Source organism: Phyllostomus discolor, chromosome 9, assembly GCF_004126475.2.
Source record: "Phyllostomus discolor isolate MPI-MPIP mPhyDis1 chromosome 9, mPhyDis1.pri.v3, whole genome shotgun sequence".
Classification (NCBI taxonomy): Eukaryota; Metazoa; Chordata; class Mammalia; order Chiroptera; family Phyllostomidae; genus Phyllostomus; species Phyllostomus discolor.
In genome coordinates this window covers 18,837,307-18,981,485 of record NC_040911.2, presented here as the reverse complement: position 1 = coordinate 18,981,485, position 144,179 = coordinate 18,837,307, and positions in this window count along the sequence as shown.

The following is a 144,179-nucleotide window of genomic DNA, read 5'->3' as shown; positions in this document are numbered from 1 at the left end:
ACCTGTTTATTGCTCAACTTGCTCTAGGCATGTTTTAGCTTATTGTTCAGCTCTGTTCATTTCAGTGCCGCAATCTGAATGGCTTTCTTAGTTGCCGTGGCTAACATGTACGTATATGGATGGGCGGACGGACCCACACAGATATCTTTATCTCTGGAATGACAAAGCACCGGAAATTGGGCAGTCTTTGCAGATTTGAAGGTTCAGGGAAAGCGGGACTGAGCACACACCTGACTCCCCTGTAGCGGGGTGGCCTCCCGGTGGGGACCCTCTGCCGTGGAGGGAGCTGCACTGCGGGTGTTCATTGGCTATGCTGCCTTTGTCCCTGCCAATGTCAAGGGGAGTTCGTGGGCCGGATGAGCACAGAATGCACAATGGCAACAGGCAGCAAAGACAGGCAATCGGATGTAAAGGGAGGGAGAGAGGTAGGAAGGGACTGGGTCATCTTTGCAGGACAGGGACAATTTGGTCACATCTGATTTTTTAAGAACAAAACAGGGTCACCTGGGTGTTTTTAGCAAACACTGAAATGAATCTGGTTACAAAGAAGACTACATTGTAAACAGTACTCCACAGGAGTCTGGGAATCCTGGGTGACACCTGCCTTTCCCACCATGAAGGGGGGCCCCTCGGGTTAGGCTACTGGGGTTCATCTCCCCCTCCACCACTGCTAGCCATTTGGCCTTGAGCTAGTCACTTCAACATTCTGTGCTGCAATGTCCTCATTTTCCTCACCAGTCACGTGGGGATAAGACTGTCCCTGCAACTGTGATGTTCAATGAGGCCCCTGGCACACGGCGGGCGCCAGCGTGTGCTAGTTACTGTTGTAGCCGTGCAGCGGTCCCCTCCCTGGGCCGCCACACTGGTTCCTGGAGGTGTGAGTGTGCAGTGCGTGCACCGTCGTCACGCAGTGGGGCTGGCTGACACCAGAAGGCCTGCCTGCCCAGGGTTCGGGCGCTGATGGGGGCCCAGCTGGCAGGGGCGCCGTGGCTGGGCTTCAGCAGGAGAAAGGGCTCTGCCTCCTGGAAATGCTGCCCTGCGGTTTGGCGTCTCCTGGGCCTGCTTGGCGACAGCTCGGATCCGTGACTCAGAGAGATCTTGCTTTTGGTTTACTCTTACATCGACATCTGTTGTATGAAGAGTTTCTGTTTGTTCCTGACATCGCAACTCCCTGTACTTGCTTTGCTGGTAGAGCAGCCCTGAGAGACACGTGGTATCTTACCAATTCTTACTTCTAGACGGAGCTCACAAGAGGACAGACCTTGCCGGTCTGAGACAGAGGAGTCAGGCACTCTGACTTTGTGGGGGGACAGGTGGCACGGGCAAGGGGCTGCTCTGGAGTGGTCCAAGGTCATGTACTGGAAAAGATGGCATTCAAGCTGAACTTGAGTGGTGGTTTGGAATTTGAGGAAATGGAGAGAGGGTGTGTGTGTGTGTGTGTGTGTGTGTGTGGCGGGGCCGCTGTGGAAGTGCCGAGAGTGCTTTAAGAACCTGACCATCCCCCACCCCAAACTCCCTTGCGGACATAGGCAGGACTCACGTGCATGCACATACCTCCAGACGCACACAGTCTGAGATTAATCCAGATTCTGAGACCTAGAGGCCAAAGTGCTGCCCACGATCCATAACTCGCAAAAGACCTTTCCAAACAAGAGGGTACCGAAAGGAACAGCAACTGCCACTTAGGGCACGTGTGAGGGCTGGCGAGGATGGCGTGGGGCTGGAAACCGTGCCTTGTGAGCAACAGGGCGAGAACTGGGGAGAAGCTCACGCTGGGTCTCCTGCGAGGAGGCCAGTGACAGGTCACAGGGCCGCAGAGGCCCGGCTCCCCTGGGGTACTGACATGCTCCATTGGGGGCCATGGGCTGCAGAAGCCACAGGGAAGTTCTGTGGGGCCGAAGTCTGGGGCTGAACTGTGGTTCTGAGAAAATAAGGTCACAAGTTTTTTTGGTCCTGAGAGCGACTATGGCCTGTCAGAAAGAGTTGCTCTTTGGACTCAGATAAGTTCAAACCCCTGCTCTCCTGCTTTCTGGCTTCATGATCTTTGATAAGTTCCTTAACATTTCTGAACCTTCGTTTTACTTCATCTGTCAAGTGGGCGTAAGAATATCTACCTTGCAGGGTTATCTTAAGACTTACGGATAATGTGTTTAAAGTGCCTCATTCATCATAGGGGCTCAATAAATGGTAATAACAACTAATATTTAGCAAATCCACCCTTGTTCCATGTTGCATTCTAAGTGCTTTATATCATTTAGCTCAATTCTCACAGCAACCCTTTGAGGAAGAGACCTGAGGAAGACGTCATTATCCTGCTCTTTCAGATGGGGACACTGAGGTGCAGAGAGGCTGGCTGGCTGGCTGGAGGCCCGCAGTGTGTCCGTGGCAGCCAGAGGGGACAGCAGGCTGCTGGGCTCTGGCCCCTGACTCTGCGGAATTCCCGTGAGGGAAGCTGGTCCCAATGGCTGCCACCTACAGTCTCGTTAGTTAACTCAAACCTACTCTATGTATTGATTAACATACACGCAGTTGGCAAGGCAGACCCTGAGAGTTGCTCACCCAACAGCCATTTCATTCCTTCTTCCTTGCCGTTCAGACCCGAATTCTACTGGGGTCAGCCGTGTGGTGGATGGTGATTGGTCTAAACAGCTATGGCGACCCCCTCCCCTTTCCCCACCTCCTCTGTGCCTGGTGTGGCTGCGTCTCCCAGTCTGGCCAAGTCGAGAATCCAGTGGGTGCACCTGGGAATGTTTTCCTCTCTGAAAATCAAGTGATCGGATTCTGGGCTACCCCAAACATCCTCGCCAATAGTCTTCAAATATAACCTGGAGAAGAGGTTGCCTGGCTGCTTTTCTCTGCTTATCCTTGAGTTCCTGGGACCGAAGTACATTCAAGTCAGAGAGAAGGGCTTGAAGTTGGTCTCCCTTAGCTAGGAAGACACAGTTCCTTATGCAGACAGGTCTAGGAGGGCTATACGTGTGACGTGAACACAGGACTAGATTGCACTCACTGCATTTCCCTTGGGGGTTGAAAAGGAGTTTGGTAGAGGGGTAGGAAGTGGGGAGAGTGGCTGGTGGTACCCCTGCAGACGCTGTGCTGAGAGGGAAAGGTACAAGCGTGCGTCAGCCCCTGGTCCTCGCTCCCTTTCTTCCCCTTCAGCCATGTGAGCGGTGCAGTCCTTTCGCATAAACAAGGATCCATAAAAATGCTCTTGACCCCACGACCTTCCTCCATCCTTTATATGACTGACCACCCTTCTCCCCTTCACACCACGTCACTTTCTTTCCTTCCCTTTCTCCCAAACCTGGAATGGACTGCATCCTGCTCTCCCGACTCTGAAGTGGAAACAAAAATCAGTCTTTAGTTTGCTAAGCCCGTGAGTGCGTCATAATACGGCAGACCTGCCCACCCGGCCAGGTTCGGCTCTCTCCTCCACACACTCCTTCCCAGCCCATGGGCTCCAGCCCTGCCTGGCACCTTGCAGCCCCCTAAGGGTTCAGCTCATGGTGGTCCCTGCCCGTGATGGTGCCTCAGCCTGGATCATCCTGTCACTTGATGCCCTTTCCCTCACTGCCCCTTTATACCTCAGTTCAGATGCTGCTTCTCTGTGACATTACTTGCATCCACATACCTTATCATTTTATGGGGCAGCTGTCTTTTTATTTATAGTCCCCATTACTCAGCTTGATGGGATGGGGGGCTGTGGCCACCCCTGGTCACCACAGTTGGGGTTTCCAGTACCTAGCTCTGTGCCTGACATCTAGTGGGTGCCACAAATGCTAGTTCAATGAGAAGATGAGCACTTGCTCTCAAGGAATTGGGAATTAACCTGGGGGACAGAGCATGAGAAAAATGAATGAATAAGGTCACAAGTCAGGAGCAGGTGAATGGTCCAGAATCTGCAGAAAAATAAGCCCGTTAGGAGATTTCTGCAGTTGTCCGGGGAAGGAATGGTGAGGGCCAGAGAGTGGGAATGCAAAGGACTGTGGGGAAACTCTCTCCGCTGAGTCATTCAACAACCATTTATTGTGCGAGGCTCTGAGGGTACAGCAGTGAACAAAACAGCTCCACTCTCTGCCCTGTGGAGCCTGCATTTCTGGCTGGGGAGATAACAAGGTGAGTAAAATACGTACATAAAGTATATCAGATGACGGGAAGAGCTGCGGAGAAAATGAGGCAGGACAGGGGACAGCACGGGGCACGAATCTTAAGTGTGCTGCTCCTTGCAAGGCTCCCCACTGCCCTGCCTTCCCCAGAAGACTTCCTGACCTCTTCTGCCTGTGGCGACTTCCTCTCCTTTGAAGAGACCCCAGGGCACCACAGGCCCCGGCCTCCCACTGGGCAATCAGCACGCTCTCCTTCGAGTCCTTACAGACCCCTTAGTGTGTAGCAGCGGCTTCTGCACTGGATCAGAAGTTCCCTTCGGATGGGGGCCAAACCCTAAACTTCAGTTCCATGCACCCTCCTGCATCCTACTCAGCTCCTATTAAGTAGTCAATAAATACTTGTTCATTTGATTGATTGCATGATTCATAAATAAAATTGCAAGGGAAACCTCCAGTTAAAGTCTCTTAAGGAGTTTTTTGAGGACTGATTACTAAACACTCTACAAAGGGGAAAACATCTTTAGAAGAGAAATTAGGGTACTAACTATTCTGGCTATGATGACAAAAATCAAAAGTGTGAGCTTATCATGTTCTCTCGGAAGAAATTGGGATCCAGAGGGGAAGACAATTTGCCTGAGATCCTGCAGTTAAGCTTTGCTCGGACTCAGTTTTCTGACCTGTGCAATGGGGTGAATCATCACCTAACTCACTTGTTCAAAACGATATTGTGAGGAGTTAATAAGATGCAGAGGAATTCTTAAAAGACAGACATTCAGCCTTGTATAATTGTTCATTACTCATTCATTACTCCTCCTTCTTGCCTGTTGAAATGGAGCCTTGCTCACCTGTGACGCCGGGAAGCAGCACCTGGGGCAGGAAGGGGAGCTGGGGGAGAAGGAGCGGCCCTGGGAACCGGCTCTGCCTCCCCGACAGCTTGCCTATTTCTAATTTAATCTCGTGCCACCCTCGTTAGCATCTGGTTATTATTAGACCATAACCACAACAATAAGCATTCCAGTTGTATCTTCTATTTGCAGAGTGGTTTGCCATCATTTTTATTAGTTAGCTGCAGCTCAGTTATCCCGGAAACCAATATGCACACGAACGGGAAGAAAAATGCGGAGGGGGTTAGGGTAAAGTATCTACAAGGCAGTTCAATTTGTCTTTGACCAGCAGGATGCCAATGCTCCCTTGGGGGCACTTGGAGAAGTTAGACTAAGGTAAATCTTCAACAGAAAGAAAACCTGGGCCCCCAAGCTGAGCACCTCGATTTAGTGAAAGCCCCCAAATAGATCTGCGGGTGACCTGGCCAGCGTTGCCCCGCTAGGGAGGGGCAGGGCTGGCCCTGCGGTTTGGGACACAGAAAGAACCTGCTCCGTGTCTTGCATCTGCGGCGACATCTGAAGAAATCGCCTTGTACATAAGCAAATGTATGACTCTCTCTCTGGGAGATCAGTCAATTACAGCAAATTGAGCTATTTCATTTCGGCTTGCAAATGGCTTTCAGTTACACAAGTAGACACATTAATCTAATAACTAATGATCATATATTTCACTAATCATACAGCCCCGCATGTGGTATAATATCTAATTATATTTAATATTAAGACATCTTCACATGTGCATTTTTACCAACTGTCTAGCTCAGGGAGCCGTGCAAGAGCAGGGTGGGGAAGAGGAGGAAAGGGTTCCCAGGCAGGGGGGTGCACAGGGTCCAGGAGGCCGAGGGCTGCCCCCGGAGGAGGGGTCTTCTTCAGAGGGCATGAAGGAGATTTGTGTCAAATCAGGGCCAAGGCCGACACGTGGGAAGCTTTTGTGATAAAAGCACCCCCTCTGGGCAGATGACTGAAGGAGGTGCCCCTGCCTGCTGGGAGCTGGCGTACCTGTCACCGGGGTGCTTAGCTGGGCCTCAGCCAGCAGAGCACGTGTTGATTTTCAGTCCGTACTCAGGTATCCTCCTCAGCAAGGTCCCCTGGTCCTGGCCCGTCTATACCGCCTAGATGGCTGCCCTGGAGCGGCTTGGAGTCGGGGCAGGAAAACTGAAAACACAGCCACCTGCAGGGCCAGCTCAGGCCCTACGTGATTTATCTCTTCTGAAAGCCAAGCTGCAAACAGCAAAGGACTTGGCTTCCTGGGGCCAGCTCTGCCCTTTTCCTGGTCCTCCCACCCTCCCCATGTTCCCTCTGCTGGGGCCCCAGGTTTTAGGAGATCTCCCAGGTACAAGTGCTGTGCTTCTGTGCCCAGTGTCCCGAACACTTTCATTGTTTGCTACAATTCCCCTTGCAAGCTGGGCAGCAACTGGTGAGGAGGACAGGCTCTCAGAACACAGTGAAGAGATGAGGACCAGCGAGCACAGAGCCACGCCCTGCGGTCTGCCAGGACTGAGGGGGCAGGGATCCGCAGAGAGAGGGAGCACCAGCGCTGGAAGGCACCAGCCAACTCAGAGAGAAGGCGATGGTTGCCTTTGACCATGAGAACTTGCCTCAAGGGGATGTAGCTCTTTTATCAAATCTTCAGCCAGGGCTTGGGCATCAGAGTGTGACTCTTGCTTACAACCATGCCTTTCTCTGTGACCTTGGACACATCACTTCATGCCTTTGAACCTCAGTTCTCTCAAGCTAAAAATGAGAGGAGTGGAATGGCAGACACACACTAAGTGGCTAGTGGAGGGCCAGCCTGTGAGTCCGGAGTCTTGGGTACCGGTTAGTGCTTACTCTAACCTTCCTTCCAGCTGTGGGCCCTGGAGCAATCGCTTTCCCACCCTGGGCATGAGCTGTCTATCAAATGGGGGGTTGGACCGCGTCATAGGTGTTCAGACTGTACCCCAGGGGCCCACCACAGGTGGGGGGTGGGGAACAGAGAAGGACCTGGCTGATGGGGGGCTGGTCGCAGGGCAGCCCTACTTGTCTCTGTTCTGTGTGTTGCGGCGCCACACGAGATGGGCTTTGGCAAAAGGGTTCCACTGCTCGGACAGTTTCGGACACCTCCCTACCAGGGGCTCCCTTGACTCAACCCTTGAGCCTCTGGGTTTTGAGAAAGCCCCACCTGAGCAATCCCCAAGGAAACTGACCCCCAGGAGGTGAGAAGGACGCTGGCCGGTTAGAGTCTACAGGAGGGACAGGGTGGAGGCAGGACATGGGCAGGGCCAGCCCCACAGGCCACGCCATGGAGTTTGAACTCTGTCCACACAGGAAGTCTTGGGAAAGTTTTAAGCCAAGAGGCATAGTCAGGTCTGGAATGAAGACAGAGATTCAGGCTGAGGGGGTGGCTGCGCGAGGCAGGACACTCCCAACCAGCACCTCCCCCAAGTGTCTGGAACCAGCCTTTTCCCGGCCCCCTCCTCATCGTCCCCCGAGGCGCCCCTCCTTTGGGAGAGAACAAGGTGGAAGAAGCTTCAGAGGAAGGCAGGGCAGACAGGTAAACAAGGGGGCCTGGGTCCCCCTATAGGCCCTCAGCTCTGATGACACCCTCCCCACTTTCCCCTGAGCTTCCTGCCATGAGGACAAGGAGACCACCCCTGGGGGGCTTCCCTCCCTTACCAATCAATTCTCCTCAATTACCAACAAATCTAAATGTGATTTATCTGTGCGAGAATCATTCCAATATCAGGCGAGAATCTATCAATAAAAGCCCCTAAGGCAATCTTGCTCAGAGTTGTCAATAGAGGCTCTAACGCACAAAGGCATAGCAGCTAGCAATCAGGGTATTTTTGCCCCCCTCCCTCCTTTTTGGGGAGCACTTAATTAAGTCGAGCAGAAGCTGTCAAAGATAATTTCAAAGCGCATGACCTCAGCAGCTGACATTTGATAATATTACATTCCATGTTGATTGAAATTGATTTTCCCCTCTTTTTGGGGGGGTATGGGGAGAAGGCGGGAAAGTGAGGTCATGGAAGAGGGGCGGCTTGGATCCCCTTGGCTGTGGCCCTCTGCCCAGGACCAGCAGCCTGTGGGTTTACTCTGCCTTCAGTGGGACCAGCACGGGGCAGGCGTTTTCCAGTAGGGCCTTCAGCCAGGGTTGGTAGAGGGAGCTCCACCCGGGGAGACAAATGTCAGGTGTGCAAGAACCAGAAGCCAACGCACATGTAGCACCAGGTGAAGGCGATGGTGTCCAAAGGCCTGTGTTTGTTGGAAAGATGGTGGCGCTGAGTGGAGAAAGCACAGTGGAAGGCACAGATGGTCTGGCTTCATTGGGTCTGCACCTCACATTGGCCACCAGTCTGTGATGGTGGCAAGGTGGCTCCCTACGGAGGTCAAATGTCCCTTGACTTTACTGCCATTAGAGAAGCTCATGCCAGCATCAGCGAACCTGCCACCGCTCCCAGACCCCACTAGGAGGACGCCAGCAGCCATGGTCCTTTCGTCAGTCAGCTCGTCCCTAAAGCCCCCATGCAATCAGCAGCCCCTCATCCAAACGGTTTTCACCGGGGTGTAAATTAGCCTCAGGCTCAGGCTCGGTTCTGGGCCCTAACGTGGCTGTGGGATGCTGCCTGCTTGGCTCCCTGGTGTCCGGATCTTTGTGCGTCTGGCGTTGGCTCCACACACTCACCAGCTCGTGTCCCACGTGTGCTTCTCGGGAAAATGGGGCCCTGACCGCGGCTCCGTCTCTTTGGGTTCAGATGGTTTCCCTGCTCTGGCTCACTGGCCTAGGCCAGAAGTTTGACCTTCAGGGAAACTATTTTGACAAACTTTTTAAGGGTCCAGCTGCTGGTTAAAAATTTATGTGTCACTTTTCAGGCCTGACCATAGGCTCTCCTCCCTCTGCCTCTCTGGGCTCCAGGGTCCACAAAACTGCTAGAGCCTTTTGTCCCTCTCCCTCAGCAGTGCGACAGCCCACACATCTGTGCTGATGCCCCTGGTCCTCGGCCGGCTCCAAGCGGGAAAAGGGAAGAGGGCATGGGAACTTTCTCTGGTTTTGGCCTATCGCGCCTTACAGCATCATAGTCATTGATGAAAAGCTTAATTAACTCTTTCATTTTTGCTTGCTGCTTTAATCTGCTACTTTGACACCTGACAGCTCAGCGCTCTCTCGTGCACACTCTCTCTGAGCTGCTGACAGCTTTACTAGATGGGTAGCCTTGAACAGATGGAGGTGATGGGGGAAGGTCTTCCAGGAGATGGGTACAGGGTGAGGGAGTTACAGAGCTCAAGGAGATAAGGAATGAGAGACCATACAAGTAATGAGAGGAGAAGAGGAGTTTACACATGATGTGGTAGGAAAGAGGGTCCACAGAAGTCGCTAGTCATGTTCATGCTTCTGGTTTGAAAGGGGGAAAACTAAGCTAGACTATCACTCACGTTACAGTATTTGAAAGTGGCTAAGGAAACAGATCTTAAAGTTCTTGTCAAAAGGTTAAAAAATTTTATAACTATTTGAGGTGATGGATGTTAACCAAAGTCATTATGACAATAATTTTACAGTATATACAGATATCAGATCATTATGTTATATACCTTGAACTTGTATAATGTAATATATTAATTATAGCTCAAGAAAATTGAAAAACCAAATCAAAGTTAAGCCATTGGAAGTTCTGAGCCTGAAAGGCAGTGTGGTACAGTGGGACAACCTGACCATGGACACGGCGCGCCACCTTTCTTGTCTTTTTTTTCTTTTTAGAGAGAGGGGAAAAGGAGGGAGAAAGAGAGGGAGAGAGAAATATCAATGTGAGAGAAACATCGATCGGTTGCCTCTCGCATGCTCCTACCTGGGGACCCAGCCTGCAACCCAGGCATGTGCCCTGACCAGGAATCGAACCAGTGACCTTTCCATCCACAAGCCAGTGCTCACTCCACTGAGTCACACCAGCCAGGGAGGCATGCCACTTTTCTGAGCCTCCATGTCTTATCTGTTTAACAACAACAGCAGCATTTTGTTCATAAACCTGTGGTTTGGGCAAGTGAGGACAGTGCATCTCAGGTCGACTTGGGGTCAGCTGGGCAATTACAAGTGGACAGGGATGGGGTTATCTGAAGGTTTGCTTACTCACACGTCTAGTGGTTGAACCTGGCTGATGAAGGAGGCCTAAGAGGGGCTTCAGCTGGAACGCCTATGTGTGGCTTCTCCTCGTGGCTTGGGCTTCCTCACAACATGGCGACTGAGCTCCAAGGTCAAGAGAGGGAGCCGCAGGCAGAACCCAGGTTATCTTTCATGACCTAGCCTTAGGTGCATGCAGGGCTGCTTCCACTGCATTCTCTTGATTGCGGAAGCCACAGAGGCCAGCCCACTTCCCGAGAGAGGGGAAGCTGACTTGACCTCTTTGTGAGATAGAAATGGTGGAACTGGAGATGTGTGTGTGGGCATTTTTGCACACTATAGTCTGTGGCAGTACTCTTGTCGGGCTCCTGTTACAGGCGGCTGGTGGCAATGCTGACTGTAGGAGAAGGATCACAGCCACGTGCTCCATGTGACCACTTCTCCCTCCCTGCCTGAGACTGGGCTGTCTGATGAGCTCCGCAGTGCTATTCGGTTGTCAAACCACCGCCCGTGCATTACTGACCTTGAGGTGCAAGATGCTTCCTAGATCACGTTTGGTCCATGAGCATCTGATCACCTATAGGAAATGTTTTGTGACAGATAAAGAAGTTGTGACTCTTAAATGTGTTCATGGCTTTGTTAGAGTGTCAATATTTATATACATGACACAATTTAGCAAATAATAGGCAATGGTGAGCAGTAGGGACCCAGAAGGGGTGATGCTGACCAAAGGCCATCAGTGATAAAACAATTTAACAGTCAATGTGGCTTGAGACTAACCAGAGACAGCAACAGGGGTCTGTGGGATGAAGAAAGGAGGAGGAGACTCTTTAAGCAAAGATGCAACAAGAACCCAGCATAGAAGCGGGAATGAGCTTGGTATATTCGTGGACATGGAGGGCACTAGGCTGATTAGGCAATGGAGTCTTAAAAGAGGGTAGGCAGACAGAGCTGAAAGTGGGGTGGGGTGGGAAGGAGAGCAGGATTACAAGTGAGAAATTTCTTGTGGCATCAGATGGCCAAGGGCCTTCTCTCTGGGTCCCTGTAAAGGGAGGGTGGTTGGCCGTCTTGAAGCACAAGGAGTGAACGAAGAATAGTTCCCTTTGAGACAAGAGCATCCACACCTTACTGATTTATTCAAGTCACATTTATAGGACACTCAGTATGTTCTAGGTCCTGAGGACATTAAAATGAATATAAAATACCCCCGATCTCAAGGAGCTTTCTGTCCCCTGGGACACACAACAGGAAGCGGGCTATTATTGTAACAGTGTGAGGCAGGTACCAGGTGGAGACGGAAGAACACAGCGGGAGCCCTCACTGCAGCCTGGGTGGGGTCGGGGAGCCAAGAAGATGTCCCAGAAAAAGTTTTTTTTTAAGTTAGTGCCCTGGGGGTCTAGGCCATACCCTTTCCCGCAGCTCCTTGATAAAAAATGAGCTGGCCAAATGAGAGGGCAGGGCGGATGGAGCAGAAAGTCTCCTGCTACACGGTGAGTTGGGAGGCCCAGGGCTTTAGTGGCACTTTTGTCTCTATTAGCTGTGTGACCTCAGAAAAATTACTTGCCCTCTCTGGCCTACCCATGTCCTCATTCATAAAATGACGAGGATGGCCAACAACCTCCAACATCTCTTCCAGTTCAAACACTCCATGATTGTCAGAAATAGTTCCTCTGAGAGGGATGTATGTGCAGGTGCTTAAGGAATGCATATGTTTAGTTAATTTAGTAGCTCAGCTTCATACGCACGAATTATGGCTACCCCAAGAGAGACAGGGTTCTTTCTATTAAAAGCCTGGCATTTGTTTTGATCGCGCTTAGAAATACTCTAGGAAATCATCAGCGATGCACACGAAACCTCCCCTCATTCAGACCCCAGACAGATGACAAAGTGATAAGCAGAGCTAATTCCCTGGGGCAATGTTTCTTCCCAAAGCATAGATATGGGTGAATTATTGCCATTCTTAATTGCCTAATGATTTTTTTCCCCTTTCATGTAATCTTTTCGGGGGGTTGTATTTTTACCATCTTGCAAATTCATATTGGCAGAGTGATATACATTGTCGAATAAAACACAGTGGCCAATCCATCAAAAATCAGGCTGCAGTTGCCCTGAGTTTTTTGGAGAGAAAGTAGGAGAGGGGGAGGAGGGGAGATGGTTAGGGAAGGTGCTTTGGCGATGCAGGCCACCACTTCCTGCTGGTGGGGCAGCGTTCTCCCAGCTGACCCCGAGATGGGCTGAGCACTCCAATTTTCTCCAGGCTCTTTTCCTTCTGGGTTCAAGTTTTGGCTCTTTGTGGTGTTCGCCTTATTAGCCATGACTGTCTGGGGAACTCAGAAGGCAATTAGACCAGGGAGTGAGCTGTTTAGGGGATTGGTAATGGAATGTGGATTCTTTTCTCCCTAACTTAATTGTTTGCTTTTGACCAGAAATCATTACCAGCTGATGGCTGCTTGGTGGCATCTGTGAACTAAAGTGGTGACTCAGTGGAGTTCTTCACACATGATGGGAGGGACATAATAGAGAGGGGGGGTTCTGTAGTAACTTTGATAGTGACAGGGGTTTGCCCCAGACTTGTGTGTCCTTTGAGATGTGCTTTTGCTACTGTGTTGCCTCTTTTGCACTTTCAGGGATGTGAGACCTACAACAGTGGCTGGAAGACTTGGCGACGTGGGGCTCCTGCAAGTCCTCGATGGGCTCCAAGTGATTCTAGTCCTCATTGCACATGACAGTGAGCTGAGGAACTTGGCAACTTCTCTTCACTCAAGGCTCTTCCCCAGACCAATTAAATTTGAATCTCTGGGGCTGAGACCTGGGCATAGGCATCTTTAAAGCTCCCTAAGTGTTTCCCAAGTGCAGCTAAGGTTGAGAGTCACCACGAAAGGGAAGAGTCTCATCATCTCTTACTTAGAAACAATTATCTGGAATTGCCTGATTGAGATGGATGTAGGTAAAGGGACAAGGATAGGAAGTCAGAAGTATTGGGACTCCTTGCGAGCAATTTCCTCAACAAGTAGTCATGAGACCTGCTATGTGCCAGACGCTGGGCTCGGTGGGGCTACCGCTGGAATAGGCAGTCACCGAGCTCACAGGTTCCTGGGGAAGACAGACAGCCAGTCCCAGCAGTGAGTATGCTGGGAGCCAAGGGAGCACGGAGGAGTTCGCAGTTATGTGTGAAGAGAACCCAAAATCTAAAGGGTGAGAAAGGGAAGGGGCGGGGGGTGGGGGGGACGCAGCCGGATCTGGGCCAGTGCTGTTCGATAAAAGGTAATATATCATAAAAATAACTCATAGCTTATATGGTATAATGTATTATAAACATATATAATTTAAAGTTTTTAGTAGCCTCATTTAAAAAAAGTAAAAAGGGAGAGATTAGTTGTAATATTGAATTTATTTAACTCACTATACCCAAAATATTACTATTTCAACATGTAATCAATATAAAAATTAATAATGAGCTATTTTTTGTGTGTTTTATACTAAGTTTTCAAACTCTGGTGTGCATTTTATAATAGAAGTGTATCACGATCGGACTAGACACATTTCAAATGTTCAGTAGTCAGTGGCTACCGATTTTCAGCATCTATCAGGTCAGCGCTGATTTAAGGAGAGGCAATGTGCTCTATGTACAGTGTGTTGAGAGTGTGGGAAATCCAGTGGGGCCAAGTGCAGAGTGAGGGACATTTCAAGTGTAGCCTGGAAGGGCTGAATAATTTGTAGGTCCAAATACAAAATGAAAGGGAAGAGCTCTTTATTCAAAGCTCTTAAGAAATCTAAGAGTGAGAACGAGACCATAGACGAGGCTGGGCGGTGAGACCTGGGCAGGTTGCCTGAGGTCAAGCCAGTCTTGGGGTGTGGCAGGCCCTGAGATAACCAACTTGGTTGCCTCTTCTCCCTCCCTTGGGGATAGAGGCTCTGTTCTGACCCAGCACTCTTCTTCCCAAGTGCCTGGGGAAGACACTTCATCACAAATGTCCATGTGATGAAAGAGAGGAAGCTTGCCCAGGATTCTTAGAAAGATCACCCTCCCAAATGAAGAGACTGGTACAAGGAATCTGTCCCATGGTTTTGTCTGTGGGTACATCAGGACCTGAAGCTTGAGCTGCTATAGCTTTCGTGTGTCCTAAAGGGAACATTCAGGAATATTTCAGAGGGACCTGACTTTGTTAAGCCACAGAATGAACCAAATTGGTAGCATCCTTGCAGCTGGACTTCTTGTTAGGAGAATGAATGTGTCATTATTTCAGTCCCTCCCGGATGGGCAGCCAGAAACATCCTTATGGACACAGCGAGAGAGGGAAACACAGGAAGGCAAACCACAAAGGACCCTGAAAGCTTCATCCTCCCCCAGCTTCCCGTCTGGTGATCAGCTGGTGTCCTTATTCCCTCGCTGCCCTCAAAGCAGATTCGGGACTAGGTCCCATGTTCGAGATGAAGATGAAGAATGAACCTGCTGGGACATTTACGTTGCTTCTCCTGGAAGTGTGTGCTGGCTGTGTGGTGGCCTGCAGATGCCATCGACAGTACTGTGACTGCTCTTCTTCGTCAGCATCAGCTTCTCACCTCCAGAAAGGTCTGGGGCTGGTGTCCTGCCTCAGAGACGCACCTGTTGGGCACTAGTCTGGGGCTGAGTATGGAACATACAGGAGGCATAAAATGCACGTTCATGTTCTCTCTTGTTTCTTTTATGGTCGTTTAACCATAGAATTGATCGAAATAGCCTTGGCGTCTGTTTGAAGACACCGAGGACTGATTTTGCGTGTAGAGTGGAAGGCTTAAAAATGGGTAAGAATGCTTATTTAATTCAACACAACTGAACAAGTGGTTATTGAACATTATTGAATTCTTATTATGTATTACATATAGTTGCAAAATCGACTCTGAGATGCTCCAGGGAGGACAAACAGTTTCAAAGCAAGCAGAAGCAAGGTGCAAGCAAAAGACTTAAACATGCCTGTCACAAAAGAAGAAAACCGTTTGGCCAATAGGTAGATGAAGAGGTGCCCAATCTTGTTGGGACTCAGGAGAATGGAAATTAAAATCACAATGAGATACCACTACACACCCAACAGATCGGCAAATATTTAAAAGTCTGAAATAAAAACCAGTGTGGGTAAGGATAAGGAATGATAAAAGCTCCATTGTTTGGGAGGGAAAACTAGTATAAATGATTTGCAAAAAGTTTGGCGGTACCCAGTAAAATTAAAGGTGTGCATATTCTCAGTAATTTCCTTCTCAGGTAAATATACCTCAAGATACATACAATGATTCCAGCATGGCAGCCAAATCCCAGGAAACAACCCAAAAGTCCATCAACAATAATATGGATACCTAATTCGTGGTATATTCATACCATAGAATATTATACAGCAATGGAGATGAACCCCTTGGATAAACTGGATTTCCCCTTTTGGCCTGGCTGCTTTGTAGCGATGGCCTGAAGCCAATCACCTTGTCAGGGCTCAGTTTCTCCGTCTGGAGAGCAGCAGTGAGCACTCCCACCTGCAGCCTGGGTGTGAGGTCAGTTTGAGGAGTGTGTCCCACCCTCCCTGTGGGGCTAGTGACCTGAATGAGAAAGTCCGCAAGCTGTCTGGCAGCTTCCTGCACTGGGCCCAGAGAGGCGGTAAACAGACCAGCAGTGAGGCTGGAAAACCCTCGGCACTGATTTTCCAAAGATGCCTGGAACGGACCGGGCGACTGTGTACACGGAACAGGAAGGGATTGAGCCAGAGGGGAGGAAAACTCAGCGGGAAACCAGGAGACACATGGGAAAAAATGGAGGCAGAAGCAGCTTCTTTTTTAGAAAGCAAGTCCCAACAAGGCCAGGATGACACTGGTCCAGCTGAGACCAGGCCCTTTGGATTCAAGGGGTCCACGACCTGGACAGAACGTGTGAGGATGTGATTTAGAAAGGGCCCCGCAGAGATCAAGGATAGTCAGGTGTGTGCTGGGTCATCTCAGGAACTCCTCCTAAAACAGAAGAGAAGGAGGATTGAGTGAGCCCTTAGGGGACGGGAGCAGAGGGACTGGCTGAGAAAACAGGACCCGCCATGCAGCCAAGGAGTGGTGCAGGGACAGCGGAGGGGGAACTGCTGGCACCCCAGGGACGAGGGAGGCAGGAGGCTTAGAGCTGGCAGCTGCTACACTTCGGTCCTCCCACCACGCCACAGCCCCAGAGTGGCTGGGCCTCCGTAAGAGCGGACCGCAGAACTCAGATGTCGGCAGCTTCATGGGTGGTGGAAAGTCCAAAATCCACCCCCAAATTTCAGTGAGTTCCGGGGGCCTGGATTCTGAAGGTCACTTTCCACTCAAAGCTCCGCTTCTGCTGATTTCCGTCAGTCTGCAGACCAGCGTGCTGTTCGATAGCCACCGTCCTTGTTCACACCATGTCGGCCCAGATGGAGAACACAACTCTTTCCCCTCATTTACAGAGGGGTGCCTTGCCCACGAAGCTGGCCTGTGTGTTTCCCCCTGCTCCCTGCATGCTAACTGATCTAGTCCTTAGAAACTCCTCTTTGCTACTGAATCATTTCTCTACCACCAGGAGGATGGTGGGGGCATGGGGTTGGTGTCACAAAATGCAGGTTTGATTATATTCAGATGTGGGCCAACCAACAGATGAGGAGATAGTTGGAATCGAAAAGATAGTTTCTTACAGTTTCCTAGAGGCAGGGGCTCAGCATGCTCCACAGGGCCACACGGGAGGCAGAGGGAGTGAGCGGAATGGTGACTGAGGGCCTCAACTGTGGTTTCTGTGGGAAACACAAGGTCAGGTCAGGTAGGCCTGTTTTGATTGGCCAGTCTGAATAATTTCAGTGGGCCTAGGGTGCTGGGATGCCCCTAGGTGTCTGATAGCTGGCCTCAGGGTAGTTGGAGCAGGGGATGGTGGTAATTGGGCCAGAGTCTAAGAGCCCAGTGAAGAAGGTGGTTGAGGAGTACGGGCTCTGGGTCAGTTTGCATGAGCAAGGTGCACTCGTAGGTAAGTTGGTAATGATCTTGGGGACCCCTGACACATTGGTATACCAGTCTTACTTGTCTCAGTTGGTTTGCGAGCCACCGCAGTGCAGGCGTTGGGCAGCCCAGCATCTTGGCAAGAACATTCGGTGACGAACCAGAACGCCTGCTTATGCAGCTTTGCTTTTCTCTTTCTTAGATCTATGGTTTTGGGGGAGTCAGGTACCTTTACTGAGCCCTGGTTGTCTCATTGAAAATGGATCTAGGAAACCCCACCCCCACTTCACGGTGCGTTGTGAGTTTCAGAGAAAACATGGGTTGTGAAAATGTTCCCAACTCCTAAGACGTGATATCAATGAAAGATAATTATGAATCTATATATCCCTACCATATCTTGGCTAAAGCAAACACTCCACTAATTTCTGCCCAAGAGATGAACCACTGCAAGTTATCTCATTCTTTCCTCTCCACAAGTCCCTGGCACCAGGCAGAATTTTGAACATTAGAGAAACAAAATAAACACTTCATTTTTAATTCTCAGGATATGGAAAACTGGAAAAAGAACAAACCCAAACAGCTGACACGTGGGTGTGGAGTTCTTAAATAGCTCCACCTCAATGCCCACCCCCGCCCCAACCCCCTTTAATCCTCAGCCATGGGGTGGTGCTTTCAGAGCCTCCTGGACTCCCTGAAACCATTTGCTTGTGAACTCCTCCACTCATCAGCCTCTTGTCAGTCGCCACCAGGAGGGACACGGAGGCCTTAATTGATCAGGCCGGGCAGCAGCCTTGAGAACTTGATTCAAGTATTGACTTCTGAGGAGCCGGTTTCACTCCGGCCTCCACAGCTAGGAGCGGCTGAACATCAGAACTATTAACCTCTGGCCTGAGCAGTCGGCGAGGCAGCCCGGCAGCAGTAATTAGGAAGTCCATCGGAATCGCCTGTCTCACTTACACTGGCATGTCAATCAATAGCCGCAGTGACAGGTTCATTAGGCCCGGGCCATGCAAGCCCAGCCTGTAACAACCTCATAAAATACAGCAACGACTCGGGGCACAGAGAAATCTGCCCGAAGGACTGGAGTGGATGACAATATGTATTGATTAGGGCTCTAGCAATTTATGAAGTGCTACTTGTTGGCCAACCTTTCTGACTCAGTGCTAAATTTTCCCAAGTAGTTGCAAGATGAAACCAAATATTACCCTTTAAAAAAAATGAGAGGGAGTAAGCTGTTATTTGACAGGGCATTTTTTACATTAGTTACTCCCAGCAAATAATCTTTCAGGGTAAAAACTTCAATAGTTACTTAAGGCAGAAGTGGTACCTTTGTGTCTGTGACCATCAGATTTTGAAAGAAGACATCCATCTTGGGAAAAAAAAATATGATTTGACATGTGATTAGGCAAGACTCTACCTTCAGAGAGACAGGGTGATTTAGGCATTCATTTCTTCTTGGCATTTTTAATGGCTCATCTGGGCTGTTCCAGGGGGACGGCTGACACCTGGGTTTTCAGAGCTAATTTAAGAGCTCAATAGAAGGGGGGGCGGTGTTCAAAAGGATCCCTTCTGACCCCCTTCCCCACTCTCGTGGATGACACTGCTTCACCGGGTTTTCCAGAGACCTTGCTGCCTCTAAGCTTGCTGAATAACAGGGCAGTGATTCTGAGCCTCATTCTGGGCCGTGGCCTTGAAAACAGCACAAGGCCAAGTGACACGTTTGCTGCTTAACCAGACTTACAGGTGGCCCCGCTGTCCACTCTGGGAAATAGCCAGCGGCATGTGGCATGGCCAGTGTCTCCGGGTGTCTGCCTCTGTCTTCAGTAACCAATGCACATTTATCTGCACCCATGGATTCATTATCAAGCTTGAGCCTGCTTTATACATGATAAGACTCTAAAAATTCATGATGAGCCCAGAAACTAGCTCCATTTGGACTGTCCCCAAAGGCAAGGCCCTGTCGCACGGAGCGTGTCCACTGAAAAGACACTGGTCGTTGGCCAGAGTCAGGTTAGAATGGCTGATTCCAGTTCATGGTTTGTCAGTATTAGACCCCACCTCACTGAGTGTAGTTTCTTCATCTCTAAAACAGGGTTGAAATGCCCCAGCTTCTATCTAACACGGATACTGTGAACCTCAGATGAAAAACGGAACAGAAAGGTTTTTGTAAAACACTGTGTATGGGAAGAAGTGGGTTTACAGAGAGGCCATCAATTGTGTGTGTCCCGTCTCCCGAGTAGGAGGAAGAAGGTTCCAAATGGTCGTGCGTCAGCTGAGATTTTTCTCCCCTAACATCGCCCAGGCCTGCTGGGATCAATCAACCCGCAAACATGTATTGAGCGTTTTGTGAGACACCCCTGTTGATCTTTACCCCTTCCTCCTCTGGTTTCCGTTACAGGGACTTGGTAACAAAGGGGGACAGGGAGCAATGGTTTTTCCCAGCTGAGTTCTAAGGCACCTGTCTTTATACAAAACCAATCCCTCAAGTGGGAATTTCTTTTGTCCTGTGGGTGCCAGGAATCTGGCTCCTTTGCCCCCTAACTCCAGTCCTACCCTCCCACCCTCGTGTCCCCCTAAACAAACACAGAAGTGGGAATTGCTAGGCATCACAAACACAACAAAAAAAATAAAAACAAAAATAAAAATAAAATAAATGAAATAGCAAAGGTCAGACATGTCCCACCTGACGCCGTCTTTCATCTGTCCCGGGCTGTTCAGTGGGGCCCGGCCAGCCTTTCTCGTGGCTGCTCCCCAATTGTTCCGTTCCCGGGACCCGTCTGTAGTCCTTGCCTCGAAGCTCTGCCCTCTGGGTTCTGAGTCGAGGGGATGCCCAGACTGAGGCTAGTGGTGGGACTGGCTGGAGATAGCTGCTAGGGCTGGGGATTCTCAGTGCCTTGTGGACCCTGCTGTTTGATTCAGTGTTTGGACATGGGTTCCCAGGCCAGTCCCCTGATAAGGAAGGGCATCTAGTCCCCCACAACTGTTCCCTGGACCCAGAGTTATGAGCACTGAAAACAGACCCTCTCTAATCGCAGACTAATTTGTTGTGTTTTCATGTTTTTAATTTGATTGTTTTTAAAGTGCATTTACAAGCTTGTTGTCAGGGTTGGTTCCACCTGTAGGGGAAGCATAGCTTCTTGGGCCTGAGGTCCTACCTTGGTTTCAGGACCTCATCTCAGGGAAAGGTAGGAGCCCCTTCTTTTTTCCTGCTGTGAAATATTCCACTGTGTAAATGTGCCACAAGTTTTTGATCCTCTCATTTACTGAAGGACACTTAGGCTGTTTCCAGCACTTGGCTATTGTGAATAATGCTGCTGTGAACATAGGGGTTCATAAATACTTTGAATTGGTGTTTCAGGATTCTTAGGGTATAATCTCAGCAGTGGAATTGCTGGGTCAAAAGGCAGTTTTATTTTTAGTTTTTTTGAGGAAATTCCATACTGCTTTCTACAGTGGCTGCACCAGTGTTCATCATGTACAAAACAATAACCCAGACCGCCAACTTATACCATATACCAGAATAAACTCTAAACTGATAAAAGACTTAAATATAAGTCATGACACCAAAAAATCCTGGAGGAAAACACAGGTAATAAAATTTCAAATATCCTATGCAGCAATATTTTTGCCAATATATCTCCTAGGGCAAGGGAAATAAAGGGAAAAAATAAGCAAAGGAGACTACACCAAATTAAAAAGCTCTTACACGACTAAAGAAACCATCACCAAAATGAAAAGGGAAACAACTGTATGGGAGAATATATTTGCCAGTGATACATCAGACAAGGGTTTGATCTCCAGCATAGATAAAGAACTCAACTGACTCAACACCAGGAAGACAAACAATCCAATTAAAAAATGGGCAAAGGACCCGAACAGACACTTCTCCAAGGAGGACATACGGAGGGTCCGGAGACACATGAAAGGATGCTCAGCATCACTAGCCATCAGAGAGATGTAAATTAAAACCACAACAAGATACCACTCTTAACTTTTTGAAGCACTTCCATACCTGGACCTCATTCCCTCCTCACAACGGCCTAGGGAGGTGTGGATGGTACATAATGTTAGTCCAGGGAAACAGGACAATGGGAGCTGATATTCCCCAGTAGGGCCACCATCAGAGGAGCCTATCTGGATACTCAAAAGAGGGCTGCTCTCGTCTCCCCTCCAACTCTGTTGCCATCTCCAACATGCCTTAGTGTTGACCTCCATGCAATGGAGCAATGCCTTGATTTTTAAATACCACAAAACCTCCAGAAATGTAAAACCATGAAAAATATAGCAATGTTAGACTAGGATTTTCCATATAAATTACTTTGCTGCTTGTATTTATTTGTCATAATAGCAACATTTTAAGCAGAAAATTTTATTGTCTTAATCATCACTGTATCCCAGTGCTCAGTACAGAACCGGACACAAATGCAAACCTGTTATTAGGAACTGATCTTTATTTGTAAGGAAAGAGGGGAAATTCTGAATTTTTTAAAGGTCATACTATATAGCATTTTTCCATCCTCTCAGCTGCTTACATAGTCTTTGTTCGTCCTGTGGCTCAGGTTTAATCTGGAAGCTACAATGGGCCATGCCTTTGGGAAGGCACCCTCACCCCACTGGAGCTATAGCCTTCCACCCTAAGCCATGCATTCCTGCCAGCCCATTCCCATGTAGAGGCTGGCATCTGCAAGGTGCCGGAGGGGTGTGTGTTGGGGGGAGTGCATGGGAGGAGAGGGGGAGAGAAGTGACCCTCTGCTGGCAGCACTCAGACTCGGGGAGCCCCGCTCCTCTCCTGGCTACACCGGGAGCATCCCCACGGAACAACAGCGGTCCCACACATCAGCTCTGGCAGGGGCACCTCCCTCGAGATGCTGACTCTCCCTTCTCTCAGGCACGCTGGGGAGCCTCCAGAGCATGCTGGTTTGCAGCAAGGCCTGCAGGAGAAATCCTCAGGCTCCAAGACAGAGCAACCAGCCAAATAACGACTTTCCTTGCACCTGTGCCTGTTGCAACCATTTTTATCACTTTGCCACGCTTCATTGACCGATGGGTTTTTTTCCAGCTTTGCACTTTTTTTTATTACTATTATTTTTATCTTCATCATTACCTCCCTGCTTCTGATGGCATTTAGATTTGAACCGCCTATGAACCTTCGAGCCCGATCGTGCCATGACAAAAATATTGTCGTTTACATTCTGTGCCAAAGTATTATATAAAAACACATCAACGAAAAGGAAATTCAGGAAGCTGGGAGTAAAGATATATAGTCAGCAAAGTATATAACTTCTGGCATATTACTGCTTAATCCTAACATAATTATTCTCATCCTTTTATTTGATTAACTTCTAATGGTTCCTCTTGGTGTTAAAGGTCCCACTCTGATCATTTGATTTTAGTGTCTGCTATAATTACCGATAATGTTCTTTGCAAGACAATTTAATGATAACCGCATAATGGCCTATATGAAGAAAGCTGCAGGGTTTCAAAGCTTTTGAGTAATATAAAATACATTAGACTAACACAAGCTATCAACATGACAGGGAATGTTTGATTTACACTCAGGACTAGGTTATAGCACTGTGAAATTTTTTCTTTCCCTTTTCTTTTTTTTCTTCCTTTTGCAGACGTTTACAATAAATGTCAGAACAGCTGGACAATATACAACTTGCTGATTGCAGAAAAAAATGTATCACAAAGTTTGGGCAGTACAGAGGCAGTCAGGGGAGCTTGAGGGGAACACCGAGCTGGGGACAGCTCGGGGACAAGAGCCAAGGGCCAGGTTCCCTGGGGACGCCAACCAAATGAGCCTGCCCCTGGGAAGAGCAGCAGAAAAGGGATTTCTTTGCCTTCCCCCAGCTGTACCGGGCCCCGGCAGTCCGGGTTCCGTCTGCCAGTCGTATTCACTAGGTTTTGGGGAGCCAGACTCTCATTCAGTTAACAATTTTTTCAATCCAGACAATAACAATCATGTTTTCAGTTACTCAGTCTCCACTTTTTTCCAAAGCAAGCAAGCAAGCAAACTGGACAACCAGCCCCCAAAACAAAAGAACCGTTTTGTCCAAACCCCAGTAGCCAGCACGGGGGATCCCCGCTTCCTCCTGACCCTGCCCCTCCGCACTCAGTACTCGGCGTCGGGAGCCTGGCCCAGGTGCCTCTTTCCTTGGAAATAAAGTCATCACTCACCACTCTGGCCAAATGCAGCATAATTGATGGTGTGAGTGGATGGAGAAAATTTCCTGTCAGAAAAAAAAGGTTAACCGTGGACATATTACGCCAGGGTCTCTGATTCCAGGATAATGGCATTTGGACAAAAGTAGGGCCCCGTCCTTTTTATAACACTTTATGCCCCATTAATATTATTGCAAGTCCCAGGACCTGCCTGTTCGGGCACTTAATCAAAAGCAATGGGTTGAAAATCATGTTCCAGCTCTCCTCATATTTGATTCATTCCTCCCAGATAGGAAGAAGTAAAAAACACATTACTAGCATCCGCACAGCACATGCATTATACGCTAAGCAGTTGAGCAGGCTATCATTGGGCTTTATCCCTTTGGGTACTTGGACGGACAAGTACTTTCCTATTCATCCATTCAGTGGACTGAAGCAGCCATATTTCATTTTTTTCTTCTCTTGACAGACAATCCGTTAGTTTTCCACAGATCTCTCTTTTAAAGACACATTCATGTCACTTATTTTAATTGTCAGCTTCAGGCAGCAAAGCCCAGAATGTGTGTTAGCGTACACACACACACACACACACACACACACAACTGGAAACCCACTACTTGGATGTAGCTCCTCTGAGAACCAAATCTAATAATAGGAGAAGCACATTTCTTAGGGGAAGAATTAATTTATACACTTAATTACTCGGGATCCACTTCAAGCTCTCTGCCTTAACGCTCTTTCTTTTGGAGAGAGTTTTTAACTAAATGCCGAGTGCTCCGATAGACCCGGAGGAGAGCCCGCCTCCCACGGATGGAGGGGTCTGGCGGCGTCCTGCCCCACCCCCACCCGCCTCCGTGGCCCGCTCTCTGCCCTCCTGGAGGAGGAGATGCGGGCATCAGCCGTGGATCGGAGGCCCTGCGCCCGCTCATATCGATCGGGGTCGGAGAGAGAGGGGCTTCGGCTCAGTGAGCTGCCTTCTCTCCGCCGGCTTTCCTGTTGGATGGCTCAGCCCCAGACTAACTATGAAAAATGGAACTTTCTTCTGTTTCTTCTAAAGAGGGCAATGGCTAGGCCCCTATTCATCTGGGCGGCCTCTGTCTGAGGAATGGGCTTTTTTCCATCCAGAGAATTCATTCCATTCACTAATGTCTTTACAAAAAATACAAGGAGGGCATGATCAATTATGAAATTGCATGGTATTAGGAGAAGGGTTACCTCTGCTGGATTAATGGGGCAGGATAGTTACTATCTGACACCCTCAGAAAAATGGATTGGGTAGAGTCTTACCACAGGGCCAAACAGGCCATGGAGGCCGCCCCTGCTGGCTGCGTGGGTTGGGCTAATAATTAGTCTGGAAATCCTGGACACCAGCCTCCCCAGAGTGAGCTCTGGCGGGGTGCAGAAGGGAGCCGCTCCCATTCTGTGAGAAGCAGCGGATGGACGCAAGCCTGCAAGTGTCCGAACTGGGGACGGGGCACCAGGGGTTCTAGAAATGTGGGCAAATGGAGCAGGGACTCAGGGAGAGGGGACGCAGCATGGGCCCCGTGGCCCCTGCTTCTGAATGGGGACCTGTGTGGCCCCGGGGGTGTAACCGCCCCATCAGCCTGCCCAGAGGCGTTCGCATCCCTCCACCATGTCAGCGCCTGGCCTTCGGACATTTTGTTGGCCATCCTCTTAAAGTGCACACCTGACACCTGGGTGGGGGGCGTGGGACACGAAAGGAGCATGTCCCCACGTTCAGGTGAATTTAGGTTTGGCTCTTCAGTGGTTCATACAATAGTTTCCTTACATTAAGATTTGTTGGAAAATATCTTTACTCCATTTGATATCAGCATGAACTCTATATGCTACAGAGATAATTATACTAAAACCTTGAGAAAATATAGAAGAAAATTAAATTGACCATTGATTAAGCCTCAGGAGAGAAGTAGGAAAATGTTTTTTCTGAGCTTAGAAGCAACATAGAAACCCTCACAGGAAAAGAGTGACAGATTTGACTGTACACAAAAACAAAACATTTCTCAATGTCAAAACAAGAGACAAACAGAAGATTAAGAAACTATTTATAGCTATTCTGACAAAGGTTAATATTGTTATTATTTAAATTGATCATATTAACTGATAAGAAAATACCAAGTCCCATTATAAGCTAAGAATAGAAGCACAATTTATAGAATAGAAAATACAACTCGTAAACAAGAATACAAAAAAATGTTCAGCTTCACTAGAAGTGAAATAAAGGTAAATTTAAAAAAAGAACCATTCATTCATAAATGAATCTTTTCCTTAAATGAAAAATCCTAATATGGACAACCGTGGATTTATCTGGTGGTCTTGTAAACAGATAAAACCCTTTCAGAAAGCAATCCAAAGTTATACAAATCTTTGCACTCTCTGGCCCAGGAATCCCACTTCTGGGACTCTGGTCTGAGGAAGAACTCAGAAAGATGAGACGGCCGACATGTGAAGGCCTTTACTGCAGTGCGTCTCATAACAACAGAAATGGAAACCAGCCCACCCTGAGAGGTGCTTCTGTCAGAGCCGCTCAGTCCCATATCAGTCCGTCTTAAAATGGTCGTAGCTGTGGGGACGAAGGCCCTCACTATTAGATGAAAAAGCAGTATACAAAATTGGATGTAAACTATAATTTCCAGGGCATGGAAAACATGCACATAAAAAAAGGTTAAAAATATAAAAATTACTGTAACTGATTAGAATGAATAAGGCAACAGAAAACAACTGACTGTACCACATGACAGCAAGTTTGTGAGGCAACTGGAACCCGTACGTTGATGGTGGGGTGGTGGGACTACGAAAAGGTACAGCCACTCCAGAAGACAACTGGGCGGTCTCTTGTCAGGTTAAACATGTAGTTACCATATGACTTAGAAATGTTTTTAGTGAGTATTTATCCAACAAAATGAACACACATACCCACCAAAAAGCCTGAACCTGAATGCATATAGCAGCTTTATTCATAACTGCCAAAAATGAAAGCAACTCAAATATTCATCGATGGATACAAGGATAAACAAACTGTGGTACACCCATACAGTGGAATACTACTCAGCAATGAAAAGGGATAAGCTACTTCTTGATAGATGTGACATAGATGAATCCCAAGAGCCTTATGCTAAGTGAACGAAACCAGACATAAAAGGCTAGAGATTATATGATTCTAATTATGACATTTTGGAAAATAAAAAATCACAGGACAAAAACAGATCAGTGGTTGCCAGGGGCTTCATGTGGAGGGAGGGGTTTGATGATAGAGGGACACAAGAGAGCTTTTCTGATGGGACTCTTCTATGTCTTGGTTATAGTGTTAGTTACATGACCATATGCATTTGTCAAAATTCATAGAACTAATTTTTCAAAGGTCGTTTTTTTTCCTCCTGTTTGTAAATTATACCTCAACTAACCCAACCTCCACCTCCAAAAAAGATATCCATAGTTCTGGTAAAATAAGATCACAGGAGATTCTTCTATTTTCTCCATTTCCCAAAATTTCAAACACAATTTTGCAAAAGAAAGTATATGACTGTATTTGTTATTGTTGTCACTACAGAGAGATAATCCACAAGCAGAAGCACACCTGTCTAAACAGGTGCAATGCTTCTACTTCAAATAGCCACTGAGCAGAAGCAAGCAGTGTGGAAATATTTTGCAAATGTTTGAAATTCTCCTACCCAGGAGGCTACTCTCCCACCAGCTCTGCCTCTCTTGGGAATTTTTTAAGAGTGCTGCTTTTCACCTGGCCTGACTTCAGGTCTTAATCCAGGTAACAAGTGGCCAAGAAGCTACATGTGTTTAACTTAGAAAATAAAAGACTGAGAAGTAGAATGTATCCCAAGAATACAAGGCTGGTTCAACACATGGAAATCTAGCAAGGTAACATATTTACCATTTCAATAAATTAGGGGACAAAAACCACATGAGCATCTCCATAGACATATGCACAGGAAATGCATTTGACAAAATCCAATGCCCTTTCATGAAAAAGAAGTCAACCAACTAGAAAGAAGAAGGAACTCCCTCAACTGGACACAAGTCATCTACAACAGGCCCATAGCAAGCATCACACTTCATGGCGAAAGACTGGGAACTTTTACTCTAACACCAGAAACAAGAAGGAAATGTCCACTCCTGCCGTTTCTAGTCAACATTGTGCTGGAGGGTTCGGCCAGGGTTTGGATACACATTTTTCTTTCCTTGGTTACAAGATTTTTCAGGGAGAGGGCTATTCCCCAAAGCGTCAACACAGTGACGTGGACTGCTGGCTATGTCTGTTGAATGATGGCCCACATAAAGCAAGTGCAGTTTGTTTGGGGTGTGTCCTCCCCCCACGGCCTGTCCTCGGGGGGCTGCGCGAGGGCGTGTCTCCAGGGAGCTGAGGGCTCTGGAAGTGAGGAGACCCTGCAGGGGGCGCTCCGCAGAAGCCACTGTGCTCTCCTCGGTGGCCAGGGCCAGTCTTAGTGTTTTCCAACTTGAGGTGACTCCGTCCCACACCATCTTGGACATTACAAACACACTCGCTTGTACAGGAATACAGGAAATCTCGTTTAGTTTTAACTCTCTGAGCTGAGTTGTGGCTGAATAGTTAACAAAACGATATACAATGCAGAACATTTGACTAACGTTTAATTACTTTTGATTTTGCAGTTTTCTTATTTTAGAGACTTTTTTTGCAGCTTGAAAAATAATTTGACAGACACTTGCACAGCACTCAGGCCTAAAGCATTGTGTTGCCCGAGAATGAGGGGCCCCGCTATCTAGCCTTTATCAGGGAACAGACTGGGAAGTGTTTGGGGGAGCAGGGAGTCCCCTCCTAGGCCCTAAAATCTCTTTTCTGAGGGGGTTTTATTAATGCACCCATGGCTTGACTGGGTCTGTTTCTTTAAATGGGAAGCAACCTCAGAGACCCCCAGTGCCAGCCCTGTTGCCATTGCCAGGGTGCTGCGCTGCCCAGCAGCAGCAGGGAGTGGGGCCCACAGGCGTTGACAAAGATGAGGAAAGATCGATGAGTGCGGACGCGGGTTCATTCTCGACCGCTCGGCTAATCAGCTGGTTTTCACAAGCACTTTATTTCCCCCGTCATATTGTCATATCAGCCACAAATGCCCGCTTTAATGCTCTGGAGCAGCCCAGTGCCGGTCAAATTGATTATATTATTTGGTTTGCTTTAGGAAGAGAAATGGAAAAGACCTTTGCCCTCCCCTATAAAAGAAGCTGAGGCAAGAAAAAGTGAAACAACCGTTGCCGGTTCGGGCTGAGTAGAAGAGCCTGCCTGCTGGGTTCGGATTATACTCTTGAGGAATTAAATGACTGTGTTGACCTGAGTCTCAGTCTCCAAACCATTGGCTCATGATGTCAAGGGGCCTGGAGAGAGGGCAAGGGCCTCACCGGTACCCTGGGAGCGCCTGTACTTGGAAGTGAACCCTGGACAAGGTGGGGGCTTTGACTGAAAAGAGGAAGAAGCCTGGAGAGAAAGCTCCCAGAGGAGAGCATTGGAGCACTCATCTCCTGGGGTGATGACCCCAGGGTGCAATGGGAGGACTTCCTGTGGGCAGCGGGGCACCATGGAGGAGCTGGTCCATTCCGAGACATGGGTGCGTGTCAGCTGTGTTTGCGGGCTGTGATGAGGATGTTCCTTCCCTGAAAACTTGCAGGAGGGAATGTATGTACGACATGCCTTGTGGGGCCCCGCGGGCCTTGGACCATGCATGAACCTGTGGCACGGCTCCTCCCACCCATCGGGAAGGAACAAGGGAAAACGATTAGTCTGGTTTCCCTACTTGTACAATTGGAGAAACTGAGGCTTTGCAAGAGCAAGTGGCTGATGTCAGGCCATGCGGCGAAGCACCCACAAAGCCATGACCAGAACTCGATCTCTTCCATCCTGTTCAGGGCTCCAGCCATGGGGTCATACATGGTCCAGGGCCAGTGGGACCCCACAGGCGATGTCTGTACCTACAGCTCAGCACCTGTCTCTTCTCCCCTGGAGTCATGTTGTCTACTCCTAGTTGTAAGTCATTGATTTTAGTGCCCCAGAAGTCCCAAGTGTGTGAACCAAAGCAATGACACTAGGGGCCTGTCCACTCATGCCCTGTGAGGGAGCCCAGCAAAGGACCTCCAAAACAGGCTGGGTTTACCAGGAACAGGAAAGGAGGGCTGGGGCACCAACTCAGGGGGAGGTGCAGGCTGCCCTGGTGGCTAACCTGAGACCCTAATGAGTCTGTCTTGCCTCTGCAAGGTCCATTCCAGGAGCAGGAAGCCTACAGTCCAGTCCTGGCCGCAGGCCGGTCTGCGCCCGCAAGCACTGACTTTGCATCTCTGGGCCTCAGTCTCTCATTTCTGAAATGAGTGGGTCAGAACAGACGGTGTCTCACAGCTGGGAAGTTACCGTGGTCTCCACCTCTAGGGCTTGTCTGTGCTTCTTATCTTAAAATAAAGGACCCCAAACTCTCTTCTGACCCCAGTTCATTGTCGCTACTCCCTGCCTTCCTCTCCTTCACATTAAAACTTTTTGCAGGACTTGTTCAAGCCTGCGCCTCCACCTCTTCCCTTTGTGTCCTCCTCCGCCCAGTGGGTTGCCATCCCCACAGCGCCACCGAGACTCTTCTTGCCAGACCCACCAATTACTTTCACAGTGTCACATCCAAAGTCATTTCTCTGTTCCTACCCTTCCTGACTCCTCAGTGGCATGTGATATAGTTAGTCACTTCCTTCTTAAAACATCCTTCTCAAATATCACACCCTCCAGGTTTCACCGCCCCCCCCCCCCCCCCCCCCCCCCCCCCCGTCTTACCTGGACATTCTTTTTATGCTAATTCCTCATCCTCTCTTCATTAACTTTAAAACTTGAAAGTCTCAGGACTCAGTCTTTGTTCTCTATCCACACTTTCTAAGTGTCTCATCTAGTTCAGCGGCTTTAAAACCACTCTGTCAATGGCCATGGGAACTATATTCGCAGCTAGAGAAATCACTCCAGATCCTCACCCATTCCCCTGCTTGTAATGTTCTTCCCCTTGACCTTCACATGGTACAGTTGGGCTTTGGTGTCATGTTCCCTGCCCATCAAAGTAAAATGATCTTTAGCATCATCCTAAGTCTCTGCATAGCACTTGCCATTATCTGACATTTTTGTGTTTATCTTTTTCCTTACTGTCTGTGCCCTCATTAGAATATAAACTCCCAGTGGGCAGGAATTTTGTGCATTTAATTCATTGCCATATCCCTCGTGTCTAGATTAGCATCTGACACATGGGAGGTAGGTGCTCAATACACATTTGTGGAATGAATGAATGATGATCTCTGGGAGTCGAGTTCGGAAATCTCTGTTTCAAACCTTTAGCACCCAGGGTTGAGAACGACTCTACAAGAGACCTAATGTATATCCTGGGTAGGTTGAAGCAAGAGTTTTCATGTCTAAAGACTGTGGAGGGCAATGCTTACCCTACGGGAATAAATCTCTAATGGTGGAATTGCAAGACCTGTGACAAATATTCAAGAGATATAGGCCAGCGGGGCCCCTTGCCCGTGCGTTGCCGTGGCACAGAAGACTGCTGTCTTTGCTTCCCCTGTTGCTGGCCCTGCCCTTAGCTCAACAGCTGGGAGATAAAGTGTCTACTGTCTTCCTTGAAAGGAATCAATAGCAAGAATGAATACTCGGCTCTTTGCAAAAGGTCAGCTTGACACCTGATTTCTCAGGCTGTTCTCTTGATCTCTCCTCCCCATTAACGAGGTAGCCTTCTCCTGCCGGGCCGAGCACTTTCAAAGAACAAATTTGCAATCCAATTTTGAGAAATATTATGGGGATTAATATGGTATCTCTGGGTTCATTTGGTTTGGCCCCTTGAAGGATGGAACATAGGGCCAAAGCAAAGGTCAGTGACTGCCTTGGACAAGCAACTGCGGGAGCTGGTACAAAAAGAGATGTAGGGAGAGGAGTGTATTAGCAGTAAGATGCTTCACAAATGGGAAGGATTCTCCCTGCATGCACCCACTTGTATATATAGCCCAGTGCCCAGCTGCAGGCATGTGGAGGCATGAGTAAACATTGGCACATGTGCTCACATATATGGTACATGCATGAGTGCATTTGCATGTGTGCCAGACAGTGCTCAGCCAGGAGTCTGTAATCTACTAGCCATGTGACTCTAAGAAGTCACTTAAAGTTCATCAACTGGGACTGTTAACCAAGCCCTGTGCATCCTGCATGTTTGTTGCTAGGATTCAATGAGAGGACAGGGGGATGTTCTTTGTGACCAGAAAGCTCTCCACACCTTATTTTGCATGTAAGCGGGGCACACGTGTGCACACACACCTGTCAATAGTTGCATGTAGCTCTTGCCCATGGGCAGAGGGCAGGGAGGAGAATGTGGGGGAATTCCTATCAGGCCTACTCCTTTTTGACTTAATACTGACCATGCACCCCCGCCAGGAAGGGGGCTTCAGAAGGAATAATTTCGGACATTCAGGGGACAGACACGACTCCCCGTGCCTTCCCTCTGGGCTCCCTGCACAAGCACACCTCACCGGCCTTTAAGCACTGCCGCCCCCCGCCCTCCCTTCCCAGCATCTCAGCCTTTCAGTACAGGGATGCCCCGCTTTAGGCAACCCTGATATGCAATGCACAAGTCCCAAGCACAGGCGAGACAATGAACCTGGAGGCCGAGGGTTACCAAGCTGCCAGGCTGGGATCCTACGGTTTGGAAAACATCTGGGCCCCCAGGCCCAGCGCCCCACCCCCATCCGGTACCTCCCACCTCTGGCAAAGCCGCGGGAGGAGGCGGATTATCTTCTTTTTTTTTTTTTTTTCAAATGAATAGGATGGGCCCTGGGCGCGTGGCAGGCCCCATCTGTCTGCTGCCCCAACTCAATTTGATTCCCATTCACCCGCCTTTGTTTGCCTCCCCTTTCTGATCAGCAATCTCGTGGGGGGTGGGAGTGCAAAGGCTTAATGTTGTGGACCACTCTGCGGAGAAGCGACCCCCTCCTGGCTCCCCACCCCGGCTGCAGCCACGACCCGAGTTCCTGGAGGTGAATGTCCTCCGGCAGCTCAGCCAGACGAGCCAGTCCTCCTCGGTGGGTGGAGGGGTTGGTGGGACAGCCGAACAGGGGAAGGATACTGCCGCTCCTGATGGGATTAAAACGCACCTCCCAGGGCCGGGTGCCTCTGTAATGGTGGTCTGGGAGGTGTGAGTGAGGGTTAGTGAGGAGTAGGTTGGGTGGTGAGGCCCAGGTGCTTTGGAGAAGGTTGCAACTACAGATTTGGAGGTGGTGGCGCTGCAAGGCATTTACCCCCTTTTAAAGAGAAAAGATAACACAGCAGCCCCCATTAAAATTTCTGCTTATAATCCACAGCCATAGCACTAAAACCATTTTGGAATTCAGAAGTACCATTCACGATCAGGGTTTTTTTTTTTTTTTTTTAATTGTTAACCAGAATGAAAAAGAATCTTGGGAATTTGACCTGAGGAAGTGCCACCAGCCCATTTTACAGATGGAATGACCAAGGGGGAAAACTCCTGGCTGGGTTCTGGGGTCATGGTTGTGGGAGAATGAGCCTGTGTGCCAACTACTATCCAAGAACTCTAGTATAATCTGGAGGTTTGGAGGCACGGTTATGGGCTCAGCAGGAAAGAAATAGCTCCTAGTCCCTGGGACTAGGGACTAGGGTGGGGAGGAGGGCTCAGGTGTAAGATCAGACACAGCTGTGAAGATTAGACCGCAGGCCTCTAACACTGAGGACCCAGCCAGCCAGAGGTGGGCAGGCTGACCCAGACTTTCTCACTGTGATGAACCCGGTTGTACAACCTCGCAAGGCGCACAGAGCCCATTTCTGCCCTGCGGGGATCCCTAGAATGCGACTGCCCCTCTCCAGGGGTGCCGTTTGACACGAGTCACAGCTGGCAAGGACTGGCTATCCAACGACTGCCTCATAGCAATATGGCTGTAAGGAGTTCACATCCTCAAAAGAATGTAAGGTGTAGCCCCCAAACTATGGGATGAGATAGAAAGTTTGGGAGGGCCATAAAAGAGTGTAGGTAATGGGCCATGGAAGGGGGATATTAGTTGCAGTGGATGGATGGCAACAGGGAAGGTTGGGGGGAAGGAGGCCTCTGAGCTGGTTTAAGTGGAGGAGACGGGGCCTTGGAGAAGGGAGAGCGGGATGCCATTTGCGGAGAAGCAGGTCAGAGTAGAAGCCGGAGCCAAGTCAATGCGGACTGTGGACAGGTAACTGGGGGAAGGTCCGTGAGGCTGGATCACAGCAGCTATTAAGGGGATGGGGTGGGGAGCCGTGGTGCTCAGTGGGGAGCCATGACTGTCGAGGGTAGGGCCGTGAGCCTTGGCTGCGAAAAGGGTGGGGACCCATTTGGTCACCCAGCGTAACTGGAAGCTGACAGGAGAATGCGTCTGCACAGTCAGAGAGCGTGTTCACACGCTCACAACACGCTCACGGATATCCATGGTTGGTAAGCCAACGCATGCCAGCATCATCCCGGTCGTAGGAGATTTGATCAGTTTGAATTTTCTCAGTTGATGGGTGCTACTCTCAAGTGGAGTTCTTAAAGTGGTTTTGAGGTGTCCTTCTGCCCTGGCTGGTATGGCTCAGTTGGTTGGAGTATTGTCCTGTACACTGAAGGGTTGCGGGTTCGAACCCCAGTCAGGGTATGTGCAGGAAGCAACCAATAAAAGCAATGAAAAAATGTCCTTGGGTGAGAATGAAAAAAACTGAAAGTGTCCTTCCACTTGAAAAGGTCCCGAGAGCGAGTGTCCTCTGAGCTGTCTGCTCGGAGGAGCCCTCATGGGCCCTGCCTTTTGGATGTTTACACCCCCCGGGGACAAGACTCCCTGCACATACACACAATGTGCAAGTGCACCACTCAGTGACAGTGACAGGGACGGGGACGTTAGGAGTGTGGCCAGAGCACCTCAACAGAACCAGCCATAGCTCAGTTCTTTAAAAAAATGTTTTTTTAATCCTCACTCGAAGACATTTTCATTTGCTTTGTTTGAAAGAGAGGAAGGGAGAGAGAAACACTGATGTGAGAGAAGCTTCAGTTGGCTGCCTTCGCACGTACGCACACTGGGGATCCACGCCGGGACCAGGGATGGAGCGCAGCCGGACCCTGGACAAACTCTTTCGGTCATGGGACGACCGCCAACCACTGAGCCACACCAGCCAGGAGGCAGCTCAGTTCCTACGGGCACAGTATGGGCCGGTGGTAGTGATGGGGCCAGCTTTATGCTCCCCCGAGGTTGGTGGCTTGTGGGTGCTATTCCCTGATTTTCCTATAATCATATTAGATTCCCACTACTGAAATGTTTTCTTCCTGCTTTAGATCTTTCACAGTCACAGAAGGGGTAAAACATTAAACTGTTACCTTCATTCTGTCCAAGTATAAATCATTGCCATTTTCCTATAAAGAAGATAGTTTCCATAAAATGGGACATGGGTATTTTTTGAGTAGGGGCAGTGGGCAGGAGTCAGACAGCCGTGGTGACTTCAGGAGGTGCAGAGGTGAAAAGCCCAGACTGAGGAAGGGCTGTCGCTCGGCAGCGTGTGGAGGAGGGGCAGGTAAGGGTGCATCCGAGGCAAAGGAGATGCTGAATACCCAACATGCTCTCCCAACCCCACGACTCAAACCTAAAGGCTGCTCTCTTAAAGGGACAAGTACAGACCACGCTCCACGGTCTACTGCTTGCTTGTTCTCAGTGAAAGAAAAAAGAATATCCAGGCAGAGTTTAGATGTCTAAGACCCACAGTTCTCTGTGGGGCACACATAATTTTAAAACAATTAAAACAGCTGGGTGGAAACCCGAATAGCAGGAGAGGGTATGTGAGGTGGTTCCTGAAGTGTGCCGGCCCTCCGTCCGGTCAGAGGAAAGTCCTGCCTGGACTCACACTTCCCGGCGTCGGCAGCACGCAGGCTCCTTTCCTTCCTGGTGTTTCCACATCTATCGTCTCTGTTGACCCTCGCCATACCCTGGTGAGGTGAGCTGGGAAGACACCGAGGCCCAATTTGGCAGAGGTCAAACGGCTTTGCTGAGGTCATATGTTTTAGCAGCAGGCTCAGCCCAGAGCTTGGGCCTGTGGACTAGGATATCTGGGATGCCCTAGTGTGTGCTTGTACATGCTATTTGGATTTTGTAGCATTTTATACACAAGAGGGCAAGGATCCAGTTTTACAACTCTTTTCTTAAAAAATAAAATCAAGTTATTTTCCAAGTTGAGCCTTCTCTCCCCTTCCATGGTGGTCAGGGTTCTTTTTAGAGGTTTGCACCTCCAAGCCTCTTCTGTCTGGGGTGAAGGACATTTTAGAATCAAAAAATTTTACATTGCAAAGCCTCCCAACTGCCACCAGCCAGCCCATTTCGGACCTCCCAAACTGGCCTGAACACTGTGCTGACGCAGATATAAATGCTGTAGCTGCCGGTTTTTATTGCCTGTCACGTGCCAGTCGCTCTGCTGGACGAGGGTCACCAGCCTGCACAACAGTCCTTCATGGAACAGTTGCCATCCCAGCTCCGTGCACAGCCTTCTAGAATTTACTGGCAGCTCTCCCGGTCCCCCCCCCCCTCTTCTTCCCTATTCAGCACCAGCCTCCGGAGACTTTTCACGTGCTGTCCTGCTTCCTTAGCCCTCCTGCCCTCTTCACTTCCGCTGCTGCACACACCCAGATTTGTCAGCATCTCTTTTTGGTGCCTTGGGAAGGAACGCAGACCTAGGAAACAGTGAATTGGCACACAGTCGGCTAAAGAGAACCAGGGCTGAAACAGCAGCGGGAGAAACAGATTTCGAGAACCATGGGGAGACTGGGTGCAATGCTCTGGATTGAACAATATGGTCTCTGAACGCCCAGAAGGCAAAATCAAGGTGACTTCAAGAAGGAGGTGGCCTGGAGGCGGGCCCTGCATGTGGGAGGACTGCCGTGTAAAAGAAGGGAGTTGGGGGAGGTGACCCGAGACACCACCTGCCTCTCCGTTTTTCCATTCTGCTTCCCCAAACCCTGAACCCCTCAAAGACCACTGGTTCCCTCTGAGCCCGGGGTCAGAGGCAGACCCCTGGCAATCTCCTGCAGGCTTCCTGCTGCTGCATCTCATGGACTAGTGGCCTCCTCCCTCACCCTGCACAGATGAGAGATTCAGCAGCAGGCCACTCTTTCCGTTTCCCTTGTCTTTCAAAAGCCAGAGAGAAAAGGGAGATGGGGGTGGGGGCAGCAAAGGGGCTTCCTGCAAAGCCGGGGCTGAGTGGCTTCGGGAAGGATAAATGACTCTGGTCCCCGTGCCGCCAGTGTTACACAACTTGTCTGTGTTGGCTTGAGACCCCGGTGATCCCCTTCTAATTGAAATCACTTTCTCCTGACCTCCTCCATAAGCCGGGAGCTTGTTGCTCGCTCTGCCAACAAAAGGGGCGCGGAGGTCGGAGGAAATCCTGGCTGGGCAGCTGAGCTGCACGCACCCTGCATCCATCTTCCTGGCCGCCTGCACTTGGCTTGGGTGCCCTGCTAGGGCGCACCGTGCGAGTTTCGCAGTGGGGCTGGGACTGCCCCCTAGAGGGCATTTCGTGGGGCCTCTAGGCTGGCCCTATAGTTGAGGTGCTGCGCACGTTAGGTGGAGATAAGCCTCAAATAATGGACATCCTGCCCATGTGCGGGAATTTGCTTAGCATGACCCACCAGTCGGTAGAGGTGAAAAACCTGCTCATAATGATCTGAGCCTAGACTCGGTTTCACAGATAAATCACAGTATTTTTGCACCGTTATAAAATACTCTGATGTTTGCAAGAAGGCAACTACCATGTAAATCATGGGAAACGGAACTCTTTCTCCAGCTCATTTCATTAAGAGTTGTTTACCACTTGAGCATATTACAGTACTGGCACAATGGAGATATAACACATCTGTATCAAAATATCCAAACTACATAGGTATCAGGAGAGAAAGAGAAACATGCATGGATATATGCACATGTATGCATACATATATACACATACATTGTTTATATGTATATAAACTAAACCAAATATACTTTGAACCATTATTTCAAAATGTCAAGTATGAAGTTCCAATAGTATTCGGTTGAATGTCCTCTATTATTAAATACACAGGTATTTATTATGAGTAGGTGCAAGACTCGCTGTCCTCTAGTGTAGTTATACCTGAATTTACATACAGAAATGCACATTATTTAATTATAAATTACTTTTATTTTTCTCTTTGCAATGACACTAAGAAATTGTAGTTTTTAAAAAGCATATTCAGTGTTTTAGATTGAAAACCACTGCTGCCACCTTTCTGGGTCATAGTTTTCTTCTCAAAAAGAAAAAATGGGGACAGTAATGAGGTGCCAAAAATAGCAAAAGCATCACACAAATAATATTCATAGAGTATCAAGCCGAGGGTCCTGCTGTTGAGAAAAATGTTGTTGATCAAGGCCCCTAAGAAGCCCGGATTCCAAACCTGGAGGAAGGGAGCCTGGGAGGAAGGTGGAGAAGATGGTGTATGTGGCGGGGCGGGGTGGGGGGCGGTGGTTATAACTGAAGGCCCTGTTGGAAGACCAAAGGCTGCCTGTATTTCTCCAGGGGAGCTATATGCAATGCACGGAGATTGTTTTCTCTTTTAAATTATCAAGCAGTAAAGAAAAAGGATGAGAAAACCTTCCTAGGTACTTATTGACCACCTACCACACACCAACACTGGCATAGGAACTGCATATCACATCTTCTATAATTCTTCAACTTGGCGAGGTAGGTGCTATGATGCCAACTTCACAAATAAGGAGATGGGGCCCACTTAGTAAGCCAAGTTTGAACCTAATCTGAGTTCAAAGTCAGCACAACATACTGTCCCTAAAAATTTGCCAGTGGGCTTGTTTTTGTTTTTACAGATTGGTTGTTTAATAAACGTGTGCTATCTTAGCAAGTTCAGTCTGTGATACTTGGCTAAGCCTAACTCCTGGGTGTTAAAGGCAACACAGCAGAAATTCAAGCATGGCATTGAACCTATAGGAAGACATTTGTATACTTTTGTATAAACAATACTTTGTACTTTGTATAAACAATATTTATACAAAGGGAAATCATACCATCTTCTGGACTGGAAGATTTAAGAGCATAAAAGTTTCAATTCTCTTTAAGATTGCTGTATACATGTAATGAAATTGCACTTAGAATTTAAATGAAGACTTCCAGCCAAGATGGAGGCATAGGTAAACACACCGTGCCTCCTTGCACAAGTGAAGGAAAACAACAAATTTTAAAACAGAAAACAACCAGAACTGACAGAAAACAGAACTGTATGGAGGTTGGACAACCATGGCGTTAAAGAAGACACATTCATCCAGACCAGTAGGAGGAGCAGAGACAGGCAGCTGGGTGGAGAGGACTCTTGGCAAGGCAGAGGCTAGAGGCCTGGGAGGGCAAAGCAGCAGCTGGAAGACAGGGTGATTCCACATTCATGTGCAGATAAAACAGGAGGAACAACTGGGGAGCAAGACAGACCACACAACTCAGGAAATAAAACCTCAGCTGGGAAATAAAACCTCAAAAGCTCTGACTGAAAACACCTGTGGGGGTTGAGTTCTGGGAGAGACTCCCAGCCTCACAGGAGAGTTCATTGGAGAGACCCACAGGATCCTAGAATGTACACAAACCCACCCACCCGGGAATCAGCACCAGAAGAGCCCAATTTGCTTGTAGGTAGCGGGGTAAGTGACTGAAAACCGGCAGAGAGCAGAGCAAGTGACAACGTTCCCTCTTGGTTACCCCTCCCCCACATACAGTGTCACAACACAGTGATGTGGGTTGCCCCACCCTGGTGAACACCTAAGGCTCCACCCCTTACTACAGAACAGGTGCACTGAGACAAAAAAAAAATGGCCCAAATGAAAGAACATATCAACACTCCAGAAAAAATACAACTAAGTGATAAAGAGATAGCCAACCTATCAGATGCACAGTTCAAAACACTGGTAATCAGGATGCTCACAGAATTGGTTGAATATGGTCTCAAATTAGAGGGGAAAATGAAGGCTATGCTAAGTGAAATAAAGGAAAATGTACAAGGAACCAACAATGATGGGAGGGAAACCAGGACTCAAATCAACAGTTTGGAGCAGAAAGAAGAAAGAAACATTCAACTAGAACAGAATGAAGAAAAAAGAACTAAAAAAAATAGGGAGAGGCTTAGGAACTTCTGAGACAACTTTAAATGTTCCAACATCTAAATCATAGGGGTACCAGAAGGAGAAGAGAAAGAGCAAGAAATTGGAAACTTATTTGAAAAAATAATGAAGGAGAACTTCCCCAATCTGGCTAAAGAAATAGATTTCCATGAAGTCCAGGAAGTTCAGAGAGTCCCAGAGAAGTTGGATACAAGGAGGCACACACCAAGGCACATCATAATTACATTAACCAAGATTAAAGATAAGGAGAGAATCTTACAAGCAGCCAGAGAAAAGGAGACAGTTGCTTACAAAGGAGTTCCCATTACACTATCAGCTGATTTCCCAAAAGAAACCTTGCAGGCAAGAAGGGGCTGGAAAGAAGTATTTGAAGTAATGAAAGGCAGGGACCTATATCCAAGATGACTCTATTCAGCAAAGTTATCAATTAGAATGGAAGGGCAGATAAAGTGCTTCCCAGATAAGATCAAGTTAAAGGAGTGTGTCATCACCAAGCCCTTATTATTTGAAATGTTAAAGGGATTTATCTAATAAAAAGAAGATAAAAAATATGAACAGTAAAATGACAACGAAGTCACAGCTATTAACAACCAAACCTAAAAACAAAAACAAACTAAGTAAACAACTAGAACAGGAACAGAATCACAGAAATGGAGATTACATGGAGGGTTATTAGTAGGAGAGGGAGAGAGGGGGAAAAGGAACAGAGACTAAGTAGCATAAATGATAGGTAGAAAATAGACAGAGGGCGGCTAAGGATAGTATAGGAACTGTAGAAGCCATAGAACTTATATGAATGACCCATGGACTTGGACTAAAGGTGGGGAATGTGGGTGGGAGGGGGTGTGCAGGGTGGAGAGGAATAAAGGGGAGGAAATGGGACAACTGTAATAGCATAATCAATAAAATATATTTTTTAAAAGAATTTAAATGGATTTTTATTGCATTAAATTATCTAAAAATTGATATAAAAATAAATTTCAGAGAAAGGCCAAGAAAAAACTTTAAAGAATATTTGGAGAAAGAAAACATGATTTCTTAACCAGATCCAAAAACATTGTATGTAAGGAATGTGATTGACATAGGAATAGAATGGAAAACCCAGAAATAGATCCCAGTGGGGAAAAAAGGTAGTCTATTTAATGAATGGTGCTGATAATCTGCTTAGAAGAAAAATAGGCAGGGATTCCCTGCTTCACATCATATTAAAAAATTCCACCTGGATTAAAGGCTTAAAGTAATAATAAAACCATAAACTTACTATAAGAAAATTCAGGGGATATATGTATGTGTGTATATATATATCTCCCAAGTTGAAAGAGAGAGTGGTGTGGGACAGAAAAACAATTTTTTAAAATAAATTACTTTATTGTTGTTCAATTACAGCTGTCTGCATTTTCTCCCCACCCCTCCCCCGACCCCAGTCAAATCCACCTCCCTCCCTTGTTTCCACCCTCCCCCTTGATTTTGTCCATGTGTCCTTTATAGTAGTTCCTGAAAACCCTTCTCCCCACTGTCCTCACCCTCCACCACTCCCCTCTCACTATTGTTAGATTTTTCTTAATTTCAATGTCTCTGGTTATATTTTGTTTGCTCTTTTCTTTTATTATTATGTTCCAGTTAAAGGTGAAATCATATGGTATTTTCCCCTCACCACCTGGCTTATTTCATTTAGCATAATGATTTCCAGTTCCATCCATACTATTGCAAAGGATAGAAGCTCCTTCTTTCTCTCTGCTGCATAGAATTCCATTGTGTAAATGTACCATAGTTTTTTGATCCACTCATTTGCTGATGGACACTTAGGTTGCTTTTAGCACTTGGCTATTGTAAATTGTGCTGCTATGAACATTGGGGTGCATAGGTTCTTTTGCATTGGTGTTTCAGGGCTCTTATGATATAATCCCAGCAGTGGGATTGCTGGGTCAAAAGGCAGTCCCATTTTTAGTTTTCTGAGGAAATTCCATACTGTTTTCCACAGTGGCTGCACCAGTCTACATTCCCACCCACAGTGCACTAGGGTTCCCTTTTCTCCACATCCTCTCTAACACTTGTTGTTGATTTGTTTATGATGGCCATTCTCACCGGTGTGAAGTGGTATCTCATTGTGGTTTTAATTTGCATCTTTCTTATGGCTAGTGATGCTGAGCATCTTTTCATATGTCTCTGGGCCCTCTGTATGTCCTCCTTGGAGAATTGTCTGTTCAAGTCTTTTGCCCATTTCTTAATTGGGAGAAAAACAATTTGTTAACCAAGTCAGGAAATTTAGAAACTATTTTTTTAAAGGTAGGAGTATTTGGTTATATAAAAATTAATATCACATAAGTACAGTGAAAGATGTCATAAACAAAGCAAAATAACAGATTGAGGAACATATTTTCAATGCAGATGACTGATAAGATGTTAATATCCAAACTACACCAAACCTTTCTAACAAATGAAAAAGGAAATGACGACAAATTGGGAAATGGGCAAAGGATATGAACAGACAGTTCAGAGAAAAAAAAATACGATAGTTTTAACTGACCTTGGGATACGAAAAGATTTCTTAAATCTGATACAAATCCCACTAATCATAAACAAAATTGTTACATGGTACTACATTAAAATTAAGAACTTCAGTTTAGCAAAAGAAATTATTGCACAAACAAGCCACAAAGTGGGAGAAGAGATTCACAACATATAAAAAATAACAAAGAACTCCAAACTTAGTACACAAAGAACTCCAAACTTAGTGCACAAAGAACTCCTACAAGCCAGTTAGCTAAGACCAACCACCTGACTGAAAAATGGCCAGAGACTCGAATGGGCATTTGACAAAAGAGGATATAGAAATGGCCAATAAACATATGAAGAGGTGTTCAATCCTATCAGTCATTAAAAAACTTCATAGGTACACATACTCACCGAATGGCGAAAATGAAAAGTGTTGGTGAGGAGGTGGAGCAAAGGGCCTGTGCAAACACTGTTGGCAGGTATACACTGAGACAACCCCTTTGCAAATCTCTCTGATAAAGTTATATTCCATATATACCATATATTTATGATGTTGGGGCAGTTTTATTCCTAGGTGTTCACTTAACAGAAATGTGGGCCCCAGTGCAATAAAAGCCATGTACAAGAATGTCTGTAGCAGAAACTTGTAACCCCCCCAACCAAAACCACACAATGCCCACCCCCAGTAGGCATGTACCGGACAACATGACTACGGCTCACGCCACCTCGTGACACACAGAAAAGTTGTTAAGAGAGGAAATCCCAAGTTCTCATTCACAAGGTTTGCTTTTCCTTTTTTCTTTACTTTCACTTTCCTTTCCATTGTATCTGTATGAGAAGATGAGTGTTAGTTGAACCTATTGTAATCATGTCACAATACATATAAATCAAAATGTCATGTGTGTCTTAAACTTATACAGTGATGCATGCTACTTATTTTTCAAGAAAACTGGAAAAATGGATGAATAAAAGCTGAACACAAAGAAATGTAGTGAATGACTTCATTTACACAAAGGCGAGCAAGCGCTGACTGCTTGTGTTAGAAGGCAGGACAGAAGTGACCACTGAGGGGCAGGGCAGGGAGCGCAACTAGGTGGTGGCATGAGGTCTTGCGGGGAGCTGGTCACATTCTCTTCCTCTCTTGGGGGGTGGATACTTAAGTATGCATTTTGAAAAATTAACTGAGTTGCACATTATAATTTGTGCACTTTTCTGTATTTGTGTTGTAATTCAGTAAGCAGATAAAAATAATGTTAATGGCACTTACCCGAAAAGGATAAGATTTCAGACAATTTTTACTTTCTTTGAATTATTTACAATACACATGTACTGTTTATATAATCCAGAAAACCATAAAACAATTTTGATTGTAAAAGCCAATATTTAAACAAGTTTCTGAAATGCAAATAGGTTTGCTTAACTACTTGAACTAAAGCTAGTTGCTCTTCTACAAAGTCAGTTTTAAGAAAAGGTCGTGAATCTCCATGTGTGCATTTTTCTTCCCAGCCTGGCTTTTGAATCCACTTTGGTCTTGAGAGATCACACACACTACGCACTCCACAGGCAGACTCCACAGCACCCGGGCTCTGCCATGCAAGCTTGGGGCCAGCTGTTACAGAAGGAGCCTGGGCAGAGAACCAGGAGAACTTGGCTCAAGTGCCAGCTCTTCCAGAAACTTCTAGCATTGTGAACTCAGGCTAGTTATACTCTGATCTAATCATTTCTAAGGGCCCTTCCAATCTGAAATTCTGTGGCTCTGTGTCTTGGTAATACAGATTTGAGATTGAGATTGTTGGAGCCAAGTGCATTGAGCAACACCAACATCTATTCAACGTCTACATAAGACAGCTTCCAGAGCAGGTGCCAGGGCTAGACCAGTAAATTAGATACACAAGATTCCCACCCACAGGGAGTTTTTGTTTTAAAGTAGGAGACAGGCATCAAGCAGACACATAAATGAATAATTAACGGGTTGAGAATCTGTCCTTCTGTGTTAAATACTTGCTGAGAGGACAAGGTGAGGACTGAAAATTGTCCACTGGATCTGGCAGCAGAGAAGTCGAATTGGGGACCTAGACGAGCGCAGTCCCAGGGAGCTGTGCAGACAGGAGCCAGCTGAGTGCACATCATAAAGAATGGGAGGTGAGGAAGTGGAGATGGTGCCCACAGAAAATTCAGAAGCTCTGCCGGAAAGGGAAGCAGAGTGATCAGGTGGCATCCGGGGAGGGACGAGAGGTTAAGAGAAAAGTTTCCTTCTCTTTTTTCAGGGACAAAACTAGAGCACACTGGTGTGTTGGTGTTGATGGGAATGATCTTGGAGAGAGGAGGCGTGGGTGGTGCCTGAGCGGGAGATGGGGACTGGATCCAGCACACAAGGGGAGGGTCAGCTTTAACGGGGAAGGGCAGCTCTTCGTTCAGACGCAGTGGGAAAGGGAGGGATGGTATGATGCAGGTCAGGCTGAGGGTTTGTTGGGGGAAGAGGAGGGAGTTCCCATCAACTGTTTCTCTTCTCATTGAAGTATGAGGTGAGTTCATCAACTGAGAAGTGATACAGGATATTTGAGGAGAGAGGAGAGTCATCTACAAGAGTGAGTAAGTGTACTTAAAGAGAAATAGAATTCCTGGCCAGTGCTGAGTTGAAGTCTGTAATCATAAAATCTCATTAAAAACTATAATGACCTTGGAAGCCACCAATTTCTCCTGTGAAAAATGGAGATAGTAAGACGCAGGCTTTCCTGATCCCCTACAACTCTGTCAGTAACATTGGGTGCTTTCTGGATAATTCTGAGACCCATGACCTTTGTCTGGGGCAAATAGATCTCTAAGAAAGAACTTGGGAAGCTGTCAGGTCTAATCCAACTGAGCAAGATCTCAGATGAGTTGTGTGGAGTCTATCATCCATCCACCTGCCTGTCTACCCATCTGGGCATGCCGTTCAATGAGTCTCCTCTCTTTATGTGCATGGTGCGTGAGGGGCACATTCCTCCCGTTATTTGATGATGAGTTATTTGGAAATTCAGTGAGCACATTTGCTCAACAAGTGTTTATTGAGCACCAGCTCCTTGCAGCGGAGCCTTTTGCTGAACGTCCTGGAGAACACAAAATGTGAAAGGAATTCTCTCTACTCTCAAGCAGCTGACAATCTAGAGAGCTGATGATTTGATGCCACTTTGTAACAATTCAATGTAGGACACGAGAGTCAGATTACGGTGCAGCCAGTAGGACCTCCACAGAGGGAGCTCAGAGGAGTAAAGTCTGGGTGCCCAAGGACGTTCCCAGTAGGGAGGCAGGGCCTGAGCTAGGCCTGATCCTCTCCGCTCTCATCTTCGGAGAGGGGGGAAAAACAGACCCAAACTTGAAGAAATAGTGCGGTATTAGAGTGCAGTCATAAACATAAAACATTAACATGTAATTCCCTTATGCTTTTGAAAAATTACTTCATAAACGCAAAGTAAAATATTTTTCCCTTTTTATTACCTGACAATTACATATTAAGAATTTCTTTTTATGTTTAAAAACATATGCAAGCCGGGGAAGGCAGACGCCAAAATGTAATTGCTTTCCTTCTATAAGAATCAGATGTCATTTTCTTCCAACTCAAGTCTGAAAAGAGATAGGAAAAAGCAAATTGTTGTATACATTAAATTTGGAAACATCTGATAGCTTTCCTCAATTAAACTATTTAAATGGAAAAAGATTGCTGTACAGCTCTATCATATCCCACTGAATAAAACCTCGGCTGAGGCAAATTGGCAGTGGCAGGTACCAAATGCATCGGCAATAATGAGATCGGACAACCCAGTGGAGGTCATTGGTAATTGTTATTATATGCAATATTACACTGTCAGAAGAAGAACAGCCAGCCCGGTAGCAAGCAGAGCCAGTGCTGGGGATCGTGTGGGAATGTCTGTGGCTGCCTGGCCAGGGTGGCATGAAAGGTGTCAGGAGAGCCTGAACACCTCAAGTCGTGAGCAGGTGGAGGGTGTGCGGACCACTGCACGTCTTATCAGCCAGCCGACAGCAAGGTCTCAGGGGGTGGCACTGGGGCACATAATGGGGACAGGGGAGGGTAGGGGAGAAGCGTGGCCCTGACAAGGGAAGTGGGACAGAAGTAAAGACCAGGTTTGTGCATTTGTTGTGGTTTTGCTCGGGGCTGGCCCTGATTTAAGGCACTGAAAGTTTATCTTCCCTCTTACTTTCCAGATGTGGAGATGAAGGAGAAATAACATATTCTCTTGTTCTCCAGGCTCTCAGACCTCCATCTCAAAGCCCCAAACTTGAGGAGGAAGGGGCCAGAGGGGTTTGGGGCTGCCCAGGACCTAAGCAAACCTGCCTGCCTGCCTGCATGCCCGTGCTACTGAAGTCTGGGTACCGAGCCCAGCTCTGAGCACCATCCAGATTAAGATGCCCCGAATCAGTTGGTGCTCGGTCCTGTGCAGGTGGCAGACATGTGCCAACTGGTCTGATGCAGCGATGGACACACAGAAATACATTTGACTACAGTGAACCCCTTACAAGACAGGCTCACACTTGACATGCTGCAGCGGGAAGCACGTCGGTGCCCATTGCAGCACCTTGTCCTCTAGATGTAACCTCGAGGACTCTTTGAAACAGGACACGACCCTTTCATGGACTAAGAGCCTCGCAATGACGGTGCTGCTATCTGAGGGCTCCCTCTATATCGCTCAGGGTTTTTAGTGCACTCGAGAGCTCTGGCACCATATTAAAGAGGGAGGGGCCACGAACGGCCCAGGCCTCTGACAGCACGAAGCCCAATGACCATAGTTAGAGTAAAGCCGTCAGAACCGGTTTCCCCGTTCTCAGAGTCATCTTGGAGAGTGTTTCTTCATTCTGAGTAGGTTCCCTGAATTTGTTCAAAGAAAGCAACAGAGAGGACCCTAAAAACCATACTGGGGTGGGGAACTGGAGACAAGGTCAGCACCAGCACGGTCTTCTAATCCAACCTGGAGGAACACACCTTCCTGAGCCATGGGGCTCTCGGTGATGGGAGGGTCGATGAAGGATCGGGGCCTTGAAGGCTGGGCCAAGGAGCCTAAAGACTCTTCGAGGCAACCACTTTCTCATTCCCCCCTTAACCACAAACCCCACGCCACTCCTTATCTCAGCTGCAGGAAATGATGATGGTAGCAAATATTTCTATGGTGCTTTTTATGTGCCAGGCACTATGAATTCATTTACTCCTCACTTTGAGGAGTTAGCCCTTTGAGGAAGGCTCCTTTGTTAACCCCATTTTGCTGATGTGGAAACTAAGGCACAGCAAAGCTCATTCTTCCCTGTCAAATGTGTGACCCGTGTTAGGGCGCTTTTTTGTGGGTGCGTGCATTGTGGTGCCTCAGAGCGTGTGCTCTGATGATGACAGCAGCCTCCATTTACACTCTGTCTGTTCACGCCTCTGCTCCCTCTTCAGCTAGAGTGCCAGAGGGGAAAACACCGTCTTTTCCACTTTGTGGCCCCAAAGCACCTTGGATAGTACTTGCTGTGTATAATGGATGTGCAAACAATTTTTGTAGGATGGGTGAACTAAAGGGAGCGATGTGGTGCAATATTTTTGGAGGGTCTTCCCGCTGGCAGGCTGGACGGAAGGAGAGGCTGGGACCCCACGTGGTTCTGAACTGTGCCCCATGTCCAGGACAGTGACCCGCCCAGAGCCCGTGGCCATCTGGGGCTCACTTCTCTGCCCTGCAGGTGGCACCTCCCTCTGAGCTCTTGGTCCCAGGTTTTGCTGTCCTTCCCTGTCCCCCAATTTTCCACAACCATATTTCTTGCCTTAAAAGAGGCCTTCCGTGAAATCACGAACCGGCTAGAGACACCCAGCTCTCTGTGACTGGGGCTGCTGTGCACTTTTGTTCTCAATCCCAACAATCGGTTGATTTAATTAAGGCTCAGACAACACGAACACCTTTCAATTATCAAAGGGCATTTGAAACAACTCACATACACAATTAACCTTGGCCTCGAAGATAAAAGGCAAGCCAGCACAATGCAGTATTTCACTGTTTATAAGCATCAGTTCACAAAATAGGCAATTGAGGCAAACGACGAAGCAGTGAGCTAAGCTAGGCGCCATGACTTGTTGCCCTTGTCTGGTCTCTGCTGGTGACCATGTGGGGCTTTAGACCACTGCCCCTCCCCCCCAGCGGGGGCAGGGGTGCTGCCTGAGAGCCTTGAGGGGATATGTGGTTTGAAAGCAAAGACTTGATATTATAATCTAGTTTTATTTGGGGCATATTCTTAAAACCTAATTTTTAAAAATGTAAACTATGGAAATTAAAGCTGGAGGAAAGTCTTTCTGGTTGGTGGGAAATTGCCTAAAATAGAGATTCTCAAGATAGAGAAAATGCCCTTTCTCCCCGGGGACCTTGGATGATCTCCAGAGGGAATCTGAGAATGTTAAACCGTCGGAGCAGGGCATGGATCGAAAAAAAGTTCAGAAACATTGCTGTACCCACATCTTAGCCTCATGTTGCCCTTGGAGGGCGGGGGACTCACCCATGGGGGTGCGCTTTATAGAAGAAACAACATTTTAATAGATACATTTATATAACCTGCCCACCTTCTTTCTTTCCTTCCTCGTTTCCTCCCTTCCTCCCCCCCCTCTCTCTTTTCCTTCCTTCCTTCTTTCTTGCCCACTTACCATACCTTCCTGTGACCTATAGAGTTGAGTTCACACTCCACTGGTCTAAACTGCTAACATTTATCGGTGATGCTCATTAGTTTGAGTGATTGAGGCTCTGACACCTGCATTAACTATTCACTGTAAAAGAGTGAAGACTTGTTAATCAAGATTAAGGTATGGGAGTGGCGGATTTCATCAGCCCCAAGAATGTCTTCACCTTCGTTCCTACCTGCTCAGATCCTCTCCCTTCCCAGGAAATGCAAGTCCCTGATGCCAGCTTACAAAGTCAGATCTGTGTAAGGTTAACGAATGTGAGGTCCTCATCCAACCTGCCTTCATGTCCAGGTGACAGAACGGGAGATAAAGTGCAGACTTGAAGGAAACTGCCAACTGCATGAATTTGGAAATTTTTCCCTAATCTTTATTTCCTGAATTTTTAATTAGGAAAAATTTCAAATATACAAAACATTAAAAGAGTTGTACAATGAATAATACCTCTCTGCCCTGCACCCAGATTCAACAGTTGTTAGCGAGTTGCTATATTCTCTCTCTCTCTCCCCATCGGACCACCTGAAAGCCGGTCCCGGACACGCTGGCCCTTTATCGCTAAAGCCTTCAGCCCCGTATCCCCCGAGAACAGACATTCTCCTACGGAGTCATGATGCCATCGTCGTGCCTAAGAAAATTAGTGAGAATTTTCTAGTATCGTTTAACCAGGCCTTATGCCAATTTCTTTATTTCTAGAACCAGAATCCGGTTAAAGTTCTGCTAGTATTCTTTTTTAAACATGTGGAAGTGTGTAGGTGTGTGTGATTAAGCTTATGGAGTGTGGTAGGCATGTGTGGTAAGTATGAATGCATGTGCATTTATGCATCTGCATGTGAGCATGTATTTGTACACTCACATTTGTGGTGTGTGTACACATGCATGTGCACATGTTCTGTGTACATGTGTGTGGTATATATATGTGCGTATGCAGTGTATGCACCGAGGAGAGAGTTGCTAGGGATCATCTCTGAGGAAAATGAACCAAGATGTGTTAGAAAGAAGGTGCTTCATTTTTTCCTCCAATGCATTTGAAGAGATAAGGTTAAGCTCCAAAAACTGTTGAGTAGAACCAATCTGGCTAAGGAGGCTGCAGCTACAAATGGCTTTGTTCCCCTCGGTGGATTGATTCAGGTGTCCCTCTCCTAATATCTTGGAAGAGCTCTCTCTGAAAGCGAACAGGCACAAAAGTCCTTTCTCTTCTCAAAAGGGTCAGCATTCTCTTCTATTTTCCTCGCCAGGCCTGCAGCTGACGCACAAAGAAATGTGTAATTACAATGTGACGTGCGCTGATCGCCGGGCTTGGAAATTCTGAACTGCTCACTTGGCTCAGAATACATTTCAATTTGGTGCTGTGAATTTTACATTGAAATTAGTTTTTTTCTTTAAAACCCTAGAGAAAACAGCCCCTGCACAGGAGCATTAACAAATTGCTTTGCAAATCTAGGCTAAAGTGAACATTCAATTTGAGGAGGTCAAATCAAGCTTGGGCCCCAAAGCCCAAAGCCTGGACCCAGGCAGCCTGAGTTGTCTCTGGGGTGGACGTGGCCATGGACTTGGTCCCACTTTAGCTCGTGCTAACCCTCCGGGGCCTCTCTCTGTGCTGACCCCCTCAGGGCCCTGCCAGTGCCCACATGTCTCTGGCCAAGGTTTGGGAGGTTTAGGGCCAGTGAGCTGCTGAGACTAGAAGCCCTGTGGTGAACAGCCCTGGCTCATCTATGCTGTCACTTAGGTGACAAGGACCCACAGAGCAAAGACCAGGCAAGTCTAGGCTGGCCTGGACTGCAGAAAGCATTTGCTTCTACCTCTTCACTTTATTATTTTTATCCTCACCTGAGGAAATGTTTTTTCATTGCTTCTAGAGAGAGAGAGAGAAACACTGATGTAAGAGAGAAACATTAATTGGTTGCCTCTTGTATGCATCCAGACCGAGGATCGAAGCCACAACCTATGTATATATGTGTCCTGACTGGGAACCGAACCTGCAACTCTTTGGTTACTGGGTGATGCTCCCACCAGCTGAGCCACACTGGCCAGGACTACCCCTTACATTATAGAGCAGGACACTGAGACCAAGTTTCAATGGCTTGTCCAAGGTTCCCCCAGCTGGTCTTGGTAGTCACCAGAATAGTAACTTTTATTGAGTGTCAACAACCTGCCAAGCTCAGGGTGAATGCTTTACCTTTTTTTTTTTTTTTTTCAGGTAAGCCTCCTGGCCATCCTCTGTGATAAGACCCTTTATTTTTAGACCAATTTCTCATTTTCTAGATTAGGAAACCAGCACAGGGTGGTGGTTCAGCTGCCTGAGGTCATGCAGCTGGGATTTGCACCTGGACACGGTTGTTCAAGGTTCTTCATTGGAAACCAGCACTCCTTCGGATGGACTGACCGTCTGTCCCCCTGCCTGTGGCAGCACTCACCTCTGAGCTGTCCTAGCCACGCCCACCCCAGCCCTGCCATCCCGTCCCAGCAGAGACCGTGCAGTGCTGACATGCCAGCCTGCAGACTCCCGCACTCAGCAGAGGGAAGACCCAGAGTGATACCCCACTAGGGAAAGGGCTGAATCCTAACATGTGGCCCTGACCCAGCAAGTTTTAGACTTGTCCTTCTTTTTTCCTGAGGCCTGGGCCAAGGAAATTCACGTTGTGCTAATTGTTTGGTTTCCTCAACACAGGTGTCTCTGTGCCCTCACGCTCCACAGTCAGTCACACCCTACTCATCCTCTCAGGTAGGGCTGGGGAACCCTGGGGGGCCCAAAACCAGTGTCTGTGGACTATGCGATTTTGTCTTCTATCCATGACACACTCATTTGGAGGAGGAAACACAGCCTCAGCGAGGTCCGAAGAGCTGTGTGAGACTGGATACCCTAAGGCTCTGGCCAGCCCTGCATCTGCCTCTTGGGTCACATGGCCAAACATGACCAAGCCAGTGGGCCCTGGCGACGTGCTAGCCAGAGGGGCCTTGGGTGGGCAACCCTGAACACATCCTCTCTACAGCAATGGAAATCAATCGGTTCCGAATGAGCATCCCACGCTGCCGTAAACCCAGTCCCCAGGGCCCTTGCCATGGAGACTGGGGCAGCTTGGGGGCCTGGATTAAAACTATACGTTTTCAATTTGGCCTTAAACGAATTCACCAAATCGGCATCTTTGATGTCAAGTGGAAGTGAATTCCACAAATCTCAATTTATTTTATGGGGAAGAGTTATTGATTTTTTTTTATCGTCTGCTTCTCCTTCTTCTCCCCTCCCAGCTGCCAACCCTCTTCCACCTGGATTGAATTGTTTGATTTAAGAGCAGCAGTTCTGAAAGAGGAAAAGGTGCCTCTCCCCTCCTCGGCAACTTTCTCACCCCCCACCCACCATGCCCAGGGCGCACTCCTTCGGCTGCAAACACCTGAGCAGCAGGAGCCTCAGGGGAGGGACCGCCCCGCACAGGACTTCCCTAGTGGGGCCGGGGCCAGTGCAGATGTCCTCACTCGCCCCCTGCGCACACCTCCTCTGCATGTGTCCACACTCAGCCAGTCTGGGGCCTGTTTATGGATCGTCATACATCAAGGGTTCGCGTGTCCTCTTTCTGTGTTTCGTCATTCACCTTGAGGCCCCGCAGCGGCCGTTCCTTATCCCTGCAGCCTACTCACTGTCCGTGGCCAAGTACACAAGGCCGGGCTCTAACCTCTCTGTTCAGCCATTTCTCCATCTGGCCTTGCATTCCCTTCTGGAACTGCTTTCATTTGTGGAGGTATTTGCATCTACAGTGCCTCGTGACTGCCTATGAGAGGCTTGGTACTTGTTTATTGCACCAAGGAGGTGTATGTCGTGACTCACGGCCAAGTCTTTGCTTGGATGCACCCTCCCCTGGGCGCCAGCACGAGGTTCTGCCCGTCACTCTGGCCTCGCTGACTCCAAACTTAGCACATCTTGAATGGAACTGTTGATTCTCCCCCCACCCCACCTCAGTCCTAGCAGCTTGCTGTCTTGAGGGATGGCTCTGCCATTTGGTCACCCCCACACCCCCACATCTAGTTCATCAGCAAGTCTTAGTGGTTTTATCCCTGGAGCCTGTGACTATGTTACCTGACATGGGGAAAAGGACTTTTCGGATGTGATTAAGGATCTTGAGATGGAGACATTATCCTGGATTATCCAGGTGGGTCCAATGTAATTACATTTGTCTTTAAAAGTGAGGACCTTCCTAGGCTGGCGTAGCTCAGTGGATTGAGCGCGGGCTGCGAACCAGGCATCGCAGGTTCGATTCCCAGTCAGGGCACATGCCTAGGTTGCAGGCCATGGCTCCCAGCAACCACACATTGATGTTTCTCTCTCTCTTTCTCTCTCCCTTCCCTCTCTAAAAATAAATAAATAAAATCTTTTTTTTTTTTTTAAAGTGAGGACCTTCCTAGGCTGTGGTCTGAGGGAGACAGGACAGGGTGGGAAGGGTCCAATGCCCTGTTGCTGCTTCTGTGACGTAGGGGGCTACGTGTGAGGCCTGCAGAGCAGCCTCTGGAAGGAGGAAGAGGCAAGGAAACAGATTCTCCTCCAGGGCCTCCAGGAGGAACACGGCCCTGCCAATACCGATTTCAGCCCAGGAGAGCTGCCGGATTTCTAACCCACAGGACTGCAAGATGATAAATGGGTGTTGCTCATAACCACTCAGTTTGTGGCAAGTGCTTATGGCAATGATACAAAACTAATCCAGACCTCCATAAATGCATCCTGAGAATGACCTCTTTCCCACTTGCCTTGGTTCAAGCTGCCCAGACTCCCCCGCTCCCTGTCCCCCGGAGCCTCCTCACTGTCTCCCTCCTGCAGGCTGGGCACTGGCCACACTCAACCCCCTCCCCCCACCTCCCGCAGTCAGTGGTCCACCAGGAGCCAGAGCAGTCTGTTTACTTCTTCACATTTTATTCTGAAATAATTTCAAATGTATAGAAAAGTTGCAGGAAGACTAGGAAGAACGCTAATGCCCTCATCACTCATGTTTACCAATTGGTAACATTTTGCCGCACTTGCTTGGTCATTCTCTCGCCCTCAGATCACATCACGTTCCTGCTTCTAGTCTCTCACGGATTCTCATTGCACCCGGTATGACGTCCACACCCGCCTTCCCATACGTGGCCCCTGCTGGGTGCCAGCCATCTCCCCAGTGTCCTCCACTCCCGTTTGTTCCCGTGCTCACTGTGCACATGACACTCTGCCCTTTTCCTGACCCTCCCCCAGCCTCTCCACCTGCATGTCTTCTGCACAGAACATTCTTCCCTCCTCGACATCCAGGCCTCGTTCTCAGGCTACCGCCTTCTGGACTTTCCATGATCATTCTACTAAAGTAGCCCCCTTCCCCAAGTAGCTACTCTCCACCACATCACCCTGGTCTACCTTTGTTACAGCAGCTTTCTTATTTATCTATTCTCTGCCTGTTTATTCATTTCTTCACTCATGTGTAGTTCTCTGGGTAGAATTCTGTACATCCACTTACCCTCAGATTGTAGAACAGTGCCTGGCACATAGTAGGTGCTCAACAAGTATCTGTTGACCGACTAATGTTCTGTAACACAGTGTTGAGCCCTTTATAAGTAGCTCACCACTGTATAGGTGTGGATCTCTTCTTAAGGGCAGGGGGTATTGTTTCTTTCACTTTAAAATCTTTCCCTCTCAAGGTTAGGCACACACAGGACTTTGGGATTTGGGGGGAATTTTCTGTGCAAGTGTGAGCTCCTCAGTGAGGAGGGCCTGGAAGCCTTTCCCCTGCACCACTGCTGACACGTAGCATCAAACTCTGCAATCAAACTGGTACCCCCACTGGAGGCCCCTGGTCGTCATACCATATTCTCCTACACCACACTTTTCTTTTAATCTTGCTAATTGCTGTTAACTTTCTAATATTGTCTATTCCTCTCAGCTTTATTGTGAAATGATAAACAGGGCAGAGAGCACTAGTCCCATTTGATAGATGATGAAACTGAAGCAAAGACAGGTTAAGTGGTTCGCCCAAGGTCACACAGGTAATTAATAGCAGGACAGGTCCCCTGATCCCTCACCTCATGGCTTTTCCTGCAGACCACAGAGCAGCTGGCTCCCTCCCCTCCCCTCCGGGACCAAGGAGCCCAAACCTGACGCTATGGGCACAAAGCTTTTAGCAGAGGACGGGAGGGAAGGAAGTGATGTGGTTAGGTGAGCGCGGGGTGTGTGTGTGTCTAATTGCTTTTTCATTTCCTTTCCTTCCATTCATAGTCATTCATTCACCCGGGCAGACATTCATTGAAGACACAGTCATTGAGTGCCTCCCCCATCCTGGGCTTCCTGCTTGGCCTACGGGAGGATGCTGCTCACAGGAGCCAGTTCACACATGCAGGAGACTCATCTACCACCTGTGAGGCAATGCAGTTGGATTCTAGTTGGCATTCCTAGCAAGGAAGGGATCAACTCCCTTGATATAACTTGGTGGACTCAGCGCAAAGTTATGCACAGCCACAAATAATCCATGAATCCTTGCAAAACACTCAAATCGTGACTGAATCCCTCCATGCTACCAGCTCCTGGCTTCTCTAGCAAGAGAATCCTCTGACCTTCCAGGGACGGGCTGATAATCCAGGCTGACTTAACCAGAAAGCCTTTCATCTCCACAGTGACCAGTCCAAGGGGAGGGCTGGTGGCCCACACCTAGACAGTCAGGGTCCTTTCTCAGGACCGAAAATCTATTAAAAGCTCTATGTGAGACAGAAATGTACTTTTTCTTGCGGGAGAGTGAGCCCACAGCCACATCCCCGCCACAGGGTGCAACCAAGACAATGATGTCAACAGGCAGAGCCAAGATATGGAGGGAGAGAGTCACCGTGACGACTGAGTCCCCAAATGAGGTTTTCCCCCAGGGTTTCTGTCCTCACCAACCCCACAGTTCTCCCCCTGCTCTTGCAGAACTCTGCTGAGTGGTCAGTGACGACCACCAAGCTCCCTTTGTCCACTTGGCCACGAAGACCAAGAAGGCCTTCCTGCAGGTGTTCAAACAGGGAAGGCTTCTCTTTCTGCAGGAGGGCAGGCGTAAGGGTGGGACCCATTCTCTTAAAAAAGAGGCTGTTTTAGGAGAAATTGTCTTCCAGTTCTGCTTAACCCAAAACCAGGTTCTCAGCAGGGTTGTAGGGCTGGGTCCCATAGTGTATTTGTATTATCTGTCGGTTGTATTCTTCCACTAGGCAGACTCCAAGGGAATGTCAACTCAGCGAGACCTAGATATTAGTGAGTTCGATTTTCTAACCATTGCTTATAAGCCTTCTATGCTTAATCTCCCATCTTCACCTCTCAATGAAAATTTAGATGCCATAACTTCCCAAAGACTCTCCATGATTAAAACTCTAGTTTAAAATGTGACTTCAAGCTCCTTTTGGATTGCATCCCTTTGCCCTTCCCCAGGGCATTTTCGAGGGTCGCAGACTCCCTGTGCATTGTCTGCAATAGTGATGATGCGTGTGGGGGGTGGGGGGAGTAGGAGGTAATCTAGGCTCTGGGACCACCCAGGCTCCTTCCCTGAAGTGGGATCCTGACGTGGGGGCAGGGGAGGGGTCCCAGGAAGTGGGGCCAGTGTCCCTTTCCCCAACAGATGCTGGGGTGTTTGGTTCTGTTTCCCCCTGACCAGCAGGCAATGTCTTGGTGGCAGGCAATTGAATGCCGCTGTCTCAGGGGCCCTGCACGGCCCCTGAGGGGCCTCTCAGCACAGTTAGTTCTCTGACCTGGGAGTTCTGGTCCATCTCTGAGCTTCATGGTCTCTAGCCCCACCTGGCTCTTTCCTTCAGGGAGCCAGGGGTCCACTTCACAGCCCCCCACTCCTGGGACCCCTCACAGTTGAAGAGTCAAAATATACTCTTGACTCTTCAAGAGCATATCTTGAAGAATGTCTGCCCGAGTAAAATGATATTCTCTCTTTTTCCTCCTCTTCTTCCCCTTGATTACTCTATCAGAGTTTCCACCAAAGTGACTCTTAAACATTTTCCTGTTTTGTTCTCTGTGACTATGTGGTCCTTCATCTTCATATATCTACTTTGAATATTCAAGAATCAAGAACAGGGCAGGGCTACCCTTGAGGGTCTTGGAGTTTTAGTGAGGAGGTAAAAATAACACAGATGCAACCATCAAAGACCCAGCGAGACAGTCGCCACATCGAGTGCCACATCGAGTGCTCATTGCCCGTGGGCAGAAACAGACAGCGCTCACAGCAGATTGAAAGATGGGCTCTCGAGCCAGACAGCCTGGGTTCGAACCAGCTTTGCCATGGCTTAGCTGTGCAACTTAGGCAAGTACACATCACCTCTCTGTGCCTTGGTCTCCTTCCGCACAACACCAGGACGATAATAGCACTGCCCTCCTGTGGTTTTTGTGAGGATTCAATTAGGCAGCGTTAAAAAGCAAAATTCAACTGAGTACATTTTAAAGATCTTGTTGGCTTTATTCAATCACTCATGAATTGGGCAGCATCCAATCCGGCAGAGAGAAGGGAGCCCCGAGGAGCTGCAGAAAATGAAAGGTTTGTACAGGCAGAGGGAGCAGGAACAAGGAAGTGACACTAGACGAAAAGCAGATTGGTGTACCAAAGCCATTTTCCTTCAGGGGATGGCAGGGGTGTATCAGGCCTCACTAGTGCTGGCCAGGCCATTCCTGATGGACTGGTTTAAGATTCCATTTCTGGGAGGGCTGAAATTGTATTTATGTTAAGTCTCAGTTTGGTGGTATGGGGCTTAGCCTAAGTGACTCCATTTTGGGCCTATTGTCTTGTTTTGATGGTAATATACATAAAAGCACTTAGGACAGAGCCTGGCCCATAGTAAGGACTTGATAAAAAGACGATGATGATGTCCGGTGAAGGCGAATATGGTTAGGGGTGCAACCGTCGACTTTCTGCAGAGGGAACTTGGCAAGATGGTCTGTGGGCAGGGATGGTGCTGCCAAAGGGGAGGAGACAGAGCCACTGGGTGCCTGTGGCAAATGTGCTGCACCTCCTCTGAGGAAGTGGGGTTGTGGTTCAGAAGGGCCTGTCTGCTTCAGGGGTCCAACTGGAAAAAATGCCAAGGGGGTGCAAGGAGTGGGGCAGTGCAAGGACACCAGGTGGCAGCCGCAGTGGCAGCTGGAAGGGGGCGTGGCAGCTGGGGTGTCACAGCCCGGGCTCCACACCCAGATGTGCAGGTGTAGAGGGGCCTCCTCTCAGGGGTCAGGGAGCAGTTTGACAGGGCAGTGGAGAGGGGCCCAGCTAACTCTTCAAAGACAGTGAAATCTGATGTGCTTTCACCCCCAGGAGGTCAAGTTGTCCTGAATGGAAGTGAAGCAGGAGCCAGCGGCCGGAGCAAGCAGGTTGGGGCTGCCTGTCCTGCAGGTGTTGGGCGCCTGCACTCTCCAGAGCCGGGACTCCGAGGCTGTGAGTGTTTGAGGAGGCACCGGCGCTCCCGGGCGCAGCTCTGTAGAGAGCCAGCCCACAACGCTTCCCACAGCATCTGCCAAGAATACACCCGACATAATAATTTCTTTGACCTCCACCACATGAGTTTCTGAAAAGAACAAAACAGCATCATTCCCTGGCATTTACAGTTTAAACCTTTCCTATTCAAGTTTCTAACAAAAAAAGCCACCAACCCATTCTGGTCGTGATTAAAATTCATAGGCTTGCTGCAGAGAACAGATGCAGAAGCAATTTTAGGCTAGTCATATCCCAGGTCTGCAAAATTAATTTGACAGGTTTGCATTAAAGCACTGATCAATATCCACTTTAGAGCGGCAGAGGCTAACTGAGAAAAAATAAGTGACCGGAGTGTTACCAGACGAGAAAAAATGAATCTTTGAGACTTTTTTCCCTCTAAGCTTGCACCTACATCAGAAGTCCTGACCTCAATCCATTGATCGGCCGCAGTTAACATGACAAAAGGCCCAGCAGACAGACCGTCGCGGCCTACCAGGGAACAATCACCCGGATACACTAACTGTTTGACGGAGTGACTAGACTGTGGAATTAGTCTTGGCTCTCCAAGGGCGGCCCCGCCGGCCTTCCGGAACCCTCCCCCTCCCTTCCCCGGAGCCACTGGCAGAACTTTCCCTAAACTTCCTCCCGGGATTGGTCCCTGGGAAGCCAGCTCAGTTCCAACAAGGAGACAATTAAGACCTTTCTCGGGACAGCGCTTTGAAATGGAGGCTCGAGGCTGAAGTCAGTGGGGTCCTCCTTAGGGCTTGATTCAAGTCTGGGGAGGAGTGGGGGGGAGGCAACTGAGATATGAAAACGCCAGATAGCTAGTCGTTGCCTGCACTCGGAGGAAGACGGGCTCTCCACCTTCCATTTCATCGTCTTCAGGTGTGTGAGGAATGCGCTTGAAAGGCCTGCTCTGAGGCTTGATGGTGGTGTTCTGAGGCCCCGTTGCCCTCCACCCTGGGGCCAACTGATATTGCACCAACAATTTAACAAATCAAAAATGAGCGCCCACTAAGGACCTGGGTCAGGCACTAGGTACCCAGAGAAGAGTGTCTCCCCGGGGCTCAGACCAACCCTTGCCTTCTCCCGAAGGCTGTCTTATGGGAACACTCACCTGCCCCGTTCCAGCTCACCTGCCCTGTTTTCCAGCTTACCCCCACCCCCCGCTGGGAACCATGCACTCGGCACTGGCCGGTACAGAGCGGCACCAGCCCACAGAGACAGAATGTGAGCCGCAAGAACAACTGCAGACGCAATTTAATTTTTCTAGTTGCTACGTTAAAAAAAAATCTTAAGCAACGAGTGGAGAACTTAATTATCATCGCATATTTAACCCAATATGTTTAAAATACTATCATTTCCACGTGGAGTGCCTATAACAAATTATTAATGAGCTATTAGATGCGGTGTGTGTTGGTTCTGGTCTTGCAGCACATGTCAGCGTGGACCTGCTGCGCTGGAGAACGCAGAGGCAGGGACGGACACGCTGGTCTGGGGCTCATTCTGAACGTCCCCGGGCGGAGACGCTCCTGTCCTCTCTCTCTCCATCCTCCACTGCATCCAGCCCTTGATGATAAAGTCATGTAGCTCTCATTCATACCACCGGTGGTTACACGCCTTTTCGATAAAGCCGTTATAATAGTGAAAGCTCGACACCAGGCCTGGCCAGTGTGGATCAGTTATTTGGAGTGTCATCCTGTAACTGAAAAGGCTGCTGGTTCAATTCCCTGTCAGGGAAGTTGTGTGGGTTGTGGGTTGGATCCCTGGTCCCGAGGTGTACAGAAGGCAACTGATCAATGTTTCTGTCTCACATCAAAGTTTCCATCTCTCACTTCCTCTCTTTTCTGTTCTCTAAAAGTGATGAAAAAATGTCCTCAGGTGAGGCTAAAAAGACAAACTTGACATGAACAGCCCCGTGGAGGGCGTGGCCATGTTGCTCAGAGGGACAGGAGGCAGCGGGTTCCCCGAGGGCATGGTGTGCCCTACTCCTTCACCTAACCCTGGCACCAGGTCAGTGTCTGGCCCTCAGAGGGTCTGTTATTGTTTAACAAACACTTACAAACCTCTAATCACGTGCCAGGACCATCTTAAGCATTTGGTAAATGCTGACTCGCTTAACCCTCATAACAAATGTATGTGGCGGGTGCTGTTATGACCTCCCTTCTATAAACAGGGAAGCAGATGAGGCCAGGGTCTCACAGCTGGTATGTGGCAGAGCAACAATCAACCCAGCAGTCTGGCCCTGGCTGCTACAGCTCGGTTGTTTGGGCATCATCCAGAAAGTGAAAGGTCGCAGGTTCAATTCCTGGTCAGGGTGCATACGAGAGGCAATGGATTGATGTTTCACTTTCACATCGACGTTTTCCTCCCTCCCTCTCTCCTTCCCTTCCCCTTCTCTAAAAATGAGTGAATGAATGAATGAATAAATAAATAAATAAATAAATAAAATCTTAAAAAAAACAACCTAGCAGTCTGGCTTAGAGTCCATGCTCTTCATCACCCGTCCTCTCTGCCTCTTGTTCCTGTTCTTTGACATTCAGGGGACAGGAAGGCACGGCATTGCCCTTTTGTGGGAACCCCAGCAGAGCTCCCTCAGTTCCCTTCTGATGCCCATGTTGGTGCCCAGCCTTTGGCATTTTGCCAGCATGCTCCCGCTTGGTGAGCTGCAAGAAGGCGCTCAGTAGGAGGCCAGAAGCCCTCCTGCTGCGTCCCCGACCTCTGGAACCAGGTCAGCGGAACTGTTGGCGTGGACGGCTGGTCCAGAGGCACGCAGCTGGGAGGCCTGGGTGAGGGAGCCCCTGTCGCCGTTTTGTTCAGACGGCCTGTGTGTGCCCCAGAAACTCAGGGCTTCCGGTCTTCACCCAGATCCCCATCCCGTCTCTGCCACGCCCAGAACTCTGACCTTGTGTTCGTCACTCAGTATCTCCATGCAAAGTTCTGCCAGCTGTACACTCAGAATATGGCACCTGTTTTATCCTCCATTTGGGGCTCTCAGGATCAAATGATGGCATGTCTATGCAAGAGCTTTAGAAATCATGAAGCGGCATGCAAATGTGAAGTGTTATTGGCAATTGTGCTGTCGTTGACGGTGGAGACACAAGGGCTGTGGGTTAGGGTGCCAGGGTCACGGTATCCCAGTGAATGAAGTGGAAGCTGCCTGGCCTTCCTTTCATGACCCCGCCCCAGAAGCTGCACAGCATCACTTGCGCTGTACTCCGCTGATGGGTTCGGTCAGATGCCCATCCAGACTCAAGGGGAAGGGGACCAAGAATTCCATCTGTCAATGAGAGGAGCACCAAAGAATTTTGGGCCCATGTTTTGAAGGCATCATAACTTCTCTCAAACTCAGTTTCCTTACCTGTAAAACGGGCATAATAATGCCTATCCTGGAAGATTGGAAGTGCTCAGTGAAGTGCCTGACACCATTCACTCGGCGTCAACTTTTATTACTGTCAGAAACACAGCTAACCCAGTGGTCACCAGGCATTCTGACAGCCGTGGCCTGTGGGCGCCCGTGCCCCACCTCGTGCTAGGCGCTGTGAAGGAAGCCTAGAGCCACTCTCTCTTGTTGGGTTGGAAAGACAAGATGCAGACATTGAATTAGAAGTTCAGTGAAGTGGGCAACATTCCATACTGACACATTCAGGAAAGGGGAAGAGACTCTGCAGAGGAAGCGGAGTGGACCTTGAGTCGGGTCCTGAGGATTCAGGACAGGCTGGAGGGAAGGACAAGGGACTGCGGAGGAACACAGAATGATGTGCAAGAAGACAGAGACTGGGATGAGCTTCGCAAGTTCCTGGGACAATGAAAACCTCTGCTCCTTGCAAGCGTGTTTAACCTCTTTTAGTTTCCCTACTTGTGAAATGGGAATGCAAGAGAACATCTCAACAGTGAAAATCTACCTGTTTGTTTGTATAGCTGTCCACCACCCACCTTTTTACCTGCTCCCATCCATGCATCCACCCAGTGAACCCTGCCACGTCCAGTTCCAGATGCCAGGGATACAAAGACGGGTAAGACTGCCTTAGTTACCCAGTATCCTCTTCACTACCTGCCGAGGTCTGAGAGAGAATATTTCGGTCTGAGGGTATTCTGCAGCTCCCCTCTCTGGCTGTGTGCTTTTAGACACCCCATGTGCGGATAGGGCAACCCTGACATCCTCACTGTCTATTTGTAGCTGAGCTGATTAGCTGTCCAGTGTGCATTCAGTAACTAATTCTGGCCCATGAAATGAAGGAGCAGGATTCGTTGAGTGGCATCTAAATGCCAGTTACTTTACCAGGGATTTGATGCTCAGCTTTCTTACTGAATCTAGCAAAGAAGTTAGTATCAGCCCCATTTAACAGATGAGAGAAGAGAAACTTCAAGACAATAAGCAATCTAAAGACATTGAGTATGTGGTGGGGCTGGTATTTGAAACCAGGTCTGTCTGCTGCAAAGTCCAGGCTCTTTCCTGTGAACACCCTGGTCCCACGAACCCCCTGATGCCAAGTTCATGTACAGACACCTTCATTCTGGAGATAGTGACTAGAGGATTTAGGCCCTGTCTCCTTTAACATAGTTGTGATACTCTGGATACTTTTCACCATCAGGAGAAAATGTCTCATGTTTGGGTGCATTTGCCCTGAATGTGAGACTAATTCTGTACCAGCACCCACACCTCCCCCACCCCCAACACACACACGGACAGTGGTCCTTTGCTGGCAGGGGCATGGGTTCCAAATGGTTTCACTTGAACTTTTCAATAGTAAAGCTGAGTTTTCATGAAAGCATCCTCACTCTCAGCCCATCACCACGGTGATCAATGACTTCTGCTTATGTGATTTATTAGCATGGGCTGAGGAGCAGGGGGCCTCCTAGGCTGCGGACAAGGCAACACTCATGAGCTTCTGGGGAATAAACCTCTGGCTTCTCTCGGTGACCCTCACTGTCCACAGACGTCACCTGTGGGTCAGGGGCACAAAGAATATCAGCCCTGAACTGGTTTCTGCTTTCCCCCGCACTGTTTCTTCCTTGCCAGCATCCCGGAGAGCAGTAGACCCCGGAGTCCTGCACCCTCACTGATGGGCAGGAGGATCCGCAGCCCACCGGACTCCGGGGAAGCACCAAATACATCCCCCAGCGTTCCAGTGGGCACAGATGCTCGCCTTTAGGGATGCACATTGCTATAATCATTGTCTAATATTCTGATGGAGCCATTAATTCAATTACTCGTTATATGTTTCCATGTGTAGTCACATATCTCTCGGCCAGTCAGCAGAGGTGTTCATCTCACGGGGCTTAAAGAGGTTCAGAATGCGGAGGGGAGATCAGTAACAGGGTCAGGCGACAGGGGGCGGGGGGTGGTCTACCTATTAACCTTCCATCTTCCATTTTGGCAACCAGGCAGCCATAGCCACAACATGGGGTGGGCCCGGGAACTTGTCACTATTAATACTGCCACCGAGGCGGAGTGGCTGGGGTTCATCTAAGCTATTCCAGTGACAATATCACTGTTGCTCATGCCACAAGAGCAGCCAAATAAGATGTGGGGAGTGGAGACATGGTAAGATTGTGAAGTGGAAAGGGGATAGGAGAGAAATTGGAGCCAAAAGCATGTGTGGTGGAAAGAGTTCTGGACTAAGTAGAATGAGGTACAGGGCCCTGGGAAAAGCCTCTTGTGTCTGTGCCATGCATGAATTCAGACACACAAATTGTCACAACACCAGGAGGAGTTGTATTAAATGCCATAAAAGCAGGATTCATAGCAGGTAGGGAGTGTTTGGAGGAGAGAAAAATTGCATCAGCAAGAGTAAATCCTGCAGGACTTCCTGGCAGAAGAATCTTATGAAGAGATGTTTGTGTGAAAGAGCAATTAAAAATGCTTTGAGTGTTACGTTTTACCTTCCTGTCTATAAAAATGTCCATATCACCTTCCCCAATAGGAGCTTATCCTGCCCCTTTTGTCAGAAGCAATGGCCTTGGTTCCCTTGGAAAATGTGCCCCCCCAGCCCTACACACAGACAGGGCGCCCCTCTGGGTGGGGCAAGGACTCTGCATGTGAGGATGGATACCTGAGAGGGCGAGGCCTCTGGGCTCGGGACTGGTGGTTTACAGCCCAAGGGCTCGGAAGCCTTGGCACCTGTGTGTCCCAGCCACATTCAGGTCCCTGCTGTGGTCACCTGGGCCCCAGAGCCATGCTTTGTCCATCAGAGACCGTGGGACAACAGGTACCCGTCAGCGTGTCTCCCTTTTTCAGATGAGAAAACAAAAAAGGCACAGAGGGGTTAAGAAATTTGCCTGACATGCTGGGATGTGACCAGCTTTGTCTGTTCGTTTGACTCGAAAGTCCACCAAAAGACTGGCTGGGCCAGAAACTGGATTTCAGACCTCCCTCCCTGGAGCACCTGGTCTCCCCGTTATCTGTCCCGGTTCCCACGGACCCTGCTCTCAGGAAAAGCCCCACCCGAAGTCCATCTGTGGAAGCGGTGGGGAGAGCTGCGTGGTCTCTTACGCCCATTCCACAGCGCGCCTCCCCTCGAGGTCTTGTCAGGAGCTGTGCCTACGTGATGCGTGCTTGGCTGTCAGTAATATCTGTCTCTGCCACTAGTTGGAAAGTTCCCTAAGAGTCACCAGTGTTTCCCCAGCACAAATGAATGGAAAGCTGTATCTTCTGGTCCATGGCTTTTGGGCATCTCCTGGTGGGCCAGGAAGATGAGGGGCCTTTCCACAAAGAAATGCTGCCCCAGGATCTCTGCTTGTGTGTGCGGGGGGAGGTGGGGATGGGGGATATAGAGTCAAGTCCCTGCCTGCCAGAGAATGGGGCGATTCAGGGTTAATCCTCTCCATATGCAGGAGGGGCAGCACTGAGCGAGGGCCCTATGGATCCCTGAAGGTCTGGAAGCTCCTGGTTGGCTGCCAGGGTAGCAAGTGTTCCCTCTTTCTCCATCTATAGCTTCCAGACTATTCCTTTGGTTGTTGTTTCCCCCTCGGTGGGGTGGGGTGGGGGAGGGTGGCCCGTGAGTGAAGGGCTGCTCTGGCTGGGGTCACTTGTAGGTCCATCTCTGAAGAAAAGGTTCCAGCTCACAAAATCATGAATATTCCTACTAGAAGGGACCTCAGTCCCCTGCCATGTGTAAGGGACCAGGCTGTCCTTTTACAGATGAGCCAACTGACGTTGGGCATCGAGGAAAACGTGCTGCTTCCAGGACCACGTCTGAGCTCGTGGCCAGAGCACCGGAGAGCCGCCCAGAAGGAGCCCTGTGTGCTCCCCAAAGTGCCAGCGCCCTGATAGGACGGGGCGCGTGGTCACTGTAGAGCAGGAATGGTTCCAAGGCATTGTCCTCGCTCTTCCTGTAAATAAAAAATGAATGCCAAATAGCCATGTCAGGCCCAGGTGTTTGATGGCCTCGCTCCTGGTACTTAATTTTATTTCACAACGTAAGGGAAGGGGTGGGGGCGGGGGGTAAGAAAGCGGCCTTCTGTCAAAGTACAGTCTCATTGGTTAACACCTGAGGGGAAAATGACTGAAAAGAACTTAATTCAAAAAATCCTTTAGGCATTCAGGAGCTTCTTCCAACCAGGAAGAGTCAGGCGATGGACAGGGAGACATCAATAAATAATCAGCCGGCTTACACTTTTAAATGGGAACCCCACCATCATGACCCAAAGGTAAATTGCATCTTTTCCACCAGCCCCAGAGCAGGGCTGCGTGCTTGCGTGGACTGCGGAGCTTTGCTTCTTTCAGTGCAGCCTGGCCCTTCTTTCTGATAAGATGTGTCTCCTCTTCGTGCATACTTCGCGCATATATACTCGTACATCTCCTGCATGGCATTATCTATCTGTCTGTCTACCTATCTGCCTACCTACCTAATCCCCTACATGTCCTATCGCACTTCATATACGTATATGGAGCCCTGAGCGGCCTCTGTGCTATCTGGTTTCACCGTGGTTTTGGTTTAAGCCCCAAGTCCCCTTCCACATCCCCCTTGTGAACAATCGGGGTGGGCTCCGGAGCAGGGAGGAGCGGTGCTCAGGTTCTGTCGCCCAAGCTCAGAGAAGTGCCCCCCGGGCTCCGCAGGTGTTGTGAGCCGGGAGGCCCCAGGGTTTTATAAGGCCTCAGGAACCAGGAGCCAGCACCTGCTGCAAATACTGTTTCGTATGGCTTGTCATTTTCCTCCAGACGGTCTGCACCCTCACCCCTTGGAAGGCACACTGGCCTGTGGGTTTTCCTCGCTGCACAGGTCGGAGCAGCCCATGAGCAGGCTGTCTTCCCCTGCTGAGAGCACTTGCTGCCTGGCATGGGAGAACACGGCAGCCATACACTCCCTCCCCGGCCTTCTGGTGGCGGGGGGGGGGGGTCCCTCCTGTGAGGGAGGGTCCCCATCTCAGGCCAGATGAAAGTGCTCTGAGGTTGTGGGGGGCAATCTTGCATGCTTGGCACAGTGAGAGAGCTCAGTGTTCTCAGCCCCTGCCGCCTGCCAGAAAAGGGGGGTTTGCAGGGAAAAGGAGTACTGACTGCAACCCCAGGTTTGCCGGCCTGCCTCACTGGCTGGTTGCAACCGAGATGCACAGTGAACGTGAGTACACACTGGATTTCTGAGACTTAGTGTGCCCCAGCAAAAAAAAAAGAAAGAATATAAAGTGTCTTATTAAAAATTTTAGTGTTGGTTACATGTTGACATAGCCATAGGGTAGTTATATTGAGGTAAATAAAATGATTGAGGTAATTAAAATCAATTTCACCTGTTTCATTTTACTTTTTAAGATGTGGAAAATTTAAAATTACACGTGTGGCATGCATTATGTTTCTTTTGGACAGCATAAACTGATCTGGCCCCTTCTATTATTAGTAGGGAGAGAACTTCAGTCCTACATTCAAAGCTAAATTTCAATGTTTCTATATTGCCATTCCAGAATAACTTTCACGGTGAAATGTCCCAAATTCGCGCAGAGCCCCGGGGATGTGTGTCATGATCCAGAGAGCAGTGCCAGGAACGCCCGCACACCCGCCACCCCGGTCGGCACGGGCCCACCTCCGTGCCCTCCACTCCATCACCTCTCTCCGTCCCCGAGCAGGCAACGGCCCTTATTCAACTTACAGTCCTTATTACATTGTAATTGTTATTTTGACAAGTTATTAACATTTCAGCAGGTACCGATGCTCCTCTAACACACACCTGTGCACAGCCACTCTGCCCCGATCATTGTCAATATGTCGTCCTCTGTGTGTCTCGTTAAATAAGTCAACAGGCCAGGACAGATCAAGCTGGAGCTGTCTGGTCATCGCAGGCCACCTTGCTCTACTGCCAGGCACCCTGGTTGTATTTCTACAATGGGGCGTTGGTTTATTCGCAAATGGCAACAGCAAGGTCAGACACGCAGAGGGCACCAGGCCCAAATGGGCACAGAGGAGAGTCCCACCAGGCACACACGTCCAGGTACAAATCAGCAGATACTTTCTGGTCTGTCTAGAAAGTCTCCAGCCATGTACTATGAAAAACGGAGACATTGATTAAAGAAAAGACAAGATATAATAGACATTGTACATAGGACAATGACACCTCAGTCCTCTTCAAAGTTATGACCTTCTTGAGGAAATCTGGTTCACTGGCAGCGGTTTGAATCAAGTCATTAGCAACTGCAGCACGATGCTCCTTCTGCTTGACAAATTTTGCCACGAAGTGTTTCATCCTGAGTCAAAATCTCAGACACAGTAGGTACTGGAACCCCCAGATCAGCTTCTAGTTCTCCCACTGTCAGTCACTGATCTTTGCTGACTGCAGCTGTACATGTTCAGCCCTCTCAGGTGCTCTGCTTGTCGCAGGCCTTCCAGAATGTGCATCACTCTCAACAGATTCTCGACCGTCTTTGAAGCATTTGTGCCACACTTTTATTTGTGTTGAGCTCATTGCATCATCCCTGAAAACCTTCTGACTCATCCAAATAGTTTCTGCAGAGGAATGTTCAAACTTAATGCAAAATTTGATGCAGATTCATGGCTCTACTTGCTCAGTCATTTTGAATGCGACGGCCACACAGTACACACGCTCACTCAACGGCATCTACCACCCCCACTGACTAGTACAGTGAAGTCATCACTGTTCACACATGCACATTCCAGTCCACTCTCCTTGGCTGCCAGGTTACACTGATGTCATGCAAACCATTCTCATTAGACTTGTATTAACAATGGTAGATTTTTTCTGGGCAGACATATATATATCATGCTTGAGTTGTTTCCATATCTGGGCTATTCTCAATGATGCTGCAATGAACACGGGAGTGTAAATATTTATTTGAAGTCCTGAAGAAACTGCCAGATTCTGAAAGTTGCATCTGGGTCTCCCATCAGGCAATGGCTTCAAGACAGGCTCAGCTGGCACCGTGTGAACCATCGACACCGTAACCCTCTCCACCCTGGCACATCCAGGATGGGTGAATGGAGTCACAAACTGGTTTTTCTGGAAGCTGACGATAAGGCAGAAAGCCCTTTCAGATTGTGAAAAACATTTCTTAACTCTGTGGGTCTACTCACCCCCCGGCAGGAAGCCCCCGCCTCTTGGCATCACACACATTTCCTGGCTGATGATGGCCCCTCCGGGTCACTTCTCTGCGGACTGCAGTGCTCACAGTCAGTGAAGGAGGTGAAGGAGGTGGGAACCCACCGAAACTCTGAACCAAACACAGTTTTTGTCCTTTTTCTGAAGTGAGGTATTTGATAACACTATTTGCTTGTGATTTGCTTCTGACCTCAACTGGAATGTGCAAAAATAAAAACATAAAAAACTCTATCTACCAAGAATTGTGTGGAGTTCCAGTTAACAGTGTGTTTACCACGACGACGCTCCCTGGTGGCCTGAGTCCCCCATGCAAGGGAGCTCTCCACGGAGACACACAGCAAAGAAAGAAAACTGCCACAGTCCTTCCCAAGAGCAGACAATGGACAGACCGGGCCCACGACTGCGTGCGAGCTGCCCGAGGACTCAGGATGGAGGGCTCCATTTGGCCAACAGTAGGAAGGTCAGCGACAGACTCCCTGTCCTCCCATAGTTCTAAGGGCTGTGGGTGGGTGAGGAGCTTATGCTTAACATGTGCAAGATTCGTCTCTTCGACAAGACCATAAGCTCCTTGAGATGGGATTGGGTCTCTCGGTATAATTCGCCACCTCCAACTCAACATTCTGCACACAGCAGATGCTTGAAAATTTTTTGTGAAACAAATAATACAGTTAAGATATACTGTCCTTGCTACAAAAAAACCCCAAGGTGGAGCAGGAGGGCAGTGGCATGCACCTGCCCTGTTCTGGACAAAAGGATGCACTGTAGTGCCAAATGGACCAAAATAAATGCCAGTGACTGTGTGCTCGGGGGAGGGGAAGGCGGGAAGGAGAGCGAGCGAGCGAGCCCGTGTGTTCTGCAGAAACCTCTAAACAATCAAAGCCACAAATGCCTCTTCTTATAAACACACAGCGTGAGGCAGATGTTTACCCAGGACAATCCAGAGACAAAAAGCCCATAAAAGCCAGGGAGATTCATGCTCTGCAAACAAGGGATTTCCTGGGGGAAGGAGTGGCAGGTAACCGTTCTACAAATTCCTTCTCCTGATAACTACATCACAGACCAAGTCTGAAGAGACATTTTCTTCCTATTGAAACCTTATTTAAATACTGCCACCTATTTCAGGCAGAATCTCCGTGGTATTGGCTGGCTTAGGCTAGTTTCTCGAACCTTTATGAGGCACGCGGGGGAGAAGCAGGCGGTCTGTGAGTCTGTGGGAGCGGGGACACATTCCAGGGGGGACTGTCTTCCCGACAGGCCTCATGCAGGGGTCAGCCTTCCCCAGCTCTGACCAGCAGCCTTCCACCCCCTCGAGTCTGGGGAGGAGACAAGAACCACGCCTCTGTAAAAATAGCATCAGCTCCTGCTGTTTGTCCAGTGTGGGTGCTCTCGAGATCACTCATCGCTAAATTACCTAAAAAATTTAAAAACCAACCCTCCCCACGTCAGGACCATGTTTGCGATGAAGTTGCTGGGAACAGGCCCCACTGTTACTTGCTCCCCCGGGGCTCTTTTCAGGCGGAGCCGTGGGCTCGGTGGGGACGGGGAGCGCAGACTTCCAAACACTGGGCCCCAGTTTCCTGCTGAAATCGGATGAATCAGCTCCCCTCTCCGGGCCTTGACTTGCCCATGTCTCGAGACTGTCTGTCAAGGGACCCGGCCCCCTGCCAGCTCTCTAGTGCTGTCTGTGCTCTTGCTCCAGGAGTGGGCATGGCCTGTGTCTGGCTTTTCACTCTTGTTTGACGTGTGTGTGTGTGTTTCAGGAGGCAGGTCAGAATTTGCTGTGGGGCCTTCAAACCCAAGCAAAGTCTTCTGGTCCATTTTCCCCCACCAGCCGGAGTCGGGCATTCAGGAGCCAAATGCAACTGCGTGAAACCGGCAAACTGGGTCCAATTCATGCCTTGGCGGGGGAGCTGCGGGCCGGAACTGGAGTGCTTCCTTCCAGAGAGCTGAGGTCAGCTTCTCGCAGAAGCTCTGCGTCCTGGCAGCCGTGCTCATCCCCTCCACAGGCCCGCGCTTCTCGTTCTTGTGTATTCAACTCGGGTAGTTCCTGACCAGCTATGAGGGGCTGAGGGGCCGAGCACCGTGCTGGGGCCTGGAAACAGAACAGAGACCAGCCTCAGGTCTGGTCTCCAGTGCCACTGGGTTTACCACGCCACAGGGAAGCAAGAGTCGGAACCAGAGAATTGCCCCCCGTACAGGGTCCCAACAGTGGGGTAAAACACGGAAGCCCAGGGAGGTGACGCTAAGAAAACTCTAGGGAAAGGTGGCAGCATTTAGCCCCCACTCCCTTCCTCTGAAGCGGGTGGCGACGGCTGTCACCTCAGCGAGACACTGAGCATTTCCCCAGAGTCTGGTCAACTTTCCCTCCCACTCCTTAGGAGCCTTTCACTTTTACACCAGACCTGGAAGATTCAGAAGACCCTTCCGTAAGGTGGTCAAGACCTGGAGGAAACAGCAGCGGTCTCACTAGTTCTGGTGTTTTCCATGTGGTCCGCAGCCCGGGTGGTTGGGGTGGGAGGCCTGGGAGGGAGAGAGGCAGCTTCTGGGGGCCTGCACACAGAGTGTAAGCAGGGCGTGGTGGCCAGATTTGGGATGGGGGGATAGCAGGCAGGAGGGTCCCTGGGGCTCTGGGCTCCGCTTGGGGCCATCCCTGGGCAGGGCTGGCTTGCTGCGGAGGGCGAGGTGGAAACGGCCTCAGGGCACAGCCCGATTTATTCGCTGCTGCCTGGGCTGGGTTGCAGCAGCCAGCCCTTGGCTCGAGCTTGGTAAATCCTCCTGTTCTGTAGTCATTTTTATTAGCAATTGCCTTTTTCCCCCCCTTTGAAAATGTGGTTCGACGAAAATGAAATTTCAGATGTGTGTGTCTCAGCATTGATTTTTCTATTTGTGATAACACACCCCGCATATCTCCTTTGATATCAAGAGGATAAAATGTCCCTAACATCGTGCTCTCCATTCTGGGGTAATGGATAAAGCCTGTTTATGAGATGTCATTTATTCCACAATAGACAGTAAATAAAAGCCATTTCAAGCTTGGGTTAAATCAAAGCTTGTTCAGGATTTCAGCAGATTTGCAAATCACCTCGGGGACCTTCATCCATTGCACTTGCTGTTTCTCTCCTTGCTATTGACTCTCCCCCTGTCTCCGCCGAGCCTCCCCCTCTCCCCAGCCACCCCGAGCTCCTGACTGATTTGGAAAGACAATTGGCCTGGCTAAGGACCTAGCATGACATTAAAAGTTCCTTCCCTCCACTTGGGGAATAAAAGCTTTGAAAGGCAGGAAGAAATTGAGGTTACACCAACAAAAGCCAGAGCAGCGAAGGGAAGGAAAAAAAGTTCGCAGCAAAATAAGATGCAAACCTGAAATGGGGTAAGGATATGAAAGGCGTCCGTGCTCCTTTAGTCATGTGCAAATTGTGTTTCTTTTATCCTGCAGGGACCCTGGGAGCTGGAGGACGGGCGAGATGAAGGGGGGCGAGGTGCGCCATCTGGAGCATCCCTACTCTAACCCAGGCCTTACCCCCCCCCACCCTGTTTATCCCACACCCCAACCCCCAACCCCCATCCCTACGTATCCTGGCATTTTGCAGCCTTCCAGATCCCACTGATGTCCGGACGCCTCCAGGAAGCCTTCCAGCCTGTCTCCCCGTCCTGACCTCTCACAGCACGTTACTTAGTGTCTTTAAAAACTCTGGTCTTACCTCACTCCTGCCTGTTTTAGAACGGGAGTATTGGGTCCGCGACTGGAATGCATGCCCCTTTGACATTTAAGACAGATTTCTGAAGCTGGGAGAGTCCGTCCTGGGTCTCTAGTCCAATTTTTTGTCCCCTGCAGAACTATCCAATGACACTCAGCCCCTGACTTCATGCCACCCACCTGTTGGGACAGGGACTTCACAGTCTCCTCCTTTTCATGGGAGACTAAGTCTGGGGGTGTTTTCACTATGAAGCCAAAGTCTTTACCCTGGACCTCACTCTCCCTTTCTTTTGCTCCTAAGTCTGCTTTTCAGAAAGACAATGACTCTGTCTAATGCTGCTTCCCTGTGGAAGCGCTTCCACAGGGAACTAGGGCCACGCCTAGTCTGGCTCCCCCGTGCTCCAGCCAGAGGGCTTAGTTGATTTAAGTTTATTGCTGACTATCAGACTCATTACCTCAACATTTAGTTGGCTAGTTTAGATTTAACAACCATGCCAAAATATCTTAAGATATTTGGTTCGCCATCTCCATTAAATATTTAAGGAGCAAAAAACAGCTTTGTAGACAATACTATTCTGGTTCTGTGATAGATTGCAGTGTTGTTTACAATATTGGGTGCCCTGCCTTCCTTGGAAGGATGCTACATCCCCACCCAGTGGACCATGTGGCCTGCTCTGGCCAATGAAATGTGAGCGGAAGTGGCCTGAGGCCAATGAGCAGCAGTCTTTCCATGGACTTCTAATGTGAGTGAGCAAGACATCTTGTTATTAGACAGACACTCAGATCATTGTGATTAAACTAAGCCGATGAAGTCAATTCCTCCAGAAAATTTAAAGAAATTGTGGGCATTTTATGAGCCCTTAAGTGGCTTACAGCCTAATTGAGGAGATTATCATCTCTGTTCAGTGCCAAATAAGTGGTAAAAAGCAAAAGCTATAGGCGCCCTGAGGAGGGAGCATACAGAACGAGCTGAGGGATCCATGGAGAGCTTTCAGGAAGAACGGGATTGTATTCCCATCTGGTCAGTGGCTTGGGGATTTACTCACACTGGGCAAGACATTGAAAGGTCATCCACCTGTTGAAGGGCAGGCCTGCTGTGAACTCAGTCCTCACGTGGAGGAATTAGGAGCGTGGAGCATGCCTCTTCGGGGGCAATTACACGGGAGCTCATTCCAACCCACCAAGCCCTGGGTGGCGTCCATATGGATGACTTGCTAACGGTGACATCGATGATGTGAGTGGTAAAGATATTTCGGAATGGATGTGCCCTGTTCAGTATCTCTTCAATCAGACAGTGGGTGTGACTGTCTATGGGTCAATATAAAACTAGTGTGGATGGGGGGCTGGCCCCTGGAGGTGGCCAGCAGAGCCCTCCACAGCTGCAGCCTCTGCTGCGTCTTCCCTCCCCCACCCCCCGGCATGATTGATCTCAACAGCGTCTTGAAGGAGTGCTGTTATCCCCATTTCACAGGTCTGCTCACCAAGTCTTAGAAAGGTTAAACATCTCACTCCAGGTCACGCAGTCAGGAGGTGGCCGCACCAGGACTGGGATGGTGTTCTGTGTGGAGGAGGGCTTTGCTCTCACCACCTTCTGCTGCCTGGAAGAGCGCAGGCTCTGGGCCCCTGACCACAGAGCAAGGGAGGGGGACACCTGCTGGGATGCCATCTACTGGGCAGGCCTGCAGCATGCCCATGAAGCTGACTCTCCAATAGGCCGCAGGATGGGGCAGTAGTTAAGGATTTCTATAGGAATTACACAGTAAAAAGGGAGCAAGAGTGGGAGGGAGGAGGAAAGAAAGAAGGAGATGGAGAGAGGAAGGTGAGGGGTTAGGCCAGGCAGGCCGGGCAGCTCCCAGTGCCCCAGGTCCCTCAGAAACTAGCCCTGCGCCTCTAATATCTTGCAGGTGGTGCCTGAGCGCGCACCGTTACAGTTAAAGTATGTCAGCAGTTTCATTAGAACCCAGGTTTTGATTTATAACCCTTCCTGCAAAAATGTGCTCCTGGCTGAGAGCTGGCATTGAGGTCTGGGGCCCGGAGAGCCATGTCTATAGAAGGCCTACAAAGGCACGGTCCAGGGCCGGGTGGGGGGCTCTTCCCGAGAGTCCAGCTTTCCAGCTTGAAAAAAAAGAGAAGGCGGCTTGGGGGACTTGTTCAGAATCTGAAAGAATCGGCTTACGTTCCAGAAGGAGTGCTCCCAAGGCCAAATCTTTCGTCATAGGCACATGCAGATTTGGGGGGGAAAGTGTGCAAAAACCATTCGCAGACTCGGTGCTTTGAAGTAGCTCCATTTTGCAAACACCATTATGAATAATAATGAAAAATGGTGATAAAGATAATGGTTAGGATGCTAATATTCCCTCAAGCGATGAGGCTTTCATCCCTTCACAGAGCTCCCACAGTCTCCCTGAACTGGCGGCCCAGCCACGGGAGAAACTACCATCTGCTTTTGTCAGTGGCGAAACAAGACCCCGCACGCGGGCTGAACGCCGGGTACCTCCTTCAGTCCCGCGGCCCCGCCCCACTGGCGCTCCCCTGAACCAGGACTTCGAGGGACAAAGACACAAAGTTGGTCTGCGTGCCAGCCACACACTTTGGCTTTTTCAGTTTTATCTGGGAAGAATACGCATCATTGGAAACGGGCACCATTTGAAGCCACATGAGGCTTGAGAAAAATAAATGTGAAAATAAAAGTACTATTTAATACACACATCGTCATCATCATCATCATCATCATCATCATTATTATTATTGCAAACAGTCTATTTGGAACTGCCTAAAACCCTAACAATGGATTAATATTTTTAGAGCATCGGAAAGTATGCTTCAAATATCAATTCCCCTCTCCCAAATGGCTGAATAATAACCATTATCAACATCATCATCCCTTCATTAATTTATTGCTGTGTACATAACTTCCCATGAACTAGCACATTTGCCACTCAAACACTCCCATTTAACAGACAAAGAGATGGAGGCTCGAGAGCGTGTAACAAAATGAAAGGCGATCTGACACTCCAAGTCTGAATGAGGTTCAGCACACCCACCGCTACGCCACCCGCTCCCACAGCAAATGCTTTGCTGCGGGAATGCTTTGAAGCCCAAAACTGCACTGGATCAGAAATGAGGATATAGTTCCCCATCAGGAAGAGAATAACGCGGCAAAGCCGGTCACTGTCAGGACAGACGTTCCAGGGACAGGTCCCTCCCAGTCTCACCAGCACGCTCACTATGCATGGAGTCGCAGGCACCCCTGCTGGAGGCCTGTCCCATAAAGACCTGCCCCAGGGGCTGAGGGCCAGGCGAGCTCCATCCCTCCCACTGAGCAAGACTCGGGTTGTCACTGAGCTGTTATTTATGAGTCCCCCTTGCCCAATGAGTGGCCTCCAAGGGGCCCAGCCTGGGCCTGCTGTCTGGCCACACTTGTCACACGTCATTAGATGTTTGGTTGCCGCTGACCTCTCTGCCATCTGGCTGAGTGGCCTCAGGGTGAGGGGAGGCAGGCAGCAGTTCCTTGCGCAGCCCCTACCTCCCCCCGCCCCACCCCTGCTCTGCGGTGCTCAGGGAACGGAGGGGTAGCCGGGCTGCTGTGCGAAGCCACTGAGGGGAAGACAGAGGACTGTGAAGTAATGTCTTAGAGACAGAGGGCCTCCCTTGGCACTACTGCCATTAGGAGCCAGGTCATTTTCTGCTGTGGGGCTGTCCCGGTGTACGATGTTGAGAGCATCCCTGGCCTCTAACCTCTAGATGCCAGTGGTACCCTACCCAACAGAAAATGACTCCAGACAAGACTGAATTGTCTCTGGGTGTGCGTGTGTGGTGGGGACAGGGGGCGAGAAGCAAAGTCACTCCCTTCAAAAGCGGCCGGCTAGCTCTGATCGTGAGATACACTGGGTAGTGGGGAGCTTAAGCTATGACTATAGCCGGTCCGCAGGTCTGCCAAACAATAGCCATCTATTGACAGCGCAGACAGGTGGCAGGCCTTTTATGACCAATGTTTTGCTTAGTCCTCAAGACAATCCATCGTGTGGTCGGAATTCCTGACCCCGCTTTGCAGGTGAGGAAACTGCCGTTCAGAGACGGCAAGTGATCTGCTCCGGGCCACTCAGCCGGGAGGTGACAGAACTGGGTCTGAAACCAGTTCGTCTGATGTCCAGCCCGGGGTCTTGCTGCAGCTCTGGGGCCTGTTTCCGTGTGAGGGCCGGGCAAGCCCAGCACATTGGCCCCTGAGTGTTTTAGGATGGTGCGCTTGCACCATGTCGTATACAACTCAACACCCCCCACCAACTCACTCAGCTAAACCACAGCACCGTGAAGCGGAGGAGATGTGTGAGTGTGTGTGGATGGGGTACGAAGTGAGAGTGGGGGTGGTAGCCAAGGTCCAGAGAGGTGACCCACCTGCCTAAGGCTCCGAGGAGAGTCACCATAGGTCCCTGGGGCCTGCAATAGTTGTCTGTCACCAGAATGCTGAGCTTAGGGGGACAGCCCCAGGCCTTGCTGGAAAGCAGAATCCAGGAAGTTTCAGGCCCTGGCAACTGCTACCACCTGGAGCTCTCAGCACAGCTCTCGTCAGACAGAAGCCTGTGGGCGCCTGCAGCACATGGACCCTGGGGTGGGGTGGGAGCAGGAACAGGAGGTGGCCACTCAGGGCTGAAGCCCCATCAGCAGGAGCAGGCCATATAAAAGGGAGCCAGGGCTGCCAATTTCCATTTTCATTGGAATGGATGGTGCTTAGTAATCCAGAAGCGTTATTTAAGGGCTGACCTCCGACCTGGCCTGTCACTCCAGTGGCAGGCGCCTGATAGCCACTGGAAATCAATAGCCAGCATGAAGGTCACTTCCTAGAAAAACTGGGGCTATCAACATGTCAGTTCCAATGAAAGATTATAACCAACCAGCAGAGAAGTTTATCTGTGGCTGAGAGCTCGTCTGAGCTGGGATTCTTGGGGGTTGTGTGTGTGTGTGTGTGTGCACGCATAAATGTGTGTATCTATGAAACACAGCATTCAGTGTGTGACAAAATGTGTATATATGTGCTTTTGTGTGTCTATATAAATGGGCATGCTGATGTATATAGTGTGTGTTTGTGTGTGCGGGTATGTTTAAGTACCTGTGACTGTGTGTTGTCAGGGAGCTGTGTAGATATGCCTTTGTGTGCATATGTATTTTCATGTTGGTTCATGTACATGTATAAGTGGCAAGTGGCTATGTTAACCATACGTATGCATGCATGTGCATGCAGAATGCATGGTTGTGTATGTGTGAATGCTCACGTGTTTGGTATATGGGAGTCGAGGTAAGTTTGATTTCACGCACATATCTGACCACGGCCCGCGAGCCTGGGACAATCTGGCCCGCCTGCTCTCCAGTCCCATCTTCAGCCTGCCTCTCTCCTCCCTGCTCCACGCTGGACCTGCACTGGCCTCTGTCCCCTTCCTTGTGGCTGCCAACCATGTTCCTCCCCCGGGTGCTGGCACATGCTGTTCCCTCTGAGGACAGGGCCTTTGTCTCGTGCTTCCCATACTTGGCTCTTTCCCACCATTTCATTCTCCATTTAAACGCTGGCTCCTTAGAGCTACCACCGCCTTGGCCACCCCACGGGTGTGCCCACCTGGTTTCCTCCATGGTGCTTATAACAGTGAGTGAGAGTCTCCGTCCCTTGTTTAGTTCACCGAGTGCTTCCACCTCCTCCCAGGCCCCCCTCCAGCTCTGAGTGGCTGAGCCCCCGCCGAGGGCCCCAGGGTGTTCAGCCAGCGTCTCTCTAGAGACGAATTCCACCTGCTGAGGAATTCCACACTAGCCTGTGACCTTCACCTCCTAGGCCTCAGTTTCCCCAGCTGTAAAGTGGCAATGCCATTTCAACCTACCCTGCAGGATTGGATGAAATAAATATGGTAAAAGCCTTTTGAGAAGTCAGGAATATGCATTTTTGGTTGGTTAAGGGCACTCGTGATGCAGAAAGAGACCTACAGCACAAGGACAGCAAAGACAAGCCCAGGAATTCCAAACCAATGTTCCAGAATGGTTCTCTGCAAGTCATGAGTCCATTTTGGATACACTCCCAAATCTAGAGGTTTCCCCAAGCCTCCCTCAGCCAGGGTTCCCATTTCTTGCCTGGATACCTGTTTTCTAGGAGGTCCTAGTCTCTTTCTTTCATGAATGAGTCCACTGGGGGAGGGTGAAGAGTCTATACAAATGTATTTCTCCTTAAAGAAAAAAATAACATATAAAGGATGAGTCAGTGCTACCCAAAGAGGATGGTTTGTTCTACATGGTTGCCATGGGAACCTGGAGTGGGTACCAAACAGGGCTGCTTGAGCTCTACAATTGTTATGCAGCCCTGGACTTTGATTTGGGAGCTTGATTATTGTCTCCACCCACCACTGCTGAGCGGTGGGACCTTTAACTATCACTGGGCTGGTTTCCTCATCACAAATTCCTCACATGTAACATTAAGGAATTAAGACATGATAGGGGACCTCTGGTCTCTTCCTGCTTTGCATATATAAAATTCTAAGTCACGACTCTTCTCTGGGCCTCAGTTTTTTCACCTGTTAAGTGGGATTTGTCTCCTATAACTGGTTGATGGAACAGGGTAGGAAATGAGAGCCCAGGTTAGCTGTCAGCTCTGTGTCTTCCAGATGTCAGAATGTTTTCTCTTTATTCTTAAGACAGAACCTTATGAGGTCAATTCTAATAGGTGCAAATTTCATTCTTTTGTTTACTCATTCAACAAACCTGAAGTCAGCAACTACAAGGTCAGGCATGATGGAAGGAGATCATAATTTGAAGTGGGCAGAAACAGTCTCTGCTTTCAAAAAGCTAGCAGTCTCCTGCAGGAAACAGACTGGGAGAGAGCTGGTCTCAGAGCAGGCATGAACCGACTCCAACCAAGGTCAGCACTGAGTGAGGGACAGCATCTTTTCTCTCTCCTTCAGGGTCATCTCTCAACGTAGGATGACAAGGTGACCTGCCCTTCTGCCCCCTGTGTCTGAAATTATGTTGAAGGGCCTTGTGCAGACCCTTACCTTTGAGATGAGCCTCATACTGGTGCTGATACGTGGGATCACTGCATTAACGCTGGAGGCACATGCAGATTTCCCTTGAGAGGACACGGGGGTCCAGAGCGGGGGGAAAGAGCTGCCCAGAGTCACCAGCGCAGAGCACCCAGACCACGAGCGACAGCTGGTCTGATCCACACTAAATTTTGAGGCTGGATCCCAAACAAATTCCCCACTCCCAGTTCCACTGGGCGGGAAGCCAACATTCTTGGTTCTCTCTCTGACCTGAAATCATAGGCAAAAGTGCGCCCATAGTCACAAAGAGAGGTTAGGGAAGGTATCTTTGTTCCGAGTCATACTCCTCTCTGTCCCCCGGGTTCAGGCCTCTGTATGCCCTCAGGACAACCCAACACAGCCTCCTGCCCTTCTCACCGGATCATCCCCTAGCCCCAAATTATTCCTTCTATCATTCACCCCCACCCCCCATTAACCAAAATCCCCTTCTCAGACGCCTGGGTGCTAGACTGCTGTCGGGGAGGTAATCTTTCTCATTAACTCACAGAAACGTGGGCGGGAGTGACAGCCAGCGCTCCGACCGTGCCCGTGTTGTCGGTGAGCACGTCCAAAGGACAAACACGCCTGATTCCTTCAAACTGTTTGACAATTTTAGTTTCAGAAGTTTTGCTCAAATCTGGGTTTAGTCGCTTAGGAGCTTTGATCTTATTAACATTATTTAACCTCTCTGAGCCTCAGTTACCGCGTTGGGAAAATACAGATCATAATTAGACCCCAAAATGTCAGGTGAGAATTAACTGGCTCCCCAGCATGGTCTCTGGCTGACTATAGGTGTTTTCGGTGGTCGTTCCTGTTGAAAGATGGGACTTGCCGCCCATGGAGATTTTGGAACTTGCTCAAGAGCATTGCCTGGTGGGAGTCATGCCAGAACCAAGAGCTCAGCAGCTTCTGGCTGAGTTGCCAAGCCCTCTTTGTGGACGACGGCACTGACTTCACCCAGTGCCATGTGCCTGGGGCAGGCGGCGGGGTCCCAGGAGCACAGACAGTAGGAAGAGGCTGGTGGTGGCCACAGAGGCCTAGTCACAGACAGCCACTGCTCAGGGGGCCTTCAGGAAACAGCAGACTTTCCTCACTGGAGGGAGGCTGGGGGATTAGAGTGGCTCAAGGGGGCCTTTGGTACGAGTCACAGTCAGTGCAGTGGGCAGGGAGCGGTGTGGCCAGTCGACATGCCAGGATTAGCTTGCGCTGGGCTTCTCGCCATTCCCCTCTCCTGGGGTCTGTGAGGGCCAGGCCCTCTGAGGAAGGAGCCGGACCATCCGTCACCTGTCACGCGGGCAGGCTCAGATCACTGCGCCCCTGCAGCCAGGGCCGCCGAGGGCTCCTGTACCCTCTGCTGGGTCCCACACCGAGGGGGCTGGCAGGGACAGCTGACTCGGTCTTGGAGAGGAACCACCTCCTACTAAGCCAAGGAAGGAGCACTGGCCGCCTGGCATCTGCCGCAAGGATCTCTTCTCTCTGTCACGTCTTGAGAGGGCCGGCCTTTGAAAGCCATGCTGCTGGAATGTTGTCATAAAGCAAAAACCCCTTTCATCAACTCCAAGTTTATCTTTGCTTTTACCTACTTGGTCTGCTGAAAATGGGACCCATTGTTTTTCCTCCAGGAACCTGCGCTGAGCACTCACAACAGGAAAAAAAAATTTTCTTCATTATAAAAGTAAAACACGTCTGTTGCAAATGTGGCATACAGTCTGAGTGTTTCCTTCTACCATTTTTCCATAGCCATTCTTGCAGGGGCGATCTTCGTTCGTTTGCTGCCTTTTTTCCCACACGCATAAACATTTTCCATATTATTATAATCTATTTATACATTTTCTTCATCCATTCCACCCTCCTCCAACATTTCACTATGAAAAATTTCAAACATACAGGAAAGATGAACACAATTTACAGGCAACACCATATGTCCCCATCTAGACTCAGCCATTATCATCTGTATCTCTATCGAGGGCCCTTTGTTACATGTAGGGATGCAGGGATGGGTAAATAGAGCCCTGGCCCTCAGTAATCAGAGTATCAAGTGGGGAGGCAGACCGGCAGCCCCGGGCACTCTTTGTCAAGGTGGAACAATGCACAGCGTGGGTGGGGCTGGGAGAAGAGCCGTCTCAGGCTGACAGGTGGTCACGGTGAGGTACGGATACCTTTGTGCTGGCAGGTAAGTTTTCTCTTCCCCTATTAAACTGACACTGAGAAGAGTGTCCCTCAGGATACATGGTCTTAAGTCTACACTGTTTCTTCAAGTTAGAGTCCCAGAACTGCGTCCAAGGGAATAAACTCCTCAGAAACCACGGTCTCTACTTTTTGCCGTGGTGTTTTCCAGAAACGATCAGGCCGAGGTGTTGTGTTTTATCTGAACGGCAAGGGCTGGAGGAGGCCCAGACCTTCCTGTGGGCTTCCCAAACCGGGGGCCGGTGCCAAGGCCAGGCCACCTGGGCCGGAGTGCCAGTTCTCTGCCTGTTACCCAGGTGATGCTGAACAGTAACTATCAAGGTTGAGAGATTTTTGGAAGGAAAGGGCTTGTCAACCACACACTGGCCAGAAGAAGGACCGGGTCCTGGCATTTTCCACTCCTCTCCTTCTCCTCACCTTGGTCGCAGTCCACTGAACCGACTTCACAACCCACAGCGCGACGGAGAACACGGGTGCACCAGGAAGGAATTGAGAGCTCTGCGGTGTGTTGCAGACTGTGTGTGCCACACAGAGCTCAGGGGAGAGAGCGGGGACAGAGGGCTGGGGCTACTCGGGACAGCTTCCTGCCCAGGAGGCCACTACAGCTGGACCTGGAGGGGCGGCTGCTTCTGTTCGGTTTAACAAACTTTTATAGATCTGCTGCATGCCAGGCCCTGCGCGTGGCCCTAGGGTGCTACCAGGAAAGGGAGGAAATGGACATCCAAAACTGGGGTGCATGAGCAAAGGCGCCGTGGCATCTGGGGGCCTGATGGGGACGCTCATCGTGCGGAGGGTGGTCAGTAAGGCTACCTTCCACTAGTAATCGTGTCTGCAGTTTGCTCAGACCCACAGCATTTTAGATACACACACACAGTAACACCATTGTAGTTGCCACCCAGCGCAACAGGGTGAGGGGTGTTGGTGCGCTGTTACCTGTGCTGCATAAGTAAGCAAAGTGTGGCCCAGGGACTTGGTGACTTGGCCGAAGGCACACCACTGATCAGCAGCAGAGCCGGGCCTGCAGGTTACACCTTCGGCTCCAGGCTCCATACTCTTTCTAGACCTGAGATCCAGACTGCCTGGACCTGGGTCCTGCCTCCCCCACGACTAGTTGCCAAACTTCCCCAGGCCTCCATTTCCCCATTTGTAAAAAAAAGGGATAACAATAGTACCTGTCACATAAAGTCCCTGTGAGGTCTCCTGAGCAAAAACGTAAACCACTTAGAATAGTGTCTGGCATGTAGAGTGCTATTTAAATGTGAACTCTTGTTATTGAACAATTATTTATTGGGGGCCAAGTGCAGAAAGATCAGCGATGGGCTTGGGGTAAGAGAAACACTGAACACATAATTTCACAAATGATTGAATTATAGTTGTGGCAAGTAACAAAGAGGGGAAGGATACTATGCAATAGAATAATAAGGGGCCCCACTGTCAACTCGAAGGTCAGGGAAGGCTTCCTGGAGGAAGTGGCATTTGAGCTGACTTCTGAAGTAATGAATGAGACTGAGCCAGACCCCAAAGGAGGGCAGGAGCTTCCTGGGCAGAGGGACTGGCATGCTCAGGAGCCTGTTCCAGGAGACTGTCAGCAGTGAGCACACCGCTGACCTCCCTTCTGCTAAAGCAGCCAAATCAAAACACCAGAAAATGTTGCCTTCTCACCCTCACATCTCTATTACATAGCTGGAACTCAGGCAGTGTTTGCTGAATCCATCACTTTCCAGACCTGGGCCCAGATTCCCTGGAGCTCACAAACATCCGTGGGATGCCCAGCACCAGGGAATGTTGTGAACTGAGGGGTGGGTTCCGCTGGTAAGACGCCTCTCTGAGTATGGTTACTGGAGCAGTCGGGTCCGAAGACATGCCACCAGCACAGTGGTCCCCCGTCCGCAGCTCCCTGGGGGGCAACCACGCTACCTGGTTTGCATGGGAAACTCAGCACCAGTTTACTCCTGTGGCCCCAGCATGATTATTCAACGTGCCTCCTTCCACTTGCAAAAATGCCCCAGTTTGGGTGATAAATTGTATGCACATCTTAATTCTGGGGCACACAGAAATATCCTGATAGCACGATTGATGGATCTAAAGGTGCCACATTGTAAACTAATATTTTAATATTTAAAGAGCTCCCAGTTTCTTGGGTTTTCAGCCTCTTGGTCACTGCTATAAGGTCCCCTCTCTTTCCAGAGTTATTGCTGTCTCTTTAAGGGCAACTCACGCTTATTTCCACCTTGGGATACCTCAGTCTACAGGTCCCCTGGGCAGTGCCCCTTCTGGCAGCAAGAAAGAGTGTTAAGAGGGCAGAAGGGTACCATGGTGACCCGAGCAACTGTTAGCCCTGGCTCTGTCATACCTGGGTCATTGACCTCAGGCACGTCACTTCAAATACGCAAACTTGAGACTTTCCTTTGTTGAATGGGGATAATAAAGACCTCTCCCTGTCCCCCTACCTTCTGAGGGTGAGGTGGTGTGTACAAGGAAGAAACTCTGGATGCCCCAGAGTGGGGCCCCTGGCTGTGGTTTGGAGATGCTGATGATGAGAGAGGCAGCGTACTGACCAAGCTAATAATGTTACAAAACACCGGGGCTGCCCCCTCAGCTGCACACTGAGCAGGAGCCTGCACCTTCCTGCCACCCTGATGGTGACTGCCACATCCAGGATTAAGCAAACTGCCAGCAAATAAGGAGGCAGATAACCCCTGTGTGCAGATGGGAAGGTTGCTGCGCAGACAGAGGCCGAAGAACACAGCTCCAGCCGCTGCAGAAGACAGCAAGGATCCAGAATCCTCGTTGCCTCTGACAATTTTTTTTTCTTTTTGGAAGCTAGAGATCCCGTGCCAGGCCCTTGAAGCAGCCGCGACTTTCCGTGCAATAAAGCAGCAGTGAGAAAGGCTCAGAGTAATTAAGTGGCTGACGCACAGAAGAAACCGTTACAAAGAATTGACTAAATTGCCCATTCATTAGCAGCTCGGCATGGAAGGAGAATTACAAATAGACAGCGGAGCCCGCAGTAATTCAATCTAACCTTGTACTTACAGAAAACAATGAGATAATGAACAGAAAAATTACCAGGCACATATTGTATTTTGTTAAAGGGGAGGGAGGGGGCCGCGGGAGGTGGGGGGGTGGGGGAGCGCAGGGACGGACTGGCACATGCGATGCTAATGGCCTCGCTCAAGCTGAGCAAACGTTTCTCCAACACAATCATAGTTCTCAGTCTAAGGGCCTCTGGGGAGCTGAGATGAGGCAAGATCGCGAACAAAAAAATGTAATTTATAAGGCGTCTGTGGACTGGAATTTATCATCGGATCCGCTCGCCGCCGCTCAATTGATATGTAGTTGATTTCAAACAACACCCCCCGGGCGCCCAGAGGGAACATTTTTTAGATTTTACGCTTGGATATATCTGTTTAACTCGCCATTTACCAAAACAACGGCTGATGACAGCACAAACCAGTCACTCTGGAGAAAACGCGCACGCTCTCACACACACACGCGCACACGCACACACACGCACACACACACACACGCACAGAGCCATCCGGGAGCAGCGGCAGCCATAATAACGGCAGGCAAACCCGCTCCGCCCGAAGAGGACCGCGGCGAATCTAGAAAGGGAGAGGGGAGAAAAAAGGAAAAAACCCAAAAGGTTTAGCTTTTCTCTGTGGCTTCACAGGACTAAGTGCTTGTAGTTGGTGTATACCGCTCCCGTGTTAGCTTCCACGCCTTACACCCCCCCCTTTCTCAGCTGAGCAGCTCGGAAAGGCTCGGCGCTGTTCTAATTCATCTCTCGTAGGGTCTCCGGCCTTCACAGTCCCTGCCTGGAACCAGAAATAGCCTTACCTGGGATCCACAAGACCCTGGACCTCTAGGTGGGAAAGAGGGGGTCTCCACAGCAGGGTGTGGGGAGGGACTGAAGCACTGATGGTCTCTTCCCTGGGCTGCTGGTGTCTCCAGGTGTGGTGCTGGCAAAGGGCAGTTTTAGAAGAACGTGGATAAATTGCCCATCACTCCAAGCAATGAGAGTTCAGAGGCTGGGTCAATCAGATACCTAGTTTTGAGGACACCCATGTCCCTGTCCATTGGTACCCAGATTGGACACAGAAGGAGGAGCACCAAGTGCATTTCTGGTGTTAAAGAAAAATAACTCACCGGGCACTTGTCCACAATGGCAAGCCAGACTATTGCAACAAGGGAGAGAGACTGAGCTCCACAGCTGACATGACGTGGCCAGTTGAGATCCGATAGCCAGGACGGGGCAGGGGGAGGGGGAAACGACTCAGGGGAACTCAGCTCTCAGGGGTGGAGGAAGAGGAGCTTCGTCAGATATCACGAGTGGGCCATTCTAGACTCCCTGGTTGAACAGGATTCTTTGCTCAAATTGGGCTCTGAGGGCCAAGGACAAGGGCTAGTGAAGAAGCGGGCTCCGAGCAGCCCGGCTGAACTTTGGTCGAGGTAGCACTTGTCACTGGGCCCAGGGAAGCCTGTGGGTGAGAAGTCGGCCACAGACGGGGGACTTCACCTTCCTGCAGAGGGCCTGCTGCCCCTTAAAGCACCTACCTTGTGCTTTGGGAGAGAAGAGGGACATGGGGGGCAGCTCCCTCCTGCAGAATCCGATAAACGCTGTGGCCGTAAAAGTGGGAACTCATTGCTTGATGATACAGCTGCATCAGATCAGACAGACGCCTCACAGCACCAGCCACCAGAAGCCGCTTGCAACACTGAACTATGAGGACAGCCTAGCAACTTGTCACCAGCCAGAGCTGTGGGGGCTGGTGACCACGACTAACCGGCCAGTAGGGAGCAGTCCAGCCCAATGCAAAGGACAATGAGATGGACATCCCGAAAATGCCAGATTTTATTGCTGTTTGGCCACTGATTCACTGTCAGGCCCTCAGTATCCCATCGCCTCCAGCCTCTGGGCCCTCTTCTGTGCATTTAAAAATATCCCTAACACTGCCTACCTTTCGTCCACCTCACAGGGATGCTGTGAACTATCTCGGATGTAATCAAGCCACGAAATACCTATATAAATACAAAGCACATCAAAGAATTAGACCAGTAGCGCTAGTCCAGTGGCTCTCAAAGTGTAGATTGGGACCAGCAGCAGCAGCACGACCTGGGAAATTAGAAATGCAAATTCTTGGGACCCATCCCAGATGCACTGAATCAGAGACTTGGGCCAGCCACCAGCTCAAGTCTGAGAACCACTGAACTGACCCAGCAAATACAGACTCTGTAACTTGCTGAGAGTACAAAGGGCAGCTGAGAAAAATAACCTGGGGGACTGATAAATCAAAAAGCTACTCCAAAGACTGTGACTCATACTATTCATCAAATAGTAATGTTCGCATTTCAGTAGTGTTGCATATTTTTCAAAGCACTCTCTAACCAAACTTCATTTGGTTCTTTCATTCTGTGAGGTGGGCAGAGCACAGAAGGTTGTTCCAAGAAGCCCAATGATCTGACAATAGTCGGTGACAACTCCCCATCCCTAAGGCTGTCAATAAAAAGATGGGTTCAGGAGCCTCAGGGAGTCAGTGACCTAAGATGCAAAGGAGTCATCTTAGATCCACCGAGGAAGACACAGGTGCCCATCCCGGATAAGGCATTTCTGTAGCCTTTCAATCAAGCTTATAGCCTCTGTTTGCCAGCCCTCACAATGGGTGCGCGCACACTCCATATAACAACGCACCCTGGGCAGGCGGCCAGCAATACTGGGACTACCAGTGAGTGACCATTCCCTAAGATCACTTTGCCCACAAAAAAGCCAAAATCAGCCCAATTCTGACCAAAAAAAGCATACACAGAATTAATTGGATTGTATTTTTAATGAAGCTCTCAGCCTATGCAAGGATTAATGAGTTACTCTTGGTATGGAGCTAAAGATACCTTTTTATTGAGGAAAGATAAATGATCTCACTCCAGCCCGTCACTGGGTAGCTTCCTTGAACTTCTTCCATCTCCCACCACAGGCCTACTTAGGCTGCAGAGGCCAGCAGAGGAGAAATTTTCTGAGCCTGCCCTGCACAGCCAGAGCCCCTGATGGGTGCGTCGGCTCACACATACGCCCACATCACAGAAGGAGGATGCTGGGGCAACTGCAGGCACCAGCCAGCCTCACTTTCCAGAGTGAAGGAGCCTGCAGAATGTCCGCACCACAGACAAAGGGGACCACCGCCCAAACCACCGTGACTACCATCATCACTCGCCATCTGCACTGACACAGCAGCCATCACCACCGATGCCAACAACGACACAGTCACTCCCACCACCAACCATGGTCACCACCAGAGCACCCCAATCTCCACCGGCCCCAGGGCTGGATTTGCATTAGAGTTCGGTCAATTATTAGCTCTGTGACCTTCTGAAGTGTCTTTGTACCACCCGAATCTCAGTGTTCTCATAACACTAATTCCTGGAGCTGTGAGGCTTGGAAGCCATATGCGTACAACAGCACAGGAAAGCCACCACACATAAGGGAGCTGCCATGACGAGGATGCATTTGTCAAGAGAAGACTAAACCGACTGCTCAATAGTTCATCATTTTGGGGGATGGGGTTGGGGAGGCAAGTTCTCACCCCAGAGTTCTGGAGCGCTTTGCCACTTGAGAAAAGATGTGAAGTCCGTGCGCAGCGGGGCTGGGTTCTGGCCTGCCCCGGCCTGCCCCGGCCTGCCAGACTGGGGCTGCTCTTCTGTTTTCCCTCTCAGCTCTGCTTCCGCTAGCCCTGGAGACACACTGTTAGGAACATGGTGAATTTGCTGCAGGAGAGGCCTCTGTTCTTCTTGCATCACTTGTTGTGACAAATATTTACAATATGACAGCCGGGTCTACCCTGCCAAATTCCTGCAGCACGGCACATTTTGAATAGAGAAATGCTAAAAGTTAGAGTCCCGTCCAGCTTCCTCTAACTCTTGCACCATCTTGGGAACTTGCTAATCGATACGGACCTGGGAGTGACCAGATGGGTCAACCACTTCTGCTGGGCGGCATTCTGCCTGTGTTCCCCGCCCCTCCCTCTTTCTCTTGTCCCTCCCTTCCCTCCCTCCCTTCCTTTCCTTCTCTCCCTCCTCCCTTTCTCCCTTCCTCTTTCCCTCCCTCCCTTCCACTCACTCTTTGTTGTTAGTTCACAAACCACTGCTGTGTCCACAAAGGCCCTGAAGATGAGGGTGCCCTCCTGCCCACATGCCCCCTCTCGCCCTGAGGCACACACGATGACACCTCTGCCCCTCTGCCCACCCTCTGTCCCCTGGGAGGGCACGGTTCCTGGCAGACGATCTGCTGTGACCTGCCGGAGGCGCCACTCAGCATGCATGCCCTCCGCCATCTCCTCCGCCTCCCGGCGTGCCAGGCCCCTCTGACAAGGAAGGGTAAAGACCCTCCAGGGCTCTCAAGAGCATCAATATGTTTTGTATTTAATGTGCTGGCTCTGTTACAGCAAATTAAAGTGAGGGGGCCTGGTAGAAGGGAACACAGCCCGCCGTTCCCCTGTCCCTTGTCGAGCAGAAGGCTCTGGAAACGGCACTCCAGTGTGGAGAAGGAGTGCACATTACACCCCCCTGCAGGAACAGAGCAGACATTAGACAAAGCCCCGAGTCTTAATGGGACGCATCCGGCAAACATCTGAGCTTGGGCCTTCAATCACAAACGCTGCAGGATTTAAAAATGAATAAACTTCACATTGTGTTTCTCTTATTTATCCTTTATGCAAATTGTCCCTGGGAGGACCCATTACTTGCACTGCATGGGGACAGCAGAGGCCGGCTCGAGGCTGGGAGGACCGCTCGCAAGCAATTCCTGGAATGCCAGGCCCGTCCTCGTGCTTTACAGAGGGAGCGAGAGTGATCGTAAAAGGGAAATAAACAGATTTCGAGTGGTTGGCTCCTGCAGAAAGCACAGGCGAGTGCACACACACACACACACAATAGCATACCACACACACGAGCCACACATGGACCACATTCACACGGCCACCGCTGACGGGAACCAGGGCCTCTGTGTGGGGAGTGTATGTCGTCTCTCCAGTTACCTTCTCCTGCTGCTAATGGGAAGGAGAGGGGCCACCCGTGAGACCAGGAGAAGAGATGGGCAGATGGGGAGGTGCATCCACACAGTGGCGGGGGGTGCAGGGGGCATGCCTGCTTAGGGGCAGGTGCTGGGACCCAGCATGTGCCAGTGCAGCCCGCAACCCCTGTGCGGCCTGGCTGTTGGCTCAAAGGGAGCTTCTTGGCTGAGGTGGAGCTGGGGAGCAGCGGGGCAGGGAGTTGGGGCTGTGACCCGGACTGACAGCCAAGGGTAACCGGAGTCCACCAGAGCAGCCCTGGCCCCAAAAGTGGAGGGCCAAGTCCAGGGGCACTGAGGGTCTCTCAGGCAGAAAGAGAACATGGGAAGTGCAGGAAATGGAGACCAAAGTGGAGGATGTGTGCTGCTCCCTGCTCAGTCCGGGCCCCACTATTAGGCACCTATAAGCGAGAGAGATGACCTGCGGCCAGCTCCTGACTAGGGAAAGGCAGCTACCTGTGCCTGCCCCAGCCCCGGGGCCTGTGGTCCAGATGGCCCAGCAGCACGCACTTCGCCCCAGTGCAGGACCAGGCTCCCGGGAGGTGCGCGATAGATGCCTGCTGACTGAGCGAACGCCGGGCGAACCCTGGGCTGTGTGCCGGTGAAGCCCGCCGAGGGAGCTGGCATGGGAAACAGTCCGTCTGCTCTGGCACAGCAGGTGACTCAGAGTCCTCGAACAGACAGCTCTGCAAACAAACCGACAGTGCAGACCAAAACTGGCCCCCTGCTACCTGGGGACCTCACCCTCAGTGGCTGCTCCTCACATCCTTGGGGAGCACGAGACTCCTGGGAAGTTTCTGTTCCTCCTCCCCTCCTCTTATTTGCCTCTTATTTGTCTGTTTATTGCCTGGGTGGGCATTTTCTCCTGTTGAAGGGCATCGTGTGTAGATGGGCAGAACTCTCCTTGTTCTCCCCCATTTCCACCGTCACCCTCGTCCCCCAGCTGTTGCCACCCCCTCTGCCATGTGGCCAGAGGAGCTGCCACCCTTTCAGTCTCTGAGGTCGGAAAGCTGGGAACCACATCTCCAGTTTCTCCTGCTCCCATCTCCCCTCTCCCGCAGCAGGTGCCAAGCTAGGCAACACCTTTCCCAAAGAGCCCTGGGGACTCAGAGTTCACCTCCACCACCCTCGCCTCCATGGCCACTGCCAGCCCCAGGGCACTCACTGGGTCTGCACGTGGCTGGGCCCTGGTGGCACCTCAGCCCGACCCCACAGAGCTGTAGCACGCTTTGTCCAGGTCATCCCGCTCAGAACCCGCCCTGGCTCCCGGGGCTTATCACGTCCAGACAGAACCGCGGCCTGATTCCTGAGGGTCTTCGTAATCCCCTCTCACAACTTACTTAGACCAGACCTAATGCCGACCACCCACAGCATACACTCAATTTCAGCCATTCTATAAACACTCCTTGCGTGCCTGCTACGTGCCAAGCCCTGTGCTCTTGTGAACAGGGTCATAGTAAAGGGAACATCATCTGTCCTGGGGGTGAGCACAGTCTTTGGGGAACACAGACGCAAAACCAACTGTTAAGACTTAATGTGATGTTTCCAATTCTCAAGATGGTGGGGTGAGGAGTGGAGAGTGCAGGGGGCAGGTAGAGGGAAACGATGGCTCCCGGGCACATATATCTCAACGACAGTGTCTCTTAGGTTATGAATGTATTTTTTTTAAAAGGCAGGTAGGATTTTCTGCAACGAGGTGAGCATACATCGAGACTAAAATGGGCACAGACGAGAAGAAAGGGGGATGGAATTTTAAACCTTTTTGACCTCCCTGCCTTGTAATAGACACCGTGCAGAGAGCTTCACATTTATAACCTCATTTAAATGTCCCGGCATTCCAGGAAGTTGACGTTGCAAAGGGCTTCGAATAATGCTGAGTGCTGACCACAGGGCAGAGGACAGGGCAGCATCTTCACTGAGATTCTGAGCTCTGGCCCCTGATAGCCCGGATTCCAGTCCCATTCTGCCCTGTCGGCTGTGTGGCCCTTGGAAAGTAACTTAACCTCTCTGTCTTTCATTCCCTCATCTGTTAAATGGGGACAGCAATAGTACCTAACTCCTAGGTGGTTGTCAGGTTCGCCTGAATCACTGCAAGTGCAGCGCACAGAGCTGTGCCTGGCACTGAGCTGATGTTGGCTGTCATCACTGCGGGTGTGTCAGTGTATGAGCTCCTTGAGTCCTCACAGTAACCTTTCCAGGTGGCTGTACAGCCATTCCGCAGGTGGGGAAACTGAGAGACAAAGAAGTTGATTATTCTTTCCGGAGGCCACCAGTTCTCATCTAGGCAAAGCACACCTGTAGAGGTACCAAAGATACTTAGAAGACCCCTCATTTAATCTTTGTCATACAATGGCTTTCTAAATTTTTTTAAAAAATAAATATTCCTTGAAAAAAATTAGGAAGTGAGGCTAAAAAAGATTTGGAAATGACTAATCTCAGTCCAGCTCACATTTCAGGGATGAAGAAATAGAGGTTGAGCGGCGGGAATTCACTTGTCCCAGGTGGCAGGCTTAGGGCATGCCTGTGGTCCAGGTCGGCTGCAGTCAGCTCCGGTCTTTCCTCTGGGTCTTCTCCAGCCTGGATGGTTTCAAGAGCTTTCAGAGCGATTTGAAACATCACCGGTGTCCAAACCAACCACCAGCATAGGGCCGTGTGGAGCAGGGAGGCTGGTGCTGCTGACAGGGGACCAGGCGTCCTCAGAGGGGCCGAGAAGGAGGCCAGCGGACCAGGGCTTGGGTCAAGGCTGTGGCGGCTGCCAAGGTGGTGGGGCCTCCATCAGCCTGTCTGTGCAAATTCAGGGGAGCAGTTTGCATAAGGAAAATGTAATTACCCAAATTGGACCAGGACCTCAAGGCCTGGCCTGGAGAAGTGCTGGAGGATTCTTTGGAAAATAAAAGCGGCCTCCTTTTTCTTTCCCAACTCCAACCCTCTCTGGGCCAGATCAGAGCAGCCTTGGACCTGAGAACATTCCTCCTGAGACCCCCGTCCAAAGTGGGCCTGGCCACCTCCTTCCTGTAGCCTCAGGGCTGGGAGGGCAGAAGCCCAGGGGTCGCTTCTGTTGAGTGAGGGGAGCTTGCAGCTCTATGTCCTCATACTCCTGCCTGGGCTATTGGACAGTGACAACACCTGAGTTCTCCAGTTGATGTGTTATGTTCTGTGTTATAAGTTGTCATTGAGCTGTTAACTGTCTGCTGACCTCTGACCAAAAGAGACAGGGCAGAGGTCATGCATCCACAAATCCCAGTCCTGGAAGGCAGGCAGCCGCCACCAGTGAACTAAATCTCCAGGACAGGCGCTGCAAACCACCTTGAACATGTTCCTTCACCTTGACATTGCCATTCACGAACTAAGGGAGTAAACATCACAGTCCTCAAACCTCAGACCAGCTCCAGCATTCGCCTCTCCCATGACCGCCTAAGTATCCCCATGGGACTCATGAACAGATGACCTGCACAACTGTCCATATGACACATGGTAAAGTCTGTCTCAGCCACATCTCTGATGGCAGGAGAGGAAATGGATGGTCTGAGAGCCTTTAATACTCCAGTCATTCAGTGGCAATACACAGAAAGGAGTTAAATCCATCTCTTCTCCATCCGTCTGCCCACGCGGGCATGTGTTCATCCCACCCCTCCAGTGAGAAAGTCAGTCAGCACACATTTGGCTTAGCGGAGACTCGGCGAGGAGGTGCTGGGCAAGGAGCTATGAATGCAAAGGTAATTAAGACCCACCTCTCCTTGGGTGCTCCCATTGAGTGGGACCCAGGTGGTTTCCTACCACTGCCATTAGGACACCATTCCTGCAGGTGTTTTCTCGGGGTAACTCAGCCCATAGTTATTCCTTTGCCCCTGGGGGTTGTTCTGTTCAAGGGCTCCTGTTTGATTTCCAAGGCCAGCCCAGGCTGCCATGGGACACAGTGGGGGACTGCTCCACGCATGGAGAACTGCCTTTGCTCAGGGCACAGTCTGCTGTGTGCTGAGCTGCTCTGCCTTCCCTTTGTGTCGGTATGATTTCAGGGAACCATTAAGCATTAACAATGCAGAAAATAAAGCCCCATTAAAATATATGCACCTTAAAGGAGCTGAGTTCTCAACCCTACCTGCCTTCCCCATTCCCTCCTATCATTAGCCTGACTATCCTTCAAGGTCAAGTTAGGAGGCTTCTTATTTCAAGAAGCTTCTCCCATAACTTCCCAGCTGGAATCATTTCTCACCACCCATAGGCATTTATTTATCAAACACCTTGGGTAGATTTTGACCGTGATGATAACCAGGTTGGGTGACAATGTGAGCCCCACATGAATGGCTTTTCAGGGGCCTTCAGCTTTGTATTCCCAGCTTATATTCTCCTGTCCTATTCCTAGATATAGTAGGGTTTTTTTTAAGTATTTGTTGACTGTATGAATGAATGTGCTTGGCTGCAGAATCATATACATTCTCTCCTGGCCCCACCCTAACTGAAATCCATAGCAGTCAAGGTCTCTAGCAAATGGCAACCCACACTGATCCCCCAGGAAAACTTGGTTGTGCCCAGCCTCGGCCGTTCTACTCCTCAAGGGTCTCAGCCCTCAGAAGCTTCTCCCTGGACTCTGTTCACATGTGGCTGGGACTCTCATTGGAGCCCTAGCTCTGTCTTACTGACCTCTAGTGTAATTTACCTCCTGTTCTGCCACACACTTTTCGTCTGATTATAACCTGTTTCTCCATCTGGGAAACACTCACTAAAGGCCAGGACTTGATCTCACTCTTCCCCATAGAGACTAGAATTGTGCTCAGTACACATGGGTGCTCAACACAAATTTACCAATGGATCGACTGTCACAGGGCTTATGATTGGGTTTAAACATCTAAGCAAGAGACAGGCAGAAATTAACGTGTTGGAGCTGAGACATTTCTCCGGGTGCCCAGTGAAAAAGGGGTGTGGGACCAGGACAGCTTTGCAGGAGAAATGCAGGAAGATCTGGTAACAAAGCCACTTGCTCTGCAGAGGATCCCCGTGCCCCTGTGTCAGCTGCAGGGGTGAGGCCTGATCATGGCTCTGGTCCCAGCAACCTCTAAACAGCCGTGGCTCCTTGGTCAAGTGATTATATCATTTGCCCTATTCTCTCATCTGTCTTCCTTTCTTTCCTCACTAAGTTCTAGGTCCTTTTGTTTCCTGGGGGAACAAAAATAAATTAGAGACAATCCCAACCCTCATGAACAAATTTCTAGTTAGCGGGGGAGAGAAATATGAAATCTGATAAATTATACTGCAGTCTGGGCTACAAAGAGATACGTAAAAAAAATGATACAACATGGCAGCCTCTGGAGGCTGTGCTCTCCCTCTGACTATGGGAGTCTAAAACATTTTCCAGAAGAGATGACATTAAATTAGATGAAGCAATTGAGGAAAGGGCCTTCCAGGCAGAGAATATGTTGAACATGTTAGTTTCCTATGACTGTTATAACAAATCCCTACAGATCTAGTGGCTTACAACACAGCAGATTTATTGTCTTTGAGTTCTGGAGGTCAGAAGTCTGTCATGGGTCTCCCTGGGCTAAAACCCAGGTGTCAGCAGGGCTGCATTCCTTTCCAGAGGCTCTGCGGGAGGACTTCCAGCAGCCGCCAGCATTCCTTGGCTCGTGGCCCCTTCCTCCATCTTCAAAGCCAGCAACAGCTGGCTGAGTCCTTCTCACATTGCATCACTCTGATCTCCTCCTCTGCCTCCCTCTTCCAATTTTAAGAACACTGTGATAACCTTTGGCCCACTCAGATAATCCAAAAGGATTTCCCTATTGTGCACTCAACTGATTAGCAACCTTAACTCCTTTTTGCCAAGTAAAGTAACATTTTCACAGCCTGCAGGGATTAGAACATGAACATCCCTGGGGGACCATTGTTCTATCTGCCACAGCAAGGGCACGGGTGCAGAGATGTGTGAGGACCCGTTCTGTCTGGGGCTGGAGTAAGGTTTAGAGGTCAGTGTGCAGTGGTTGACAAGGAAAGACAATATTATAAATGTTCTTATATACCAAGCACAGTATTTATTTATTCTTTTTTTCACTGTGGCCTTTTAAACAATTAACTTTGTTTCTCTCCTGTTATCTAAACAATCACTTTAGCAATAAGATGGAAATGAACTAGGGAGAAGTAAGACAGGGAGACTCATTAGGAAGCTATGGGAGCAGTTCACATAGGAGACAAAGTCTGAACTGAGGTGGTGGCATGAGGATGAAAAGAAGGGGTGGATTTGAAACTACTCGTGGCCTGAGCCGGAAATCAGGGTGTGGTGTAGACGCCTCCTTGCCTCTTACCCCTCATCTGCAAGGATAATCAAACCCTTTGACTTCGTCTTTTAGACTCTTCTTCAGTCCACTCCTCCTCCTGCTTTAAGTTCAAGCCTCTTTATTCCTGATCTGAATTAGTATGAAAGCTCTGAATAGGGCCCTTACCTCTAGTCTTGCTCCCTTCCCATCTGTTCTTTAAATGACAGGCAGAGAATGAGTTTTCAAATTTTAATCTAATCTTAACACTACTCAACTTGAAGTAAGTCAAACATAGAGCAAAAATTTGGAGGGAGGCACTCCTAAACAGGACATAAAACAGGCAGTAAAAGAAAAGAATGATAAACTTGAATATGCAAAATTAAAATTTTCTGCTCACAAAAAATGCTGTGAACAAAGTCAAAAGACAAACAACAAATTAATATAAAAATGTTTGCAATAGAAATGACAAGTCACTAATAACCTAACTACATAAATGGTGTCTACACATCGATAAGAGAAAAACCTAACAATTTAATACAAAAATTGGCAAAGGAATGTGAACAAAAAGTGAAGTAGAGATGGCCTTTAAATATTTTTTAGAAGGTTTAAAATCACAGTAAGAAAAATTCCAATTACTCTAAAATTAGACACCATTTGGTTGGCCACATGAAAGAGTTTGATAATGCGCTGAATCAATAAGTCTGAGGGGACAGCCACTCCCAGATGCTATTCCTGGGAAAGTACTACCACTTCAAAAACTGTAAATACCTATCAATTTTTAAAATGTATACATTTTTGAAATTATACATCTACATAATTATTTTATAAGTTCATATATAGTTACACATAAACAAAAGACTATCCTAAATGTCTTCAGCAGGGATTGTTTAAATAAATCCTGGTATGCACATAATATAGAATGCTGTACAGCTATTAAAAAGAATGAGGGGGTAGCAAAAAGCAGTGCTACATTGTTAGCACAGAATAATCTTTAAGACATAATAATAGTAATAAGAGAAAACTTACACAGCATGTTATGTCACTTTTCTAGACGCTTTATATATTTATATATAGTTGCATATCTATAGTATATTTATGTATTAAACTAATTTAATCCTTACAACAGCCTTATAACATAGCTATTATCATTATTATTATTTCTATTTTACAGATGAGGAGACTGAGGCACATTAGAGTTCAATAATTTGTGACTTTTTTCTCTCTGTGCTTCAATGTGGATATTTATATCTAGTACTTCTAATTTGTTTTCCAGTTCACTGTTTTTGTCTCTTCAGTATGTATAATTCATTGAATTCTTAATTGCTGTTAATGTGAATATTTTTTTCAGTTTTTACATTTCCATTTGGTTCTTTAGTTCTCTACTATAATTATCAATCTTTTCTCTTAATTAATTGATCACATTAATGATAGCAGTTTTTAAAATCTGAGTCTGATAACTGCATCCTCTGGATCTATTTCTATTTTCTGTTGTGTACCTTGGTTTCTCAGTCATGTCTTGTCCTGTTTTATACCTGGTTACATTTGATGAGTGTCAGACTTGCAAATGAAAAATTGTGGAGGTAATTTGGTCCCCAAGATAGAGTTTTCTTTTTCTACAGGGAATTTACTTTTGCCGGGTAGCTAGGCAAGAAGCACTGGCAATTCCAAATAGACCTTATTCCAATCAAAAAGTGTGATGGCTCAGAGTTGGCCTTCAGTCTCTGTGAGAATTCGTCTGCTTGTGATTCACCCTTACTCCTAAGATTTAGCCCCTCAGGGTCCCAGCCTAAGTCTGGGTTAACGCCAGACCCTCTCCTCCTCCATGGACTCTGAACTTCCATCTTTACCTAGGAGGCAAAGGAGTCTGCTGACTCCTAGGTAAAGCTCTGCTCAACTTCTTAGCCACTCGGTTACTACTGTTTTTTTAATATATTTTTTAAAGATTTTATTTTTATTTATTTTTAGAGAGGGAAGGGAGGGAGAGAGAGAGAGAGAAACATCAATGTGCGGTTGCTGGGGGTTATGGCCTGCAACCCAGGCATGTACCCTGGCTGGAAATCAAACCTGTAACACTTTGGTTCGCAGCCCGAGCTCAATCCACTGAGCTACGCCAGCCAGGCTTCGGTCACTACTTTTGAAAACATCATTAACCTTGAGGGAAAAGCGGGTTTTACTTGCTGGCCTTATCTCTCTGGTCTTCCCTCTTCTCTTAAATCTTGGCCTTGAAATTTCTCAGGACCTTGAAAGTACTCCAGTGCCTTCAAAGAGGTTTTTGGTTTTGTTTTTTGTCCTGGTTTTTTTTTTGTTGTTATTTTTTTAAAAATGTTTTGTTTGGCTTTTGTAGTTATTCTCAAAGAAAAGGGTGGTTGAAAACCACAACGCATTGTCCATCCACAAGATACACTTCTAAATGGAGAAAAAAAGCACAGGCAGTGTTCAGTCAGAAAAACTTCCTAGTTTAATAGAGGAAGTTCACTATGGGAACATCATTTTGAAGGTATTAATTGAGCTGAAAGAGCAAACAGGGGACAGTGAGGTGGACTGGAGACCAGGGGTGGCAGAACAGAGTAAGGAGATGAAGTTAGTAGAACTCAAGAGCCAGGGCCACCTGTTCAGAGCTGGGACAATGGCTTGCCAAGCCGAAGCTGGTATCATAGAGCCACAGAGTGCCAGGGATTATGCTCAACGGTGGGGGTGGGAGAGGAGAACCAGATTCCCTGAGCATCCCTCCTTCTGCCCTCCAATCACTTTCCAGTGTCTCCTCTTGACCAGACTTCACAAAAAGGCAGTAGCGACTGTGAAAAGCCAGAAAAAGCAGAAGGCAGGGAGTGAATCCGAGACCAAGCAGACAAATGGCTGGACACCATGCATACTTGGAAAGACACCTACAAGACTAGTAATGATGGTTGCTTCCAGGGTGGGAGGAGGATGGACAGGAAGACTGGGGTTGAAAGAGACCACATGCATGTGTTACATAGTAACAGTAAGCACACACCAATAGAAAGTCAAATTGCACCCTTTAGTGGTTCTCACTGGCCACAGCAGCATTTCTCAAGCTTCAGGGTACATTAAAATTACCCATGATACTAGAGAAAATGCAGACCCTGTGAATCAGTGCCTCTGGGGTATGTCTAAGGAATCTGCATTTTAACAGCCACCTCATATGATTCTGGCATGGTGGGTCCACGAGGAACACGTTTGAAAAATGGTGGTCGACGAGGCAGAATTCAAACTCCTTCAAAATAATCCTGGTCCTTTGGTGACATGCATGACCAAGTCCTGTTTGAACCCTCCCTTCCCTACCAACAAGGACAGAGGTCGGTCCTCTCCTGCCTCTGACCCTGCTGCACAACGTCATCCAAATTCTCACTGCCTTTGGTTCTAATAATTTGTGTGTCGGTTTTCCTCTTTAGCACCGTAGGGCAGAGGGCTTTTTAAAAACAACTTTATATGAACTCCTACAAATGCCTAACATTGTCCTAGGCACATAGGAGGCACCCAGTAAATGTTGGTTGAATGAGTGGTGGTGTTCTGAGAATGGCGGACTCGGAATTGGCTGAGGGGCCCCGGAAGGACTTTCCAGAGGACAGGTTGCCTCAGACAAACAGTCAAAGGTGAATGCCTCCAGACTGGGAACGCGAATACTCCAAGGGACCAGAGGCAGGCAGGCTCATTTCTGCTGGTGAGCAGCCCTGACGATGAATATAAAGTGCTTTGGTGGGCTTTTTTTTTAGACAAATTCCCTAAAACCATACTCAGCAGATCACACATCCCCCCCTGTCTGGGGCCATAACTTCCCCAGATGTTAATGAGCACTTCCAGCATTGATCAAGGGGAGAGAGACCCCTACGGGTTTATAAAACATGCAGATGACTGGTTTTTAACGAATGCAAAATGGCAAACAAAAGCAGCATCGCAGGCCAGTCACTCATGCATAGTGAAGTTCCCAGGGAAAAAGGAGCAAATAAAAAGGGAAAAATACCTTGGCTGGAACCGCTCCTAATAGGCAATGGACAATTGGGAACAGCAGGGGTACATGGGCACACGGGAGCAAATAGCAAATACACTTGGAAGAGATCAGTGAGAGAGAGACCAAGGCAGTTCCGATGGCCCTCTGGCTTTTGTTTCTGCGAGGACGTGGGCCCGTGCACACTGGTACAAATGTGCACACTGATGCGAATGTGCACACTGATACGAATGTGCACGGCAAAGTGCTGGTGTGCTTGTTAGGTTGGCAGAAGAGGAAGCGTTGGGCACACAAACAATAGGAAGAAAGCAATTCTAGGACGAGTGGTGTTTCCATGGGACTTTCACATGCCCGTTCTGAGCTGGAAGCCATTGGTTTGGCCTTTTCCTTCGCTGTTTGTGGACAGACTTGGCTTCTTGACCTGACTTTGTATTATTCTCACACAAACTACATGTAGGCTTTTCACAATATTTCCAAATGTGCATGTGTGAGTAAAGTCAGAGTATTCGTGTATGTAGATGTGTGGGTTAAGAGGAATACTTTGTTACGTGTTAACAGTTTTGTAACCTTTTGGTATGCCTTCACTGGTTAGTACACCCAGAGCTTCAGACCCTGAACATGGGCCTTGGGCCTTGTCTGCTAGCCCAGCTTTCTGCGTGGGTGGCACAGTCTCAGAAACACTGGGGTGAACCTCAACCCCACCCTGTCCCCCTGCAGTCCTCACACTCCTGCTTAATGATGCTTGGAACCCTTTGTCGGGGAGCACTCTTTCTTTCCATGCTGGGAAAGGAGCCTAAGGTTGCACACTCTCCAGGGACAGCAGCCCTAAGCCTCGCATTCGCTTGGCGGGGTCTGTGGGTGTCTCCAAGCCCTTGTGGGGAGCAGGTTTCACTGGGGCAGCACACCTCACACAGGTCCCCAAAGCGCCCCTCGTACCCACGGCCGGGAAGAGTGACCACGTTCAGCAGGTCTGTAGGCGTCCACAGGGAGGAAATAAGATAGGGGAAGTGTCTGCGAAGTCCCTGTTTTATGTGAAAACGTCCTGCCCACGTGGGTCTCTACTTCACACACATCCGTGTTTACCTGAATAGGAAATGGCATTTGGAGCGGACACCTTGATGGTTCCCCCAGATCCTCCCGACAGGATGGACATACTCATTGGCCAGCCATCAGGAATAGCAGCTGCTGAGGGTCACAGCTGTGTCCCTCACTGGATGGCATGATATCCACCGTCACACTGACGCCTCTCCCTCCCACTCAGGGTCCCCGCAGAGCAGTCTTTGGGACCAGCTGATGGAGGCGGGAAAGGCAGCCTCAGCTCAGGATGGCCACCGCCCTGCAGGAGGCCCCAAAGGACAGTGGTGAGGGCGCCTCCTGCTCATGGCACTGCTGCAGGCAGTGCGCTGGTCAGCACTTGGTGTGAAACAAGAGGTGAACTGAGGTTAAAAATGTGTGTGTGTGTGTCTGTATATATGCATCATGGGCAGTGATGAGCTGCCTGCAGAGCCTGGAAGGAGGGCCAGCGAGGAGAAGGAGGGCTGGGGAAGGGGAATGTGGACAGACTAGGGGAGTGGGCACAAGGGATAAAGATGGTCATACCACACATTAATGCCCATCAGAGAGCACTCACCGTGGATAAGGCCTTCAACAGGCATGTCCACAGAATTACTCTGCCAGTCGACAACAGCCAGTCTCTGCCATCAGCCACCTAGTGCTCACCCCAGGGCATGATGGACTCATGACTGCAGTCCACTCCTGTGCCTTGGTGGCAGGGAGGAAGGCTAGGCACAGGACCAAGAGCACAGGCTTTCATTCAGTAAGGCTGACTGACTACTGCTGCTACTGCATGTTCTGGAGGCTAGCCACAGAGTGCAGAGCCACGCTCCTGGTACTGAGTCAGCTACCACAGCCAACCACCCACCTGGTGAGCAGTCACTGCCTTGAGCCTCTTTCACCCTAGAAGGGACAAGGATTCATCCTGGCTGGGATCAACACAGCTCCTGCTCACAAGGCCTTGGCCTGGATCACTATTCAGAGGCTTGATCCACAAAGCCAGGACCCCATATTATACTACCTCTGACCAAAAGACCCATTTTACAGCAAAGGAAGTGTGTCCACGGGCACATGCTAGGGGATCCGCACCATCAGATGCAGCACCCCCCAAGCCCCTGGTGTGGCAGAGTGGGGGGATGGCCGTGAGAGGTGAAGCTCTGGTGCCAGCTTGGAGAGGATGTCCTGTGAGAATGGCGTACCACCCCAGAAGCAGTGTGTATCCTGAGTCAAAAATGATGACATGGTTCTCTGCCCCCCACAAGCAGAATACTGAATCCAGGAATTAAGAGGTAGATATTATATTGGTTCAGCTTCCCATCACTTCTAGGGGCCCACTTGGGGAGTCTGTGCTTCCTGTCCCCACAATTTTAGGCTCAGTGAGCCTGGAGGTGCTGGTTCCTGGAAGAAGCTACTTCCACTGGAGAATGAATTGAATTGAACGTTAAGTTAGAGCTGACATCTGGCCACTTCGGGTGCCAAGTGCCAAGAGACCAGAGGGAGGAAAAGGATTCATGATCCAGGAACGGGTAATTTATTCGAATCATTAAGAGGAGGCAAGGCTGCTATTGCTCAGTAGAGGCAGGGAAGACTGTCTATGGTCCCCAGATGATCCCCTGGAACATCTCTTAATATTCCTCTGCCCAACTGTGATGGTGGATGGACAAGTGCATCAAGCTGTGGCCAGCGAAGGACAACCAACAAACCTTCTCAGAGTTAGAACAGACTCAGAGAGTTGATTTTCCTGGCAAGATGTTTGATGGGGATGGAGAAGGTGGCTCTCATTAACACTGAGCTGAATCTGGTCTTGCCTCACACTTTAGATGAGGAGGAATGGCTGGAGAAGAAATATATTCCAGTGTGTGGTCAGTGCAGGATGTCGAGGGGCAAGACAACAACCAAGAGAGGAATGTGACCTTAACCCTGAGGAGGAGAATGGTGGATATTCCTCCACTCTGGGTAGAGGAAGGAAGAAAAGAGAAGCCATGTATAAATGTCATTAGCATTTTCACAGTGATAAAAAACTTTTAAAAATAAATGAGGTGCTACTGAATGAGTGAATCACTTGAAAATGTACATGTGGGATAGTCAAGATAAATTAAAAAACATATTAAAGCAACATCTGTATATTAACGGCATCATAAAATGGAATGGTAATGGGGGAGCATGCAAGGTATTATAAAACAATAATCAGAAGCATTATGTCAATTATCAAAAACCACATCACGGATTGAGATGTTTCTGCAGCACGTTTTCCTCCCCACTGGTTCTATAGGAAGGGCCTGCTCAACTCCTGATAAACACCCTTCAATTCTACCACAGGGTGGCCCCACCCTGGGGACACCATGTGTTTATGGATTCCCCTTGTCTCCAGTAATAACAGGTCACGTGACCTGACAGCTAAATGCTTTCTCTATAGAATGGTTAAATACTGATGTTCAACATGGCTTAAGCCACTAGGAGATAACATTCAACTTCTTGCAGTACTGATAACAAAAACATCAGTTGTTAACTTTGTATTTGTAGACCATTTCAAAAACCTTTTAACCCACTTCCCCATCTGTTCTCATGGGAGACCTGTAAAGCTGTGTCCCCATTTGAAGGATGAGAAAACTGAGCCCAGGGGGTTATGTGACTTGCCCAGTCACACAGCAAGAGGTTGGTAAGTTCTGCACCAGAACCCAGGTCTTCCCTCCTCACTGCCCCATCTTCTACCCCTGGTACTTTTTGCCTTCTACCCTTCCCAGCCTCTGCCACCCCCTCCCTTCCCTCCGCCTCACTGATTGCCCTGCCAGCCCAGGCCCCACCCCTCAACTCCACCCTCGTCACAGATTCCTTCTACAGGCCTCAGCTCTTTCCTCGGGGCTACTCAGCATTTTCTTCTTTATTTTAATTTTATTTTTTATTTTATTATTTTTAATCTTTATTATATTTTTTCCATTACTATTTAGTCCCCTTATACCCCCTCCCCCCAGCAATCACACTGTTGTTCATGTCCCTGAGACTTTTTCCCTTTTTGTTCAGTCCCTCCACCCCCTAAATGCCCCCACCCCACTAGCTGTCATCTGTTCTCCATCTATAATTCCATCTCTGTTTTGTTTGTTAGTTCAGTTTGTTCATTAGATTCCACATAGGAGTGAAATCATATGGTATTTGCCTTTTTTCTGATCGGCTTATTTCACGTAGCGTAATGTTCTCCAGGTCCATCCATACTGTTGCAAAGGGTAAAATTTTCTTCTTTTTTATGGCTGGGTAGAATTCATTGTGTAAATGTCCCATAGTTGTTTTATGCTCTCATCTATTGATGGACACTTGGGCTGCTTCCATATCTTGGAGATTGTAAATAGTGCTGCAGCAAACATAGGGGTGCTTATGGTCCTATTAGATGCCCACACCAGAGCCATTTTCTCCTGGGCACCAACACCAGCCCTGCTCCCAATTATCACTAGAAACTCTCCTCCACTAAGTAACAGAAGACAGAAGCCACCAGAGGGGAGGAGTCTCAGGCCTTCACCTCAGGTTTTCTCAGGATCATTTTCCATCCTCTCCACCTCCACTCCAGTCTCCAACAAGCCCCTCCTTGCTCCCCTTGTGAGCCTTCCACATGTGCCTTGCTGTCTCCAAAGATGCAGGTTGACACCATCCATTTTCTCCTTTCTCTCTCTCTCAATAGCTCCTCCTTCCAAACCCATCAGTCTCCCTTATTGTGCAAAACCACTTCTTTCAGCCTTATTTGTGCTCCATCCTATTGTGCTACTGCCCTCTCCTACCGCTGTTCATGGACAAACTTCTACAAAGAGAAGGCAGTGCTAGAGGTTACATCTGAATCATTTGGGGAGCTTATTAAGAATACAGATTCCTAGTTCCCACTTAAGAATGAGAACTTCCTTTTCTAAAAAATTACTCTAAATAAAATAGCATAAATAGGTTAAAATAAAAGTATGGGGAAATCTGTACCATGTAAATACTAATCAAAGGAAAGATAGAATGGCTATATTATCATCACACAGAGAGAATAAGTAAAATTAATAGGCATAAAGAGGAATATTACATAATTTTTAAAAGGCCATGTCAAGAAGGCATAACAATCCTAAATGTGTAGGCATGAACCCGCAGACCTGCAGAATACACAAAGCAAAGGCTGACAGAACTGAAAAGCAGTGGACCAATCCACAACTGTACTTGGAGACTTTACTATTCCTCTCACCGTAATCCATAGAACAAGCCCACAGAAAATCACCAAGGATACAGAAGAACGAAAGAACTCTATCAACCAATGTGACTTAATTGATATTAATAGAGCAGTCCATCAAAAGCCAAGAAAACCATCATTCTTTTCAAGTGCACATGGAACATTCACTAAGACAGATCAACCCTAGAAAATGAAATAAGCTTTAAAACCTGTAAAGAAACTGAAATCTTACAAAGAATGTTCTTTGACCATAATGGAAATCAAGCTAGGAATCAGTCACAGAAACATATCCAGAAAGTCCCCAAATATTTAAAAATTAAACAACACACTTTGTGATAACTCATGGGTCAAAGAGGAAAGGTCAAAGAAAATTTGAAAATACAATATTTCAAAATTTGTGGAATGCAACTAAACAGCACTAATAGGAAAATTTATAACATAAATGCTTAGAAAAGTAGAAGGATCCCAAGTCTATATTTGAGGCCAGAATTGCTAGTTATAGCTTGTGTGCCCCATCTGACCTGCCACCTCTTTCTATATTAAATTTTATTGGAAAATGGCCATGCCCATTCATTTATACATTGTTTATGACTGCTTTCCTCCTAAGAGGCCAGCATTATCCTGATACCAAAACCAGGCAAAGACATTACAAGACAAGATTACAGACTGATATCTCTCACAAACATAGATGCCAAAATTCCAAACAAAAAGTTTTGCAAATCAAATCCAGAAATATATTAAAAGGATAATATATCATGAGTAAGTGGGGTATATCCCTGGCATGCAAGGCTGAGTCAACATTTGAAAATCAATGAATGTAATTCATCATGTTAACAGATGAAAGAAAAGAACATATGATCATCTCAATAGGTACAGCAAAATCACTTGGCAAAATTCAACATCAACTCATAATTTAAAAAAAAACTCTCAGCATACTAAGAACAGAAGTCAACTTCCTTAGCCTATCAAAGAGCTTCTACGCAAGGTGGCACCACTACATACCGATTAGTATGCCTAAAATAAAAAAGACATACAACACTAAGTGCTTGTGATGATGTGGAACACCTGGAACTCTCAAACATACTAATGGCGATGCAAAGTGATAAACGGTTTGGTGACTTTTTGTAAAGTTAACCACACACTTACCATATGGCCCAACAACCCCACTCTTACCTATTTACCCAAAACAAATGAGAACTTTGGTTCGAGAAAGACCTGCATGTGAATGTTTATAGTGACTTAGTTTATAATACCCAGACCTGGAAACAAACTAGATATCTCTCAGGGAATGGATAAATTGTGAAACACCTATCAATATGTAATGGAATACTCAGCAATAAAAAGGAATAAATTTTTGATACAGGAATCAACATGGATGAATCTCAGATGGATTTGCCAACTGAGGGAAGAAGGACTAAAAAATCTACATATTCTATGATTCCATGTATATGACATTCTGGAGGCAACAAACATAGAGACAGAGAAGGTCAGTGGGTGCCAGGTGGGGGTGGGAAGGGGAGGAGTGGACTCCGAAGGGAATTTCGGGAGGCGTGACAGACCTGTTCTGTGTCTTAATTGTGTTGACCTAACCCTAGGCATTGATAAAAACTCATAGAAATGTACACCAAAAACAGCGAATTTTACTTTATGTAAAATAAAATGAATACAAGTTAAAAGAACTCTTGCAAATAGAATTATATCTAAAATTATAGAAATGCAGAAAATTAAAAAGCAAAAGTAAAAAAAATGACTGCATGGAAAGTCAGTGCTTAAATGTAAATGGTTTCTTGGAAGAGCTATAGTTGAACTTGTTTATAGCCATTAATTCATGACTAGTCCCTCACATTGTTAGAAAGAAAAGCAGGTCTTTAAGGAAAGGGGATGTTGTACAAACGAGCCTCGATGGGGCAGAGTAAAGGTGAGGCGGTCTGGGATAGGGTGCACTTCCGGTTATGGCAGACCCTGAATGTTTTACTATTCTCAAGGCTCCTGAGGATCTACTATTTCATTTACTATTCCTCTCTAGACACTGGGTTAGTTTTTATTTTTTTCTTTTTAAGATTTGTCCAAAATAAAAATACCTCAATTCATGTTTGTTGTTGATTCATTCCCACTTGATTCATTTCCACAAGGAAGGCATTATTATTCCCGCTTCACACATTCGAGGCCTCAAAGCCAGTAAAGGCTAACCTTTGATAAGGACCTAGTCTGCAAATGTCAAAGTCTATGCCACCAAGCAGTCAGAAGAAACTCCAGCAGTCAGAAAGAGCTCTTTTATTTGCTTACTTGCTTGTTGATCGGGAGAGCTGTGTGCATAGAGTTGAACATCTGGATGCAGCAAGGATGTGGGTATAGATGGTAAGAGGAGACGCTTGAGATACGGAGGCCATGTGGCTTTCCCAGAGTTACAAAGAAGTATTCAGCCGTGGACAGGCAGAGGTGAGAAATGGAGGATTAGATGAAAGACGAGAGACAGCTGACTCTTACCATTACATCGTCCCTATTCTCTCCCTTCCCAGTGCTCTTCCTGCCTATGAAGGTGCGGGTGGGATGAATGAAAATGGCAGAATCTCAGTCTGAGCAAATGATGGTGGAGACGTCATGTGGTGTTTCTAAAACAAACCACAGCAGTTAAATGAATCCAGAACACAGGTACTTGGTCGCCAAAGGTCCCAAGTGAACTGCATCTGGCAAGCCTCTGAGGCCCCTCATTCATTTGCTTATTCATTCATTTATTTAGTCAGTCAGTGCTTTAGTTGATTCACCAGCTAATTCATTAAATGCCTACTATGTGCCATATGCAACCCATAAGCCAGGCTTCTCTGTTACTATTGGAGGAGATCAACCAGCAGTGACTCTGGGCAGGAAAAGTGAGTAATTCAACAGTTTATCACCTAGTTCCTTGCTTATTAATAAACTAGCCATTTCTTCAGCAGGAATTCTAATTCTTACCTACCTCACAGACATGCCAGAAGGATCAATTAGCTCATGTTCATGTGAGACAGAATGAAGACAAAAATGGAAAATGAGAAGCTCTATAAATGAGCTTCTCCTCTGTTATTATCATTGTTATCATCATCACCATCATCATCATTATTTCTGCTGAGTTACTGCTTCATCAGACTATTCCTACATTTTCAATCAGGGGAGAATAAGCCTGAATGGAGCCTAGAAATCAAGGAATTAGGAGAGACACACAACCGAGTGCAGGGGATAGCTTTCTTGGTTAAACATCAAATCACCCTTTAACTCTACTGCCACTGAGTTTATCTGACCCTGAGGGAGGCCTAACATGAAAGTGAAATTTGAGATAAAGGGCCCCCTGTTCTTGTAGTCCAGTTCTCACTCTGCTCCCAAACTTACAAGCACCTACATTGATCCTGTCTTTTCTTCTGTGTCTTTAATTTCTCACTATTCCAGTCATTCACAGAACTTTCCACCAAAGGACCATCTCCAGAGGATGCAGCTGAAAGGGTCAAGGATTAGGTGAGTGTGCCTGTGGCCCTCTGCCACGTTGCCATAACAGATGAGGATGACACCAAAGACCTGGTGCAGGAGGATGCTGAGGGGGAGAGGTGGCTCAGGGTGCAGTGATGGCAATGGGACTGGCTGAGAGTTAGGGGAGCTGTCTGTGGTACCAGGTGGACAATGGTCCAGCTGGGAAAGTGAGCTGAGTGGCGAAGCCTGGGAAGGCTATGGGATTGATGGCCCTCAGGGGGAAGGACCCGGCACCTACAGTTTGCCTCATTTCCTTTTTTGCCTGGGACAGTGGCATACCATAACATTTACAGTCATAATATGTCGAAAGGGCCTTATGGTGTCCAATCCCCATGTTAGAAGGTCAAGTGAGGCTGAATGATTGCCCAAGTACATACCAGCCAGACCTCTGATGGTATTTCCAAACCCTTGCTCTTTCAAAAAGCCCCTTATTACCTGTTTTCTCTGATTTTGTCATCCTGCAATTACTTTTTCAGGGACTATCTTCCCCTCAAGTTAGTAAGTTTCATAAAGACAGGTATGGTGTCCATTGGGTTAGCATATATCCCTAGTGCCTAATGTAGGGGGTGACCCTGTGTGTGCATGCAAGGATGTGCACATGTGTGTAAGCTTGTGTGTATGAATGAGTGTGAATAGGGTGCACATACCATCAATAGTCACGTGTCTATGCCTTGTGTCCCTCCTAGAAAACACAGACCCTATCTTCTACCTCTTTTCCCCACACTGTCATCAGCAGAGTGTTTTGTTCAGAATGAACATTTGCTCTGCATTTGCTGACAATTTGTTGATTCCAAAATAATTTGCAACAAAGCAATGATAATCATACCTACATCAGACTAGTTCTGTTTAATTTTAAATGCCTTTGCATGAGTGAAAATTAATTGTTCATTTTTAGCACATTATACATTTCAAGGCTCTTTTAAATGCACATTAGCTAGTACACAAATTAAGTTAGTAGGAATTTTCGTCTCTTGATGGGAAATGGTAGAGAGGGTTTTTTGGTTTTTTTTTGTCAGGTTCAATTTGCAGAGGTCCATGACTCCTTCTTCTAGTGGGGCATAAGAGAAAGATGGAGTAAAGATGGAATTTAAGCACTGTTACCTACTGGCTTGCTCCCTGATCAAGTTTAATAAAATTCTCTCTGTCTCAGATTCCTCATCTATAAAAGCAGAATAATAACACCTCATTCCTGTGGCTGGTTGTGAGAATCAAGGAGATAAGTGGGATTGTGCTGAGCACATGGAAGGCATTCAGTAAATGTTGGTCTCTTTTCTTTTCTCAGTTGGGGAAGGCTTCCTGGAAGAGCCAAGATTTAAAACTCTTCTGAATAAAGAGCCATGATCCAACATTGGCCTAGTGCTCATTCCCCTGATTTTCAGAGTTCCTTTCCCCTACCTTCTACCCCTGGGACAGTTAAAAAACAAAACAAAACAAAACAAACCACTAAGGCCACCTTCCTGCAGCCTTTCTCCAGCACAGTCTTATTTTCCCTCTGCCTCGCCCCATCTCTCCCATTTGAAACTCTTGAAAGAGAATCACTCCATCTGTGTCTATGTATGTTTGTTTTTCCAAAACACCTCTTGCGAGATGCAGAGTTTTAATAACAGAGAAATGATCATTTGGTGGATTGCAGAGCAGTAAAAGCTAGGTGGGAAGCTGCAGAGATACCAGCATACCAGGCCCATTTGATGCTTACAGTGGAAATGAAATATTTAATAAGCAAAAAAATGCAGGAAATGTGAATCAGGTTTCCCTTTTCCGTCTTTCTCTTGCAGAAATTAAACAACTTTTACACACCATGTAGTCTTCAGTAGAGGATGCTAATGATGTCCCCAGTGCCCTCTTCATCTGATCAAACTTTATTGTCTGTGTCAGGCTGCCAATTAAGGCAAGGCTCTCCCATTGCACAGACTCCCCAAGCCACCAGAAAGGTTAATTGAATCATGCACAGGTGACACTCTGATGGACAGAAGCTTTAGAATTCCTTTCAGACAGTGGATTGGTTGGGAGAACAAATAAAAAAATATAGTGGGATTGTTGTGCAGCCAAAGTGGTAGCTCCTGGTAGAGAAAAAGTGACTACAGCCCACCTTCCTGCTTCAGCCCTTCTGGCCCCGTGTTCAGCTTTGTCTTGCCACTTTTAAATTCTTGAGAGTCTACTCCAATTCTGGTCTTCTCTATGCAATGTCTTTGCTGAGAAAGACAGAAGTTGTCCAAAGCAGGTTCATTCTGAAGACTGAGTCTGACTCAGATGACCAGCCATAACCTTGCACCCAAAGCAAGCCTTTAACCAAAGGCCTGCTGCTTCCAATGTACTTCCTTAGAATGAACAGCATACTGCTCGTAGGATTGTGTCTAAGACCATAATCCATGTGATTCTTGGCCTCCTTCAGGCTAGAAATTATGACCCAGACACAGAATATGCTGCAGTTTTCAGGATTTTCTGAATCATGGACTGTTGGAGCTGAGAAGGTCCCTAGAGACCCTTTCAATAGGTCTTCTGAGACTGTAGATGAGAGCCCTGGAGTTAGAGAGGAAGGATGGCTTTCCCAACAGCTCAGGGACGTAGAGTAGAGGAAACTGTGGTAGGATCCTGGTCACCTGAAGGAAATCCCATAGGCAGAACAGGAGTTGTCTAAGCCTGTTATGAACCTGCTCTATACTCAGCCACCTCAGGGACATCTATACACAAGCACTGAAGGTGCTACAAAGAACTTGATGAAGTCATCAAATCAGAGTGGAGCGGGGGCTGCATTCAATGGCATCCTTAACTCATGTTATGCCTTTAAAATCTATTTGCTTTTCTGGATTTTGTTCAGATTGCTGTTTCCTACAATTCATCAAAGAGAATAAAGCTCATTGGTTAATAGAACTAACTCCTTTTAATTTAAATAAGACAAATTATTGCTGCTTTTAAGAAGACAGCCCACAGTAGACTGTTCTGGAGAGTGTGCTAAGAAGATTGTGATAGGTATTCCTGATGTGGAGGCTACAGTATAGGCTTGGTGTCAGAGACAAATGGGACCTCAGGGATGGGTGGTCCTTAAAGGCCACCTTACTCAACAGACACCCAGCACAGCTTCTGCGCCTCAGCAAATGACTGGTGAATTCATGCCAACAAAAATGGATGGGTGGATGGACAGAGATGGATGGTTGGATGGTCAAGATTCCCAAACCCCACCCTCCAGGAATCAAAATGTGATCTTTTGCTCTTCAGTGTGGTGAGAATACCGCACTGAGCTGGCCTGGACCACTTTAGTCAGCTCTGGCTGTTAGGATACAGACGGTGAAAATTCAACTCCCACCTGCACCCAATTGTTTGTCAGCAGAATTCAATTCTAAAAGGGATTATCATTGATACCTGTCTGATCTATTTTAAGAAGCAGAGATGTATAACTTGGGTGAATTGGCTGGAGGGCAGGCTGGGGCCCTAGCAATTGGCAGTGGCCTTTAGAAAAGTGGCACTGTCACCCTCTTCATCTGACACTAGACTCAAAGCCAGTTCTGTTTCTGGTACAATTGGCCCACACGCCTCAAGGGTGTGTGGGGAGGAGGGAGAGTTTGAGTGTCTGTCATAGGCACAGGTTTGTGGCAGGCCCGCAGAATAGCATGGTGACTAAGAACACAGCCTTCAATGCCAGGTTGCTAAAGTTGAATTCTGGCTCTAAAACTTACTACCTATGTGACTTGGACTTGATTGCTCTGTGGCTCAGTTTTTTTATCTGTCAAATGGGAATAAAAATAGTATGCATGAAGATTAAATAAGATCACTTGAAGTCTTTCACATTCGGCTTCTTTCACGCAGCGTAATATTTTTGAGACACCTCCATATTGTTGCACATGTCATTCATTCATTCCTCTTCATTGCTAAGTAGTATTTCAGTGTGCAAATATATCACAGGTTGCTTATCTTGCTACCTGTTGATAGGTGTCTGGATTATTTCTAATTTGGAGCTATTATGAATAAAGTGCTATAAACCTTTACATACAGGCCTTTTTGTGGACATAAGTTTTCCTTTCTCTTGTGTCATATGAGAAGTGTATGTTTAACTATATAAGAAATTTCAACCATTTTCCAAAGAGGCTAGATCATGTTTCATTCCAACCACCAATATATGAGAGTTCCGGTTGTTCCATATTCCTAGCAACACTTGATATAGTCAGTCTTTTGAATTTAACCATCTAATGGGTTTATTGAACTATCTCATTATTGTTTTCATTTGCATTTCAAAATGACTTTTAACTCTTTTAGAAAAATCACGTCCACCTTAAAAGATAAGAAAACTTAAGATATTTGATGACTTGTGCCCATATTCTGATGGGAATTCCCAAAGAAGATTCCAGTTATGCTAAGTAACTTCCACACAGTGGAAACATGCATACAGCCACCCAATGAACCACACTGAAGAACAATGTGCATTTCAACAATGTACAGTCCTATTTTAGATTGTTTTTAAAACTCAATTCTCTTACCTCATAGCAGACTCTTTGGTGGTAGGACACAGTGATTAGTAGCAGACTCTCGGGTCAGTCGGCTTGAGTTCATGCCTCTCTTGGACCTCAGTTTCATCACCTACAAAGATTAAAGGAGTGAATACATGTAAAAGACTTAGGAAAATACCTGGCATGTAGTAAGTGATCAACAAAGTTAGTTTTCATTGTACTTTTTGGCTTTTTTTTTCTTTTCCATTAATACTCTTTGTGCCATTTTGCTCTTAAAAATTCTAAATTTTCCAGCTCATTCTGATCTGAGTGCTTAATGGAATTTGAGCAGTAATCCTACAGCAATTCAATCTAGTGGGTTAGGTAGTCTGTTCCTACCAAAAAATGGAGGAATATCTAAGCATCCCACTGCACAGAGAGAGGGTAAGAAGGATGTTTGGAAAGAGAGGAGGAACACTTGCTTGCTGGTTCTAAGGACTTGAAAGCATAAAGGGGACTAACATGAGCAGAGCTCATTGAATATTTGCAATGTGTAGGGTGGCAATATCATTTATCCTCCAAATCAGGACATTTTTGAATTTGAAAGAGGGCCTGTTAAAACAGCAGGTGTAAATCAAGATAGTTCCAGATAAATCAGAATATGTAATCTCCCCAAAAAATGTTCCAAGCACTGAGCTAGGTCCTTAAAATATTTAATTACTGAATTGACCACATTCATGTAAGAGTAAATATCATAAATTCTTATTTTGCACCTGGGAAAACTAGGTTCATGAGAGGTTAATTAACTTGCCCCTCAAATCACACCACAGTTGGTGAGCAGCAGAGCTGGGATTAAATGCAGATCTCCGGTTCTGAGGCTTCCGCCCTTGCCACTGACCTTTCTGCCTGCCAGCAAGCCCTCAGGACTTGTCCCCATGCAAATATCCTTTGCTTCTCTTTTCTTTAAAATATATTAATAACATTTTTCAGGAATATAAAACATTATAAGAGATCATGAAGGCACACATACTACCACCCTGCTTGAGAAATAAAACATGATAAATCCACTTGCAGTTCCCTGTGTATATTCCTAATCCACTGCCTTCCTCCCCCAGAGCAGCAGGAACTATCCTAAACTTGGTGGCTTTACAATTCCCATGACAATCTTTCTGCTATTAATGTATGTGGATGCACCCACAAAGGGCAGTTTTGCAGGTTTTTAAGCTAGTATAAATGGTGACATGCTGTGCTAGTCCCCTGCAACTCTTTTCTCATCCAAGAGTGGTGAAGCACTGGCTTGTCCGTGTTTAGTGCCGTGTAGTATTCTACTGTGTGGCTGCACAACAGTTTGTTCCTCTCCATTAGAACTACTAGAATGGCTACAATTGCTCACTATTATTATATACAGTGACTCTAGGAATTTTCTTGTACCTTTGCCCTCAGAAGCGAAGGATATTTGCATGGGGAGAAGTCCTGAGGGCTTGCTGGCAGGCAGAAAGGCCAGTGGCAAGGGCAGAAGCCTCAGAACCAGAGATCCCCAGCCTTCCTGCTCACCAACTGTGGTGTGATTTGAGGAGCAAGTTGCAGATGTATAATCTGCAATAGGTTCTGTAGAATGTAGACCTAGGAATTGTCTTGCTGTGTATAAGATTTTGCCTATCTTCAACTTTACTAGATACTTCCAGACTGTTCTCCAAAGTAGTTTTGGCCATTTACCTTCTCAATAGCAGTGCATGTGAGTTAGAATTGCTTCATATCCTCACCACACATTGGTGTGATCAGATTTCTTCCTTTTTAAATAATATGGTGAATAAATTTGGAATAGTATTATATTGTGGTTTTAATTTTCATTTCCAGCATTTCTCCTATTACTCTGATTACTAGAGAGATTGGCCTTCTTTTTATAGGTTCACTGGATGCCTGGGTTTCCTTCTCTATGTAGTAGCAGCTCTTCCTTTTTTTCTATGTTCCTCTGTTTCTCAAGTTGGTCTTCTCTTAGGAAGGCTGCATCTGCGAGAGAAAGTCACTGTTTTTCTCACTGCCTTGCTGCAAAAGACAAGTCTCTTTGTAGTTTAAGGATTATGCTGCCAATTGCACTGGAGAAAGTGGCAAGAGACAAAATAAATAACGAATAGAAGGATGTTATAAATGTCCCACAATCTTACAAAAGTTTTACTTTCAAAATCTGCATTTCCAAAAAAGGTTTCCTAACCTGGGGTCTTTGGATCAGGACCATGGATAAATTCTAATAAGGTTCTAAAGTTCTCCAGAGAAAAAAAATTAACTCGTGTTTCATTTTGGTCATATTAAAGGGGAAGGAGCCATAGTGGGGCTGTGAAAGTGCTCGGAGAAAATGAGGAAGATATTCCCTTGGAAATTTCTTTATACTCAACTGGTTACAGGCTAGGAAAGTAAATATCTGGCATCCTTAGCTACTATGCTAGAAGATGAGTTCTGCCAGCTTGAAAGAAAGAAAGGATGGCTCTGGGTAAGTGTGTGTGCATTTGTATTGCTGTCAACATCTTCTGAAAAACCAGCAGTTCTGCAGTATAGTAAGTAGAGAAAACTGTGAAAGAAGTTGGGTCATCATCTGGGACATTTTGCCATAGGCAAAACCAGCTCAAAACGCTGAGCCTATGGTCAGTAAAGCAGTATTTCCTCTTTTTTGCCTGCCTTCCCCTCCCCACAAACAGCCACAGACCCAGCTTTTGTAGCATATAAGACCCTAGTATGCTATCCAGTCCAAGTTTGTGCCTCACCTACTTTAAAGAAACACATTGTTACTGCTTCCTTCCTCCTGCCTTTCCTCAGGCCCCCTGGCTTAATTCCCTGCCCTCTTTGTCCGAGTTCATTACTAAACACACACATGAACCTGGCTTTCATCTGCTGTTAAGGTATTTCCTCCTGAGCACTTCATATATGGCCCCTCTGAGAGAGACTGCATTTCACTCTAGGATAGCACCGTATCAGAGAAAAAGCATAAACTTTGGATTCAGATAGAAATGTGTTAAAATCCATGCAACAATATTCTAGACATCAATATAATAACAAAATGTTAAGAGTAAATTAATGCCGATAAATCCAAAACCAACTTAGATAAAATGAACAAATTATATGAAAAAAATGACAAAAACTGACTGTGGAAGAAATAGAAAACCTAAAGAGCCCTATATTTATTAAAGAGATTGAATTGGTAATAATAATAACAATAATAACTTCCAACAAAAAAATATCAGGAAGAAATAATACCAATCCTCCATAAACTCTCCCATAAAATAAGGAAAGAAGAATGCTTCCCAAATCACTTTATGAGGACAGCATTACCCTGACATCAGAACCAAAAACATCAGAAGAAAAGAAAATTATAGGCTATCTTTCATAAAAAATAATCATACAAATCCTTAACAAATTAGTAGTAAATCACATACAGCAACATATAAAAAACAGGGTAATGTACTGTGGTCAATGGGATTTATATCAGAAATGTAAGGTGACATACCATTTAAAAATCAATTAATGTATTTCATCAGATTAACAGAATAAAGAAATGCCATATGACATTTCTTATATAAACAGATGGAGAAACTGCATATGACAACATTCAATACCTATTCATGATTAAAAAAATAAAACCTCCCAGCATAGTAGAAATAAAAGGGAAATTCCTCAATCTGATAAAGTGTACCTATGAAAAATTTATAACTAACATCATACTTAATAGTGAAACACTGAATGCTTTTCTTCATATCAGAAATATTGCAAACACATCCATTCTCATTACCCCTATTCAACACTGTATTGGAGATCTTAGCTAGTACAATAAAGCTAAAAAATATTTAAGTAAATAAAAATAAAAGGCTTACAGATTAGAAAAATAAGTAAAACTGTCTGTGTTTTCAGAGAACATGGTACTTAAAAAATTCTGAGAAATTTATGGAAAATCCACATAGGTCCATACAAAAATGTATACACAAGTATAAATAATAGCTATTTTCATAAAGGCCAAAAACTAAAAAAAAAAAAAATGTAAATGTCCATCAATAGGATGGATAATCAAGTACTCAACAATAAAAAGAAAAGCCAACTGATACATGTAAAAACATAGATAAAAATTTAAAAACACTATACTAATTGAATAAAAAATATTCAATTTTTTTAATATAAAGGGTATACAATATGATTTTGTAAAACAAGTTAGACAAATCTAACCAATGGCGAAGAAAGCAGATCAGCGTCTGCCCGGGACTGGAGTGGTAGCTGAGCTGAAGAGAACCTTCTGGAGTCATGGACATGTTCCGCATCATGACTGTGGCGGTAGTCACATGGGTGTGCACACCTGTCAAAACTTATCACACATGCACTTAAAATGTGTGCCTTTTGTTGTTTACAAATACACCTCAGTCAAGTTGAGCTTGAAAATATTCTGTCCTCACCATTCACAGAGTGGCTCAGGCCAGCTGATGACTCCTCAGAGCCTCAGCTTCATAAAACGGCAATGATATTGATTTCACAGACTTGCAGTGGCAATCGATGTAAGTATTATGGCCATTTAAGCATGGTACTTGGGACAGAGTAAGCGTTTAATAAAAATTAACTTATTAAGTTATACCTGAAGATTCAAAGAGAGAAATCTGCAATGGTAGAATTTCAGACATGACAAAAAGTGTGGAAGACAGTTTGAGGCAGGAACTCTTGGTCAGTGCTCCTAAAAATGGCCATTTTTCCTAATTCTTCCAAACTAACCTTAGGTCTGGAATTTAAATGATGTCACCTTATACTTTAAAGCAACTTTATTTCACTTGACTCCTGAAGCCATCTTTTCAAGTAGATAGGTCATGAACGATATGACTCTTTAGACTGCAGAGAAGTAAAGGGACTTGTCCAAGGTCACACAGCTCAACCAAGCCTCAAACCCAATGACTGAGAGTAGCTTAATATATTACTCAGAGAAGGGTGAGGAGAATGAGGAAAGACTTGTTTTTGCAGAACACCAGAGCAATCATGCTGTTTGAAACACTTTAGAGATGGAACGCCCAAGGTCACAGAGAAAATTAGTGACAGAATGAGACATCTCCTGAATTTCAGCCTGGGATGCTCTGGCATCTCCTGCATCCCCCTCCCCCTTGGAAATGGTGATGGACTTGGAATTTGCTCTTGGCCTCCAATAGGGCTTAGCAGCACAACATGCTCTCCTCCCACGTATTTTTTTTTCCTAGTCTTTTCTAGCAGTGTGGTCACCTTTCTCTCCTGCATACGCCTGCCAGGACAAACACTAGGGATGATGAAGGTCAGTGGCCTGTTGGCCCAGCTGTTCAGGCAGGGGAGGATGCCCCACTCCTGGCTGCCAGGGAGTAGGAGGGGTGAAGTAATTAATTCCTATGCATATCATTGCCAGGATCACTTACTGATCTGGGGAGCGAGATTAGAGATGTCACCCAGTAAATTGAGTCAGAGCCTTTACCTCGATGCCGCACTGGCAATTTTACACGGTGCCTGACACAGGAACAAATGCAGGGTACAAAAAGGCAGCAACTCCCCTGAGTGATGGACGGGGGGAATTGGCCCAATAAATTGTTCCCTGTAAAAAGCCATGTTTTCCTCATTAAAAGGCAGTGAATTCTCTATTGCTTTTCATTAGGTCTGGCCTTGCTAGACATGAGGTGTAATTGACAGTGTGGTTACAGGAGGTGGGCCCCGAGGTGAGGAAGACAAAGAAGCTGAAAAGAGATTCTTATTTATTAAGGTGGAGGTAACAGGCGGATGCTTAATAAGTTTTTGGCGTGGGGGCTGGGAGGTAGGAAAGAAGTGGGACCTTCTGAGGGTTGTTCCAAGGGCATTCCAGCCAGGAGAGAAAAGAGTGGCCAGACTCAGAGGAGCTGGCACTTCCACCCAGCCTGGGGCAGCCATGTGTGCTGGGCTGAGGTCCAGAGACCTGGGTTATAATTCATTCCTTTCACTATTCATTGTGATGTTCATGCTGTCCCAGATTTGGCCACTGGGGGCCTTTAAGTTCCTGTGTCTTCTCACCTTCATTCTTGGAGTTCTCCCTTACCTTGGGCTCCAGGCTCACCTTACACACCATACCTTTTCCATACCCAGCCCAGGCTCCCTTTAGTGGGTAGAAAAGCAAAACCATTCCCCCACATTGAAAAGTGAGGTGCAGACCACCTATGTAGTACTTTGCTTCACATACTTCAAGGCTGAAGTCAAAGTCATGAAGGACTTTTTTTTTTTTTTTGCAGAGAGTGAGCTGTGGGTGCTGTGACCCTACACCTCATGGGAGAAACAGGAGTTGTCCTCACTTCACCTGGAGTCTAGGTAGAGAGGTTTTTCAAGGAGGGCGCCTGGAGAACAGGCTATGTCCCCATTGGGCTCTTGAATATCTGTGCCACATCTTCTTCATGCAATTGTCTATCGAAGGTCACTTTGGTTGTTTCCACGTCTCTTGGCCGCTGTGAATAGTGGAATACTACTCAGCCATAAGAAAAGACCAAATGCTGCCATTTGAGACAATAGGGTTGGATCTTGAGAATATCACACTAAGCAAAGTAAGTCAGACAAAAAAAGTCAAGAACCATATGATTTCACTCATATGTAAAATATAAACTTCAAGCAACCAATGAACAAACAAGGAAAAGCAAACAAAAACTCATAGACACAGAGGGGAGAGGGGTGGGGCTAGTATTGTGGTTACCAGAGGGGAGAGGGGTGGGGCTAGTAAAGGGTAAAGGGGGTCAAATACAAGTTCATATGAAGACAAAAGGAAGTTTGACTTTGAGTGGTGGGCACACAATGCAATAGACAGATGATATATCCAAGAACTGTACACTTGAAACCTATATAATTTTATTAACTAAGGTCATCCCAATAAACTTGACTTATAAAAAAGGCTCTGACTCCCAGCCTGAGGTAATGGAGGTGAGGCACCCACCTGTGAGCACTGCCGCCCACTGGGGCAACATGAGCCCAGCAGGCGGTCTGACTGGGGGGGATCTAATGCCGTGGGGAGTGCACACGGCCTGCCTCACCCCCCGAGTAAATGCTTCACCCTGCCCAGGAAGTGCAGTCAAGGGTTTCCTATGGGAACTTTCAAAGTGTACCCCCTTAGAAGAAGAATCAGTTCCGAATATTGGCCAACCCAGAAAAAGCGGGTATGAAACATCAATTTTTAGATGGGGAAATCAATGCCCAGTTATAGAAGACCTTCCCCACCCTTCTTCAACATTTAGGGATCAGGAAGTGCCGCTGGGGCCTGGGGTTGGAGGCAGGGGGAAAAACAGGGAAACTGATTACACCCAACCCACTCCCAGTCCCCACCAATCCAGGAGCATAGAGCAGCCTGGGGTGTGGGAGGGAAAAGATTTAGAGTATTTAAACATTATTTTACCAGACATTTTAATCAGTAATATGAGATTATCCTTCTGACCGGAGGGACCTGAAGACCATTTATTAACTGAGAGCCAGCAGGTCAGCTCTGGGTCTCTGAGATGCCACCCAGGGGCAGCAGAGGCTCAAGTCCCAGGGAGCAGGTTGATACCCGTAATGGGATGAAGGCAGAGTGGAGAACCCATTTCCTAATGTCACCCCACTGAGTTAATTTCCTGGGGCTGCTGTAACAAGTATCACAGACTGGTAGCTTACAGCATGCATTTATTGTCTCACGGTTCTGGAGGCTGGAAGTCCAAAATCAGGGTGTCAGCTTGGCCATGCTCCCTTTGAAGATGCCAGGAAAGGATCCGTTTCAGGCATCCCCTTGCTTCCAGCAGCCACAGGAATTCCTTGGCTTGTAGATGGCCATGCTCCCTCTGTATCTCTTCATACCATCTTCCTGCTGTGTGTGTCTGTCTTCTCTGTGTCCACACTCCCCTTGATCATCTGCAAATGTGACCTTACTTCCAAGTTTGGAAATTTCCAAGTTGACTAGCTAGGACTTTAAGATCTTTTTTAGGGGACACAATTCAACTCATCACATCTAATATTACTGCTTGTTTGAGAAAGCCTTTCTTCCCGAGCAGCCACTATGTGTCAGACGCTGTGCTGAGCACTGGGGGCACCATGTGCATGAGCTGGAGGGTCCCACGGCTGTGAGCATCACAGGAGGGCAGCTGCCTGCGAGGGAAGAGCAGACTGCTCCTGCACTCAGGAGGGGGCATCTCTCTGGAGGAAGTGACTCGGGCTGAGTCTTGAATTTCAACTTGGCAGTAGGTTGGCAGAGATGTGGGGTGGGTGGGCAAGCTGGGAGAAGGTTAGGTGATCAAATATCCTGGTTTGCCCAGGACTGAGAGGGTTAGTTCCTGGGATATCGAACTTTCAGTGCTATAACTGGGCAAGTCCCAGGCAAACCAGGAAGAGTTGGTCACCCTAGACAGGGAGGACATGTGACTTCAACCAGTAGAGACAATTGATCAGACAGTAAAATCAAAGGTGAGATGCAGTAAAGATCTTGCAAAGATTGTCTGAGCTGATATAGAGGGGAGAGAGCACTGTCAGCTGGGGTGTCTTGGGAAGGCTTTGGGCAGTTGGGTAAGTTTAAGCTGGGCCTTTGAGGATGGGAAGGATAGATAAGGGAGAGAGAAGCTCTCTAGGTGGAAGGAGCAATATGCACAGGAGAGTCACACCTGTAGGGGCTTCAGATGAAAGAGGAGGTACAGTTCTTGCCTCCAGAGCTTAGAACCTTGAAAGAGGAAGAAAGAATCATGCCCACATGCAGAGGTGCTGTTAGGAAGGCCGATGATCAAGCCAGGCCAGCCAGCAGGGTCCCCAGGAAGCCAGCCATCCACAGGGAAATGCTGGAAATGGCAGGTCGCTAGGGAGAGTGGTTCACATCCTCTCAGACCCCTCCTGAAGAAAACTCTGCTGTGCTCCTGGAGAATACTGGAAGCCAAGTTCCAGGATTCTGATGAGACTGAGCTCCCAAGGACTAAGGACCCCTTGGCAACTGAGGAAGGCTGTTTTCTTCCCTTCCTCCCTATTGACTGCATTTGTCCTTCCTCCCATCCATCTAATAGTTACTAAGTGCCCATCCCATTCCAGGCCAGGTACTGGGGCCATGAGCATGCAACCAGTGAGTGGGAAGAGGGAAGGCTTCTATCCTCATGGACACTTCAGGGGGTGCAGACAGATACCAAATGATCAGAGAAATAATGAAGTCACAACTAGATCAGTGCTATGAAGATGAAAGCCAAGGGTTTGTGAGAGTATAAATACAGGGCTAAGATTTGATCTGGAAAGCCAGAAATAGGGCCTGGGTCTGCCTGTTCACCAGAACTCCCTAGCATGATACAGGAGGGGAGCTCAATCAATGAAAAATGTCAAAGAGTGAACCTGAGAAGTGGTGAGCAGTTAGGAGAAGGAGAGGAGTGGTAAAATTCCTAGTCTTGCCTGTTCAGGCAAAGATTTTTAGCAAATACAACTTGAGGACTCCTGAGGTAGAATACCCCATAATTCATCAAATTTTTTCCTTATCAATTTGATCTGCTCCCATATGGCTACTCAGATAATTGGGGCAACCCAAGAAATTGGATCAAAGTCTATTTCCCTGTAGAAAAAGAGCATGGTTCTCTCCACCAGCATTGCCCCTTCTGGAGGTTCTACTTCCCTTCTTTTCTCTTCTTCCTCCTCCCCAAGGAATCTCAGGGGGTGCCAGGCCAGATGCCTGGCACTCCATGCCTTGTTGTCCTCAGAAGAAATACTGGCAAAACGGGAGCCCTAAACTTAAATAGCATGTTATGTCCAATAATTAATTTTATTTTTATACCCATTGTTTATTTAATACAACTTTAAAACTACATTACAAAGGCAGAACTGCGCAGCGTAGCATGAAAATGAGCTGGAAGCTTTCCAAGTGGAGGCCAGGAATTAGCAAATCGGTCAGATGTGCAGGATGGTGCCAAGTAAAATGTAATCAAGAAGCCACACTTCTGATGCTTCACCAGCAAGGATGCTACTCAACAGCATTCGATTTCCTGATTCTTGGGCTATAGAGTGGCCAGGGGCCACCTGACTGGCCAGAGTGGAGTCAAATCAAGATTCTAAGGAAATTGTGCCAGCAGCCCTGAGCCACGGCAAGAGGGCAGGCTCTGTGCTGCCCACCCCCCGCCCCTGCCCACCACCATGATGGCTGATTTTATGTGCAAACTTGAACGGGTCATGAGTGCCCAGCTATTGCTTAAACATTTTCTGTGTCTGTGAGAGTGTTTCCAGAAGAGATTGGCATTTGAGTCAGCAGACTGAGTGAAGTGGAAGGCCCTCTGCAGTGTGGGTGGGCCTCATCTAATCTGTTGAGGCCCTAATAGAACACAGGGATGGAGGGAGAAAGCACTCACTCTGGTTCTGATTGAGCTGGGACAACAGTCTTCTCCGACTCTCAGTGCTCCTGGTTTTCAGGCCCTGAGTCAGACTGGAATCCACACCATTGGCTCTTCATCTCTCAGGCCTTCACACCAAAAAACCACTGACTTTCCTGGGTTCCCAGCTGATAGATGGCAGGTTATGGAACTTGGCCTCCATAATCACATGAGCCAAGTCCTTATAATCAACCCCTCTCTGTGGGTTCTGTTTGTCTGGAGAACCCTGTCAAACATACCTCCACCCAGATGTCACTTGCTGTAGATTAATTGCTGCTATTTGGAAAAAGGACCTTGAAAAGCCCCATTGGGCCTGATCTCTGCTTCTTCAAAGGTCAATTGGGAGCTCTGGGCATGAAACAGAGTCACCTCAGTTATCAAGGGCTTGGAGCCAGTACCTTGGTGCCTATACCCAGTCCATTGTCTGTTATTCTTTTGCCCTTTGGTTTCTGTGGATTGTCTGGGCTTGACCACCCTCTGACCTTCCTGACGACCTTCTCAGGTGAACCATAAACACAGCCCTTGCCTACCTTTCCCTTGCCTGTAGGACTTTCTGGCAGCATGACCACAGACACAGGTCTTAACTCCCTCTCATCCAGTCCCCATGTGATGTCCAATCACCATCTATGCCTACTTGACCCTTGATGCCTCCTGGCACCTTGGACATGTAGGTTTAGGACCTGGCATGGCTGCCTGGAATGGGACTCACAAACCACTCAACCTGGTTCAAAGCCGTTAGCTCTACCTTGGGTACCAGCTTCAGCTACTCCCCAGCTGTACTTCACCCCCATCTTGACATCATCATCTCCTGGGCTTTCAGCCTTCCCATTTCATCTTTTTTTTGACTCCTCACCTGCTTTCACAACCTGCTTTCCCTCTGACCTGCTGTGTTCAGGATCTTCTGAGAATAGTAACATCTTCCTTGCTCCTCTAGCTGGAACACCTGACCACACCCCTCCCTTCCCTGCTGTCCTCAGTCAGAAATGTACTATCTAAGGTGTCCAGTCACTAAGGAGTCTCTGGACCAGGTTGGCCTGACTGCTGGTCCCCTGTGACCTTGTAGTGCTGAAGCACACCTTCTTCCTGAATCCCTGCCCCACTTTGTGCCCCAGTTCTGGTAACTGGGCCCCTTTTATGCTGCCAAGTCTTAGTCCTGATAACTGGATGAAAGCTTAGCTTTTCTAGTCCTTGGGAACTGTCTTTGTTCCATCGGCCCCACTCTGGGACCTGGACCCAACCTAAGCACTCAGGGACCTGCCCTTAGCCAACAGGGCTTCCAGTGGTCAATGCCTGCTGCTGCATTTCCTGTTGGTTAACTCCAAGGAAAGCCAGATTCAGCATTCCAACCCCTCCTACTAGGTGGCCCTGGGGCAGACTGCTTTCAGTACGGTGCATTTGATGCTGCCTTCTTCCTATTGGCTGCAACTGGTGTCTATCCCCAACTTCAAGTCCCTCCCCAGGGAGGTGTGTGCTTCATTGTCTGCAGTCTCCACCCAGTCTAGACTACCAACTAGGCAGTAATATTTAGCCAAAGTCTTTTCTAATTACTGATTTTTACACTATCAATTAATAAGGGCATAGTGTTGAACTACACTGGTAAAAAATGTCATAGCAAATATTGGTTAATTGATTTTTCCACCTGTGTTACAATTAGAGCACATTAGAAGGCCACATGCTATCAAAGGCCAGCTCGTGTGTTAAGTTCTCTGACTGCAGAAGAATTAAGAGGAGATGTCAGTGTGGGCGGGATCAATCAGCTGCAGTTTCAGAGATCTTTCCGGCTGTCACTTTCACTTGCTGTGCAATCAGAGACAGGGCACACACTCTATATTTTTTCACACCCAGAATAGGACTAACAGTAGTGACTCATACAAGGATATGCAACTAAAAAAATTTTATACAAACTTATCTGTTAATTCATCACTCATTTAAATATGTATTGAGTACTTTCTACATCTCAGGCAAGGTATTGGGCACTGGGGATATAAAGATGAATAAGAAACAATTGTTCAAAGAACTTTCAATCTAGAGGGGACAATAGACACTTAAACAGAGAGTTATTTGTGTCCAGTATGATGATAAACTATGCAAAATATATTTCAGGAGCAACTGGAGTGAGAGAGGAAGGCTTCCTGGAAGTGAGGGTGATGAACCAAAAGAATCAATGTGTCTTAGTCAGACAAATGGGGATCGACTAGCTTTCCAGAGAGGAGGAGCAGCAGAAACATAGACTTGTGGTAGAGGAACAATTTGGGGAGTGTGTGTGTGTGTGTGTGTGTGTGTGTCCAAGGACAGGGGAGAATTATTTAGAAACTGATCAGAATTCTTAGAGCACAAGGTTGAGGCCTGAAAATAACACATGATCAGCCCAGAGGTCTGTAGAAGCCTAAATCCCATATGAAGAAGCTGAGGATTTGCCCTGGCTGGTATGGCCCAGCTGGTTGGAATATTGTCCCATAAACAAAGGGTTGCAGTTTGATTCCTGATCAGGGAACATGCCTGAGCTGTGGGTTCAATCCCAAGCCCAGATTCATATATGCCCTGGAGGTAGCCAGTTGAGGTTTCTCTCTTCTCCTTCCTCTCTCTAACAGCAATGAAAAAATACTCTCAAGTGAAAATAAAAAAATGGAAAAAGAAACTGGGGATTTACTTACCTGTAGGAAATGGGAACTCACTTGATATATTAAGCAGAGGAGCAACATGGTCAGGTTTGGTTTTAGGAAGCTCACCAGGCCAAGAGGGTAGAGGTATAGGTTAAGAAGAGCAAGCTTAGAGGCAGAAAGACTAGTGAAGTGAAGCCAGAAACTAGTCCAAGTGTTTAGCTGGCAGGGATCCAAAAGGGGCCAGAGGCCCTGAACTAGGTAAGGACCTGAGGACCTGATCAGACGTCGGATGATAACATGGAAAGGCAATAGGATGGAAATACAGGGGGAAGCACAGAAGTCATTTGAGACAAAGTGACAAAATTAACTTTACTAGAACTAGTGCACCAGACCAGAGAACATTTTTAACGCAGCAAGAGAAAAAAAAGAAATATTACCTTCAAAGAGCAAAAGTAAGACATACAGCCAACTTCTCAACAGAGATCACCAAAACCAGAAGACGGGGATCATATATTCAAAGTCCTAGAGAAAGCAACTGCCAACATAAAATTTGCACGACGACTATATCCTTCAAAGCTAAGATGGAAAGGTTTTCTGCTTCCTTGTGGGATGCAGTAGCTTGAGGCAGGCCAGCATTCCTGCTGAGAACAAGTAGATTGGCCAGATAACTGGAGACATCACTCACTTGAAGGCATTGGAGATCTGCTGAGGGAATGAGAACTGGAGGGGCTGAGATTCTGGGTAGGAAGGAAATTTAGAGAGAGGAACTGACTTCAGCAGCCAGCAGAGTCTTAGAACAGGGCTTTGCACCAATGAAAGACTGCTGGTGGGGACCAGAAACACCAGCAGAGCCCTGGCTGCTGTTGCTCAGTTGGTTGGAGTACTGTTCTGTAAACCAAAAGGTCACAGGTTTGGTTCCCAGTCAAGGCACACGCCTGGGTTGTGGCTTCGCTCTGATCAATGTTTCTCACATAGGTGTGTGTGTGTGTGTGTCCATCCCCTCCCCTCTCTCTAAAATCAATAAGCACGTCCTCAGGTGAGGATCAAAACAAATAAAGAAAGAAATACTAGCAGAACTTTTGGTGAAAGCTGGGACCTCTGGATCTCATGGCCTGTTTTTTTTTTTTTTTATCAGGCAAACTCCCTTAACTGAAGCTCCCCACTGCACTGACAAAAGTTTGTACCGAAATTTTGAAGGTCCATAGAACACTCCCACCACCAAATTATATCACCTGTGCAGTGACTCTTCTAATATTTTGTGTCTTGTTGAGTGGAATGGGGATTGTCATCAGGGATTGGCTCCAATCCATGAGGGCACCTGAGCCCACAGACAACCCTCCAAGGAGCATTCAGAAGGCTTTGACCATTTCCTGCCCATTCAGGTGCCTCATGTGATATGTGAATTAACCAGACATTTATAATCTTGAACAAGTCACTGGACTTCAGGTTGCAAATTGCAAAAAGAAAATAATTAATGGTTAAGGAATTTCCCCTTGATTCCATGATAATTAATTCTAGTCAATAAGATCAATGTCCATCTCTTATTCTCCCCCAGAGAAATCCCACCATTGGGCTCACCTCCTCTCCAGCTTTAGGGTTTTAGCAGCCCAGGATCTTGCAGACCCACCTCCTTCTTGTCATACTGAGCTGAATAGTGGCCCCCGAAACATCCAGGTCCTAATCAAGGCAAAATGGACTTTGCAGTTGTGGTTAAGAGTGATTACCTTAAGGGTGACTGAGATATGATTACCTTAAACTTAGTAGCATCAAACACAAACTTACTTCCTTATAGTTCTGTAGGTCAGAAGGTTCAGCATGGGTCTTCCTGGGTAAGGTCAAGGTATTGACAGGGGTGAATCCTTTCTGAAGGTTCTAGGGGAGAATGTTTCCTTGTCTTTTCTAGCTTCCTCTCCAGCTCCTAAAAGCCATCTACTTTCTTTGGCTCAAGGCCCCATCCTTCAAAGTCACCAATATTGGACAGAGTCTTTCTCATGCTCTCATCTCTCTTATTCTCCCTTCCAATTCCCTGTTTGACTTTTAAGGATCCTTGTGACAATCCACAGGGAGAATGCAGGATTGTCTCCTGGTCTTAAGGTCAGCTGATTAGCAGCCTTCGTTCCCATTTGCCATATAACCTAACATATTCACAGGTTCTAGGAATTAGAACACAGATGCCTGGAGAAGGAGACGGTAAGAACATTCCAGGTATGATGAGAAAGTATAAGCCAATGTCTGGAAGAAGAAATGTATAATGCAGGTGTGAGACACAGTGAGGGGACTCATGAGCAAAGAAACTAAGGTTCCCGAAGGAGACTTGTGCAAGTAGGACTACAGAGGTTGTTTGGAGCCAGATGGTGGACAAACACCTTTGGACACCAGACAGTAAAGAGCTTTTTGCATAGACAAGAAGGAACAGGGAGTGACATAATGAGAGTGTGGTTTCATGGTTACTGGCTTTGGTGAAAGGCAGGGCCACAGAGAGCCTTTGGCATTCATTTCTTTGATCTTATTTTCATCACGGCCCTAGGAAGTGAAGGGGTGACCCCAGGCACAATATGGGCATCTGCGGGGTAGATATAGGATTGAGACTAAACCAGCAGGACACTGAAAACCAAGAGAAGGTAGGAAGAGAAGAGGCAGAGAGGGGGTGGCGAATAGGGTAGAGTTTAACCCATTCATAACGTGTTCCCCCCTTTTAATTCCCATTGAATAGGCCTGATTCTGTTTTGATAGAAAACATGCCTAGTTTGTGGTTCAGAAAGCTACAGAATTGAGAGCTATTAAATACTAAAAAGACAAGGTGAGAAACAATTTGCAAAATCTCCTCTTTTTATAGACTGCAGCGATTGAGAAAAATTGAGTAAATTCCCCAGCTGCCTCAACTGCAGTCTGTTTCAAGATTCCATCAATTTTTTACGGTACAATCAATATTTATGAATCCCCAAAGAAATGTAGCAAAGAGAAACCCAGCACAACATTTTCTCAGTGGTTTGCAGAGATGTAACAGGGGGACCTAAATAACTTTTAAAATAATCTCAATGACAATCAAAGACTCTTCCATAGCCAATATGGTTTAATGTCGGTGTTTATATTAGCGCTGTTCTGCCCAGGGTGGGGGCAGGGAAGGGAAAACACTTGGAGTTTAATCTGTCCAAAAGATAACACTTGGCTATAATAAGTATGCTGTAATATGGTACTTAAAAATTCAAAGGAAGTGCTATATTAAAAAGTCCCTGGAATTTTTTTAATGCATTAAAATATTCTCCATCGGTAAAGGAATGGATTTTTCAGTCAGCTGGAAAAAAAAAGATTTCTGGGAGAAAAAAACAGACAAACAAATCCACACTGCTTTAATGGCTACTTTAGGTTTAATATCTAAACTTATTTAAATAACTCTGAGCCCTCCTGCTGAGAAATATTGAAACTAATGGATTCCTTTGTGCGTAATCTCCATTTAAATGTAGAGTTTAATTTCCCTTTTGGCTAAACCTGTGTGAAACTAGTCTTGAAATGTCCCTCTTAAAAAAAAGAAAGCCCCATATAGATTATTTAGGGGGACTCCTTTATTTTATTTAAAATTGGTTTTGGGCATTAAAACTAAATAGCCAACCAACAGTGAGCCCATAGACCCCTGAAGTTTATACTTGGAGCCAGAGGTGGGTGCTGGGGACCTGCCGATACCCACAGGTGCAAGTGTCCAGGTGTGTGATGAGAGCACCTTGTCTTGCACAGATAAGGCACCACCTCTGGGCTCTGCCTCCCAGGGTACCTGGCAGACCTCAACCTCCACCCCCAGCACTGTCCCCATTCTTCCCATAATGATAACATCGAAATTCCACTATTGGCGCTTCATCTCAGAGGCTTATAGCTTTGATTTCTGCTCCATGCAAATTGCCTCAGGCAGGGTCATACTTCCCTGTGTGGCCGAGGACCATTTTGTGTGCATGAATATGCACAGTCCTATGATGTCAGAATGGGAACTGGGACCTAGCTATTGGTCAATGCTGCCCTTCTACTCTGCAGGTAATGAAAGCGAGACCCAGAGAGGACTAAATCACTGGTCAGTGGCAGAGGTGGGATGGGAGCCAGGTTTCTTGGTGTCCAGCCACAACGCTCCTTTACCAGGGGGATATTCCACACCCACAGACTCTTAGCACCTGTGTCTTATACACCTGGGTGTTAATTCATGTGCTTTTTCATCCTTGCCATAACTGGGAATTTAAACTGCATGTGTGAATATGCCTAAAACTGAGCATGTGGGTTAAAGTATATGTTTCTTATAATCACCCCAAACTGTACAGATGTGAGAATATTAGGGTTATTGCCAAAGGATTCCTTTAGCTGTCTTTTCTCAGTCATGTAGCTAAAATTCAGATTACAAAGATGCAATTTGTATATAACTGTTTTCATAATACCCCACTGCATGAACCCTGCCGTGTCTGGGTCTGCTTGTCCAATGATAAGCTTGTACCCTGGCCAGGAGAATTCACGGGCAACAGTACGTGATAAAGATGTAAAGTGAAGAGCGAGAATGAGATAAAGGTCTTTAACCCAATGTCTCTGTGACAGAGAAGAGCCCAGTAATGAAGGCAGGAGTTCTGGGTCCCCAGTCCCTTCTCTTTACAGCTGTGGAGCTGAGCAAGTCCTACATCCCCTCTGAGCATTGCTTGCTCCAGCTTTAACATGAAGAGGATGACAATAATAACTTGGTAGACCAAGGGCAGGCCCCTGGACCAAATAGAGGATTTGGGGGTTCTTCAGGTTATTGGATTTGATTATACTACATTAGAATGAGACAGCAAGCAGATGACAAGGACAGGATATTTGAGGTCTAGTTTTAGCATGAGCACACACACACAGGCACATGCACACGCACCAGCTGTGAGGTCAAGATCCATCTCACAGTCTTGCTTATGTCGGTGACTTGGAAAACATGAGGGTCGAACATAAATCACAGCCTAAGGTGGTCCTGCTGTTATAAAGTTCCATGCCTGTCTGTCTCTCAGCCTCTCCAAGACCACTTGTAGAGCAGCCTTGGCAATGTGACTTGAGGAACCTCATGAACTCAATGCTCTAAAAACTTTATCCCCAGCAGCCTGTGTCAGGGATCATGATGTCCAGTTACTCCATGGATAAGGACATGAAAATTTCAATTAAAATGCAGAATTGGCCCTGGCTAGTGTTCAGTTGGTTGGAGCATCATCCCATACACCAAAAAATTGGGGGTTTGCTTTCTGCTCAGGACACATACCTAGGGTGCAGGTTCAATCCCCTGTTGGGGCACATATGGGAAGCAACCAATTGATGTTTCTCTCTCATATTGATGTTTCTGGCGCACTCTCTCTCTCTTTCTCTCTCTCTCCCTCCCTCCCTCCCTCTCTGTATAAAATCCATGAATATATTAAAAACATTTTTAAATGTAGAATTAGTGCCCAAGGGAGATGATGCTGTTATTAGCCATTAACACATGAGCCAGAATCAATTCTTTTATCACCTAATGGAGCCTTGAAGATTGCAGAGTATGACACTAGTAGAGGGAAGAGGCATAGGACAGACCTCAGCTGCCATCTAGGGAAGGAAGGGCGGGTCTGGATGACAGCTGGTGTCCATGGAAGCCTGAGCAGTGGGGAGGGTTCTCAGGGGGTGGGAAAAATCTTAGGTTAGAGGCTCTGGGGGCTTGGCACTGGCCCCACCATTGCCCAGCTGTTGTGCTGTGTTCAGGGCTATAAAGGCCTCTAAGAAACAGAAGGAACTGCTTCTGCTTTCAAGGAGCTCATAGTCCCGCAGGGGAGACCAGACACTATAGAATTCAGTAGTAAATTAGAAGAGCGCGGAGCTCAGGACAGCATAGAGGCTTAAAAAAAAACAACAGGCTGATTGGGCAGGTGCAAAAGGCTTCAGAGAGAAGGGGATGACTGGAGAAGCCCACCAGGAACTGATCAGACGGAGGTGGACAGAGAGGGACAGAGGGAAAAGCAAGGAACAATGGAGAGGACACAGAGCTCACTGGCACAGCTCCAGAATGTCCCACTAGTCACAAGACCTCATTTGAGATGCTAACATCTCAATCATGGCTCAAACTGCATGGATGAACCCAGTGTTGAGCGGCGGGGCAGTTGACTTGTCCATGTTGAGAGGGCACTACAAGTAAGAGGGGAAGGAGTGCGGCTCCAGGGAAGAAGGAAGAATTGGGAACATCATTACAATCTACTTCTCACTGCGTATTCTCCTCCAATATCATGCACTGACCAAGGACCAGGGCTGTATCCATGCATCTCTGTGACCTAGCACAGTGCTTGGCACAGAGGAACTGTGTTCACTGCTGGATAGTATATGTGTGTTCAGCATAAATGGCCCAGTCTCACTGAACTGTTGGGCAGAGCAAAACCAAGTTTCTATGGGTTCCATGCCTTTCATGGAGCCAACTTATGATGGGCAATGAGTAATTGCCCACCATAGGGTCTTGACCCTTGAGAAAGGAAGGTGAAGGGTGGGGGGATTTAACCTAAACACGTTTCCAGAAGATAAATTTAACTATGGCCTTTTCCCATTCTGTGTCCCTCTAGCTTTCTGGTGGTTTCTGCTTAATCCTCTCATACAGAATGTTCCTGCTGCGCTCTATCTGTGAAAATTTGTCCACTGCAATACCCTACTGTAGCCCATTCCCAGCTAGCTCTTTCAGATCCAAAGTGATCTGTTTCCTTATGATAGAAGTGCCGATACTCTCAGAGCTACATGTTAAGAGAACAATCTGATTAAACAGCATTTATACATGACCTCAAAATTAGTTTTATGCCTTGTCAGCTGTATGTTTACCTTTGCACCACTCCACCTACCAGAGCATGCACACATGCACACATCTGTGCACACACGCACATAATTCCTGCTTCCTTTCCCTGGGCCAACCACGTCTGACCCCTTGTAGGTAGACATTCCTATTCCTACTTAGTTGTTAAAAGAGAAATGTTAGTTCCTTTCTTACACTCCCAATGATCTTCTAGAATGTATCCAGGACAGGCTAAAGGAGGGGCTTCTGCCCACTACATATACATGGGTACCTTCAAGGAAGGAGGCCCACCAGCCAGTTCTTCCTCACAAAATAGGGCGTCGGAAGAGCTCCTGCAGCACACGGTGTTGGCTAAACTACCCTTGCCTCCCTAGCCATAGCACGTCTGATCCAGACCCAGGGCACAACTGGAAGCAACCACAAAAGGCCCAGACAACAAAGTGCCCTTCAGGGAGCCCAGCTCATACTCTTAACGTGCTGGGGCACCTCACACTGAATGCAAATTGGCCCCCTCAAATCCCCTTTTCAGGAAAACAGAATATTGGCTGAACAAAAAGAAGACAGATCACAGAATTTGTGGTTGTTTTCCTGAGGGTAAGATGATGCCCATCTTAGGCTTAGAAGAGCTGCATCTTAGGAAAACTTTATGGCTGATGAGGACCTATCTTGAGCAACTCCACATTCCAGTGTGCCCTTCACCACACCTGCAACACTGAGAGCACACATCTCTCCGACTGTAGTGCTTAGAAACCCGATGCTAAAGAGAGGGGAGGGTCACAGAATGTAGCTTCCAGCCTAGGCCTATGCCCACCCACAGGTGATTCCATAAATGCTTGTTTTATGTTTTTTAAAAAATGATTTATTATATTGATGTCATTGACTAGCTTACCATTGGTTCTTAACTACTTATTGTTCAATAACAGTATCTTCAGGTGAACTTAGGTTGTGTTTTATGCGGTCACAACACCAAATTCCTGTCTGTCATCGTCTGCTTTTCCAGTCTGTTAGCCACAGAGCCTGGTCATCGCCCATAACACAAAACACTCAGAGGACACTTGGAACGAGGGTGAGCGCTCATTATCCTTGTCGATCTGGCTCAGAGTTAGAATCCCTGCTGGTGATATTACTTTCCGATATATGGGGCCTGTGTTCACGCTGCTGGAATGTCTCTTAATTAAGAATCTTTTTTTGTCTTATGCATAAATTAATCAAGGTAATTATTGTAGCATTATTATTATTACATTGTACTTATAGAGCACTTACCTCCAAGGTGCTCAAAGCAGTTTATAGATTTTTTTTTAATCTAATGAACTCTAGTAGCCTCTAGGCAAGACGGAGAGCAGAGCAGGGATTATTAGAGCCACATCATAGTTGGAGAAAATGGGTCAGGCCAGAAGCAGGGTGGCTGCGGCTTGCTGGAAAAAAAAATCCTCAGGTTTGCTTATACATTCCTGTACATCTCTCTGCTGTCTGTGGAGGTGTGAGGGCATAAGGAAGGCTGCCTTTGGGGTGTGGGAGGAAATATTCCTTCTGTCTTCAGAAGCTGGACTCATATAGCACCTTTGGAGCCCAGAGAGCCACTCCAACAGGGTTTGGACTTAGAAAACAGACCAGAAGCATCAGTTTCTCCTTTCTTTCTTCCCCTTATTTCCATCTTCCTTTACGTCATATCCTTGATCCAGCTGCTACTGTGTGACACTGGAAACAAAGGGTATGGGGAAGAGAGAAGGAAAACTTCCTCAGCACCTGTCATCAGCACCGCTCGATTTACTCTAACCCTGACATCATCGCACTATCATCCTTTCAGGTGTCCCCCTAACGCTCTAAGTTCCTCAGGAGCAGCAGAGAATGGGGGTGGGAAGAGAGCAAGCACCATAATGGTCTGGGGGAAATTCAAGTGCTGATAGAGATGGGGAGGGGGCAACAGGAGGCAGCAATATTGTGTGAAAGCCTGGGCTCCAAGTCCTTGTATTTAGTACTGATAATAATAGTAACATCAATATCAAGGTGGCAAACATCTAGGTGTATTTCCAGGTACAGATAATAGACTGTCTCCTCTTCTTAAAAGATTGCTGGGCTATGCTTGGCTATCAACATCCACATGTTATAACTCAGCAGACTCTAGTGGTTCCTCATTAGCCTGTAAGCAAATCACGGTACTTGTGGGGGAAACAAGTGGTAACTGACAGTGAGCAAAGAAAATCTAGTGATACATTGGATAAATGTGGAGTCTCTGCCTCCAGAAGACATTCATTCTTTTCTTTAAGCAAATCCAATTCATAGCCATCCACGTGTTCCCTCAACATAGAAAACCTCTTCCCTCCCCTGTCCCTCTCTTCCTAGCTTAGTCTAACTCCTCTTAAAGTCCCAGATCAGACATCATCCATCCATTTCACAATTATTTTTGACAATAGTGCCTTTACCTTAAGGATCAGGCACTATTCTGAGCACTGGTACAGAGCAGCGACAAAACAGATTTAAAATAAAATCTTTGCCCTCACACAGTGGAAAAGGGGGAAGGACAGATAATAAAGAAATAGCAAGTTATCCAGCAAGTTAGAGAGCTGTGAGTACCACAGATCTATGTTAAAGTCAGGGAAAGGGTGATAGGGCATTCTGATAGCAGAGGTGCAATCTTAATGGGGTACTAAGTGAAGACCTTTGAGCCAGGACTTAGATGGGAGAACGAACCATGATGATTTGTGGGAGAAGAATATACCAAATAAAGGCAACAGGAAGTGAAAGGCACCAAGACCAGAGGTTGGTTGAGCCCTTCAAGGAAAAAACAAGAAGCAGAGTAAGAGTGATGGTCAAAAAACAAACGAACAAATAAAAATAAGAAGCATTGGCAAGGATGTGGAGAAATCAGAATCCTTGCATATTGGTGGGAAGGTGAAATGGTGCAGCTGCTGTGGAAAACAGTTTGGCTATTCCTCAGAAAGTTAAACATAAAACTACCATGTGACCTAGAAATTCCACTTCTAGGATATACCCAAAGAAATTGAAAGCAGGGACTTAAACAGATATCTGTATGACAGTGTTTATAGCAGCATGATTCGCAATAACCAGAGGGTAGAAACAACCCAAGTACCCATGGATAAGTGGATGTACAACCCACATGTGGTCTATCCATTCAATGGGATATTATTTAGCAGACCACCACAAAGACTTTGGCTTGAACTCTAAAATGGGAGTCCTGTGCGAGAAGGGGTAGAGCTGGAGAACAACATGATCTGACCAGCTTTTAATAGGCTTCTATGTTTAAAAATCAACAAAAAATAAAGCAAGGATGGAAGCAGAGAGATCACTGAAGAGCTACTGCAATATTATGGTCAAGATATGACAATGGCGTGGTGGTGGAGGTGATAAGAAAAAGTCATGTTCTGGATGTAATTTTCAGGTAAAGATAAACATAGTTGCTGATAAGTGTGGGGTATGAGAGAGAGAGAGGAGTTAAGAATAATCAAAAGTTTTTTTATCTGAGCAAACTGGAAGGATGGTATTAGTTAGCATTAACAGAATGAACAGGAAGATGGCAGGTTTGGGAATTTAGAGATGAATACTGTGTATGGGATATTGAACATCTGAAATGCTTAGAAGACATTTAAGTAGAGATGTTCTAGATGGTAGGTAGATGTATGAATACTGAATTTGGAGAGCGGGCTGGAGTTAAATTTTTTAGAGTCCTCAGCATACATCAAAACTGAAGTACTCCCTGGAAGAGTGTAGATAGAGAAGCAGAGATCATGAACTTGGCCTTGGAGGACCCAATATCAAGTGGCTGAGGAGATGAGAAGGTTGAGAAGCAGCAGTCCGTATAGCAGAAAGGAAAGCAGGAATGTGGGGTGCCCTGAAGCCCGTGAAGGAAGTGTTGTTAGGAGAATGATCAACTGGGTTCAATGCCACTGAGAGGCTGATTAAGTGAGGATGACAACTGGCTCTTAGATCTAGAAATATGGTGATTTGTCAAGACCAGTCTCAGTAGAGAAGAGAGGCAAAAGCCTAAATGATATAAATTCAAGTAAGAATTGAAGATGAGAAATTGGAGACAGCAAGTAGAGAGAAGCCTTTTGAAGAGTTTTGCTAAAACAAGGAACAGAGAGAGAGGGTGAAGGAGGGAGAAATGGAAGGGGTTGGAGGCTAAGGCTTCTTCATCCCTCCTGTGGGGTCACACCCCTCCCCATGTGTGTCTACCTCCCCAAACAGGCTGGGGGCTCCTTGAGGGCAAGAAGTGTAGCTCAAGCATCTGAGTCATGAATTCTAGCCACATGTCTCATATATCAAAGCTCTCAGCCAATGTTTGCTAACCTGGACTGAGCATAGACTTGAGCATAGTTGATTTATAGAGGAGTAAAAATTGGTGGTGGATGGAGAGAAATAGTCAGTAGTTGTCTGGCTGAAATTCAAATTAAGCCCAGACCTGCTTCAGATCTTGGAGGGGAGACTCTGTGCCTGTAACAAACAAGATGTAGCTCTCAAATCCATTTCCCTTCATCTAAAACTTGTCTCTCTGCCATGGTCAAGTGTAGACCAGTATAGCATGTAAAGCCAATGTTGCTACCAGGAATGCACTGTGCGTTAGCAGGATACAGCTTTGGCATAACTGCATGATATCATCAAAGACTCAATTCATTTGCCAAATTCAAGTCAATTGTCTTGAATGTGAATTAAAATCAGTAACAGAGGGCTGCTGGTTGTACATATTTCTTGACTTTCTGTCACTTGTATGGAGCTTTTTAGAATATTTTGGATCAAGAAGATCAACGTGCCCATCCTTTCCCCTTACAGTGAAAAGGATATTATTCTTGCATAGAAAGATGAAAGCTAGAACCTTACTCTCCTCTTAGCTAAGTGACAGCTTAACAGCTAACACTTAACTCTGTGCCAAGCACTATAGTAACACCTTTTACATGTGTTAACTCATTTATCCCTCTCAACACATTTATGAACTAAATTCTATAACTGGCCCCATTCTCCAGATGAGAAAATTAAAGCATGTAGAAGGGACCAACCGGCTCCAGTGTCCATGCTGTGAACCCCCTCTTGGCACTGCCTCCTCTTCCTCTGCAAGAGTTGTAGGCTCTTAGGAAAAGGCAACAAAACCTATCTTTACTTCCATCTGGCGTGTTGGTGTTGTCTATGTAAGAGCTCACTTAGCGAGAAAGAAAGAAACAGCTCTTGGTGATGCCTCATTTCCTGCCTTTCTGGGAAGGTGCTGCTCCATCAGGTTGTCATCCCTGATGAGTGCCAACACCTGCGTGGTTATACTCGGCGAGATGAAAACCTTTTAAGGCAATGTAGGCTTCTCTGCCCTCTTTATAGTGTAAATTGAATACAAACTTGGCTTTTTATTCTGTGGCACCTGGAAACAGATTCAGAGAATGTGGAATGTCCAGCATGGGCTTTCCATGTGAGTGCCCAGTAAATGCTTGCACAACAATCGAGTCAGGACACTTTAGATTTTACCCAACATAGTGCCCCATGTCCTCACAGTTGGCACCTCTTTGGCACTTCAATGTTCTTTGAATGAAAGAATGAATAAATGAATTTGTACTGAGCTGGAATGCACTAGTGCCCTCAAAAGCCAAGAAAGTATTTAAAGCTGTTTGCCCCTCTCTTCCTCACCCCATACATCTTTGAGTTCATGTCTGCTGTCTAAATGTTCTGTCCCTTCCCTCCTTTGGGATTTCATGTTTCATGTTTTACTATGGTCAGCGCCCACCTCTGGCAGCAACTTCACCAATTCTAATCTATTGATTATTCAAAAGTCAGATAACCAACCTTCCTTCTGTGGTAAAAAGGTAAAGGTACCTGGGCTCTGAAATAGGACAGAAGAGGCTCTACCATGGATAAAGGGCTTGAATTTCTGTGTATCAGTAGGTTAAATCTATTTTGGCTAGGGCTTATCATTGACTCATTCATGAATTCAAGGCACACTTGATTCCAAACACTGGGGACCACTAGATAACTGGGTTTCAAAAAAGAGTGAATGTTACTCTAAAAGTAAAACAGGTGCTGGACAAGCTCATAAAAACAAGTCCCACCTGATGTACTTGATATGCACGGATGGATGTTCAGAGGCCTGCCCAATGCAGACCTTTGTTATGGTGTCGGCTCTCAAGTCCAAATGCAGAGAGGGAGAAAGGATGATGATTTTTCAGCTCCAAAACTGTATTATATTATGTTTTTTAGTCTGGGGTTTCTTGAGTGCTAGTTGCTTCCAATAAGTAGATTGAACCTGCTTTTGGATTTTATTCATTTGGCACATCAAGGCAGGACTGAGGCTTAATTAATATTTGTTAGTAGTGACGCTTCTAATCAAGGTGCACTGCATTACTTGGGCCTACGGTATGTGTTTCTTATAGAGGAATTGCTGACAAGGCCTTGCTCGGTTCAAGGGTTTTCTTCCTGGGTCTTTTAGCATAACCTACCGATGGTGCGTGTCCTTAAGCTACTGATGAAGCCGGTCTCCTTACCTTACAGAGTCAGGTGTCCTCTACTTCAAAGCCTGCTGGCTCACTGTGACTGCTACAGAGTCACACTCTGATGTCTAAATATATACATGTGCAAAGACAGTTAACTAGGACTTATTTGGGTCTTGGGAATTAAAAAAAAGTAATTAACTGGTATTTTTAACGCATTTTCTCTTTACAGGATGATCTAGTTAAATGGTTCAGTTATAAGATCAGGGAATTTGGTACCTTTTGAAATAGCCCATCTTAAGTGGTTTCAAAGTTATCTTAATGGGCCGGCAGCTTGTGCTTTGTCACCTGGAGGAGCTAAAGGAGAGGACAGAGTTGACCTGAGGAGTGGAAGAGAACCACCCGAGTGCACAGGGCACGGGAGCCATGGCGAACACCCACTGTGATCAAGCCAGAAGCAAGCAATTCACTCCCTGGGCTCAAGAGTGGATTTGAGATATTATGTTACATTTAGAAAATTTTTTTCTTCCAATTGCCAAAGCAATTAAAATACCAACTTTGCAATATTTAAGACACAGAGGTCTCTATTTTCTTTAGAAATCAAGCTCCAAATTCTACTGACAGCAGGGGACCGCAGCTCAGACTCTGCCCCTCTGCCCCTCACTGCCCCCGTGCAGGTGCAGGAAATGAAGCAAGTCCCTCACCACCACTGAGCCCTGACTGCCTCCTCCCTGAGGGTCACGGGCTGGACCAGAGTGGATCTCCAGTTCCTCCCAACTCTAAGCTCCATGAGTCCAGGCTCTATGCTTACATTAGTGGGATAACCAGTAAGGGGTGGGGACGCTGATGCCTCTGCTGCCTCCTTTGGGGTTACCAAAGGGCAACGGCAGGACTAGGTGGAGATGAGTGAGGTGCTAAGGGTACAAATATAAGAAATAACTCACTCTCAGGAGCCTGCAAGTGCCAACCCTGCACTTTCTTACATTTTGCACCCAAGGTGCCTCATGCACCTCACCCTGGTCCCTGCCTGTGAAAGGATAATAAGAGACATAGGACCACCATTTGAATAAATAAAACAGGATCCTAAAAAGTGGGGGATGAGGCAGGCCCTCCTGTCCCAGCATCTCTCCTGTCCCACCCCTCTCACTCTGACAGGAGAGCTGGCCACCACTTAAACTGGATCTGTTCGGCTAATGTTAATGCCAGCTTTGGACCCTCCAGCTCCCTGTGAAAATGTGAATGCTCTCGGACTGGCCTTCAGCAGCCGCCAGCTAGCACTTGGTGGACAGGAGTCAATGGAGACTTTGAGCGGTGGAGTGCAACTTAGGGCGATCCCCTAAGAGAAATTCTGAAAGGGAGGGATATTGCAAAGCCCCAGTCTGATGACTTAGCAGTTGGGGCCAGCCTTGGGGTCTGTGTCAACAGTCACCTCCCCTCAGGGCAGGTTTGCCAAGGGAAACATCCCCATCTGGGAAGAGACAGCAGAAGAAGGCAGGTCTCACACAGGCACTGGAGGACTCCTAATCCCTCAACGCAGGCCAAGGCCCCTGGCCCTGGAACAGCCCACTGTCAGGGCTGAGTTCCCCTGCCACATCGGGTGGAGGTTAAGTGCTCAAGAGGCACGTGCTCCTTCTACTCCTTCTGAGCAATGCCTCCAGGGACTAACTCAGTCCTCTGCACTCAGAGCCTGAGAGAGCGAACCCCAGATTCCCCCCCTGCAAATGCACCCACTGATGTGTACCTCATTAGGGTAGGGAAAGGGAAAAGGGGAGAAAAGTCAATTTCAGGGGGAAATCATCTCTGCTAATAGAACCTGTAAATTAGGGCATTTAATTACCAAAGACAATTTGTTCATTGTGGATGCTAATATTTACATTAGCAACTGCTTTGAAAGCATGAAATCTGATGAATTGGCAAAACCCTTTTACTCCTTTTCCCCAAATTAATCAAACGAGCTGTGATCAGGCTATTTATAAGTCTACTTAAATACATCTCCCTAGTGAGGGATTTTTTTTCTCCTACCTCCTTCACATTTTGTGAGCTCTCACAGATATTCAGCTCCTCACCTAGATACTTGGTACCAGAGGATCTTAGTGGGAAGGTGTTTGATCTATTTCTATATTTAATGACACATTTCATCACAGCAGAACAGAGCATTGTGCCATCTTTGTTGAAATTATATTTCAATGATAATCCCTTCTATTTGTTCAACCCCTGGTGACTTCCAAGGAGCTCTGTAGAGATGAGCTCACTTCCAGTGCCCACTGGCTGGTGAGAGCCCCAGCTTCAGACTGATGCTGACGGCTAACAGGTTGATGTGGGCCCATAAAAGAGCTTGGATTGGTGTCAAAGCATCACTTGGGAGGGAAAGCGGCCAATAGATGGACCCAGGATGCACATCTGAAACCATCTTCAGAGCAAGGATCTCCAGGACCCACAACTTCTTCTGATGTTGGCCATTTGGTTGCAGATGGGCCTCTTACCCTGGCTATTGACCTTGATGCTAAACTATCCTATTCTGGCTACTGAACTTGATACTAGCCTCCCTTATTTTGTGTTCTAGTCTTGCTCACTCAATCCTCCCCTCCTCAGCCCAGTGACAACAAAGGATGTGGCAGAGATATCATCCCACTGCCCTCATCCCCCACTAGTTATTCCACTGCTGTGAACACCAAGCCTGGGTTCACAGGTCTTAGAGCTGGGAGGAACCTGGAGAGACCCTCTGACCCAGCTCACTGACGTTTGAGAGTGATTCAAGATGTGTTTGGAAGATGATGGGTGGAAACATTTTTATGGAAGTGAAGGATTATGGTAGATGAGATTAGTAGACAAGACTAAAAAACAGGAAGAATGGAGCCTGGTCATGGAGGACCATGGATGCCAACCTGAGGGGCTTGGACTTGATTCTAACCCATATGTATGGTTAAAATGAACCTCTTCTTATCAGTGGTCACTTGGAAGAGAGTCCCATTAAGGCCAGTCCAACCCTTCTACTGCCACAGGGAAATGGCGGTCCCAAATCACAGAGGCATGGTGCCGTACTGTGTCCTAGCTCTTTCTCAAACTGGCTGGGTGACCCTGGACAAGTTTCTTCGCCTCTCTGAAGAGGCGGACTTGAGGGTCTAGAGGGGCCCTTCCAGTTCAGCAACCCCTACCAGGAATTTGATCACAATCTTCCACTCTTTCTTCCAAGCCACGAGAGGCTGGAGTTTCCAAATGCTCCCTGACATCACACCTTCTCAACCTTTAATCACTCCCTCTCATCCCAACCCCAATGAGTCAAGCTTGTTTCCCAGGAAACCTCACTTTCCCAATGGCACCCAGAGCACAAAAAGGCAACCCAAGCAGTCCAAGTTAGCTGCAGCTACCCTCCCCGCCCTGCAGAGCACAGAGCAGGCCGGTATTTAATCAGTTTGCAATATAACATATCTTCTAAATCTTTTAATCCTTCTAATAAAAAAAGAAGTTAAAACACATACACACAACTAACTAACTAACAATGGCCCCAATTTTTGTTTTGTCTGATGGGGAGTAATATTCATGTCTACATGAGGATGGCATGTAATTAACATGTCATAATCAAAATGACTAAGTTTGACACATTATAATCACTGCATGGAGATTATAGCATAGCCAGGGGCGATCCACACAGCCTATCTTAATATCATTTGCATAATGAAAGCATGGTGGCAGTAATAGCTTTTTTCTCTTGTTATCATAATTTCACCCAGGGCTGCAAGGGGCTCCCACACTGTCATATGTTGCCTGTTAAAAGTCATTGTGACTTGAAAAAGGCAGCAAAAGTGACCCGGAGCATCCCCCGTGGAACAATAGCTAGATGGCTGGTCCCTGATGAATAGAGTAGGGCAACCCCCACCCCTGCCCCACCAAAATCACCTACGAACCCAGCAGACATCTGGATGCTCTGCTCTCCCCAGGACCCTTATTTGCAGTGGGTGTGAGATTACTTCCTGATCAATGGCAAGTGCAGACCCTCGAAGACCCCAGGCAAACCTGGCAAGACATGCAAAGTACCCAAAGCAGACCCCTTTTCATTTGACAATTGCCTGAATAGAGTACCTGGCCAACTAGAACCCTGATGCTGACCACAAAGTCGAAGTTGTGGGTCCAACAACTACACACACCAGTTAGCCCACCTCCCTCCTTCATGGCCACAGGCTACATCCTTTAACCAGGGTGAGTGCCTCGTGCAACCAGTCAGGCAGGAAAGAGTGTGGGAGAACACTCATTTACACAGCGTCCTCTCTTCCCCTGACTAGTCCTGTTTAAACCCACCATTCTTCCAGTTCCCTGCTTAGCCCGCTCCTCCAGCCCAGCCCAGTGCACTGGCTCTATGTCCATCACGCACCCTTCCTTCCCGATTCTTCTCCCCACCTCTTGCTGCACCACCCCACTCTGACCTTCCCGAAACCTCAGCTGGAGGCCCACCTTTATTTAACCAGCTGGCACCTCCTAAGACCCATCTGTACCTCCCAAATCCCTGTACAATGATTACATTTCAATATCAGAGAATCATATTCCTTAGGACAGGGGCAATTTTTTAGGTTAGGACCTGGATTTAGAACTCATACCCCCAAACAGACTTAAAGCAGGAGAAATACTCACACTCATGTTTAACAAATGAAAAGGGGGAAAGAGTATACAATGGCAAAACCTGGCAAACATCACCTTAACTGAGTGATCGAGGTTGACACCACCAGTGACGACCCGGGCTGCTATCGTGTACCTATGACATTGCACAACAAAAAGGGTGCTTCACACCTGTGGTCTTCTCCCCAAACCCACAGCTGCAGTCTAATCCTGAGAAAACATCAGACAAGTCCAAACTGAGGGACTTTCTTCAGAATATGTGACCAGGACTATTCCAAGGTCATGGAGGGGGAATGGGGGACAGGAACTGCCGCGGATCAGAGGACACTAAGGGGACAGGATGACGACAGGTACCGTGGTGTAGTGTTTGGGCCTAAAACTCAGAAAGACCATTTGTAGAAAAGCTAGGGAAACCCAAATAAAGCCCGTTGTTTAGTTATGTATTATACAAGTATTAGTGTCTTAGTTTTGATAAATGCACCCTAGTTAGG